Source organism: Vicugna pacos, chromosome 18 (assembly GCF_048564905.1).
Source record: "Vicugna pacos chromosome 18, VicPac4, whole genome shotgun sequence".
Lineage (NCBI taxonomy): Eukaryota > Metazoa > Chordata > Mammalia > Artiodactyla > Camelidae > Vicugna > Vicugna pacos.
Window position 1 is genome coordinate 28,879,813 of NC_133004.1, and position 144,179 is coordinate 29,023,991.

General features: G+C 44.1%; 2 protein-coding genes, 1 non-coding gene and 1 pseudogene across 3 annotated transcripts; 3 read left to right on the forward strand and 1 right to left on the reverse strand.

Annotated features, from left to right (window-relative positions):
- Positions 1 to 22,608: 22,608 nt before the first annotated feature.
- USP31 (ubiquitin specific peptidase 31) lies at positions 22,609 to 92,450 on the reverse strand. The gene is made up of 16 exons (XM_072942782.1): positions 91,639 to 92,450; positions 62,632 to 62,769; positions 61,229 to 61,317; positions 61,046 to 61,138; positions 60,320 to 60,455; positions 57,908 to 58,052; positions 53,393 to 53,573; positions 50,778 to 50,889; positions 49,911 to 50,005; positions 48,416 to 48,493; positions 47,524 to 47,653; positions 41,677 to 41,796; positions 39,149 to 39,374; positions 34,748 to 34,906; positions 32,958 to 33,110; positions 22,609 to 30,890 (listed from the first exon to the last, which is right to left on the reverse strand). The coding sequence occupies exons 1-16, from the start codon at positions 92,284 to 92,286 to the stop codon at positions 29,323 to 29,325; spliced, it is 4,071 nt and encodes a 1,356-aa protein (XP_072798883.1). The 5' UTR covers positions 92,287 to 92,450; the 3' UTR covers positions 22,609 to 29,322.
- On the forward strand, positions 45,180 to 45,306 carry LOC116284264 (small nucleolar RNA SNORA22). Its single transcript, XR_004194030.2, has one exon. It is a non-coding gene; the product is annotated as a small nucleolar RNA SNORA22 (small nucleolar RNA).
- Positions 45,529 to 46,722, forward strand: LOC116284226 (T-complex protein 1 subunit zeta pseudogene; annotated as a pseudogene).
- A 22,171-nt stretch (positions 92,451 to 114,621) lies between the features above and the next one.
- SCNN1G (sodium channel epithelial 1 subunit gamma) lies at positions 114,622 to 141,000 on the forward strand. The gene is made up of 13 exons (XM_006201199.4): positions 114,622 to 114,713; positions 118,156 to 118,492; positions 120,401 to 120,710; positions 122,153 to 122,343; positions 123,344 to 123,447; positions 125,958 to 126,121; positions 133,785 to 133,883; positions 135,458 to 135,575; positions 136,147 to 136,225; positions 136,311 to 136,368; positions 136,556 to 136,617; positions 137,935 to 138,010; positions 138,295 to 141,000. Exons 2-13 carry the CDS (start codon positions 118,176 to 118,178, stop codon positions 138,685 to 138,687), a joined length of 1,971 nt encoding a protein of 656 aa, XP_006201261.1. The 5' UTR covers positions 114,622 to 114,713; positions 118,156 to 118,175; the 3' UTR covers positions 138,688 to 141,000.
- The last annotated feature ends 3,179 nt before the right edge of the window (positions 141,001 to 144,179 follow it).

Here is a 144,179-nt window from a genome sequence, read left to right on the forward strand (position 1 = left end):
ATTTTCTTTTCCAATCTGAGAGGTGAAAATGATATCTTGTTTTGATTTGCATTTCTTTGAGAGTGAAATTGAGCATCTTTCCCTATGTTTATTAGCCATCTTAGCATCGTACTTTTTTGGTTATCTCTATGTTCAGCAATCAACATGTATGGCTTGTATAATTAAAAAAAAAAAGAAAAAGAAAAATGCTGGCCCCCTCTTTTCTGTGAAGTGCTTTGCAGTCCACGAAGCAGCCAGATGGAAGCTTTAGGGCTGAGTGTAGGGTGACCAACTGCAGCAGTTTGCAAGAATGGGCATGGGTGGGGTGGGGTTCCCAGGACATAGGACTTTCAGTGCTAAAAATGGGACAGTTCCAAGCAAATCGGAGTGAGCTGGTCACCCAGTTGAGTGACTTGCTCGGAGCATCACACAGCAAGTCAGTAGCCAGCCTGAGGGGAGGCTCCCAGACCCCTCATCCCCCTGTCCAGGGGTCCTTCTCCCCCAGGTATCTCTGTGGAGAAATAAACATGGACACAGGGGCACTAGGATTTGTCAATCTCACCCAACTAGACAGGAAGCTCCTTTTCCTCACTGACCTCTTAAACCCAGCATTTATGGCACAACCTGACAAAGAGTCCGTAGCTAGAGTTAGACTAAAGGCATCATCACAAGGTTGAGGAGGGGAGAGACCCAACACTGCAATACAGTCCCACTCTCGAATTTGGATCGAGGTTGAATGAATCCGCAGACACAAAGGGCCAACTGGATTCACTGTACTACACCTTTTTATACAAGGGACTCGAGCAGCTGCAAATTCTGGTATCCACAGGGGCTCCTGGAACCAATCCACTGTGGATACTGAAGGATGACTATATCCTGAGCACACAAAATCGGAATCCATCCAATGATTTTTTTACAAGAAAATGTAGGTGAAAGATCATGGGTGTTGGACAGATTTGAGTTCTAATCATCCATGTCCAATCACTTACAAGCTGCATAGCTTTGGAAAACCTCTCTGATCCTCAGTTTTCTCCTCTCTAAAATGGGACCAATAATACATACAACATAGCAAAATGTTTAAGACACAAGGAAGACACGGGGAAGAGAAGGCAAAGAGGGTAGATGATTCTTTCCCTCAAGGTGGGAGGAAACAGAACTGGAAGGGATCCATCCAGTTGCCACAGGAAAATGAGCGGCACATGCTTCGGGGCTGTGCACTCATAGGCCTGGCCAAGCAGGCAGGTGGGCCTGAAACCCAGTCCACACTCCCCTCACCATGCCACGCTTCCCGGCACAGGGCTGAATGTGCCATGAGAAAGAGTCTCGTTTCTTCCTAGGAGCCCTTCCCTTCTCACTGTGTGGCCTTGGGGCCGTGTCTATCCAGAGGAGGCACATTTTGCAAATGCACACGAAGATGCTGCCCAGACTGACAGCAGCCTTGATCTGCGTGAGCCTTGCACACTATGCCCTGCCCCACCACCCTCTCCCCAACCCTCAGAACATGGAGAATAGGCTCCTCTTCCTCGGACCCCAGCGCTGGGTCAGCCTAACTTCGACAGGTCACCTGAAGAGCAGTCTTCCACTCATTATGAATCATAAACCATTTGGGAAAGAGGACACTGTCTAAATGCTGGCGTGAGGTCTCTGCGAATTACTATATGAGGCAGATGGCTGCCAATTAAGGAGGGACTGGCCATCATGGATCCAGTAGGGCCTCAAACAGGGCTATGTTCCAGCTCTAAATCGTGAAGCACCTTTGCCCCGGCCTGGCCTCTCGTGTTTACAGACCCGACAGGAGCCCAGCTGCAGATGCTGACGGACGTCTCTGGGCCGGACACCAGTCCTCCTGGCAGCCAGCCCCCGTTCAGTTACGAGAAGAAGGAAAGATGACTGCTGAATGTTCAGTTTACTTCCATCCAAAGATCCAACCCCAGGGAGAGGGTAATCTAATATATTCTGAGATGATTTAAACTCATTTAAATAAAAAAAAAATTCTGCAGCCATGAGCTGTAGCAAAAAACAGGGGTGGCGACTCCACAGAACAAGCCAAAAATGTGACTCAGAAGAGAGAGGAAACCCACAGAGGAGATGTAAAGTATGACCACTCACCCAGCTAGCTAACCAACTAAACAGACAGGCAAATCAAGACCGGGCGATAAGCCTGCAACACCCTGCAGGGCCAGGATAGATGGTTCTTAGCTCTGTTTCCAATGATAAACTGGAATGAATTATCCTGGAGGAGGGAGAGCTGCTATCAATTAAACTGAAACAATATGCTGATAAAAGAGCTATGTGATGATCAAAATTAAGCATATTCATTCAGATGCTGCACACACACGTCTCCTAGGCGCCTCATCCGTCACATCCACGCAGACATGGTGCCTGCCCTCCCTCTGATGCCGTGAGATGCGAAACCCCTCTCCCTCAGCCCAAGAGCACCCAGGGACAGTGCCTCCACACACAGATCCCCACACACAGCCATCCCCCACCCACCCCAGCACCACATAGGGAAGGACCGGTGGCCAACCATCCGTGCCTTACAAGATGATGGAGATTCTGCAGCTCTAGTGGTGTCTCTCCACCCGCTATGGCCTTGTGTACCCCCTGGCTCAGGTCACAGGTTGCAAGCACAGCTCGCTCTCCCTAAGGGTGTAAGGACTCCGTCCACCTGGGGCCCCACGTAGGGAGTCAGGGAAATGTAGTCTTTGGCTGGGAGCCAGGCACTTTCAGACTAACAGCAGGGGAGGTTGAAATCTCCTGGTGATTGCCAGCCTCACATTACTCTCAGGGTGTTACAGATGTTTGTGAATGATGAGTCCTTCCACATCTTGCCAGGTGTGGTGGTTGTCACCCTCCGCCCCAAACAGCCTTCTCCTATATCTGCAATGTGGAAGTTCCAAAGAAGAGGTGGGAAAAGTAGGGACATCTCAAAGGGCAGGCAGCCTTCTTGAGTTCCAAAAAGCCTTACAGAGTGGCTTTTGAGTTGGTGCATTTCAAAGGTTCACAGTCAAGTTCTCAGTTTATTAAGCTGAAATGCTATCTGGATTCTGACCGTTCCCCTGAGGTGGCCTCACACAAAACTGGGTGGAACGTGAGCTATAATTCCAAAGTATTCATTTCCAATGAGAAGTACAACTATTCCGTCAAGCCTAGGGGCCTGTACATTCTTTGCTCCAGAGAAAGCTGTGTGGGAAGCCAAATTATAGTCAAAAGTTTTCCAATTAAAAATAAAACTGAACAAAATGAGTTGGATTAATCTCAGATGTGGTGGCCTTGGCGAGTTCAGCCAGGACCCGGGGACTCTGACTTCTCATTCAGCTGCTGAACGCCACCACGGGTTCTCAAGAGAAGGCATGCTCCAGGGGAAAAGCACACTTTGCACAGAAAGGCTTTTGCCCCAAATCTAAACCTTCTGGCCCATTCCAGAGACAGGCCAAAGTCCTCCTCCGGCGCAAGTGGGTCTTCCTCTGGGGTCTTTCCCCCTGTGTTTACTGCTTGATCTTGGCGCTTGTGGAAGACCCGGAGTTGCACCACTCAAGTGCCCCCTTCAAAAGATGCACGCTGCCCAGCGGCAAGCAGTGTGGGGGACTGACAGCCTCCATCTGGCAGCTCCTTCAGGGTCCTCAGCTTTCGAACCAAGGTCATACAAGGTGTTGTTACTACAGCCTGGCCTTTCCTGCTCAAAGCAGGACCCCTCTAATGGGCAACCTGTGCTCCAGAGCGCCCCCTCCTGGCAGAGACCTTGCAAGGTTTACAGTGTGGTCTCAAAGCGCCTCTTGCCCTTCCTGCCTCCTCCTGTTACTCCTGGCAAAAACGTTTGCTTCTAATTTCATTGCAGCGTCCTGAGGAGCCCAGCCTGCAGCCATGCTCTAGATCAGAAGTCAACAAATTATGGTCCATTGGCCAACACTGGCCTCTGACCTGTTTTTGTAAATAAAGTTTTATTGCCACACAGCTGAGCCTACTCATTTATTGTCTCTGACTGCTTTTGCACTACGACGGCAGGGTTGAATGGTTGCAGCCGAGACCTACAAAGCCTAAAATAGTTCACATCTGGCTCAGAAAAGATTTTGCCAACCTTTGCTCTGGATATTACAAAGGCGACCAAAGACTAACGCAATGAGAAATGAGGGTCTCTTCCCAAGGCCTAGCTAGACACACGAGCCTGAGACACAAACTCTGTGTCTCATTTCATGTGTATTTCTCCCTGACTCATAACGGGTCTTGAACAAGACCCTGCTGTAGATAAGGAGCCCAGAGTTCAGAGCCTGAAAGTTATCAGAAGGTCAAGGATAGATCTGCATCATTGTGTTCAGACTGGCTCCTCCCACTGGCCCCCACCTTCCTGATGAAGGAATCCTGCAGTGCCCACTGTGTGTCTGAGCTTAAAGGGACCTACAAGCTTTTGACCATGACCGTGAAAATCAGGAGCCAAGGTTGTGGGGTAATCTGTTAGTTACTCAGCAAACATCTACCACTTTGGGGAAGAGTACTCTGATTCTCCTTTGGGAAACCACCCCTCCCCCATGCATAATCACATGGTTTCTGCAGAGGCTAATCTTTCCTCTGGATCCAAGAATGAACATGTGACCTTAGCTTGGCTAGTCCAAATGTTCCACTTCTCTGGACACCATAGCTGGATTGGAGGTGGGCACGTAGGCCAGGCTGGTCTTTGACCAGAGCCATTAGGAGAAGCAGTTTCTCTATCACCATTGCTGAAAGGCAGATCCATAACCCTGGTGCTTCCAGGAGCCACCTTGCCACCACCTAGGGAGAGCTTGTCTGAGAGTCATGCCAACACCTAGCAAAGCAGAGCTAAGGGTGAGGGAGACAGATTCCTACAGCCGTCATTTCAGCGCCTGGATCCAGTGATGCCTGAAGCTACATTCAGCTATGGGGTTTTCAGTGACTTAAATCAACAGGTTCTGCATTTTGCTTAAACCAATCTGAGTGGTATTTTCTGTCATTTGCAACCCCAAAGACCCGGCTTGTACTAGGACTACATGCAGACCGTATCCTCACAACACTCTGGGTATTCCTGACAGAAGACTAGATGGAACTCCTTGAAAGGGGGAGAAAGATGTCAAAAGGACACAAAGAAGTGACCTGGGCTTGTGTCCCTCATCCCCAGAAGCACCGGCAGGAGTCCTGGCTGCAGATACTCTGATCTCAGCGATGGATGGTATCTTTATCCCAACGCCTCTGCTGTGATGGAGGTGCCCTTGGCAGGCATTTTTCCAGTTGCAGTGAAGCCATTCCTTCATGAAACAGTCTGAAGTTATTTCCAAATCCTCAAAGCTGGGTAACCAGGGGGGATGGTATTAGACGTATATATTCTATAATCCAGCATCTCACGAGACATCCAGGAGTTTCTTTTAAGCTGCCTCTCCTCTCTCCCAGGCAGAATTCTCATGTTGCTTCTCAGACGTTAAAAATAAGATGAAAAAAACCCTGTCATTTAGGTCCAAACCAGCTTAGCTGAAAAGCTCCGGTCTCCACCCCAGCCAGCTGGTGGACACGCCCACCTTCCACCTCCTTGCTGTCTGTGCTGAGAGCCTTTATCCACTGTAGTCCAACCGACTTTTAGATCTGCAAGGCCGAGGAAACAGCTGAAATGCAACACAAAACTACACTATTTATATTTTCATTTCTATTAGAACTTCATAATGATTTTTTATTGAACTGAAGCTTAAAAGGCTCAAGACTGATCGTAATAGAACATTTAATTGTTTGCTTGTCTATCTCTCTCAGCCCTAATTAAATATTGTTTTTCACTGAGCAGCTTACACAGTGATGCTTTTTTCCCCATCACTGAAGAGAGCAAGGGGACTGAGGCGGAATTCAGATGAGCCCAGACTCACTTTGTGCTCACATCCTTTCGTCCAGCAACGGGAAGCAGTGCCCTCTGCAGGGAGAATCGCGGAGTTCTCGAGAACAGCTCCCAGAGGTGATGCTCTCATGCTGGTCCTCGGAGATGACCTGGGTGGTTAAAAGATGAGTTATGAGAGCTCACCGTATCTCGTAGGGTTTCCTATGGAAGCTACGGAGTCTTGGTGTTCAAAGCTGGTGTTGGAGCCATCGCTGGCAACTTTCTTTCTCTTACACCCTCCTTCTCAGCAGCACTGCCTTTAGTGTCACCAGAACTAGCCACTTCTCACCCCCATGCCATCATACAGGTCCCAGCCACCTTCACCTTTCACCCAGACTATCACAGAAGCCTCTTAACTGGCCTCCTATGTTTATCCCAGCCTCACCACGGTCAGCTCCCTCCGCAGCAGCCAGAGGCCTTCCATCCCCCCGCCCCCATCTCAGAACCCTCCAGTGGCTCCCAGCTCATGCAGAAGAAAGCCAGGTTCTGACAACGGCCTCCACCCTGTTGTTCCCGCTGACCTTGCCTCCTGGTTCTCTCCCCTTTGCTCATTCAGCTCCAGCCACACTGACCTCCTTGCTGTCTCCTTGAATTCTCTTCACATGCTTCCTCTTTAGGGCTCTTCACTTGCCATCCCCTCCCCCTGGAATTCGTCTCTCCCTGAAATCTGCATGCTCACTCCTTCACTCCTTCAAGCCTTTATCCAAACATCACCTCTCCGTGGGGCCTCTAACCATCCCATTTAAAATTCCAACTACCCCACACTCCCTATCCTCTATCTTGGTTTTATTTTTCGCCATAGATTTTAACTCCTGACACACATTTTCAGTTCACCTGTTTATTTTGTTTATTGTTTATCTGCCTTTCTAGAATGTTAGCTCCAGGAGGGCAAGAATTTGTCTCTGTTGGTTTCACTGCTGAAACCCCGGTGTCTAGAAAATTCCCCAGCGCTAAGCAGGTGTGCAAATATTTTTTGAGTGAATGAAGTAAATGAATAAATGTCAATATGTACAAATGAGTGAATAGTCTGTCATTTGTCTCTGGCCATGAATTCCAGTGGCAAGGGTCTACTCTCGGCCAGGAGCCTGGATGCATGTGCATCTTGCATTCTAGGATTCTGGGCATGAAAGAAATCTTCCCATGGAGATGCAGATGCTGAGGGCACCGTCCAGTGGGCATCTCCAGAGACAGGACCCGAGCTCAGAACAAGCCCTAATCTTCCAGCCATAAGTGCTGATTTAATCCCAAGGCAAAATGGTGAAAGAGGAGGGAACTTGAACCTGAATTCAAAAGGGCCCTGGTTCATAGCATGAGAAGGGACAAGTTGACTTAGGGAGTTTCCCTGGAGGCATCAGAGACAAGGACAGCTCAGTGAATGCATAGGACATCACTGTGAACACCCATAAATTTTGTGGGTGCCCTGGGAAAACAGATTTTGTCTGTTAGGGCACCAAGACAACCCAGGAAATCTTCTGGAATGGGGAGAGGGAAGTCCTGGTACCGCCAGGACCATCCCCTCTGAAAAGGATTCATAGGATCATAGGGCCAAGGTCATGTGACCCATCTCAGAACCAAACTGACTGAGACACATCCTTCTCCAAAGGCTGTTGGAGAGGCTGTTCCCCTTTATCGCCTACTCACCAGGCCTGGAATCCCAAACATCTTACAAAAAAGTATTTTTCCAAGAGACTTCACATGTAAGAACCTCATTCAGTTCAATCTAACATTTATTTATTCATCAAATTTTCAGGGTACGAGCATTTTACTTCTTGACATTTGTGTCAAACCTCCCACCAGAAATGTTGCACCGATTTATACTGTCCCTTTCTCATAGCTTACTCTGAGTATCTATCATGTTTTCACCTGATTTGAGGGGAGTCAGACTTCCCAGAGATTTGTCTGTTTGATTTATCTTTTCAAAGTCCTGGTTCTTGATTTGATTAATCAATTCCACTCACTTTTTGCTTTGTGATTAATGTAGGCTCTTATCTTTATTAATTTCTTCCTCTCACTGTTATTTTGCTATTCATTTTCCAGCTCCTTATTTTGAATTCTTAACCCAATTATTCTCAGTCTTTCAACATTTAAGCATATTTTCTTCATATTCACAGAGATTTTACTAAAGATAACTTCGGTTGCATCCCCATATGTATTTGTATAAGTGGTCTCATCATCTGAAAGAACTAAATAGTCTGTCTTTTCAGTATTGATTCCCACTTTGACAGAAGAGTAATTTTTTATTTTCTTTAATTTCCAAGTGGTTATCATTGATCTCAATCTAGGCATACTCTTGCTGTGTACATGACCAGGAAATGTAGTTTGTCATAGTTTAATTTGGGGATTTGTTGTGGATTTCTTAACCTGGTACGTACCTCCCATCAGTCAGGATAGGTTAGGTTCAGCTGCAGTAACAAACAGCCAAAAAAAAAAAAATCTCAGTGGGGTAAGTAACAAGGGTAAGCTTCTCATCCCAGCCATTCAGGGACCCAGGCTGATGGAAGCTCTATTCTGACACATGCTCCCATGATCAGAGGCAGCGAAAAGAGAGCCTTGCTCTTTAAACCATTTCTTTGACCATTTCATCGGCCAAAGAAAATTCAGATGCCTGAGTTCAACAGAGTGTGGATGTCTTATCCTCCAAAGGGAGGAATACTGAGTATTTGTGAATAAACATTCTACCTTACGCATTCAACAGATATGTACAAAGGACTACAGGCATATCTCCTACTATACGCCAAAGGCTGTTATAGAGATTGGGATGCTGGCATGTAATTGTTAGCTGGTATCCTGCCTCCTTTTCCCATCCACTGTCCAGCCAGAGGTGGCCATGTGACCCAGATATAAATGGAAGAGGGCGGGGTTCCTGGGAAAGACTCTGCTTTTCTAATATTAGTGCTGCACTGTTTTCTTCCTCCTTCTTTCTGTCTTGACTGCTAATGCGAGAAAGGTCAAAAGAATCCCAGAAGTATTTGCCTTGACGTCACTGAGCATCTGAACCAACACCAGTGGCAACCTACCTCCAGATTTTCCATATGAAGAAAAAAAAATAATAACCCGTGTTTGAACAAGCCAGTGTGGTTGTGTTACTTGTAACTTGCATCTGAAAGCATTCATGTGTCACAAAAGAATTCAGCATATAAACAAGATAGACAGTTTACATCTTCAGCAAATGATAATCCTTTGGAAGTATTCTGTTGTGAGATAATAGAAAATTTATATGTGTGTGTGTGTGTGTTTCTGACCCTGGTTCCTGCACAAAGTTCCTAAAACCCTTGTAATCTCCTACGTGACAAGAACACGAGGAACATCTTTTGTTCTGATATTTGGTATCTGACCTCAGTGCCTGACATAAGAGCTCCTAAATCCCTTGGAATTTCTTAGGTGACAGCAGTGTCTTTTGCTCTAATGAGGGGACTCTTGGCAGACTCCTGGGTGGAGGCTGGTCACCAGAAAAACCAAGACATAATTAGTAGCTTGCAATTTTCAACCCCACCCCCCTAGTCTCCAGAGAGTGGAGAGGGGCTGGAAGTAGAGTTAATAATTGATCATACCTATGTGAGGAAGCCTCCATAAAAATCCAATTGTATGGGGCTGGGGAACATCCAGGTTGGTGAACACATCCATGCGCTAGGAGGAACAGAGTTTCTGTGCTCAGGACCCTCCCAGACCTCACCCTATGTATCTCTTCATCTGGTTGTTCATCCGTATCCTTTATCATCTCCTTTATTACCCTGGTAAATGTAAGTGAGGGTTTCCCTGAGTTCTGTGAGCTATTGTAGCAAATAATTAAATCCATAGCAAGTCGGGGTGGGGGTGGTTGTCGTGGGAGCCTCCGATTTACAGCCGAGTCCGACCGAAGTTGTGGGTAACCTGGAAATCTGCTATGTGCAATCGGCATCTGAAGCCGGGGGCAGTCTCCTGGGACTGAGCCCTTACACTGTGGGGTCCGTGCTAACTCCAGTTAGTGTCAGAATTGAATTGAATTGTAGGACACCCAGTTGTCATCACAGACAACTGCTTGGTGTGGGAAAAACTCCACACATCTGGTGTCAGAAGTGTCGCGAGCGTGGTAGGAAGTGAGAGTGAAGGAGAAAGACACAAGAGGACTTTTTTTCCTACCCATCTGTAGACAGCTGAAAACAAGGCTAAATGTGCATTCTAAATATGCAAAGGAGTTTATATGGCTCCAAATTATCATAAATCTCTATCTTTAAAAATATCCTGTGAAATTAGATTTGCAAAATGTTGATGACTGTTGAACAAAGAAACGATTCTTTCCCAATAAAACATATTTTTATCAATTACAATAGGCTTAACAAGCATACAAACAATTACTTAGCTCTCACTGTTCTGATTTTCAATACCAGCTTTATTGAGATGTAATTCACATAATCATATAATTCATCAATTTAAAAGTGTACAATTCAATGGATTTTTTAGCATATTCACAGAGTTGTACAACCACCACCACAATCTATTTTAGAATACTTTCAGCATCCCGGCAGGAAGCTCTGTACCCATTAGAATATCTTCCTATTTCACCCTAACATGCTCCCAACTCCGCTCCTATCCACAGCCCTTGGCAACTACTAATTTATTTTCTGTCTCTGTGGATTTGCCTGTTCTGGAAATTTCATACAAATGGAGCGATACATCATGTGATCTTTTATGACTAGCTTCTGCCACTTAACCGTGTTTTCGTGTTTCATTCATGTTGTAACATGTATCAGAACCTCATTCCTTTTTATTCCTGAATATTACTCCTTTGTATGAACATACCACATTTTTATCCATTCATTGGTAGATGGACATTTGAGGTGCTTCCTTCCTTTTTTTTTTTTTGCTATCATGAATAATGCTGCAATGAATATTCATGTACAAGTGTTTTTGTAGACCTGTTTTTGAGTCTTTTGGGTGTATACCCAGGAACAGAATTGTATAGTACCCTGCTCTTACTCACATCATTCCTATATCCTCCCAAGTCTCTCCACAGGAACGTGGCTTCACAACGTGTCACTTGCTCTGAGTCCTCAGGAAATCGCTCTGATGAATTTCTCCATGTGTCTTGAGAGTTATCTCAGAAATAAGGTGAAGGCAGTTCAGTGCCAGTAGCTGAAGAAGTTTCATTAACAGTTCCTCATGCTGATGAATCATGAGACCAAAGGAAAAGGAAATTCTACGTTTGAGTATTTGGTTATCTCACTGACCTCAGTTGCAGAAAGTTGAGATAAACACACGCCTCTGTTTACGGCATATTATTGTCTTCAGTCTGTGAAAATCTTTCTTTGCTTCTTTTATTTATGCATTTATGCAGTTATTCCCCTCCCCCCTTAATTCATAACGCCCTTTCCAGTTGGCCACCTAGCACATGCCGATCATGGCAGGATCCCCACCCTCCATACCTACAAGTGGTGAATGCAGGCTCCAGGCAGCACTGCGGGCACCCCGCTCCCTAGAACCTCCATCTGTGGTTGGAAGCTCAGGGCTTGTCTCTCTGATTGTTCTGCACTCATCAGTCCTTGTCTTGATCTCCTCACTGACTCCTCAGATGCTGTGGGGTTTAGGGCAGTTGGAGGTGGAGGAGTCCTTTTACGAGTTCTTTGGCAAGGTATCTTCTCAAGGTCACAGGTTGAGCTACCCCTTTCCCTCCACGCAGACTTCTCCACTGACGCCTTGTGAGGCTTCAGGCGTGGAGGGACTCCATTTTCATTTCGGCGTGGTGGGAGAGAGAGTCAGACACCCAGCTTTAAATTGTCATCTGGTCCGTAAAAATCCTATTCTCCAGTTTATTTCTTTGCTGCCTCATCAGAGGGAAAAGCCTACATCACAGGAATCAAAATGACACTAGAATTCTTCCCCATTTCCAAGAGAAAAGATACTGATGGCTACTGTGGCTCTTATTGTTCTGATAGAGCTGACCAGAGGAGACACATACGAATGTTTCTCTGTGAATAATGTGGGTCAATGAGGTTATTCTGTTCAAATCTTTCTCCCCACTGGGAGCTACATAAAGTCAGAGCGTGTCCGTTCTGACCAACACTCTATCCATGGTGTCTAGAACAATGTAGCTGAGGCACAGCAGGCATTCAATAAATGTTTGTTGAAAGAATGAGCAAATTTTCAGCATAACACATGCCACAAGTGAAGTCTACAATGAAAATGTAGGTGGGTGGGGGGCTTCAGCTGGACCTGCAGCTCCATGTTGGGACCCCAGAAACAGGGCATGTGGTCTGGCTGTAGATCATTGCTTCCTGATGACAGTGGGACAAGGGGGTCAAGGAGTAATGTCCTCCTGCCCTGGCAGGTTCTGGACAACAAACCTAGAACCAGAGCCAGTTGGGAGCAAACCCAGAGGTGAAACAGGAACCAGAGGGGTGTGTACTGCAGTTGTGAGAGATGCTGTAAATCAGGGTTACATGGAACTCAATAGGCACTTGACAGTGATGTTGGAGGGGGATGGACTTGGTCACCGGAGCCAGGGAAGGCTCTGCTGGTACATGAGAAGAGATTAGCACAGATGAGCTAGGTGACAAAGGGAGAGAGAAATCCTTACTCTCTCACCTCACTCTTTCCTTCTTTTTCTTCTCCCTCCTCTTTCTATTCATCCCCGTCCTCATCCTAGCATTTCGACTGTGCCCACGTTAGTGCCAAAGGAAGCATGTCTTAGCTAGGGTGCAAGCTATGCTGCGGAAACAAAGCCCTGACCGTGGGATGCCTTAAATAAAATAATAGGCTTTGCTTTTCTCTCACGCGCTAGTCCAGAGCTGCAGGGTTGTGACATGTGGCTGCCATTTCTGCTCCAGGTGCTACCATTTCCCACCAACAAACAGGGGGAAACAGAGGACGTGCAGGGCACCCTGCTTCCTTCTAAAAAAAAATTGTGACCTGGACTTTGTGCACACCGCTCCCTCTTACGCGATCCCGGCCGGAGTGTAGTCACATGGCCATACCCGCCTGCGGGGAGGTTGGGAAATGCAGCCCCTGGCAGCACAGAGAAGAGATCATGGAGGATAACTACCAGTTTCTACTGCAAGAGGACAAGATCATTAACCCAGAGAAGCAAAGTCACTTCTCAATGCCTCTTTGCCTTAATTTTTTTTTAATTGAAGTGTAGTCAGTTTACAATGATGCGTCAGTTTCTATACTCTCAGTGCCTCTTAACACTTGCCTGAGTGTTGACAGCTGTCCCTGTTTCATGGGCTAGAGCAGGGAACCTGATGTAACCCCCACCCAGCCCCAAACCACAGTGAGTGGTCCACCCCAGAGCTTGTCCCAACTCTGACCATTTTAGAACCACCTTCGTAATCTTTGCCATATTTATCATACGTGTCCCATGCGAAATCGTGTCGCAGCCCTTGTATCAGAGGCGCAGGCGGCTTCCAGACCTTGTCCTACACGCCTCCTGCAGATGCTTCTGGCTCCTTCATGTCCTCCCTCGTTTAACAGGAAAAAGCTAAGCAGGGAACCACAAAAATACACTCTCATCCAAGCCTTACCTTAGATCCATCAGATCAGAACCTTAGGTGAGGGTTCCAGAATTTAGAAAAAAAAGTAAACTCCTCAGAAGATTCTACTGCGCAATGAGGGAAGAGAGCTACCGCCTTAACACTTAGAGATACTCCTAAATTCCCACAGAGGGCAGGAAAGCTTTGTTCTTTTTTATTTCATGAAAAAAGGGTGCCTTGCTCAATCCTGGCTTGGAGGAAGGTCGTTCATCTCGTAAACCTAACATCACATTTCAGCTCATCCTCGGTGGAAAAGGGAGGCAGAGAAGGTTTCATTTGTCCAGTGGGTCAAGCAGACAGAAGAGGAGGAATATTTCCCCACGGCCATTCAACAAGTCAGCAAGGTCCTAACTCCTGCGCAAGACCTTTCCAGCATGGCTCCAGGCTGGCTCACTGAGATCCAGGACCCTTCCTCACCCACTCCCCTTGCACGAAGATCAGGGAAATCCAATCACTCATCCCATTAACACCAAGCACCAGACATTTTTCTAAGTACTTCACGTATATGACACTGAGGCATAAAAATGTTAAACAATTTGCCTGAGGCTGTAAAGTGAGGAAGCGGTAAAGCGGAGATTTGAACCCTGGTGGTCTGGCTCCAGAATCCATGATTTTACTTGTATTGTTTGTTTTCTGAGGGGAAGGTAATTAGGTTTTCTTCATTGACTTCCGCTTGGAAGAAGTACTGGGGATTGAACCCAGGACCTCTTGGGTGCTAAGCATGTGCTCTACCACTTGAGCTCTACCCTTCCCCTGAGAATCTCTAATTTTAACCTGCTACATTGGACCATCCCTGCTACAGGAAGGAAGGGGCTACTCCCAACCTCTGCCCACAGGTCAGAAGGAAGCCAACATGAGACTCAGATTGAACAAACATTTGTTGAGTATCTGAATGTGCAGAGAAACTTCCACTCTACCTCTAGTGGAGGTTCCGAAGCAACAGACACTCGAGCCCTCCCCTCCTCCCTTCCCTGCCCCCTCGCCCACCTGTTCCCCAGAGAATCCCACTCAGAAACCTCCAGAACAGCTCTGCCCCAGCCTGCTGTCTGAGAACCCTCTGGGGGGCTGCCTTCCTCCTCCTTCTCCAAGTTCAGGGTGGCTCGGCCAAGGCTGGGCAACTGGTCACCCAGCTCTGCTCCCACTGGGATGGGGAGGAGGGAGAGCCTTCTAGACACATGGTCTGGGCTGCTGCGCGGAGGCAGGCTCTCTGCCCTCAGCCCCCCGGGAGGGTCTGGCTGCTGAAGCCCCATTAGCCCAGACACGCCGGCTCGGGGAGAAGGCGTCCAGAGAACACGAGAGTGATGGTTAAGAAGAAAGCACCACGCGTGTGCCCCCTGTCACTCCCTTTCTGCACTGTCACTCTGACAAGCTCTGACACAAGGGCATTAATTTTTCATGCCACCCTGCCACAGACACACAGATTTGTTTGGAGCGACGATAAATGAAATGCAAATGTGGCTGGAAGCCCGGGGCTGAGCCGCTGAGACAACAGGTCACATCCTGCTCCCGCCTCATCTGCCTGTCCCGTGACACCTGCAGCCACCACTTTACATCTGCCACGTCCCGTGGCTCCGGGGAGCCAGAGGTGACTGCCGGGGACAGGGAACGCAATGTTCTCGGCGGGCAGCAGGAAAGTTGATTAAGAAAAACTCACTCCCTCCATGCGTTTTCTGATCTCGTATTTATCTTCATTTGAACCATCCTGGGTAGATGTGTTTTAATTGCAAGCCACTTCCATTCTTTTTCCAGAAGCAGGCAGGGCATAAATTATAAAATAAATAAATGATTAAGAAACATCTAATTATTGTTATTCGTTTCTTACTTGAAGGTACTTCTAATCCGCTTCTTATTAAAGTCATTCATCAAGGAGCCACCGTGCCCTTTCTGCAGGCGCTGCTCCCAGGGCCTACGTGAGGCTCGCTGTCTCCCGAAACACGCACTGCTTAATCAACACGAGAATGTCGATGGTTGTGAATTCCTCCCTCAGCCTAAACTCCAGCTTGATGGATTGATGCTTCCTAAACATGGCGAATATTTCTCCAGCCATTCATCAGCCCCACCACAAATACAGGTGGCAGCCCGAACAGACGTCAGCCTCTAACTGCTGCCCTCAGAGCAGACGTGGAGAGAAAGCCCGCATTTCCCACACGGGGACCTCATCAATTTTTCATGGGCTGCAGTCCCTCGACTTATTAAATATTTATAACAATGTCATTATTTACCAAACAAGCTACCAGGCTGTGTCCGAGGTCCCCATAGCCAGACTCCTGCGTGTACAGTGCAGGGACCTCTCTTCTGCCCCCTCTTCCTCCGGAGAACCTTCTTATTAGAGGCCATTGGGTCATGCAGACAGGTTTCTCGGCCATCCTGCACAAGCGCCTCTGTAGGTTTTCTCCAGGCTTTGGTAGAGGGAACTGCAGGGCGGAGGTGGATGGTCCAGCTGGGAACCAAGGCATGAGGAGACTAAGGTGTCGTGAGTGAAGGCCGCCTGCTGGATCCACCCTACCACCACCAGCCGCCGTTCTGCCATCCCTGCCACGCTGACCTCACCATTCCCCTGATCTGCCCCTCACATCCCTCTCTTCTGTCTGATTCCAGTCCAGAGCGCTAATGCTTCCAGGTAATGGCAGACCATGTCTGCAGCAACAAAGAACTCATTGGCCTCACAAAGATAAACTGAGCACCTGCAGGTGTGGGGCACTGCCTGGGTTGCTGGGGACAATGCGCGATGGCAGGCACAAGGGCTGCCTCCCCAGCACTCATCCCCCTCAAAAGCTGCTTCTCCACGGGAACTCCCTGCTCCCATCCCCCGACACTGGCTGGAAATGCCAGACACTCCCTTTCTTCACTTTCCTTGCAACTTGGTCACAGGCAGGTAACCAAGATCCTGGTCAAATGGGAGGTTTTCAGAGACCAGGGGGTGGCTCTGAGAAACAGTCCCCTCACTGGCCAAGGCCCCTGGGCAGAGAGAGGTCCCATCTTTTTCAAATGGATGCTGCCCCTGAGGACAAGTCTGAGGACAAGTCTGAGGACAAAGGCCAACAGGCCGAGAACTCAGATTGAAGAGCCTTGGTCCTGGCTGCCACTGTCAAGGCACTGAGCCCACACTGCACCTGCTCTGCTTCCAGACTTTTTGTTAAGCAAGTTTTTTAAGATGTCCTTCTTGCACCATTAGAATACTCCCACAATTAAAAATTGTTGCAGGCAGGATCCGCTGCTGGATGCTAAAATTAGTGGGTGCAAGTGTGAGGAGAGACAAGATATTTGCACAATCTGACATTAACTCCAAGACATTTATTAAGTTCATGGGGGAAAACAGTAACCCGACAGAGGAGAAACCCAGAAGACACCACCTTAACTGAATGGCCAAGGTTTTAACACCACCAGTCACAAGACATATCAAGGTCACGTTCTCCCGGGGACGCATGGCTTTTGTGCTAATCTTGTCAAAAAATGCAAAATTTCAGTCTAACCATGACAAAGTATGAAACAAATCCAAACAGAGATGCAGTCTGTATAACAAATGTCTCATAATCCTCAAAACTGTCAAGGTGGTGACAGAGTGGGGGCTGTCAGAGTTTGGAGGAACAAAGGAGACACGACACTCACATAACATGGGACCTGGGATTGGTTTCTGAAACAGAAGAAAGACATTAGTGGAAAACTGGTAAAAATCCAAAGTTATTATTTGGTCGACAGTATTATATCAATGTTAATTTCAAGCTTTGACAAGTATGTTGGTTTTGAAATATGCTGACATTAGGGGAAGCTGGGTGAAGAGTCTATGGGAATCTTCTGGACTACTTTTGCAACTTTTCTGTAAGTCTAAAAATTTTCTTTTTAAGTGTCAGAAGATTAAGCCAAGGAAGCTCTCCTTAGCTGTTTCCAAAAAGTAACAATATTCTCTCTTCCTGGATTTGCCATAGGAAAAACTACTCAAAGATTTCACACCAAAAAAGGACTTTATAGAGTGTAGAAGGACCCCCTGTCTAGCAACTTCATTACTAAATGCAGCTGGGTATGTTGATTATCAAAATCAGCTTGTTTAATACAATGTAGGGTATTGGAGTAATAATCTAAAAAAAACCCACAAGTTTTGAAGTAGTGGGACTAGGTTCACATCCAAGACGTACCATTTGTGACTGGTGTGATTGTTAAGAAAGTTAATTACTTACTCTTTCTGCGCCTCAGTACACTTATGTATAAAACTGAAATAATGGAGCCAACTGTGGTTGGACATTTTGTTCCTTATAGCTGACAGCATCCAAAATGATACAAGTAACAGAGCAAACACAAAGACTCTGCTCTCCTGGTGACTATAATCTGGTGGGGAAGACACATGATAAGACTGGTGCTAGTGAAGAAATAAATAAGATTGCAGAGACTGAGACGTGCTATGAAAATAAAATAGACAAGATAAAGAATGCCTGCAAAGTGGGACAATGACATTGGATTTAGGGGTCCAAGGACGCCTTCCTGGGGATCCACTTGAGATGAGAAAGGACTTGCTATATGAACCTGTAGGGGAAGAGTATTTCTGGTTAGAGAACCGGCAAGTGCCAAGGTCCTGTGGTCAGGACATTAAGGTGGCTTCTGTGCTTGCAGTGAAGGAAGAATGTGACATAAGATGGGATTGGAGAAGTGGGCAGATTAAAGAGGCTGATGCAAAAGCCCAGTCAAGAGACTGTGGTAACTTGGACTCAGGCATCATCAGTGGAGAGAAAGAAGAGTGGACGGATTTAGGACATGATTGTGGAGGCAGGCTTGGACACGGCTTGCAAATGGATTAGATGTAAAGATGTGGGTTGAGGGGAAAAGTGGAGTCAAGGGTGGACCCTGGGCTTCCAGACTGAGCAGCTGAAGTGGATGTGAAGCCATTTACTGAGCCCTAGAAGAGGATGGACAAGTGGATCAGAAGTAATATTCAAAGATAGAATGGCTGAAGTTTCCCAAGTCTGATTCATGAAGTTCAGGATAGAAACAAAGAAAAAAAAACCCACACCTAAGCCCATTGTAATAAAACTGGTGGAAAACAAAGAGAGGTATCTTCAAAGCACTGATGGAAAAAAATACCTTAAAAGGAACAGCCATAAGACTAATAACCGACTTATTCACAGAAATAATAAAAGGCAGAAAACCATGGACTGACAATGAAAGAAAATAACTTCCAATCTAGAATTCTATTCCCAGTGAAAATACTCTTCAAAAAGAAAGGCAAAATAAAGACATTTCCCATCAAATAAAAACTAAGAGAATGCCTCATTAGCATGGGCTTAAAAAAGAACTGAAGGGGAATTCTTCAGGAAGAAGGAAGATGATCACAGAAGAAACACAGAAATGCAGGAAGGAATGAAGAGCAACGGGAAGTAAACATCCTGGTAAATCTAAGTGAATATTGACTTCCGACTTAATAATGTTAGTGATACGAGTTATATACACAATCATCCCTTGGTATCCATGGGAGATTGGTTCTAGGACCCCCCTTGTCCCCCGCACTGCAGATACCAAGGTCTGAGGATGCTCAAGTCCCATATATAGGATGGCATAGTACAGTCAGCCCTCCATATGCACAGGTGCTGCCTCTGTGGATTCAACCAACCGCAATACAGGATCCACAGATATGGAGGATTGACCGTTCATGTATGTTAAGTACACATAGAATTACAATATACAACAAATGGCAAATAGCAGAAAGGGTGAAATGGAACCAAAGTGTTCTAAGGCCCTGAAGGGGTTAAAATTATTAAGTTGTCTTGGACTCTTGTAAATCAAGAATGCATGCTGAAAATATACCATAATAATGTAAGATTTTAATAATAGGGGCAACCGAGTGCAGGATGTATGTGAATTCTCTTTACTATCTCTGCAGTTTTTCTGTAAATCTAAAACTGTTCTAAAATTAAAAATTTATTTGAAAATTTTAAAAAAAAGAATGCATGCTGAAATCATAAGGGTAACCACTAAAAGAAAAACAGAGGAATTAATAACAATTAAACAGAGGTGGAAAACTGGAATTCAAAAAAATGCTTGATTGATCTAAAAGAAAGGAGAGAAAAATATAAAACGGGTGGGATAAATATCAAAGAAACAGTGAGATAGTAGATAAAACTAAACATGTTAGTAATTTTATTAAATGTAAATAAATCAACAACCCCACTGAAGCCTCCCAAAGATCATATAGATACTATTAACCACACTTAGCAGGTGAAGAATTTGAGGCACAGAGAAGTTAACTGACCAAGGTCGTCCGGCTGGGAAGTCATGGTACCAGGATGCGAACCTAGCGGCCTGCCCTCGGGGCCCGAGCATGTCACCTTCCCAAGCGCTTCCCTCCTCTCTGTCCACCCATCACTGCTCTAGGTGAGCCCTTCCACAGGGCTGTACCCAGATTCCTGCAGCAAGTTCCTAACCCGGGGCTCCCTGTGCCACATTGTTGCCATGGTGACCATGATAGGTCCCAGACTGGATCTCGGCTCTCTCCTAAGTTAAAATCTCTTCCTGGATGCTCATTTACTTCAGGACAAATGTAGGGGGTCATAAAAGGTCCAACCAGATGAAGCCTCTGCCAACCTCCTTCCCGCTTCATCCTCTGCTTCTTGCCTTCCTGCCCCTACATTCCAGGAAGATTGGATGCCTGGGGTTTCCAGAAAGTACAAGCAGTTTCCCCAGCCTGGAATGTGTGAGCTAAGCTCTGGTGCCCGCTCCTCTGTAAAGCTCCCATGAGGGTCAGGGTCAGCCCTTCATCTCCGGAGCACTTACTCTGTGCCAGGCTCTGTGCTGAATGCTTTGTGGGCATCCTTCCTATTTAACTCTCACAAGTCAATGATTCAGGTACCATTATTCTTCAGCTTTTAGACAGGAGGGCTGACACAGAAAGGTTAAGTGGATTTCCCCAAGCAAATCCATTAATTCTGTTAGTAACTATGTACTTAGGAACTACCATGTGCCTGGCACCCTCCTGGGTGGTTGGGGAAGAGCAGCACACAGAACGGGCAAACACCCCTGCTCTCCTGTGAGCACATAGACCACATCTGCATACGTTCTGTATGTTGCATATGCATCGTACAGATACTGCGGTTGATGGTACTAAGCAATATGAAGACGGAGGGATAGAACATGAAGCTGGTTGCAGTGTTTTAAAAGGGAGGTCGGGGAAGGCTCTGACATCTGAGTAAAGACATAAGGAGATAAGGGAGTGAGCCACGGGGCATTGTCTCTGAGACAGAACACCAGGAAGTGCGCTGGAGGTGGGGTGTGGACGTGGAGGTGCCTGGAGGGAAGAGCAGTGAGTACAGGGCGTGGCAGTGCACATGGAAATGTTCATTTCCTACCAACCAACCTGACCCCTTGCTAGACAGCAAGCTCCTTGGAGTATGGTCCTCTCTCCAGGCAGGAGGCACTGCTAACCGAAGAAACTTGGATCTTTATTTTGAATAAGACAGTTAAAGAGGCACCCTCCCCAGCACCACATTTTACAGACTTGGAACCCTGAGCCTGCGCCATCCCCCACCCCACGCCTTTCCCCCCAAGTCTCCGAAGGAATGAAGTCTGATGTGATGTCCCTGCATCTTGGGAACTGGATCTGTATGCTGTGGGCCTCCAGGAAATCTTCCTGAACAAAGGAAAGGGAAGGAAGGAAGCCTTCCAGCAGCAGGGAGCCCTGATTCTGACTACACCACTGGCTCCACTCAAATTATCTTCCCACTTTCTTTAAGAAAAACTGAGCTCTTACAAATCCACAGAGCAGGTCAAATTCATGTCATACCCCTGAAAGCTCTAAGAAACGGGGTGCAAGGCTGGTGGGTTTGGGGCACAGTGTAGAAACCCATCCCCTGGGGAGAGGAGAGCCCTTGTCCTCTGCGTGGCAAATGTCGGCAGTGGGTGAGAAACATGGCTGAGGCCGGACCAGGTCAAGACTGAATTCCAGAGGGTTCTATGTGAGGCAGACCCAAGCCCTGCCAAGAGGTGACGTCTGCCAGATGACCCGCGTGGAAACGCCTGAGACGTGGAACAGAGCCGCAGAAAGGAAAACTGAGAGACCCACCTGGGAGAAGTCAGGAGCGGGTCTGGGAGAGAGAAAGGGGGTGGGGGTGGGGACGGGCCTCGAGCCACACCCTGTGGGGTGACGGTGGCCTGAAATCAGTTGCAGGGCGCGCAGGAACACGCGGTCCAGGGCGAGGGGCCTCATCGGGACTTTGCTTCTTCCCGGAAGACTGACAGAGGAGGGAAATGTTCAGGGAGATATTGATCATTCTAATATTTGAAAATAATCGCCAAGTTCTAAGGAGAATGCTCCTTAATATTTATATGACTGTGAAATGTGTTACTTTATGACACACAAACACCTTCAGGCATAATGATGCCTCTTGAATGATCACTGCACAGCCTCAAGCACAGTATTACCATTTAGAGACATTTATAGCGCTGCACCGCGGGTTTTAGGGCATGTGGGTCACACTTGCCCTCGGTTAGGAACAGTCTCCCTGCCCCAGCCCTCAACCATAATGCTCTGCTTTAGAAAAATAAGATCTATTCTATGATCTGCATTCAACACCTTTTAGGAAAAATGATGGCTGGTGGTAACTCATCTAAACTGAAACCCTTGCTCCCCCCTGAAAATGCTCAACTCATATTGAATAAGCATTTCCATAGAGGCTAAGAACTTGCAGGCTGGACTTCTAAATGCCTTTGATAATGGTGATCTCTAGTGCCCCCGAGTGCTCATAAGTGGTGTGACATCCTCAACAGGGAGTTCTGTCCTGAGAGGTGGTAAATTTTCACCACCCACCTCGAAGTTTTTGTTAAGAACAGGATGGTTGGAAACAACGATACCAGGGGCAAGAGAGGGCCCAGAAGAGGATGGTTCCCTTCATAACTGCTATTTCCTCCTAGGATAAAAGTTTGGTAGAAGAGGGAAATTATAGGAAATGTTGAAAGTCCATTAGAATTGAGTTAGAAATGTGAGTTTCTTCTCCAGCTCTGTGGCCCAGGACAAACTGCCTCCTGGAAAACATCGGAATATGAACCCTTGATTGTGAAGATTAAATAAGTATGGATATGGGTTTTTTGGTTTAAAATTTTACTTATAGAGTATCTGTACGTATCCTCCTGTAATGTTTTCATTTTAACACTACAATTTTAAAGCATTTTGAATACATCAGTGTAGTACAAGTACCTGCTTCATTTCCGAGGTTAGTCAACACCAAAATATATAGGTTGGCAAAGGGGAGAAAGAGGAATGGCTTGAAGAGGGCATCATGTAATAAATTTATTATATTTTGTTACATTTTCCACTTTTCTCTTAATTCCAACTGTATACTATATAATCAACTGCTGTTCCAGAAATAAAACATTTTAAACATAAAAATATAAATTCTGCTTCTTAAAAGTGCATACACCTTGAATAATAAAACATACAAATAAATAACACAAGTCAGTGACACATCGCATGCACTTATTCTAAAATAATTTAAAATGTATGTATGATACACTTTTTCTTCCAGCCTCAAGGAACGACATCCTGCCTTCCATATTACTGTGTAACTCAAGAAGGAAATTATATACAAATCACTATGAATGGTGCGTGAATACCAAAACATTTTGTGTACAGTGATACAACATGCAGCTTTTAAGACAACTATAGAAATTCCAGTGTAAAAACTGAAGAGTTTAATCAAGAAATGATTTTTGTAATGGGGCTTGAATTCAATTTTAACCAGTGGTGGGAGGCACAGTTGGTGAGCAAACCTATAGGGAACATAAACGCATATTTGAAAGGCCCCCAAAGAGAACTTAGGCTTCAGAAAGACCTTCACTGCCTCCCCATTTGGTATGACGACACCTCACCGTTTAGAATAGCACCTAGGAAAATTCATATTGCATTTCCACCATTACAACAGGTATCACTGCTCTGGGCAGCCTTTCGAAAGGAGCATTTCTAACTTGAGCGTTTACTTGTATCTTATTCCTTGAAATGCTGAAAACACCAGGTAAATTGTGTTTATTTCCTTTCTTTGTAGGCAGCATAATGCTCAACAGGATCAAACCAGAAGCAGAGCAGATTATTATTTTGAAAATGTTGTTGTGCATTCAGCTCACCACAGATGAAAACTTAATTTCACTTGCCTCCACAGGTAACAACATTTACTGCCAAATTTGGGGAAGAACATTATTTGATTTTTTTTAATTACATGAAAAAATAAATACCAAGGGTTACTGAAAAAAGACCCCCAAATCAAATGCTTCACATTAATTTTTTAACTAAAAAATTATTCCTGAAACTACATTCTGGAGAGTAGAGTGAGCTAAATAGGAAATTGGACGGCAGCCTAAGGTTTGCTATTACAATTACTACAAAGAGACAATCAGTCTAGCAAAATCAGGGACCGGTTTTCCAAGGCCACTGAAGGCTCTACTTCAGCATTTTCTAACTCAGAGTGACCTCTCTGGGCCCCCATGGGCCTGGCCCTGCCGAGGCCTCCAGGGGAAAGGCTCCAGGAAGGACGCAACCCCCACAGGGCACTCCGCCTGCTCCAGCAAACCAAAGACCACGGACCCCCACCAGATGGGCAAGTGCTGAGGCACAGACAGAGCTCCAGGCCCCTGAATCGGGCCTTGAATCAGAAAGGCTCCCCCGGCCCCTTATGTCACGCAGGAGGTTGATATTAGTTCTCAGTCTCTCCTTTTTTTTTTCCTCACCAAAGCAACAGAGGAATCTGAGTTGCTCCTGAGCACTTCCCACGGCAGTGATTCTCACCATAGGTCTCAGCAAAGGGTGTGTCACAGTGGTTCTCAGTTCTGACTGCGAAGTAGAAACACCTAGGAGCTTTAAATCTCCGCGGTAATTCCTGGGACCTGCCCTTACACTAACTAGATCACAAGCCTGGAAGTGGGATCCAGGCATTTTTAAAAGTTCCCTAGATGATTCTATGAACGCTGGGTATCAGAATCTCAGACAAGTCATTCAGAAGAGGCTTGATGGAATCCTGGGGAGAGTACATGTGTGAGATTTGAAATAGCCTCCCGAGTCTGCCACAAATCTCCCTTCTCCCCTAAACTGGGAAACACGTTTTAGACGAACGTAAGATGGCCCTAGAACCCAATCTACTGTCAGCATTACCGTAAATCCCACAGCTTAGTTTCATTGTAACCAGTGGCTGGGAAGCTCCGAAGTCTCTACAAAAGTGTTTTAAAATTATTAGCACGATTAGAAGCCACATTCTTTCCCTGTGACCGCGATAGAACCCTAGAAGATATAAAAAATTAAAATCTATAGAAAATGGCAGGTTATTTTTAGGACAAAATACTTTAGGAAAGTCTTCAGGCTAAATACAGTATATAAACCAGGGTGTGTTCAACATACCAGTTTCACTCCTGCTTGCAAAAATACTTATTTTACACACAATCTTGCCAATGATCAAAAAAAAAAAAAAGAATTCCACAAAGAGAAACACGTCCAAAGCAAAAGAAATCACATTCATGCTCTGATACTGATTAAGCCACATTAAAAAAATTACAAATTCAAAAATTGAACTCCATGATCTAAGAGTTGCCTTTTTTTTTTTTTTTTTTACTTATGCTGAGTGTAAGTAGTCTATATTTTTTCTACTTTTTTTTATTGGTTGCTTGCATAGTAGGAAGAGCATGCTTTCTGGGTTAGGCGGAAGCCATGCAGAATTGTTTTCATTACTTGGGGGAGAAAATGATTGGTCATGCTCAAAAACACACACATCTGCCAAAACACACACTTTGAGAGTTGATCGAAAGGCAGTATAAGACAGAGTGTTCGTCTAAATAAAAGCACAGCGTTCCCTCCCCAAAATATGCAGTCAGGTTGAGCAATACCACATCCTTCAGGAAACTAAAGACAGCCAGCCTGCAGTCACAGCTGCTCCTTGTGTTTCTGTTTATGATAGAGGCACTGATTTGTCAGCAAGTTTTGCTCTTCTCAGTTCCAAATAATGCAAAGTTCAACGCACCTCATGGAATATGCGTTTTATTGAAACTGTGCTTATGATTTGCATTCCATCGCAAAAATCCAACCTGGAAATACTAATTATCTTTGCATCCAATAATTATACAGCCTACATAGGAAACAGTAACTTCAGCTGTTCGGTAATTTGTCAAAATGAAATGTAACGTCAGGTGTCAATCTACTTTTAAAAACGTGTTTATTTGAAATAAATGAGCTTTGTTCACAGCTCTTCTCTGTTCCATTGTCCCTAAAGGCTGCCACTGCTGATTCCTGTACATTCTGTTCCTGCTTTTCCCATGATAGTTATTTTTAAACGGATGACCGTTTTTCTCCCCACCCCCAACCAAAACCCTCACCTCCATCTCATACAGACACAGATGACCAAATTCTAATGCACAGTGACTTCATAATGGATTTCCAACCCCTAAGTAGTAGAGACAGCTCTGAAAAAGAGGACGTGACAGTAAAACGTCTCTAAAGATGAAGAAGGGCACTTTTGGTTTCCAGAACAGAACAGACTTGCTCGAGAGGCCCACAAGCCTCAGCCGGTCACCAGGATCCATTTGACCTTTCTGTTCGGGAGGACTGTCGCTCCGTCTAGGACATCATCAGCATCCCCTGGGCTCCTCAGCTGTGCTCCCAGGGCTCCTCAGCTACAGCAAACTCCTGAAGCTCTCAGCTTGCCTTTACAAGCGAAGCCGGCCCTCAGTGAACGTTTGCAGAATGAGTGAATGATTACCGGAGAGGTGAGGGCAGCCTCACAGACAGTAGCAGTATTCTACCGTAACAAATACTCCCACATCCATTTCTACTGGTCCAGCGTAGCATTACTTACTTTCAGTTAGGCTGCTTTTAGGGTAAGGAAATACAGAAAAAGGTGGGAGAAGGTCTTGAGATGACATGAGCTTAACAGTCTCTTTGTGCTTCCACATTATCTAAGGGATTACAAAGGCAAGGTGGAGGGCTGTCTCAGGGAATGATATAGCCTCAGTGCGCTGGATGTTTACAGGAAAGGAAATCAAGAATAAACAAGGTTTTAAAAAGCAAACAAACATTACAGATGCAACACTAGTATCAGTGATTATTCTGTGCCAGCCAGGAAATGACTGCTCTCATCAGGCCCACTTGGTTGTCAACCAGAAACCCAGGGCTACCATCCTTAGTAGGTGAACTTTAACCCCAAAACCTACGTGCTCATTATGCCAGACATCATTGGGAAAAGGAAAAAACAAAACAAAACACCGGGTCCCTAACTCTACCAAAGGACTGCATTGACCCAAGTATTAACTTTCTCATAAGATACTTCACACCACAACAAACACCTCCAAACTTCTGTGCAAAATATTCTTTCCTGTGGCTTAAACGTTGCACCTAGTAGTCAGGGATGAAGTTTTCATTGTTTGCCAAGTAGAGAAACATCATGGCCCAAAGACGCCTAGGCGATGCCGTAACACGTCCTGCTTTCCTTCCCATTTAAACCTGAAATAAGAACTAAACTCCACAGACATACAGTTTATAGATACCGAAAGTTTATTTCTAGATCCCATAGAAAATTAATGGAGCTTGCAGAGATTTTGTTTTGTTTTTTTTTTTCTTAAGACACTATACATAAACAGAAAACCCATTCCTGGAGGACTCAAAAATAAAAATATTTACCACTGTGAAAATTAAACTAGATCCTATTAATGCTGAACTGTTTATAGCCCCTCCCAAAACGTATTGTTAAAACACTTTGTGTAGACAAACTGTGATTCTGAGACTGTTCAGAGCTTCTGGTAGGAGATTTCAAATGAGATTTACCTATTAAAGAAAGACGAGAGGGTCAAGGTAGACGGACGTTCAATTCCTGGTACTGACGATCCCACATTTGGCGCATCTTTTTCAGGAGATAAAGGTGATACAGGAAAACTAGCAGTGACTAAACACGGGTTGGGCTGTCAGTGCGCCGTTGGAAGCAGTAACAATATTGACGGCAGTCCCAGCACAGCAGAGGAGAGGGATGTTGCTCTGGGAAACGGGACACCTGCACGGTGAAACGAGGACACCTAGCGAACTGGTGAGTCCAGGGTTGAGTACGGTGGGCAATAGGCTCATGTTAGATGGGTTTCACGAAGCACTAGTGTAACTTTCACAAGGCTGAGTGTGTTGTCTTCAATACTGCCAGGGTCTAAAATTCCAGCTACCCTCAACATAAGTTGCCTTCAGACTTGCAAGTTATCTGCTAATGCTCAAATCAGCAGCAAGATAAAGTTAAGTAACCCACTGGAAACATTTCCCAAGAGGTATTCATGGAAACGAAAGTGGGGGAAGGCAGTGTAGAATTCATAGTTATGCACGTAATAATATGTGTTCTGGTGACTTCACACACAGCAATACTGAAAAGGGAGATTATAAATGGATCTGTGCACCAAGAGTTCAGGAAGAACTTGAAGAGTCCATGACTTAAAAAAAAAAAGTTAAATGTAAAAGTATATAAACTTAGCATGCTGTATTTCATGGCAAAGTGACACGCTATTCAGAGAGAATTTGAACCACGACTCCCTAGACGTTTAAAAAAAAAACAAAAAACCAAAAAAAACCCAAACAGAAAAAAGCCCAAAATTCCAGAACACCTCCTAAAAGCTTGAAAAATATATATATCTTGCTTATCTGTGAATTTCTGTACGGTTCCCTTTTTTTTCCCAACAAGAAATGCAATTTGCACTGATAATGCCAGACGGAACGTGCTCCATCCTGCTTGTGAGCTCTGGGTAATAGATTAAATCTTCAGCACAGAAAAGAAATGACTGCGTTCCCGAAGGGGCAGTCACAACTAAGACTGACAGGCAGGGCCAGAAGTGCGCGTGTAACACTCAGTCACACGTCGCTCTAACATACTGTCACTGACAGTTGGCATTAGGAAACTTCTTTCCTCTCCAAGTCATGAGACGAGGAGACACGGGCATGCACACACCGGCGGCACGGTGCTTTCAACTTCTAACCCAGAAAAAAACACCACCAGAGAAAGAAAATGGCACAGGCTCGCGCGTCCGGTTCAGAATCCATTTCTTTTTTCTAGGCATCTTTTGAAGGTATTACCTGCTCTACTACATTTCAAAATCCCAATGGCCGTAGCTCGCAAATTTAGAAGGAAAAAAAAAATGAACTACTAGTGACTGGCTTTCTGGCTATCCAACCTGCCACCTCTTTAGGACGTATCCCAAGGGTCAAGACACCCATGGTGCACACATCTTTGCAGATAGGAAGCTGGTGAAAGGCTTCACTTCTACCTCTAAAAACGTCTATCTGTGGCAGTAGGAGAAACGACAGCCACCCACAGGCCACCTTCTTCTTCAACCCTTTCACTGACGCACCCTCCTAGACTAGCTGAGTATATACCTGAGAAACAGTAGTGTTAAAATATTGCCCTTTACAAAAACTGGTAGATGGGGCCAAAGTGCAGAGAGCGACAGTTTTCCCTCGGTTTGTTTGACTGTTAGTGTCACAGTTTTTAGAGCTCCCGGTGCCACACGACAATCCGCAGTGAGGACAAATTCCACTCAGATGAAACCCAAGTCAAATAATTCATCCTTCTACAGAGCACACTAATGGTAGCTTAACTGGTTCACAGGTTTCAAATCCCTAGTGTCCAACAAAAGTCATTAGAGTTCTCTAGGGAGAAATATGCACAGTTGCTAAAGGGACCGCCCAGGGAATTGACTACGATTACTCCAGTTAGCTTGGTATCAATGCTTTGCCTATGGCTGTTATTTGGTTCAATGGCAGAATAAGGCGACGCTTTTAACAATTTGCAATTCAGTTCTCCTCACACACACACAGACACTCACACGTACACACACGCACACGTGCGCACACACACGCACACGCGCGCACACACACAGTCAGGCACGTGACCCCAAAAATACAAAACAAAAGCATAGAGGGCTTTGGTGGGAGGGAAGGGGTTCTAAATAAATAAACATCTTTACAGATAAAACACTTGGACTGCAGAAGTATCACTGAGGTTTTTGAGAAGGCCGTGCAGAGGTTTGCATGCTAGAAGGTAACTTTTTTGAGGGTTTCTCAGCAGACTGCCTGCCACCAGGAGACGAGGGCACTCCGGAATCTAGCTGGGAAGACTTGGATCTGCGAGCGGACAGCAGGGAATGTTTAGCAGAAGCAGGGTCCTTGGAGATAAGCTGCTCCTTTCCGACTGCACCGGCATTTGGCTGCTGCGAACCTGGCGGCTGGCAGCCTTTCTCAGCCTTGTCACCTGCGCTGCTCTTACAGACCGCCTTGACGGCGCTCCCGCCAGCCTTCTTGGACAGCAAGGTTGTCTTGCCAAGATCCGTCGACCGCCGGGTTTCCTTCTGCCTCAGGGCTGACTTGAAGAAGGACAGCCCCTTGTCTTCAGACTTGCTGTCCCTCTTCAGGCCGGCCTTCACGCTCATGCTGGGGGAGCGCAGGCTGGCCATGGAGGAGCTCCGCACGTGCCTGCCGTCCCCCCTGCCGTCCCCGGCTCTGGCCTGGCTCACGCGAGGAGAATTGGGTTTGGAGCTGGAGGTGACGCTGGCTCTGTCGGAAACCAGGCTTTGTCTGGAGCCCTCTCTACTCAAGCTCCTGTCAGAAGTCCTGCTCTTTCCTGGAGGGAAGGGGCCCCTTAGGGCTGGGCCTGAGGCTTTTTTGGCAGATGTGGAGGAAGCAGCGTGAGCGAGGGAAGATGCCGACTTCTGCTTGTGGAGCGATGGGGATGACACGAAGTCCTGGGGTTTGGGGGAGGATTCCTTTTTTGGGGCAGGGGCAGGGGAGGAATGCCGTCCACTGGCCCGGGAAGAAGAATCTGCTTTGCTTCGGGAGCGGGAGGGCTTTGTGGAAACTTTGACAGGAACAGGAGAAGAAGGAGACGTACTGGAAAGAGATGATTCCTGGCTTGCCAAGACTGGCCTCCCCTTCCGCAAGCTTCTTTCTGCCTCAGAAGCGCCTTTGGAGCTGGGCGATCTCTTGGCTGTGCTCTCGGGTTTCTTTGCGAGTGAGCCGGGCTGGCTCGGGGGTTTCGCCTCTTTGACGGGCGAGCTGTCTACAGAATCGCTCTGATCCACATAAGCAATCTGGTTATTGTTATCAAACGGATCAGAGACAGGAGGCAAGTGATCCCCTTGTGCTGAGCTCTTGCTCTGTGTGTCTACAACACTGGAGTTCAACCTGCGGGCGTCTGACTCATCTTTGAACACACCTTCCATGACAGCCAGAGGCGCCCGACCCACAGCCTTGTGGTCCCGTCGACTGTGACTATCGCTTGAGTCCTGGTAAAAGCTAGAAAGGTTCCTCAAGCTCCCAAAGCAAGAGATGGAGACCTTGTCGTCCGCTGCCTCCCCGATCTTCTCCAAGGTGGAGGCGGAGGTGTGAATCGGAGAGTCCCCTGAGAAGCGGGAAGGGGAACTGGAGCGCATCTGCAGCTTGGCTGACAGGGACCAGGAGGGTCTGATGCAGTTTTCGTTGACCGCCAAGGGGCTGGTGACGGAAGATCTGGACGACAAGCTCTGGCGCTGGACGCTTCTCACGAAGGGGCGAGTAGAGAAACCTCCTGAAGGCAGCAAAGAGAGTATCATTAGGCTAAGGCCACAAAACATCTTGGTAATATCTAAAGATGGAAGGAAGATGGAAGGAAGGCGTGGGGTGAGAGGAGCGTGACCTCAGAGCCAGTATATCTAGGGTCAAGGGGCAGCTATGTGACTTCAACTTTTCTGAACCCAGTTCCCTTATGTGTAAAATAGGGACGTTCTAACTTAGGGATCAGCAGTGCCCCTTCTTGCTCTGTAACAGGGGTCAGCAGACTTTTCCTCCAAAGGCCCCCACACTAAGCATTTCCGGCCTTGTGGGCCAGCTGCTCAACTCTGCCACCACAGGGCAAAGGCAGCTGCAGGGAACAGATGGGAGTGGCTGTTCCAATATTTTTTTTTTTTTAAATAAAGGCAGGGGCCGTATTTGGCCTGTGGGCTATACTTTGCTATCCCCTGTTGTAACTCACAGAGCTCCCGTGAGAATTAAATAAAATCTTAAAAGTCCTCGGCCCAGCACCTGGCACCGTGTGGCTCCTCAATACATGTGCGTGACTTCATTTATGGCTTCTTCATCTTGCTGAGGACATCGGGGCTCACAGCAGGGACTCCCACCCAAGATCACACAAATATTTAGACACAGCTAATACCAGAACCACAGCCCCCTTCCCCTACCTCAGTGCCACGAGTAGGCTGCGTGTCGTTGACTATGAAAGCAGATCCGTGGAAAGAACTAAAAAGACAATACATTCCTACCTCCGGTGACTTAAAACTTCCAAGGAAAATACTCATAATCAGAACAGAATACTCCTATTTTAAGTGACTTAAAACTTCCAAAGAAAATATTCTAAATTAAATTCTGCACACACTTGATACTGCAGCTGTGGTATGTATAAAACTCTGGATGAGCTCCTAAGAGATGGGCCCTACTCTGTGGGCGCCACCCTCCACCACTGCAGGATCATGATGCTCAGCGGGTATCGATTTCACCAGCTACACCGCTTAAAAATAGATTGGGGGCAAATCATATCTAGGCTTATTCTTAAAACAACAGTGAATGTTAAGTTTAAAGGCTGCGCTGAAAATAACGTGTAAATAATAAACGAGCCAAGGTTCCTGGTCAGTTTTTCATAAAATGTCAGGAGCTACAGACATCAGCTTAGCGATTTATAGCCCAAGACTCTTATTCTGTAAGTAAAGAAGCAACAGCCAAAGGAAGGGGCAGAGCTGGAACCCTGTCGTAGGTCCTCCTCTGGCATCCGTCTTCCAACCTCCTGCTCCTTCCCTCTATTTCACGTTCTCAGAATTACCCACCACCACTAGAGGTGGCTTACTGGAAGCCATCGAAGTGCCGGCCGCAGAATGAGACTTGCCGGGAGGTGAGTCCTCATTAGAGACGCGGAGCTCACTCCCTCCCCCTCGCAGCTCTCAGCGCTCCGCCCCGCCTGATCCTGCCCACACCGCCCGGGGGTCCCTGTGAGAGCTGAGGGCTGTGCTGCCATGCTCAAGCGCTAAGTGAAGGCAGAAAACCAGAGCTCAAGTTGTACCAAATTTTCAAAGATTTTATACCGTGACGATCTTCTCAATTCCTAAAAACTACCTTTATGCAGAGGCAACGGTTTTTGTTCTAAATGCTTCCATACTTACAAGAACACACGTCAGATCCCTCTAAGGGACTAAGGGACAGTGTGGTGGGAAGGTGAGAAGCTGAAGAGCTGGGAGCCTCCGGGCCAGGCTCAGCACAGCCGCTCGTCAGCCGGGGGCCTCGCTGCGTCCCCTTACAGCTATTTGAAGATTTTAAAAAGCACTTTGAAAAAAATGTATACATTACTGTAGCGTTAAAGCTCCAGCCTCCACACAAGACCTTAAAAGTGGGAAATAATGAAGTGGAAGGAACAAGTCCTAAGCCACAGGAAAAGCAAATGACCCTGTTATATACAGTGTCACTTACGATCGTAACCCACAGCCACACAACCCACCCTCTGCAGCCCCTTTTATGTTCTCCACCATAACTTAGTTCCTAAACGTGAGGGACCCTGTGCTGTGTGCCTGGGGTGCCATTTTGAAGATCGGTCACCAAAACCCAGACCCACCATCATCTTCACTCCTTTCCCCCGTCATCTCCACCGACTCGGACAGCGAGGCCAGGGAGGTGCGTCTGGAGGAGGCTGCAGAGGTCACGCTGGCTTGCTTGCTGCCCGGGAGCCGGCTCACCCAGTGTTCACACAGGGAGGAACTGGTGGAGCCTGCAGAAAAGGAAGCGGGCGTCGAGGTCAGGCCAGGATCTCGGGGCCCGCCTGCCCTGCGCACGCCATCAGGAAGGGCTGCTGCCCGAGCCGGGGGTGGCCACCATCCTCACCACCAGGTCAGCCTTAACCCCCAAGCCCCACATTGTGCCTGCTCAAATACCCTGTTAGGATGAAAAGAAGGACAGACTCCCACACGTGTCTGCAGTGATAAAACCCGAGCACAGGGATGGGTACTTCATAACGCAAAGTCCAAGTCTTAAGTGCTGGCGATACAATGGAACAGAGACAATCATTCATGTATTCATTTATTCTGCAAACATTTGCTGAGGCTGAGCTCACACCCTCCTCCTTGTCAGTCACTGTTCTAAGCACTCGTAGGAATATTTCTGACACAGAGAGAAGAAACCAAGCAGCAGTGCACTGTTATTTTCTTGGCCTTACTGTTAAGTGGTATTTTAAAATCACTTTCACAATATTAATATACAAACACACGTGCACACACAGGGCTACATGCCATTCTGTCCTGTTTCAGAGAGGCCCTTCGATATATATTAGAGCAACAGAAACTGCTCTTGAAATTGAGAACATGAGGCAGCATGACTGTCTCAAGTAGACCTCAAGAAAGGGTAATTTCTGAGCATACCTCAGCCCCTGGAAAGCCCTGTGGGACGCGGTGGAGCCCTGGAGCTCCCACCTTTCCATTAACTAAGAGCACGCCTACAGACAGAGGGGTGTGCTGGGAGCTGGGGGGGGGGGTGGTCTGACTCCAGCAGGGGTCACTCTGCTTCAGCGATGCTTCCTTTTCATGGCGCCGAGCTTCAAGGGGAGCAGGGATTAAGATTCTCTAACCTGATCACACATTACCATGTCTTAGTCCTCTAGTCTCTTAAACTCCACTTCAGCATTAAGAAGCATGCATCCCCTGGTCTGGATTGTGTGTGGCTGCGTCAACATCGCATGTGGGCGCTGCTTCCTGCATTTATTAAACACAGCAGACTAGATCCCATCAAGCTAAACCCCAGCCATCTAATATTATTGCAGCCTTCGATCCTTCCCCTAACAGAAGAGGCTGATCTTACGGGGAAAAAAGAACAATTTCTATCGGTGCTTTACAAAAGGCCTTAACGCATGTTTACCTAATGAGACACAGCAAAGACCCCAGGAGGCAGGCAGCCTGATTACACCCAGACCACAGATGACAGGTACGTGGCTTGGGCAGGACATGCTCCAAGAGAACTCGACCAAGATGTGACAAAGCCGAGTCTCCGTTCTATTTCCAGATCGCTCAGTCCCTCTACTCCGAGAACAGTGTGTCATGCTGCTTTTTCCACTCACTCAGACATGTGTTTGCTCCACAAGTAAACACCGCAGGCTTACTCTGAACCGGGCTCCACTCCCCCTCCAGCCCCTGGAAAGCCCTGAGGGACACAGCCACTCCTAGTTCACAGCCGCTCCTACATCCCACCCCCATTTCCTTGACTGCAATCCTTCTGGTTTCCAGACTATATGCACCTGTGAGAACTAATCTGATCCAACTGACAGAATCATGAGACTTTCTGGAGAAATTCTCTGGACCATTAATTACAATTTTCTGCTCGGGGGAAAAAACTGCCCAAGTGCAGTGTCGGCCTTACCTGCCACCGAGCTGTTGGCCGACCACGACGGAATGGCTGTCCGCCTCTGGTAGAAGAGGATGTAGGCCGTCTGCGTGCAGACCTCATCTTCCGACAGCTGCTGCACCTCACTGTCATCGAAGCAGTACCAGAGCCCGTCCACCGAGTTCTTACAGAACGCTGCCAAAAAGAGCCCACCAGCGATCAGCACCGGGGGTGGCGGCGCCGCTGCTCCACGCCACCCACACACATCGTTTCTTTGGCTCACAGAATTAATTCAAGAACCTTCTAAGGCTACAGGTAGTAACACAGAGAGAGGTTTAAAAAAATCCAAATTTCAAACCACACTCAGGCAAAATGTTTCAAGAAATCCCAAACTATTACAAATGGATGAAACTCTATTTAATCTCAGAAAACACAACACACTTATTTAAACCAGTGGGTCTCAGGCAGGGACGATTTTTCCCCCTAGGAGATATTTGGTAATGAATGGAGAAAATTTTGACTGTCACAGCTGAGGAGGGTAGGGGAGGATGCTACTGGCTTCTAGTCAGTAGAGACCAGGGATGCTGCTAAACATCCTACAATGCTCAGGACAGCCTCACAATGAAGCACTACCCAGCAAAAATGTTAATAGTGCAACGAGTGAGAAACTCTGGGGTTTTTTTGTTTGTTTGATTGGAGGTACTGGGGATTGAACCCAGGACCTTGTGCATGCTAAGCACTCGCTCTACCACTGAGCTATATCCCATCCTCTGTGAAACTCTGTTTAAAACATGTTGTAACATATTAGTGTTTATTAGAGATAGAAAATAGAATTAGAAATAATAGTAGCAGTGGATAACATTTGTTTAGCACTCATTACGTGCATCTCATTTAATCCTATGGGATTTGTCCTATTATTATTCCCGTTTTACAAAGGCTCAAAAAGATTAACCAGCTTGTCCAAGGCCATGCAGCTGGTGAAGGGAAGGGCCCAGCTCATTTCAGGACTGTCCAATCCCTGAGCTTACTGTTAAACCCCGACCCTACCCTGTCGCTCTCAGAGGTAGCGCAAACGATGCCTCATGAAGTCCCCCGGCAAACCGAGAACATCTGCGCTCATGAATGCATGCGGCCTGCTCTCTGGTTCAAATTCTAAGCCTGAGATAAAAACAGAGCATCCAAGTACCAGCAAGAAGGGACACAACTTAGTGTTCGTGAAGCCACATCACCCTGTAAAGACGTAGCAAGGAGCAGGTAAGCCTGATCCAGGAAGGTACGTTCTTATTACACTTGCTAAAAACACCCATTTATTGGGGTGAAAGTAAGTGCGCGCTAGAATATTTGGTTAACGCTGCGTCAGTAGGGCCCCCGGGGCACCAGGCGGGCCTCCCTCCGTCGGCCACTACCACTTTCCTAAGCACAGACTCCCAGGAGATGCAAGGGACCCGGGAGAGGAAGGGCTGTTTCAGACAGGTCTGGAAAAAAAAGAGCAGAATAAGACTGAGGCTGCAGGGAGGGAAGTCAGCCACAGCGGCAGACTCACTAGAACCAGAGGGGAGAGCGCTGGAGACACAGGCAGCAAACGGAGCAGGTAAGGCAGCACTCGTTTGCCCGATGGCGTCGGGCCAGGCTTGATGCACAGACAACCCCGCTGGTGGGGGGCTGCTATTCGAGGTGGGGGTGGGGGTGACGGTAAGAGAAGGTGCCAGAGCAACCCCGTGCTAGCTTCAGCCTGTTTCTCTTCAGGACGGTCTGTCCTCAGGCATGGCGTGGAAACCCGGGCAGCACCGTGACTCACTAATGCATCAACGATGTACTTATAAAATAATTCTGTGTGCTTTTCTTCCTAGCACCACTTTCTGAGGTGTTTTCTAGACTGGTGCTACTCAAATTGTGGCTCACAGACTAGTCACAAGATAAGCCAGAACGAGGTAAGCATTTTAAAAAGTTCATGGCAATCTGACACTGCATGATATTTTTACTGCATTTTTGCAAAAACACTGGGTTCAAGAAAGACTAGAAAATTTTTTAAAGGTTTAAAAGAATTTTTTAAAGGTTCTTCATCACAGATGGGTTGAGAAGCACCATTCTAGAATCCTTACACAAGTCAGCCATGCACGTACCGTGTAATTATAGTTAGAATCAGTGTGAAGTAAAGACCACGGCAAAATAAACACTCCGAATGAAAGCTCAAAAACAAGGTACCCTTAACTCAGCAATGCTGAGGTACTTCAAATGTTCTTCCCCGAAGAGCAGTGATACGGCCTGAGTACAGGAAAGGGGAAGTAATGCAGCGGGTTTGAACTCTGCTCAGGTAACAGCCCCGGAAGGAGGCAGGATCTCTTCCGGCTCCCTCATGCAGTCGCCAGGTTAGAATAAGGGGCTCACCTGAGGGCACAGAGCTGGGAAGGCGTGTCTGGCTCCTAACCCACACTCCTCTCACCAGTTTGCACCGCCTCCGAGGTAGGTACGGGTTTCCAGGCACTTTCCAAAGCCTGTTCTACGTAAAGAGCAACACGATAGGCTAAAATCTAGCACTATCCTATTTTTCTCAACAATTTCTTGCTAGAAACTACACAACGTGCTCATCATACTTTCCTGAGAAGCAGCGTTACACGTGGAAGACGCGTTCTTTACTGGAGGAAGCTAGCTGAACACCAACCAGGGATGCTGGCCAAGGCGTCACTTCACCAGCTGAGTACATAATTCTGTGACTCAGCATCAAAGACCACAGATGACCAGTAATGCCACGAAAGCAAGAATCCAACTGGACACACAGCATTTATTATATAAGTGGCCCCCATAAAATGTAAGTGTGAAATATGTAAGACACAAAAAAATAGTATTAAAATTTGGTTTATACCAAATACGAGGTAAAACATATTGAAACATTTAATTAATATTAACTTTGTCCTCTGTGGACTGAGAGGATCTACTGAACTTCTCTATCTCCTTTTTTCCTCCTTGAACGTGCTTCCTAGGGTAAGTAGTGGCCACCCACACCATTCCACTATGAAATACACTCCAACCTGAGATCGCTCTGCTCACAAGTAACTGCTGCCTGCAGCATCTAAATATTGAAAGAACTTGAACTAAAAGGGTCTCAAGAACGAAAGACTGTTGTATCCAGTCACCTCCCCGCCCCCTGCCTCCTGGAGGGAAGAGCAGGTTGAGAGCTAACTGCCAGGGAAGAGTCTGAAACACCAACTGGAAGGGTCTACCCTCCTCCACCTTCCCCTACCTTTGCGAGCCACTAGCACCCTGGGGCCTTGTCGCAGAAACCACTGAGTTGAGGAAGAAAAAGTGTCCCACAGAAGTGTACGTGCCAGAGAAGCTGAGCGGGAAGGATGCCGAAATCCGAGTCTCGGCCACCATGCAGTAGGGGCACCCTCACATCAAGTCCCCCACACGCAGGTGTCCCAGCAAGAAGCCCCCAAATCCACCTGCTTGCCCCAGGGGCATGCGTGCCCGTAACCCAACAATACCATTCCTGAGACTCAATCTCCAGGAAATACAGAATTAAAATACGGAAGAGGTGACTATGCACAAAGATGTTCATCAGTGTTATCTTCAAAGTTAAAAACTAGGAACAATGTTTGTGTTCAACAATGGGGGACAGTCATATAACATTAGAGACCTATCAACAGAAGATTCTGTGGTCATTAAAAATAGTGTTTGTAAGAATTCAGCGTCTCCCCCATTAGCCCATAAGGCCCTCACGTGTGGGCAGCAGGTTGCTAACCCCTGCAACGGGGAGTTATTGTTTAACAACTATGGAATTTCAACTTGGGAAGATGAAAAAAATTCTGGAGATGGACAGTGGTGATGGCTGCAAAGATGTGAATGTACTTAATGCTACAGAACCATATACTTAAAATGGTTAAAAATGGTAAATTTTGTTATGCATATGTTATCACAGTTTCTAAAAATGTTTAAGTGGTTATTTTTGAGTGATAAGCCCATGGGTTGATGGAATTGTTTTTCCTACCTCTCTCCAGTCTCTAAATTTCATATGATGAGTACTGTTGCTTTTACAAATGAAAAAGTAAATTTAACCTTAAAATGAAAAATCTTGCCAAGTCACTTTAAAGACACTATAAAAGTGATTGACAATTGCTCCAAGCAAGGGCGATAGATGCCAGGACCTCAAGAAAGGAGAGCAAAACTTTCAACGGGGCTTGTAGGTGAGCTCAACAAAGCAAGTCCTGGGTGAGCCAGACGATGTCACCGTCTGCACACACCCTTCCCGGCTCAGGTCAGACCGCGACCAGACGATCCAACACAGGACAGAGACCCAGAGGATGAAAACCGCCCGCACGGTTGCCACACTGCCTGCTGGAAGAGAAAGTGAGGCTCTAAAGCAAAGCAGCCCTGTCACAAGCAAAACGCGTCGGGAGGAATGGTCAGCACGGACGCCCGGCCTCTCGCGCTGCAGACCTGTGTAGTGCCCCCCTTGCATGGTGCCGTGATGATTGCACACAGCATACAGGTCATAGATGTAGTCCTCAGGGTCCCTCCCGAGTCCGTAGGGCCGTCTCCACGGAGACCAATGGGATGGCAAGCTCCAGCTGCTCTGGCTTCTCTTAACTACATGAGGTGTCATGTCCAGGCCAGTCAAAGGGAACTTGACCATGTTCTGAAGTTTCATACGCCTGTCTCCTTCCTGTTACAAGAAGAAAAACAAGTTCTGATGATATTTCCATGCAAACAGATGGCAGGTCAGTTCAGTGTGGAACGCAGACTCCATCAGCTGAAGGAGGTCTGAGTTACCTGTCGGACGTTTCCCAAGACACACACGAAATAAGGAAACAGACTAATCGTTTCAACTACCTGGAGGACCAGGTATTAATATTACCAGAAATGGAATCAGTGATCTACATGTACGGGGTGATGAGCCTCTCTGAGTCTTCGTTTCCTTAACTGATAAAGTGGTTTTCTGTCTTTAACTTGCAAAATGACCATTTCAGGTGGTCCATCCTGAATCCTCTGTCACAGAGACATGAAAAGTAATGGGACAGTAACACACGTGAAGGGCAGAGCCCGGTGCCGGCGGAGAACAGCTGTTCACACAGCAGGGCCTCTTTCCTCCCACCTCCCCCAGCAGGCACATGAAAAGTTAACAGTGACTCCGCCTAATATAGTCATTCAGTTGACAATCCTGGGTAATCTGTATTTCCCATTAAACCCACTGAGAAATCCTTTGAAATCTGTCAGTTGAATAGATATTTACCAATGTTTCCTGTGTCTGTGGGAGCTCTAAAAAACTAATCGGACACAGATAATGCCGATCCTAAGGAGCTACGGGTCAGCCAAGGGAAGAAAAATGTTCATAAGAAAAGGTAGGATGGGCCCTGGATGGTCAGGAAGGTCAGGCTAAAGAATCTGACTCTTGTTCTGCAGTCAAGGGGAAACACTGAGGCTCTGAAGGAGCAGGAGGTGATGTCATCAGAGTGGTCATAAACAGTGCCTGAAACACGGCAGAAAGGGAAGAGCAGTGTTGGTTAAGAAAAGAATTAGAAGACACTGCAATTGCAACCAGCTGGGAAGTATCAGAAGCCTGACCTGGCAGGGTGACACCAAGAATGGGGAGAAGGGGCCACATACAGGAGGCAGTGGAGAGGCACAGCCAAGCTGAACCGGTGACTGCCCAGGTGACAGGGGCAGGAAAGAAGAGTCGAAGATGGCAATGCAGTTTTGAGCTGGGGTGCTGAAGGGTGGTCCTATGTCTTCAAAAGAAACAGAAAGCAAAGGAAGTCAGTCTGTGTGTGTGGAAGGAGACAGAGAAGGCTAGGGTCCAAACCCTCAAGCAGCAGTCCACCTGCAGATCCCAACGGAAGGTGCAGCTGGGACCCTCAAGGCAAATGCCCGCTCTTCACTGGTACAGAAGCTGGACATCAAACCTCTGTGTGAAAACAGCCCCACCCCGGGGACCATGCGCGTGTCCTCCGACACCTTCACTTCATCAGAGGTCCTCGACATCTCTCAAACCTATCCGGATCCCTCCATCAGCACCGCCGCAACCCTACTGCAAGCCATCAGCATGCCTCCCCCGGATGCCTGCAATGGCCGCCTGCAGGTCTCCCGTCCTCTCCCTGTGGCCTCCAGCCCTCCACACAGCAGCCTAAATGCTCTTCAAAACAGAGACTGGGAAGTGCTGCTTCTCTGCTTCAGAATCCCACTCTGCCTGCAAGGTTCTGCTGGGACGACCAACCCCACTCGCCTCTTCTACCTTAATTCATGCCTTCCCCTGGCAGCCCCCAGAGCCCCACCGGCCTCTGCTTTCAGCCCCGTGCGCATGCTCTGCACCCACGGCGCCCTCGGCCACGACGCGTGTGCAGCCCTGCTCCCACCTCACCTGGTACAGGCCTCCTCCTAATATTTCAGATACAAGCCTTCTCAAAGCCAGGCTCAGAGACCTCTCCAGCTTTTACCTCCCATTCAGCTCTCTTACGATGGGGCTGCCAGGACAACTCTAACCTTAGGAATAGAGAGCCTTTTTGGGAAAATTGGCTCACAAAGCAAGACCACTCAAAGCAGAGTTTCTTTGCATATACTTATGACTCATCTCCCCAACTGTACAGCAGCTTCTTGGAAGCAGGACAACACCCGTTATCACTTTAGGTAGAAATAGAATTCTACCCGCCCCCAGAAAGGAGCTCAACTGTTTTTTTAAATCCCAGAGTACACTTACTTGAGCACAACATTCTAAAATCTAAAGCAAATCCTCAGGAACAAAGTAAAACAGCTACAGTATGAACTAAAATGTTTAGGGTTTAAAGGGTCACAGGATGCTCGAACTTTGCTTTGGGAAAGAACAAAACATGGCCTCACAGGGACAGGTGTGTGTCTGTAACACAGATCACTGGATCAAACAGGGACACCAAAGACCACTCCATGCTCCCCACCACTAGGGGGCGCAAGAAGCTTGGCCACAGCTTTGTTCCCAGGACAGACGTCTGCCTTACCTGGCGAAATCTCTTCAGGTGCACGATAAGCACATCGGGCAGGGTCCAGAGGCTGAGTGTGATGCTCCCCTGCTGCAGCTGCTTGCAGTGCGGGCAACGCCAGGCGTCATCCGGGGCAAGCTGAAACAAGGAGCACGACCTCTGTTAAGCGCCACTTACGGCACGACTTTTTTATAGGAGACGGCCGGACTCACTTCTTGGCCAGGCCATGGTACCACTCAGAATCTCTCCAGAAACTACGTACGATGGGAGTCAGTGGGAGAACACAATCCGAAGTGGTGCCTGGCTAGAGCTGGCACCCAAACATTTGCTAAACAGATTACATCTCAGAAAGGAACGGCTGTCTAGGTGAATACTGTACAGAGGATGTTGGAAGTCACAGAAGCACGTCACGCTCAGCACACTCCCAAACTCAACTCACCGCCTTTCTAGCAATATAGTTCCCCTTCCCCCCCTTCCTGCATGTCCCACCTCAGCAAATACCATTACCACCCATCAAGAGCAAAATTAAGGGGTTATCCCAAACCCTCAAACCCTTCCCTCCTCCTCCGCTCCACGTCCATCCAAAGTAACGCTGTCACTCTTCACACCTGTCTCCTCCTGTCCATCCCTCTAACCCACCTTCATTGAAAGTCCTCACTCACTCTTACCTGGTCTTCCTCAAGTTTCTTCACCGTCCTCCCGCAAGCATCAAACTGCTCCAAACAACTCTCCCTGCCTGCCATCAACAAGATCTTCCTCAACATCAGTCTGAGGCCCCAAATCCATATACGTCATCTCTGCAGGCAAGGATTTTGGGATGGAGACATAGAGGTACTAATACGGCATGTCTGATCAGATTTTTTTAAATCTACTCTGGAATTCAGAAGCTGTATCAGACCTGGACCATCAACATGACGAGGTAAGGGAAGCCATGGGAATGGATGGCGATGCCCACTGAGATGGAAGAGAAAGGAGCCAAGGACAGAGTCTTGGGGAACGCTGATTTCTAAGAGAAACACAAAAGTTGACAAACCACCAGAACCTGAGGACACACAGCCAGAAAAACAGGCAAATCAGAAGCACTGCTTTTATGCATATCAAGAAAAGAGAGTGGCAGGCACAGGGTGGATACCACATTCCATGGAGAGGTCAAATGCAGACTGAGCAAAGGCCACTAAATTGAGCAAACTAGGGGCCACTGAAAACTTCGGAGAGCAGTGTCAGGAACGCAAGTCAGACAGATGACAAGGTTTGGGAGGGAGTAAGTGGAAAGACGGAAACCACTAATGGTAAAGTTAGGCAGAAAAGAGGAGAAAGACCGGCCTGGTAGTTTGAAACAGAAGGAGAACTGAGGGGATTTTTTTCAGGACAGGGAGACTCAATCATATGCGTAGGAAAGATGAGGAGGGACAGAAGTCTGGGTGGATGAAAGTGAATCAGAAAATTAAACTGGAGGGACCTAAACTCATCTGGTAAGTCCACATCTGTGTGACATGCTGTCTACATGCATGGCCATCCAGCTCAGTGCACGTGGTAAAGGAGCCAGGTGTGGTTAATTTGTTCTTTAATTCCAATACACCATAAACAGATACTCTTCTGTGAGACACAGTAAGAATGTCGTGACAATGTCTAACAGCTTTGACAGTTTCTAAAACACTTCTTGGTTTCCGTGCTTATCTACAAAAGAGCTCCGGGACCTGCAGAGCACACGTGGGGCACCGCGGTCCAGCTAAATGCCTCGCAAATGAAGACAGCTGGCTCCGGAGGCGGCCGGTCCGTTTTCAGACAGTCTTTTACCAAGTTCTTCCTCATATGACGACAAACTCACTCTCTCTCTAATTTCCAATCTTTAACTCTACTTTTTAGATAAAATTAAGTCGAATCCCTCATCCACAAGATGGTCCTTGAAGTACCTGAAAATAACTATCAGACCCCACGTAAGGCTTCCCTCATCAAGACATAATCAGCCGTGTCAGGATTTCCAGACACACCATTCCCTACCCACGCTCTCTGTGCGCCAGCTTGTCAGTCTCTTAATGTGAACGTTTAAGGTAATGAGAAAAGCAGTGCTATCACCTGAGTTCTGGAACCTGTTTCTAAAGCATCCTTAGACAACCAGCTGCGGCCGACACCTACATGATGTTGCTGACGGTTACTGACCTTACAGGCAACTTGACCCCAAGACTATCATCACACAGCCCACTGCTAAGTCCTAACTTCTCCTCATCTGTATCTGTGTTGTTATTTTTGGACCCAATAACTGGACCTAATAGCTATTTGAATCCAATAACTGAAATTCTCAAGGAATAGCCCCCTTCATTCATTCTGGTATGTATTTTTTGAATGTTTTCTATGTGCCGGAAACTGCTACACAGACTAGTATTATTTTATGACGAGGATAGATTTTCTTACCTGCTGTCCTCCAGACACACTGGACTCATTACTGTTTCTCAACCTTCCTTCCTATCCCAGGACCTTCACTTCCTTTAAGTACCTGTTTAACCCCACTAGACTGTAAAGAGCTTGAGGGCACAAATGTTGTCTGTCTTCGTGTCTGCCGTATCCCCGGCACCTAGCACACCACCTAGCACATAGCACGTACTTAACAGACATGTACGGAGTAAACAAACCTCAACTAAAATATATAACCTAGCTTGTTTTGCTTTTGTTTTGTTTGGGGGCGGGGGGGAATTAGGTTTACTTATTTAATGTTTTTAGAGGAGGTTCTGGGGGTTGAACCCATGCTAAGGACCTCCTGCACGCGAAGCATGTGCTCTAGCGCTTGAGCAACACCCTCCCCCTAGCTAGCTAGAAAGATCACTGAGATGTTTCACAGTGTTGCCATCTAGTAGATTTGCTTGCTTTAGTTAAGCTTTGTGAAATCTCCCAAATCAATTAAAAAAAAAAAAGCTAAGTAGGATAAGGTGCTACACAGAGCGTATAATCAACCAGTTTCAAAGCCAGTTATTTTATATAAGCCCCAAATTTGAAAGATATGTCTAATGAAAAACTATTAAAGGCACTAGCTATTAACCGCCTGGGAGAGAAAAGACTCAGTGAGAAGATAAAAACCAATTTTCAAATATTTGAAGCATAGATAAGTAGAAGAAAATTAAGACTTGTCCTCAACCGTTCTTACTGAACTCGAGAGAGAGAACACCTGCTGGTTGTGGTAACTCGGGGACACAGTTAGGTTGACTTCGGTCACCATGGGAGATACTCAAAGAGGAAATGGTGTCTCTTCAGTAAGCAAATGCCTCAAAACTAAAGCTGTACAAACAGCAGCTGAGCAGTCATCTATCTGAAATCAGGCAGAAGAACTCAACCGTTAGAAAAAAGAAGTTTTAAAGTCCTCCCCAACCCTAAAATGGCATGATTCCCTTGATGCAAGAGTGAGTAACAATCAGTAGCCAGAATTATGATCCTAAACATCAACTCAAGATTAGATGAACTCCAAGTGCCCTCATCAAGGTTTCTCAAGGTGCTCAAACCTGGAGAAGCTGAAAAACCACACAGGCCTGTTGTACAGTGGACATCAAGCGTGCTTCAGCTCCTTGGCTTTGACTCTGTGGTAGAGCAATGTCTGTTCTTTTCCTCTACACTGAAAGGACTACTTATGCTTTTAAATATATTCAGAACATCATATTAACGTTCAGCACATCATTTTAATGGCATTAAAGAGTATGAATGACCCACAATGCCCCTCTTTAAATTTACTTAAGCATGAACTACAGTTGGCATCTAACTGAAGATCTCCCTGTCAGTGGTGGTTTTGTAACTGTGCGTTTATTAGAAGGTCTTCATCCCAGAATAATAACAGAAGGATTTGAAGCTGCAAAGGGAAAGGGACTTCAGTTTGGGGAACAAGTCAAAATACGCAAAGAGATGAACAGGGAAAGGCTTATAGATGTGGCCAGAACATCTCTATGTACTAAAGTTCATGCTAAACTTGCTGAAGTTTTAACAGAAGCTGAAATGGACTTCATTTTAGCCATTAAAAAAAAAAAAAGATCAATGTATTAACCTCTTCATGGCTGAGATCATGAAGATGAAATAAATTTTAAACCTATACAAGCTTAATCTTGTTTTGGACCATGGGACACGGCATCCTGATACGAAAAAAAAATAAGTATAAAATGCGTACATCCTCACATGCAATGTACCATAGAACAGGAAAAAACAGATGTTAAGAAGAAAGTGTGGTGGTGATTCAGATGAAGGGCTTGTTATTAATCAAAACGGCATTGACCCCTTCTCCTTAGATGCTCTTGCAAAAGAAGGCACAGGAGCTCCGCAGAGAGCTGAAAGGAGAAATGTGGAAAGGCTGACTCTTGCTTGCAGTGAGGTAGCCCTAAATTCTGCTGATGACCTAAATCCTGGCTGGGACACGCAGGACTTGTCTATGACTACACACTGGGAGAAGCGAAGTTTGCCTTTACTGAGAAACGAGAACAATCCTCACTCCATCACATTATCGGTCAAAGGACAAAATAAGCATGCCCTCACCAAATCAAAGATACAACAAAAGATGGCTTGAGGGCTGTTAAAAATGCTATAGATGATGGCTGTGTCATTTCACGTGCTGGTGCAGTGGAAGAGGCGATGACCGAAGCCCTGATTAAATGTAAGTACAGACAGTGTAAAGGGCAGGGCCCAATCTGGGAGTTCAAGTATTTGCTCATTATTCACAAGGTTCTTGTGCAGAACTCTGGTTTTGACCTTCAGGAAACACTAGTTTAAGTTCAACTGGAGCATTCAGAATCAGGTCAACTTGTGGGTCGGGTCACCTGAACACAGGTGAGCCAATGGTAGGCATATTGGATAACCACAGTGTAAAGAAACAGCTTCTTCATCCCTGTACTGTGACTGCCACCGACATTTTATTGGTTCATGAAATCATGAGAGCTGGAATGTCTTCTCTAAGAGGCTGACCTGAAGCTTCCCCTGCATCATCTGAATCACGAAGACTCTACACAGTGAGCCTAGAAACAGAGCTATGGAATTCTGGTCCAAGCTTCAAATGATTTTCAAAGTGATTCTTTTCCCCCTATGAAAAAAGGAGAGAACACTGGCACCTACTCAGATTCTGAAGTTCCGAAATTATAATCACAGTCTTTTTAAAACCACACTGCAATGTACACACAAGCAGCAGGCCGTATTTATCCAACGAACAGGATGTTTTGCTTTAGCTTCAGTTATATAAAAATGTATGTTAGATAAGCATATGTGATCTACCTTGTTATTAAATGTTCTTTGTTGGGCAGAGAGAAAAACCACACACAGGCACGGGCCCTGTGCATTACCTGTCCATCCAATCACTCAAGTATTTACTGAGTCCCTGCTACCTGCAGAGCACTGTGCTGAGTGGCCTAAAGCATGCTGTCCAACAGAACGTGAAGTCTGTATCTACACTGTCCAGTATGAGAGCCGCCAGCCACACGTGTCCACTGAGTCTCTGAAAGGGGGCTAATGGAACTGAGAAACAGAATTTTTAGTTTTAATTAATTTTAATTGTAATTTAAGTAACTCCTGGCACCTATGTTTTTAGGAGCAAAAAGTTGAGAGCCACTGAATCTAGTCACTAAAGAAAATAATCTAAAATCTCTAAATTGAAGCCAAAAAATAACTTTATCATTAATCATCAAAAAGTGAAAAAAGAAGGAACTAGACAAAGGTTCGTTTCTAGAGCATTTCAATTAATCAAGGGTTTGAGAAATGTAAACTGCCTTTTGCTAAGGTCCTAAAAGGAGTAACACTAAGATGCCCACCACACGTGCAGAACCTAGTAAATGCAAAAATCCTGGGGAGTTTTCTGGGGCATAATTTGTTCCTACCCTCACCCAAGAAATGCTGCCCAATCCTTACCCGTTCCTCTTTGGTGTAGAGTTGGAAACACTGGGATAAAGTGCAAGTCTGAGGCTGATGGTGACGCTCCCTTTGCAGACGGACGCTTTCTGCATCAGGGATATACTCATCTTCAGTATTTACAAACAAACTGCCATCGGGAGAAAGAAGTATTTATCAGAGAGTGTCTTACAAAACTGACACAAAATACAATTAACAGCTTCACAATACAGCTATAAATTCATAACCAAAAAGACCAACAATTAAGAAAGTAAAAGTGGCAATCCAACTTTTCAATGTTCCAAAATGTTCTTGAAAAGTTCTCTATCTATAAAGTTATTTCCAAGAAATAACTTGGAATTGGTTTTTCTGGAATTGGCCACAAACTGTGCTGACTAATTCATATATTCTTGTCCTTTGTATCAAAGGGCATGCATTTGGCATAACTGTCTAGAATTAATGGGCCTGTAACAAAAATCAAAGTAATCTGACCTACACAGTACTTAATGAATATACAGCTTCTGTCTCATTAAGCAGCAAACAAATGTTCTAAGGTTTGGGGATCCACACAACAGACTGTATAGGAGAGAAATTATTAATAAACTGCTTAAATAGGGGAGAAGGTGTAGCTCAGTGGTAGAGGACATGCTTAGCAATGCATGAGGTCCTGGGTTCAATCCCCAGCATCCTCCACTAAAAATAAATAAATGAATAAATAAACCTAACCACCTCCCCTCACCAAACAACAACAACAAAAAATAGAATCAGAACAAACTTTTAAAGGATTAGCAACATACATTTTCTTCCTTAAAGAGAGGTTTGTGTTTCAACTACTTTGAAAGATCAAAGAAAAGTATGCTATTAAAATGAATTAAACAGTGACTCTATAAACATTAAGTAAAAAAGTACTTACAAATCTTTTGTCTCCTTGTCCCATTCTACCACTAATTTCACATGAGCAGTGCCACCTGGTCCACAAGATTTCAGTGCCCTGCAGGATGAGGAGTGGTGTCTCATATTATTTTCTAAATAAATTGTTTTAAATATGATTGTCCTACCTAAAATCATAATGTGATTACTAAAAATCTCCATCATCGTCGTTTCCCATCAGAAAAAGTTTCTAGTGAGACCATTATAATCTCCTATTTAATAACTAGACTACAAAGGAAAAATCCTTAAGTTAAAACATCCAACATAGAAATAAAGATACTGGAAGAAATTTAGTACCACACTACAAAGCTATCCACAGTAACTCTTAGATGTTACCATCTTTCCAATTTCTGTCCAGCTTCTCACCAGGACTGACAGGACGACAGTTTCTCTGGGAACAAAGTCTGCTCCTGCACCTCTCCTCCTTCCCTCATAAACCATGCCTGCTCCCTGGACTGTGCCCACGCCAATTTAAACTTGAGGGGTGTCCTGCAGAGCACCCAAGTTTCACCTCACTTGTTCCCCTGAGCTCCTTGGCTCCTTGTCATCTCCAGAGACACTCAGCATTAACTGAGTCAATATTACACATAAAATGGGTTTTTTTTATGTTTTGCAATGTTTTGAATCATTATCTAATCTATTGATTCTCACCTTTAAAACCAAACAGTGAGCTGTTTTCAAACGGAACAATGTTGTATACTTTTTGGAATCCTGAAATGCAGGCACTACAATATTTATTGAAAAAACCATTATAATAAAAACGTGTTTTTATATTTATATGTATCCATAATGTGTCTATATACACATATCTATTCTTCTATTAATAATGTAGAGTGTTGTAATATAACAGAGGTGGCAGAGCGGAGTGACAAATTCTAAGGGGGGTGGGGAGGAGGAACAGTGTGAAGAGACGCTCAAAAGGAAGGTATTATCAACAGAGGAAACCACACGTGCAGAGGCACAATACAACCAACTGTATGTGCGAACAATCCTCACTACTCGGATGCCGCTGAAGGTTTAAGACAGTGGGGAGAGAAGAACGAGGCCTCACACAAGGGAAGCAATCAGGGTTCAAACTGTGAAGAACTTCCTTTACTTGGAAACTGGGTTCCAGCTTTTAGGCCACAAGTCACCATTTAAGGATTTCAAGGAGGAAAGCGGTCTGATTAGAATTCTACTTTGGAAAGCTTCAATCTTGGTGAATATGAAAGTGCAATTCATCTGCCGTTTTGAAACATAGATTCATTTACCTTCCTAACTAATTCATTTTCCTAAATACTCCAAGCTTTTCTGATGCCAAAAAAGATCATAAAACATATCCTACTCAAGTAAGAATTTAAAATAAAATAAGTGCTTACTTTCTAAATGAGCCTGAGTAACCTACCACACTTCCGTGGAAATTGTATCAGACATCACTGGAAATCACACACAAGCATATACGAAATTCTAGAAGGTGATTTTAATTTTTTTGTTTTTACCTTTCTACTGTTGGGTGGCACAGGGGCTGCTCCTCCTGGGGCAGCAAGTATGTTATTCCCACAACACTGACCACGCGCAAACTGAATGGACACACCTGCGTCAAATGGTAAAGGAGAATCAGGCCAGGTTTCTCTTCGAGGGCATCTGTTTCACAGAGGCATTTCCAAAACAGATTAGAGGGACAGCAAACTGTTCTGCAAAACGCTTCTCCACAATATTATGTTAGGTTGTTGGGCCACTCTAATACACTTTAAATACGATTTACCCAAGTGAAATTTACGTATCAAATATGTTATGCAAGACAAGTAATATGTTGCTTTAGTTGAACATTAACTTAAGTTTTCCATGGATACCTTAACATAGTAATCATAATTCTGGAATACACAGACAGATATTCTATAAAATCTCTCCAAGCTGACCATGTGCTAAGCTTTATTAGACAAAATATTATAAGGGCGGGTGTGTATAGCTTAAGTGGTAGAGCACATGCTTAGCAAGCACAAGGTCCTGGGTTCAATCCCCAGTACCTCCATCAAAAAACTAAACAAATAAATAAATCTAATTCCAGCCCCAACAAAAAAATAATTAAATAAAATAATTTTTAAAATATTACAAAGGAACACTAGCAGTTCACAGAAGACCTTGCAGTGGCCAGCTCCCTTGAGAAAATGAGGGGTAATTCCTTAGTGTTAAAAATCTGAACACAGCTGATTATATTAAACATGCTTTCTCCAGGGCTTCCTAACATTCCAGCGCAGTGTTTAGTCTTCCCTGAGGGCAAAGGTATGAATATCCAATTTCACTGCAGTGATTGTTTCTTCAATGGTTACACACATGCTATACTGGAGTATCAAAGGCTTACACACCTGAATGCAAACCGTGGGCCTCAAGAAATACTTCATCTTCTCCAAGATTTCCTTCTGTAGAAGGTCCCATGCTATTGTCTTCTCTAAGTGCAGCACAAAGGGCAGTCCAAATCTAACACACATAAACACTGTAATCACCTTCAAAAGTATGACAACTCCTTTAATATGATAATTCCTTATTTGTGATCTTTTTAAATGGAGTCACAATACAATTAGTTTTAGGACAGTTCTCAAAATAAAACAAATAGGAAATTTAACACTTTCATTAAGTGGATGAAAGAGTCAGAAGAGAAACTTAGGTTTCTAAACAAATTGAACAACTCACATACCAAAATGGCTTCCACTAGCGTATGATGCTATAGGATATTACATAGCAAGGTGACAGGGTTAGTGGGGACGGAGGAAAGCAGGTGGGAGTGAACACGAGTCGAGTAAACAGCATGGGTCAAACATATAAGGGGTCAGATGCCAGAGGAACAGTCAGAGAGGACTGCAAGGTCTAGCAGGGAGATGGCCACATCCTGGTAGCCTGACCACGAGGAAGGCACTGGCAAGCAAGCGACACTGAAAGTCAGCTGCTAGCCTAGGGTAGAAGCCACACAGCCCCTGCCAAGTTTCCTACCCAGTACTGAGCTCATAGGTGTTAGAGAACCAGACGCAGTGCCGTGGTTCTCAGCCATGGCTGAAGGCTGCTATCACCGAGGGAGCTTTACAACACCTGCCCAAGAGCAGGTCCCCGAGATTCTGCTGTAATCACTCTGGTCTGTGGCTCAAGCACTGAGATGTTTTAGGGCTTCCCAGGTAGTTCTGATATGCTGCCAAAGTGGAAGAGCTCTGCCTCGCCTTAACTCTCACCCAAACCTCAGCCACTCAGACCTATCTGCTGTGCCCTGAATGCATCCGACTCACATATCCAATGTACAGCCAATCCCCTCAGCCTGGAAAACCCTTCCCATTGCTCTTTTAGGCTGTTTCCCACTCATCCACATAAGGACCCAGTGCAGGATCTTCTCCAGAAAACACCATGTTGATCTGTTCTCTGAGTGCTCTGCACCACAGCACTACTGCCCTGCAAATACTGCCTGCCTATTTCCCCGCGCCTCCACCAGCCCGCTGTGGGTTATCTGACAGCAGAGGCTATGACTTACTCTTCTTAGTAGCACAAACAGCCAATGCCTGGAAAATAGCAGATACTGAATGAATGAACAAATGAATGAATACATAAACAGATAAATCCCGACTCAGGTCAAAGCAGAGGTCCTCAGGTCACCAAGATACCTGCTCCTAGCAAATACCAGTTTACTCAAAGCAGTATTCAACAGCCAGCCTACCTGCCTATAAGCTGTGAGGTGAAGTACGTTACAAGTACAATGTGAAAACCGTCTGGCCGTATTCATCATATGAGAATGTCTTCACTTTTAAGAGACCAGCATCGTGAAGGGGATTCCATTAAGTTATTTTATACAAATACAATGAGCTGCCTTTCCTTCTGTCCTTTTAGTCTCAGCCTCTTTGCACCTGATGTCCCCTTTTCATGAGATCCTTTCCCCAAGGCTCACACAGCCCACGCCTTCTTACTCAGCTCAGCCCAGCTGCACCTCCTCAGGGAGGCCCTCCCTGACCTCCCCGCCTGATACAGTTTTGCCAACCTCACCCCACCACTGGCACTTTCTATCATACCAGCCTGTTTAAATATCTTCAAAGTGGTAATGATGTCTGAAGTTAAACGTGTTTACTTGGTTTTAGTTGCTCTGTCCTAACAAGGATGCAAGCTCCAGGAGAACACAGATCCTGCTGCATCTCTAATGTTTAGAACAGTGTCCGACACACTGTAAACAATACAGTATTTGCTGATGAACACCGTAAATAGACAAATCAACACATTTTGCATTTACATTATTTACCATTCTTCAATAAGAAACTTACTTCAAAGCAACATTTTAAAAGTTTAATACAAATGCTACCCTGACGAATACTAGAGACACAGTATTCTTCCTCCCTGAAATATATCTTTATCTTGTTACTACTCAGGTTACATTATTATGATGATAAAGTCACTTTCAAAGACAGCCTAAAACTCCCACAAATTCTTACACTGGGAAACAGATTTGAGACAGATTTCTAACTCCCAAATTTCCAACTAACTGTGGCTGAATGAAAAGTGGTGCCATTTGCTGAGACAGGAAATACTGGAGGGCCAGGTTTACAGGGAAAGATAATGAGCTTAGTCTGGAACATAAGACTGAGGTGCACATACCATCCAAGTAGATTTGTTAAAAAACTTAAAAAAAAAGTTAAGAAAGTAGCTGGATATAGGTCTATAGGTCTAAAGCCTCAAAAGGATCTTGAGCTGAAAATATACATGTGAAATAAGCTTTTGAAAACTGCATGAGCTTGAAGAGCTTTTTTAACTCAGACTTTTATCATCCTAATTTTATATTCTCCCCCTCCCAAGCCCTCAAATCAGGTCAACTTACACACATGCTCTTTTTAAATAACAGAATCAAAAATTAACTACTAAAAGTAAGGATTTTTTTAGCTCTATTTTTTAAGACATTTGAAAATATTAGACTTTCAAAGTCTTAACACTTATTAGAAAATAAGCTGGTTTTCACCTTTTCCCTTGCTGCCCAGTGCAGGCTCGGTTACACACTAACAGAACAATCTTGTCGCTCCCTGGTTTTGCAGGGCGCAGGTCCACTTTTCCTTGCTTTGCGGCTGCTTGTGTTGGAGAAGACAGTCTATGATGATCCAAGCCAAATTTCAAGTGGTTTAGGTTGTTGTTTAAATGGATTCCTAAAATAAAATAAAAACTTACTTTATCTCTTCAAAAAATTTTATTCACCCATTACAAGAAACATTTACCCATTAGAGAAATTAAGAAGTTGTCAATATGTAATTTCAACTGCAGTTGAGAAAAGGAACAAATGATCTACTTTGAGATTATTCAACTAGCCATTAAGATGATTTTTAGCATCCGTTATCTCATTTAAACTGACCTTACCTATCTCAAAAACTGAAAATTAAAACTCTTCACTTCAACGAACATTACATACAGTTTGCAGAGCTGATCCACCAAGACAAATTTAAAGTAAGACCATACAACCAGCAACCAAATAAAATGTTTTAATAAAACATAAAGACTGGTACATGTGGAATAATCTTCAATATTCCAATAGCAGCTTCTTTTCCCTGATTGAAGAGCCAGATTTACAAGAAATTTGCAGAACTTTAATATAATCAGCTAGACTGGATTGAACTACATTAAAGTGAACAAAAATATATGTCTGACAGGCACAGTAGTGGTTGCTGAAAACCACGTCTTCAGAAATGCCCCAAAGGAGAGCTATCAATCAGAGGTACTCAGCACAGAGCACCTGTCCCTGCATCTAGTCTGAACTCAATAATTACTTGATTAAATAACTGCTCATCTCTTCAATCCTTTAGAACTAGAGACTAAGGAAACGTTACTCAAATGATACTAGGGAACAGAAAAAGCCCTCCACCACCACCACACCAAAAAAATAATACCACCATCACCAGAAGGAGAATAAAATAAAAGGTGGTTTACACAAAAGTATTCATAGCAAAACTCCATCAAGAACCTAAATATCCAGAAATAGGAGGTTTGTTGAACCTATGAGGTATGTCGGTGTTACAGCAATTTAAAATGACAAATGCATATTTAATACCAAAATAAATTCCAGATAAATTAGTTTAAAAATTAAGAACACAGATGCTAGAAATAAGGAAGAACTGAATCTTCACCAAGCTATTAGAGGAAAGAAAACTTTTTAAGCATACCATAAAAAAACCACAAAAGAGCATCAGATTTCCCTTCATAACCTTTTTAAACTTTGGTATGAGAAAATAAATAGAAGTCTGAATCTCAGACGATGAATGGGTTCTTTTCCCAGGTTCTTGGTAGAAGGAAGGCTGGGAAGATCTGTTCTGCTAAAAGTGATCAGGATTCCTAACGAGATGAGAGGACACCACTCAGATGCTCAGAAACCAAGCTCTGCATTCAAAGTCTAGACATGTTACTACCAGTGGTGTGACCCCCGCCCGTTACCAAACCTAAGTCTTAGCTCCCTGATCTGTAAACTGGAGAAAAGAGGAGTCCCATGTGTACTGGTCAAAATATTCATGAGGCCTTTATAAAGAAGAGGCTTACACATATTCACTACGTGGTATATTCTTCCAACAAAGGCACTCACTCTCTCGCTAGACTATATACCCTTGGACCTCACCAAATTCACTTATAAACAGAAACTTGGTGCTAACCCTAAGCAACTGGGCTACAAAGGGAAATTTGGGGAAACTTCCAGTTGGACAAATGTTATCTGTGCTCTTGCTATGTATCAGGAACTATACTGAACTGCTGGGTACAGAAAGATGAAGCAAAATGTAGTCTCAATCACAGAGAATTTCACAGTGTAGTAGGAAGGCTAGAGAAGAAAACAGATCATTTCCACACAAAATGCTACTGTCAGAGATCAGCAGAAGCTACACTGAACTCAGGAGAGCAGGAGTCAATCAGCCAGCCTGGGGTAGGGGGACGTGGGGAAAGGCTTTCTGGACAAGATGATTTTGATGACTGGCTATTTTTGACTATAATGCAATTAAAATTAGAAAACAACAGCACATGCATAAAAATGCAACAACTAGAAGACAAACAAAAAAAAGCTCCCAAGTCAAAGAATGAAAACTGAAACAGCAGACTGTCTAAAAAATAATAATGTAAATATGAGTAGACCAGAGAAAACTGAATCCTAGGCTGGCAGTGGAGAAAGCTGACCAATCTAACATACAGTATGACCAAAAGGTTCAGAAACTAGAGGCACTAGAGACCTCTGGAAGCAGAGGTGAAGGAAAAGAAGAACTAAAATAAGAGACCTTTCTACAGAGTCACCTTTCTACAGAGAATAGTCTCTTCAACAAATGGTGCTGGGACTACTGAATATTCACATGTAAAAGAAAGGAGTTGAATTCCTACTTCACACCACTCACAAAAATTAACTCAAAATGAATCAAAGACCTAAATGTAAGAGCTATAACTATAAAACACCTAGAAGAAAACATAGCTGTAAATCTTCATGGCCTTGGAATCCATTTGGTGATGGATTCTTTGATATGACATCAAAAGCAAAAGCAACAAAAGGGAAAAAAAAGATAAATCAGACTTTATCAAAATTAAGAACTTTTGTGCATCAAAGGACACTATAAGAAAGTAAAAAGATAACCCAAAGAATAGGAGAAAATATTTGCAAGTCATATATCTAGTATCCAGCATATGTAAACAACACTTACAACTCAAAAACAAGAAGACAAACAACTTAATTTTAAAATTGGGAAAGGACTTGAACAAGCATTTATCTAAAGAGGATATACAAATGGCCAACAATCACATGAAACGATGATCAACACCATTTACCATTAGGAAAATGCGAGTAAAAATCACAGTGATATTAACACTTCACACCCCCTAGGATAACTTTAATTAAAAAGACAGAAAATAACAAATATTAACAAGAATATGGAGAAATTGTAACTCTCACACATTGCTGGTGGGGATGAAAAATGCTGTGGAAAACAGTCTGGCAATTCCTCCGAAGGTTAAATACAGAATTACCATATGACCCAGCATTTTCACTTTTAGGTATATCCTCAGAAAGAACTGAAAATAGGTATTGAAACAAATACTTGTGCATGAATGATCATAGCAGCACTATTTCATAATAGCCAAAAGGCGGAAACAACCCAAATGTCCATCAGTGGATAAACAAAATGTGGTATATACATACAATGGAGTAACATTCAGCCATAACAAGGAATAAAAGACCGATATATCCTACAATGTGGATGAATCTTGAAATATTATGCTAAGCAAAAGAAGCAAGTCACAAAAGGCCACATAGTATATGATTCCATTAATATAAAAGTTTAGACTAGGGAAACCTACAGACAGAAAGCAGAATTGCGGTTGCTTAGAAATGGGCAAGATGGGGAGATTGGGAGGTGGTCTTAGGGTAGACAAAGTAGGAGCTAATGAGACAGGAGCTGGAGAAATGAATTTGCAACAGAGGGAACACTAGGGAGAGTATTAAAGCATGAGGCATGTTCAAGGAATAAAGAGTAACTTGGATACAATACATGAGGAATAAGATGAAATATAGCAGAGGGGCTGGAAAAAAGGCAAAGACTAAATCATGAAGGGCCATGCATCTTCCAAGGTGTTTAGATTTAATCGTAGACAAAGACCAAGAGGAACCACTGGTACATCAGTAAGCATGTAACATGATCAGAACTGTCTGTTGGATTAAGTCTTGTGGCACTGTGAGGAAATAACTGAACGGGTAAAGAAGTTACTAGAAAAGCCCAGCTGAGACTGGTCTGCACTGTGTCAGTGGCAGTAGAATCAAGAGGAAAGCTGCAGAGTGTTTGATCAGTTCTTTGTGAATTTTTGAGGGAGAAGTCAAAATTTGAGGGAGTAGTGGGACCCAGCTCAGGTGAAGAGACAAATGGAGATGCTGCATTCCATGGAAGAAATGCACGAGGAACTAAGGCAGAAATGCTCAGTGTAAGATGCCTGTGGGACTCTACGGAGGGATTCCAGTGGACAGCTGGAAGTCAGGGAACAGAACCAGAAGAAAAGTGGGGGCTAGTGGAGAGTTTAGTTCGAAAAATTCACAGCAGGAGCAAATACTGGTAAGACTGGGTAGAGAAACAGTTTTCAAACTTTCATGTGCATCAGAATCCCCTGTTGAAAACAGACTGCTGGGCCCTGTCCCCAGCATTCCTCATTAAGTGGGTCTGGGGTGGCAACCAAGAATTTGCATTTCTAGCCAGTTCCCAGGTGACACTGATGCTTTGATAACCACCGGAGTAGAGCAAAAAGAAGAGAAGCCCTAGGATCTTGAAGGACACTAAGGCCAGGAACAAAGTTCTTCCCAGGAACTCCCTTCTTACAGGGAAACAGGTTACCTAAAATCGGTATCATCATAAAAAGATGTGTTATGTGTATTTTACCCCAATTTTAAAAACTATACCATCATATAATAATCTAAAAGGGTAGACAGTTGTTAAACCTGCAAACCCAGGTGGTATTATGGAAACATATGCTCATTTACCTCTTTGACTGAGAATTCCTTCAGGCCTAAATATTTCTGGAGTCTCAAAGGCAAAAATGCAGTCGCTTTCATGGACTGTTTCCAGGTCGTCTGTGTCACAAAAGGAACGATGGAACCCATCATAGTACATTTCTGTTAACACAATCTAAAAATGGGAAAAATGTAAACAGTTGGATAACTGGAAAGTCGCTATGAACTGATCTCCCAACCCAGCTGTGAACTTCTCCAGACCAGCAGGACTGCAGTGATCTAAGGGCTCGGAAACAAGTCACTGAGCCCACAGGATCTGCCTCTAACAAGACAGTCTTGGAAGCACAATACCCTCTGCGATTGTGTAGCAACACACTCTGATTTCAGAGTGCCGTGCCACCACACCCAGAGTTCCTCTAAGTCTTGGTGAAAGAGACTCAGCAGACATAAAGGCTAACCCCCTTGTTTCACAGGGAGGAAGAAACCAAAGAGAGATGGAGTGACTTGCCTAAGGTTATACAACCATTCAGTCTCGTAGCGGGGACAGAGCACATCTGACTCCGAGACTTTCTCCCATACCATTAAATCTTCTTCTTTTCAGATTAAAAAATGTCAAATGGATATTTGCATCAGAAAAAAATGAAATCAACTCAAATGTCCAACGGTGGGAGCTAGTGAACTATTCTCCAGTTCTACTGGAATTATAAAGCAAATGCAAAGAATGAGTTGCATATATTTCCACAAACATGGAAAGATTTCCTAAGTAAATATAAAAAGTAGGGAGAGAACAGTGTGTATACATGATTCAATTTTCATAAAATATTAAATATAGCATATGCACAGGAAAAATATGAATGAATATACAACACAGTATTAAAGTTAGGTAACCCTTAGTTCTAAGATACTCAGCACAAGATACTTTCACTTACTAAGCTAAGTTCTGAAACAGTTGAGTATCTTATAACAGAAAACAGAAAAGCAAAAGATGGGGGAAAAGACAATGGAGACATTTAGAGACTTCATTATATGCTCAGCTGCACCGCCCAGTGAAAAAGCACCGGACTGGGCCTGAAGAGGTTCCAGTCCCGGCCTGCCACCAACCAGCCCTGTGATCTTGAACAAATCACATGGTTTCTCTGGGCCTTCTTCAAATGAGGCGGTTGGACTGGACCCCTAAGGTCCCCTCAACTATCACAGACATACTGCGTATGAGTCTATGAGGTGAAAGGGGCTGATAGCATATTCCACAAATAGTCCAAGAAATAGATTTCTGGCACATTTTTCTTCTAATGATTTTAATCACCACATTGTTTTCCCACAGGTGAACGTGCAAGTATAACTCACTTTCTTCAGCAAGCTAAGGTCAAAAACAAACCTGTAATTGTATCATTCATTTAAACCACATGCAAAAAGAGCCAGAAGCTTACAACCAGATTTTGCCTCGGACACATACCTAAACCTCCCTCCCTCTTTCTGTCTTTTCCGTCATCTCGAAAAAAAAAAAGAAGAAGAAGAAGAACCAATGAGCACTTCAGAGTAAGAAGAACACGAATTTTATTAATCTGCCAATACTTGGCCTATGAAAATCTAACATATTTGCTGTATCAGGGCAACACTGTTGACTGTATTTGTTTTATTGTGGTAACTTCCCAAATGAGAACACAGGAGGCCAAAGTACAAAACACCTTTATTATTCACGTGATTACATAGCAGCTTCCAGAAGTTATTTAGGGAAAAGCTATTCAGCCACTGAATCATGTTTCCTCAGTAAGTTTTAAATAGGGAATTTTCTTCCCAAATAAAACCATAATATTTAATTGTGTAAAAAAAAAAAGTGTATGCAAAAGTATGTCAAGTTACAAACAGGCCAGAAGTATTGGGGTCAATATAACTAATTATCAAAAAGTAAAGAAAGGTGGGGGGGAGGTACAACTTTCCTTCTCATCCCTAAACAGGATAAGAGACTTTAATCAGCTTTAATCAGAAAATAAACCAAACTGAGCACCCGAATGTAACTGTACTAGTAAGATGTTCACTCTTATCACCATAACGGGAAGAGATTTTTCAAGAGCGAGCAGTTGAGTTTTCTAAGCCTCTCTGACCTTCAAACACCACAGGATGCTCTTCCTATGCTCACATATGCATCCCTAAGAATGACTTAAAAGAGGGTAACTAATTATAAACAAAGCTAGAAAAGGTCTTCGTGTAGTTATAGCTTTTCCTCTTAAATATACATATACACAATTAAACAAAGCATGAGAAGTTCGTGTGTATATTTTTCTCCTTTGGATCTTGATTTTTTATTTTCCCTTCAACACCAGAAGCAAGTGGTTTTAAATCTCTATCTAATCGTATTTGGCAGAGAACTGTTAAAAGATGCCACTAAAAGAGAAAGCAACACTTTTGTGGCTCGTGCGTAATCGGTCTTAGCAAGCTTATTACCTGATCAGTGGGGATCTTTGTTTCCATAGACACTGCTTCCCGGAGTCTGGCGACAGTCCCAGACAGAGGCACGGCCACGCCAATCCGCATGCAGTGGGAACATTTCCCTTCATACACTACAGTGACATAGAGAGGCCTGTACGGATCAAAGTCAGATCTTCTCATTAGTCACTTATTTCAACTAAAATATAGAAGCAAAACAACCCCGAAAACAACAAAACTGAAGTTAACCCACACCTTTAGTTGGACTTAAGGAGAACTATCAAACAATAATCAAGAGCTCTTTGGAAAAGGTAATCCTTATAAAGCAAAAACAGCTTGGTATCAATACTTGGTTCTGTGCTTTGTATTTTCTTTAAAACAGGATAACGCCTACAAATTTTGAGAAACAGTTCAAATAAAGCAACTAATTAAAAGTGGAACGTAAGGTCTTCAGAGGCTTCAGAAAGCACTCCACAACCTCTCCTGCCCCCACACTACAGGTGAACGGCCAGCTGCACAGACCACAACCAGATCAACCGAAAAGACTTGCTAGCCCCATGCATCTGCTTGCCCTGTAAACTCAGACAGGCACTTATAAACTTCTGTAAGGATTTAATAATGCCTGTATTTAACTTATCACTAATCCTATTACTTGTCTAAATATATAAGAAGCCCTAACAGGAGCCTACAGAGGAAAAGGAACACACAGGAATATAGTCTTAATTTCATTAACCCTGTTCTTACCTTGTGTGGGGTAGAGGAATTGGCAAAGAAATGCAGAGGAAAGGATCAAAAGTGTTGCTCTGCTTCTGACAGTGAGGACACGTCAGAGAAGATCTTCAAAAACAAAAATGTAAGACGCTCACATTAAGATCACCTAGAACTACGTAAGCAGATAAGATAAGGGAAAATTGCATTTGCTCCTACCTGTACTGGGCTTGAAAAAGTTCTTGAACAAAAGTGCTACAGACAGGAAAAGATGGTCCCTCAGGCATCAAATCAGTCTCTGATGGTGGCTAAAAAAATAAATAAATAAAATACAATTTCACAGACTAGAAATGCCAGTTCTTGATTGAAGATGAGCCTAAAAATGTCACAAATATCTTTGACCTCCTTTATAAGATATGTGTCAGATCCAGATGTTTCAGGGAAAGGCTTCTGCTAAAGGAACCAGAACACAGCTGCCAGGATGTGGGTCACACAGACTCACCTCCTCACAGGCTCTCCCGGAGAACGGTGCTGACCCCTCTCTCCGCCCCAGCCAGGCAGTCAGGGAGTCCTTAACCAGGTACTCCCAGCCCCCTCCAATGCTCAAAGTGCCCCCTCCAACCTCTTCCAGGAAATAATCCCAACCATTCAGAAGTACCAATTCTTCCCCTGCCTAAATTCTCTAGCATCTATTAGCTCTGCTGCTCATTTGGGCATAAATCATCCCACTTCACATGTTACTCATTAACCTTTCCGTGTCCCTCCCCCTAACAATTAGTTACTAAGCATCTGCCACCACTGCAGAGAGCACCATAAAGGGCATTAGGATTCAAAGATAATACGACACAGTGCCTGACCTTGAGTACGTCTCAATCTGGTGGGAATGCCAGCCACAAGCATAAAGTCATATGACAGTACAGAGTGTTCAGGCACAAAGGACCTTCAATCAGAATAATTTAACAGCTTACCAAAACTAGAAATTTAAAATTTAAGATACAGAAAAGAATTACCGAAAATTTTTAAAAGCTGAGAGAGGAAAACAACACTTTAGTCTTAATTACCTCTATTGTATAAATCATTTTACCCATCACATTAAGACTACATAAACAAAAATTGAGAATGAATCACGGTTGCTCAGTAAGAATATTCTAAGGGTTCAGCTCCTACACTCAAATCTAATCCTAACAGCAGAGACATCCATATATTTCCTTTTTGATTGTGTATTCTATTCCAGTGATCGACAGACTATGTCTCATTGGAATAGAAAGCAAATTTCTGCTTTAAAAAAGGTTAGTGAGATGGAATCAACTTAATGTTGGTCTAAAGCTAGTCATACATGCAAATGTATCCCCTCTCATTAGAGTGTAAGCTCCTTGGAGACAGTCTCTTGTATCTGGCACAGCCAGCACAGTGGCAAGCATGGGGAAACGTCCCCTAAGTACCCATGAATTTCAAACTCACCCAGAGCTTAGTCAATTTCACTGTATTAACTAATTGCAAACGGCAGCAACTCCTCAGAGGAGGTTTGGTAGAAGAATTGACACTCTCTCCTATTCTGTTCACCAAATGGCCACTGAGCCCCAGCTCACAGCTCCCTGATGGCCCTGCGGGAACGCCTTTACCTTCAGAGGAGGCTGGCCGCTCTGCTTCACAGCATGATTGAGGTCTTCATGAACTCGGTCCAAAAGCCACAGCAGAAACTCCTGGGCATCGTGCTGGGAATTTCCCCGATATTGCAGTGCATTCTTTGACACAATACTCTATACAGGTAAATAAATCAGCATGAATAGTTGTGAGTTCCTGGCTCTAAAGATAAACTATTCATAATTCCAATGAGGAATGCAAGATCTCAAGGCTGTTAGAGAGTACTTCCTGGAAAGACAGCAAATATAAAAACAGATGCTCAATGTAAAAACCCCACCTGTGAACCAAAGACTTTTAAATGCACCCACCCAACGATCCTACTTTCTGGAATGTATCTAAAGGAAGCCATCAAAACAGCATGCCAAGACTTCTAAGAAGATATTCATTCACTAATAGCAAAACTCTGATAATAACTTCTACATCTTAAAAATGAGAATTGTTACAAATATCAAATCATTATGTTGTTAACCTGAAACTAATATAATGTTATATGTGAATAATACCTCAATTTTTAAAAGAGAAAAAATGAGAATTGGCTAAATATCACAGTATTAGATTATAAACTGAAGTATAAAATAAACAAATCTACATAAGGTAAATGAGTGAATAAATAAGTAAGAAGAGACAAATCTCCCTTATAGACGAATTCTAAATAATTTATGTCAGTAACCCCCGTCTCCAGGAGTTAGATCTTAACCCCCACTATGGGCTGTGACAGTGACTTGCTTCCAAAGATTAGAGTTAGCAAAGAGGGGTAGCCAGTATAAGGTCACAGGTGAACTGGCTAATTAAGATTAAGACCATGGGGCTCTGGAAAATATAGCTTGGGTTTAAATCTGTCCAACCACTCACTATTTGGGAGGTCAGACCTACTTTCCTCAGAAGTAAAATGGATAGGGGGCAGGGGTAGAGCGCTCAATGGTAGAGTGCGCTCTTAGCATGCATGAAGTCCGGGGTTCAATCCCCAGTACCTCCATTTGAGAAAAAACAAAAAAACAAAACAAAGTAAAAAGGAAAATAATGATTTAGTGTAATGGTTAAGTGAGAATGCATGCAAAGCATCTCACATTAAATGACATATAATAAGCACTCTAATTTTAGCTATGAGTATTGAATTGAAGTGGGGAGAAAGGAGGGGAGACAACTGCACAAACACAGAGCAGACAGGAGACAAATGAAATGATGAGGCAAGAAATAATAAGGGCTGAGCGAAGTCTGTGAGGACAAATTTGAGAGAGATTTAGGAACTGAAGCAGTAGAATCATTAGGATTTCCACCTAATGAACATGGAAAATAAGGAAGAAGGCATTAATGTCATCCTGGTGTCTTATCTGGATGATGGGCCACTGGTGGTTCCCTTCATCAAGACAAAATAAAAAAGGAAGAAGTCTAGAAAAGAGGGTGATGAGTTCCCATTAGAATCCACTGTAGTTGAAGTTCTGTGCAATCTCCAAATGGAAGTATTTGGTAAACAACCAAAAAATACAGATCTGCTCAGTGGAAGAGTTTGTGCTAAGTGGGACAAAGATTTGGGGGTCAACAGATGGGTGGTTACTTGAAATCATGAGTATGACTAAGACTGCCCAGGCAAGATCACGAGAGATCAAGCCAGAGGACAGAATCCAGAGGAAGGCTATCTTTTAGGGGGCCCTCAAAGGAGACCAAGAAAAGGTCATTAAAGACGTGGCTAGAATATCAGGAGAAAAAAGCCCCAAGAGTCAAGAGAGAGTGATCAATAATGTTAAAAGTTGAAGAATAATCAAGTAAGTCAAAGAACTAATAACTGTCCATCATATTTTCCAATTACTTTCAGTGGCGGGGTGGGGGGCAGGGTTGTTCTCAGCATATGCAGCCTAAGAAACAAATTAACTGAAATCAAATGCTTCTTCATGTGTCAAAGCAGCTATATTTTATGCACAGTGTCCATGAAATTCAGGATGGAGACAACATTCAATTCTTTATGAGAGATAAATTGGGAGCTTGAGATTTACAAGTATTAACTACTATATATAAAATAAATAAAAAACAAATTTCTCCTGTATAGCACAGGGAACTATATTCAATATCTTGTAGTAACCTATAATGAAAAATATGAAAATGAACATATATGTATATGTATGATTGAAACATTATGCTGTACACCAGAAACTGACACACTGTAACTGACTATACTTCAATGAAAAAAAAATTCCTTATCAGGATTGCACTAAACTTGATTTATGCTTCCCGCCACTCTCACTGAAACTCACCCAGCATTTATCGTCCAATCGCTATGTACAAGGTGCTGCGCTGAAGCTGCTCAACAAGATTCTTGTTGGGCAGGACTAAACAAGCAGCAGGACCTCCGCTTCCCTCTGAAACTAGGGCGAAAGCGGCTCTGGGTCAGCCCCGCCCTAAATCACTAACTACATCTCCAACTAAAAGAAATTTTACAGGAAACCCCACTGAACATATACAACACAAAGGCTCCTTTTCCCTTCACAATGGTGACTTCTTCCCACTGCAGGGACCCAAGGGACTCTTTATTTTACTTCTTCCCCTGACAAAACAAAGCACTGAATGATCTAATAACCACATTTTAGTGCACACTGCAGAAGGAAGAAACACAGTAGGAGTTAAGGAACCTGGGCTGGAGCACAGCTCTGCCACACACTGGTTATCTCATGCAACTCACCTAACCTGGGATTTCCTGGCTGTACATCAGAACAGCGGAGCTGGGCCATCACAGAGACCTGGCACACCAAATCTTCACCCAAGCTCTGCCCCTAGAGTCCCAGCAAGTGATTTGGTTTTTGTCTGGGGCCACATCTGACACTTCTTTGGTTGTCTTTTATGATTTTTTTTCCATAATTAAATCTTAGTTTATTTGATGTCCTAAAATTAATCCTTCTGTATTTTTGTAGTTTTTTAAAAAGTTGATTATCACTAGAATATGTCATCTGAAAATATAAGCATTGTTACAATCTAAGGAATCATTTATATTTGTCACTTCTATGAAAAATAGAGTATGAACCTTCTCAAAATTAACCTATATAATTTGTGTCTATTTTATAGAACTTGGGTATGGTGTTGGTTTGTAAAAACATTAAACTGAATCTGTTGCTTTAAATTCTTTACTTCCTATTATAAATACATTTAACCATCATTCCAATTTTCCACTCAGGATGATGCCTAACATCTAGCTACTAAACAATGAAGTAAAAGTCAAAACACACTGTAGGGCTTTCAAGTCTCATAAAATTTCTCTCTACCCTTCAAATAAAACCTTAAGGCCTAAAATTACAGAGAACTTTTTCCCCTTAAAGAAAATAAGGGAGAGGGGGCGAACATTGGAAACATGGCCCAGAACAGAAAAAGAATTAAGTCTATCCAACTGGAGCTATAAAATTAAACACAGGGTTCTTTCTTTTCATAGAGCCCTAGTCCAGAAGCAGCAAAATCCTGGGCTCTGGGGAAAAGACATCGTTCACCTGACTCCAGGAAGAAGATGACAAAGCAATGGCAACTGGCAATTTCCCTCCCTGGGGAACAGACCTGGCAGTATTGGTCGGACATGAGTTGGCGCACTCTTTGGGGGAGCTTGCCAAAACTCATCAAATGAAATCATCACTCCGTTTCCTTGATTCTATGCCAGAAAAAACATGGAATATATTTTCAGTGATTCTGGGAAAGAACAGAAGAACTTGGGAGGACATTAAAATTTACATTTTAAGAGAAAGATGAAGTGTAAAAAAGCTGGGTTCAGAGATGGTATCTCACAGTGAAACTTGGTTTCTGGATGTGCTGGAAAGAACAAAACAATAAACACTTGTCTTGAGAAAAGTTTCATGTCTTGTATCTGACATTCTGGATACCTAAGTTGGTAAAGAATTAATTAACTAAAAACAGAGGATGAAATTGGTACAAATTGGTACAAATGTACACTGTAAAGACAGATATGACCCATAAAAATCAGTAACAGAGAAAGTGTCTTACAACAGAATTCCACACCAGGGTACAGAACACAGCCACACTCAAACAGGGCTCTCTGTGACCTTCCTCTAGCCCTGCCTCCTTATCTTCACCTCTGGTGGGGAGGTCTTTTCACATAACAGCACAAATGAGGCAGAGAGGCCCTCAGTATTAGCCGCCAGACTTCCACACATACTTTCCCTATGCCTGGAGTGCCCTCCACGCTCATCTCCTAATGCACCCCGCTCCCAACTCTCCTTCCTGGTGGGGGAGGGGCAGACTGAAAAGGAAGGAGACAACAGGAAAGGAGCTTCCATCCAGGACAGAAAGACAACTCAGGGAGAACAGTAGAGAATGCCACACACAACCCGTTCTTGTGTTCATGTTTGTTACAGGGAAACGTGAGTTATTTCTGATACAGAGCTCCTTGATCCTTCCAGTCAGAGGCCCTAACATAAGGTAACTCAAGTACAGGTGTCCCTCAGATCCAAGTTCTCAAAAGCCAAACTCAGGAACTAAAACAATTTGCATAGCAAGAGATACTTGCAATTATAAGACTAGCTTTCTGTATTAAACAAACTCGTAAGTAACCACAAAGACGTGGTGGCAGGGGACTCACTGCTGAAATGAAGAATAGGAAAGGGTATATTCTTTTCTTAAAGAAAAGGCTATAATAAAAGGATTGAGAAATGGTTACTGCATTTCAAGAAATTACAGTTAAGGATGGAGGTATGGTCAAGATCATTAGAGCCAGAATAAAAGAGAGAAATATAAAAAGAAATACACCGCAAGTGGTTCAGCCAGATGAACAGTGAGAAAAGATTTCTCAACAGATCATAGAGCTATATTGGTAGAAAACACAGCAGCAAGAGAAAACCTCCAAGTACTGAAACAGTGGTTGGAAGTTTCTGCCAGAAATGCAATAGAAACAGAAAGACTGGATCCTGAATACCTGGGTCTAAGTCCTCTTTCCATCACCTTTTATGCAATGTGTAGTTTTTCCGAGTCTCGGCTATCTTTTCTGCAAAATGATCATGCTTTTCTGAATTGATTATTGTGAGGCTTTAATGAGATCATAAAAGCATTTTAAATTCTAAACATCTGCTATTATCTAAGTTTCAAAAAAAATCAAGAAAAAAGCAAGGAATAATCCTGTGGTATAGTATAATCCTGGAAAATGTCAAAGACAAAGAGAGGAAAATACCTAAAGCATTGGCTCCTGACCCTTGGAATCACTTGGGGAAGTTTTTTTTAAAAAATAAAAACCACCCACGGCAGCAGTCTAGAGATGCTGACTTAATTAGATCTATAGTGGGACCTGATCATTGCTAATTTTTCTTTCAAATGTGATTTTTTTTAAACAATTCTATTTCTAATGTGAAGCCAAGAATATAAGAAAGGACATGGCCACACAAAAAAAACTCTGAAGTTTCACTTCCAAAAGCATTAAAACTTCTGGGAGGCTCTTTTGTCATAACTGTATTAGATCAGTTATTACATTTTATTCAAACCACCAGGACATATAATCTCATATCTGTCTCTACCACTAGACAGTGATCAGAAATGTCTTATCCAATATTACTTCCCCAAAACCTAGCCAATGCAATACTTGACACAAACAGTAACAATAATAATTAGTTAATATTTAAGTGCTTATCATGTATCAGGCTTTATACTAATTGTTTATAGGTATTATTTCCTATAAAATTAACCCCCCAAAATTCCCAATGCTGGTAAGCATTAACATTACAGATAAAAACACATTACAAAGTAAAGTGAAGTAACTTGTCCAAAGTTACCACTATTCTTGAACCTCATCTGATTAAAATGGCCTGAAAACATTTTTAGTCACAATCATTTCGTTCAATAAATGTTTTTTTTCCTTATACAACTCAGGATCATGTAGGGCTAGAGGTTCATCATCTGAACACCATTCTCAACGCAGACACAAAACATGTGCCGGAGACGGAACTACAGCTGCACCAAGCCCGAGGCTTCTGGGAGTTTGTTTGCTTTTAAATAAATCCTTGTTAATCAGTGTTTGTGTGGTCGTAATCTGCATTTTTTCCTATGACTGAAATATGGCCCAGAAACAAAAATGCAGTTTATCTAATTGAGATTTTATAATCTGAGGAATAAGGAGGAATTCGGACTATGTCAGAAGATCAAGTTGCAGCTTGTGAAGAAGTGTGCCCGGCTCGAGTGTCCAGGATGCCAGAGAGAGCAAGCCAGAGACAGCTTTGGAGAACCGCGTCTGCCTCTCATCAGCACACCCAAAGGGGAGTGCTCTTTACCTTCTAATGCTCAAGCTGTTCGGCTGGTAGAGATGATTCTGTCCATCCTTCCGGAACACTCTAAAGCCCAGCCAACTCATGTTTATGTATCCGATCAAGTAACTCAAGTAACTCAAGAGTATCTTCTTTTTGGTCTCCTTGACATTTTCCAACACAATCTAAGATTATTCCCAATTATAGTAAAATAAAGCTTCTTAAAAGCTTTTTTTTTTTAAAGGAGGAAGAGGGGGAATTTTGGCTAACTACCAACAGAATCAAAAAAGCAAACATCCAGCCCTGATGTGGCTAAAAGGTCATCATATGGGAAATGTAATCATCTCCAACAGTTAAAAGTCAAAATAGAAAAACTAGAAAAGCCACCTAAATATCTAAGAAGTTATTATATACTCCTTCCATGGAATAATACAAATGTTTGAGAGTTTTAGAAAACATGAAGTAATAAATACATAATAAAATTAAGTGAAAAGAAGATATAAAACTGCATATGAACTTGATTTCAAACTTTCAAAAACCTTTTTAACATTTTTTATTGATTTATAATCATTTTACAGTGTTGTGTCAAATTCGTGTTCAGCACAATTTTTCAGTCATATGTGGACATATACACACTCATGGTCACATTTTTTTTCTCTGTGAGCTACCATAACATTTTGTGTATATTTCCCTGTGCTATACAGTATAATCTTGTTTATCTATTCTACAATTTTGAAATTCCAGTCTATCCCTTCCCCTCCTCCACCCCCCTGGCAACCACAAGTCTATATTCTCTGTCTATGAGTCTATTTCTGTCCTGTATTTACGCTTTGTTTTTGTTTGTTTGTTTTTGTTTTTGTTTTTTAGATTCCACATATGAGCGATCTCATATGGCATTTTTCTTTCTCTTTCTGGCTTACATCACTTAGAATGACGTTCTCCAGGAGCATCCATGTTGCTGCAAATGGCATTATGTTGTCGGTTTTTATGGCTGAGTAGTATTCCATTGTATAAATATACCACATCTTCTTTATCCAGTCATCTGTTGATGGACATTTAGGCTGTTTCCATGTCTTCGATATTGTAAATAGTGCTGCTATGAACACTGGGGTGCAGGTGTCATCCTGAAGTAGGGTTCCTTCTGGATACAAGCCCAGGAGTGGGATTCCTGGGTCATACAGTAAGTCTATTCCTAGTCTTTTGAGGAATCGCCACACTGTTAAAAAAACATTTTCAAAGATCTTCTTGTTTTTTATCCTTGTAAATGTACACCAAAATATTAACAGTCATTTTCTTAAAGTGGTAAGTTTGGGGTGATTTTTCTTTTTCTTCTTTACTCATTTCAGTATTTTCTATGTTTTCTAAAATGAATTTGTTAATAACAATAACCAAGCAGTACTTAAGGATGATCTTATGATAGCACACCCTGGTATTCTGGCCAAGGAACCCAAATCTTATGCACAGGAGACAGGGATGGCCAAAAAAAAAAAAAAAGACCTTATTTCTAGCTGAGGCTTTGGCCCCAAATCCTGGAGAGTCCAGCTGCACTACGCTAAGAATTTATTTTTTTTCTCTGCTAGATAGACCTAGGGAGTCTTAAATCTAAGTTTCCTCCCTGTATGAACCCTAAACCCAAAGCCCAAATCAACCTTTGGATCTTACCACTAGGGAGAAAAAGTGACAGCAGATAGCATCAAAGGAAAATGAGGAAAACAGAGGGGAAAAGAAGAGTTTTGCCTACAGCCACCACCAGGGGCCTTTTCAGGCCTCCCCGGCTCGCCAGGTGGGAGGTGCAAGCTTAGCCCTAGGAAGAGAAAGAAGAACCCAGCAGCAGCTTCCTGATCAAGTGGAGAGAAGCAGATGGGGAACGTGAGCCTGGTTTATGAACTCAGCACATGGCCCTGCTCACCAGCACGAGGCCAACGAATGTTCCTGGCTGAGTGTCACTCCTCTCGGGGTGGGAGGAAAGAGACTCACAATCATCGGAGGTGGGATATGACGGGAAAGACAAGGAGTGGGGGAGGCATGAGGCCCTGAACTACTCCAAGGCCAAGCATGCATTTATTTCTTCTATAATCAGTAGTGTGTGTGTGTTCACTGGCAAAGTATACATCCTCTTGGTTTTGAATACATTGGTATTCAATGATAAACAGATCTAAAATGTTTTTAACCAAATAGACAATTTTATAAGCAGATTCAAAATATTCTGGGAATAATCTTGCTTTGAATCAATGTTCTGTTTCTGCACTTTGGTAACTAAAACATCAAACAGTAGAAATCAAGAGCTATTATTCACCAGTAGACAGAGATCCAGCAAGTTTCACTATAAGTTATGCATTTGTACTGCCATAAACCCAGAGCACTACCAAAAAATTTTAACTGGCTAAAGCTTTCAGGTCATGGGCCTGCCATATCACTCTTCTCCGCACCAGCACTGCGCATGCTTGATGGTTAAGCCAGGCCAACTAACAAGCCACACAGAGGTATCGTCTCCAAATCAGTCCTGGCCTCCGCCAGTTATTTTAACCCTCACCACAAGCATCAGAGCATAAGACCAACCATAGTGCAAGCCTCCGGCTTATTCTGGCTCCAGGCTTTTCCCAGAAAAGGGCAACTTAGAACCTTCCCAGCCTAGGCTGGTCTGACCTGCCCCAATCTTGGCCAATGCTAGTTGGTGCACATTGGCCCGAATGTGAATGTGAAAGCTAAATGGAACAGTGTGTGAACACACAGAGAGCAAACAAAGAGAAGTCTGTGAAATCAAAACAGGTAATTCCCTAAATTATCGAAATGTTACTAGCATATAAGTATCCTCCCATTTTAAAGACCAGATGAAGCTGTCCGACCTCACTATCAACAAAGAAATTCAAATTAAAACAATAAAAATGCTATTTTCCACTTATCAACTTAAAGATATCTTTTTGCAACAGTAGGGTGTGACAATTCTCACACTGCTAACAGAACAACCCTTCTGTAAAATAAAGTAACAATATGATTTTTCAAAATAGATAACCACTGACAAAGGAATTTCACTTCTAAATATCCTAAAGAAATAATCAAAATGAAAGATTCATGTAAAAAATATGTTCACTGCAACCAGAAACCATCCAAAACTAGGTTACAGTACCTTCGTACAATGATCTAAAGAGTTTTTGTGAAGAAAATTACTCGTAATACAATATGAAATTAAAATCACATAATGCAAAACTGTATGCACAGTTAGACCCCAATTATGCTAAAATATACACAAAACGAAGAAAAAGAGTAACATGCCAAGCAGTTTTCATACATTTTCAATTCTTCAACTTTTATACATTTTCCAAGTTTTCTACAATATTTTGGATATTACTCTTATCAAAATAGATGTTATCCATAACGAATTCTTACAAAAGAAACCAGACACCAAAGAATACTTACTGCAAATCAAAATCACAATGAGATACCACTTCACACCCACTAGGATGGCTGTTAACAGAAGACAGACAATAACAAGTGCTGACAAGGATGCAGAGCAACTACAACCCTCACACACTGCTGGTGGGAATGTAAGATGGTGCAGCCACTGTGGGAAACAGCTGGACAGCTGCTCAGAAAGTTAAAGGTGGAGTTGCCATATGATCTAGCAATTTTACTCTTAGGCATACACCCGAAAGAGATGAACACATACTTCCACACAAAAATTTGCAGATGAATGTTTATAGCAGCTTTATTTGTAACAGCCAAAAAAGCAGAGATAATCCAAACGTCAGTCAAGAAGTGAATAGATAAACAAAACATGGTACGTTGACATAATGGAATATTTCTCAGCCATAGAAGGGTATGAGGTATGATACATGGTACAACACGATAAACCTTAAAAACATCATGCTAAGTGGCAGAAGCCAAATTCAAAAGGCCACGTGTGATTCCATTTATATGAAATATCCAGAATAGGAAAAATCTATGGAAACAAAGTAGATTAATGGATAGCTAGGCTGGGACATTGGGAGCAATGAACAGTGACTGCTAATTGATATGGGGTTTCCTTGGGGATGATAAAAATGTTCTAAAATTGATTGTGATGATGGATGCACAACTCTGTGAGTACACTAAAAACCACTGAATTGTACTTTTTAAGTGGGTGACATATACGGTATGTAAATTATATCCCAATATAGCTGTCTTTTAAAAGAAAGTATACTTTATTTCAGTCATAATAAAATTCAAGAACAGGCAAGACTACTCAATGGTGCTAGAAGCCAGGAAAGTGGTTTACCTTCGGGGAAAAGGGAGAGGGTGGGGTTTGGGAGGGAGGAAAAGAGGGAGCTTGTGGAATGCTGGTGACGAGTCATTTCTTGATCTGGCTGATACAATATTAGAGTTTAGGATTCATTGAGCTCTACGCCCATGCTGTTACACATTTTTCTGTATGTATGCCATAGTTCATTAAGAAGTTTTTCTTTTTAAACTGACTTTAAAAAGGAAAACCCTAAAGTTTCTTAACTTAGCCAGACTCTCAAGCCCTAACTTAGTATATTTAGCCTCATTTGAGCCAATTCTATTTATATGGTTAATTAACTAGAAGCAGATTAGAAAATGCAGAATATAAGAATAAGGAAGTAGGAGGCACAGGCTCCCAGGATAAAGCAAGAGAAAAAACTAAGGGAGGACCACAAAGAAAAATGGTGGGGAAGAAGAGTGAGTGTTATAAACAGCAGAAATAAGAATTCAAACAATACAGCAATCCAGAACCATTTAGAAAGTCCTACACAGTCCTGCTAGCCCCGAAACCTCCATATTACAGCGAAAAGTGCAATAAATGATGCTCATAATAGAGACTGTGAATCACCAAAGAAAGAATAAAGTATGTTCAGGATATCCCTGAAAAAATGAGTTTGTAAAATATGCTATCAAGCCATCTATTGAAAAAAAAAAAGTTAAAATTTTAAAGACTTGATATTTAAAAAAATAATTATCCAGGAAATAGCTTATATAAAATTTATTCCCTCAAAAAGCCAGATGAATGGGTTATATTGTGCTATTCAAAAAAGATCATACAATGACAAGACAATGGCACAGAATATATCATACTGAGAGGTACCCTCCTGGGGAACAGGTGCCCCAGTGAGTCACTAGAGATTTAAATACCACCCCCTCAAAAACAGTCTACAATTCAAGAGGTCAGCACACATGCATCCAAGGTGCACTCAAAACAATTAGAGTCACGAGACCTAGAGACCTAGAGAAAATTTAAGGTGGAACACATTTACTTTTCTCCAGCACTTAACTGTAGTGACTTTTCGTGGGATCTTCCATATCTTCCTTCTCCCAGGGTCCCTTTCCTACGTCCCAGGCTTGCTCTCACAAGCTGCGTTGGTGGGTGCATGGATTGGGGGGTCGGCTGGTTGGTTTTTCCTGCTGAAGGGTTTCCATCACTCAGGTGTAAAGAAATCAGTGGTTGTTACACAGCATAATCTGTGAGGCTGGTATTACCAAATGGCAACGAAAAGGGAAATAAGGCAACAGAGGCTCGGTGACCATCCCAAGATCACAGCCATACCAGGATTCTGACTAAATGCAAAATTCACAGGTTTGCAGATTTTCAAAAGGAAAGGAGCAGACCTGCGCCCTGGCTGCCCTCACCCTCCTCGCAGCACTGTCCTCCAATGCTGACAGCCTGAAGCAGCAGAGAGAACTGGGTATCGCCAGGAAGTAGGTGGGCCAGTTAGTACAACCCAACCAGCTGCCTGATGTCACAACAGAACCTCAAAGGGTAACGACCAACAGGTCTCCAACCTCCCAACCTTTCCTCCTGCTGGATATGAGATAAAAAGCTGCCAATGCTCCTCTTTCTCTCCTGCCTGCAGGGAAATGAGGCTATTCTCCTTCCTTCCTGTCACTATTAAAATCCTGAAATCATTAGCTGGTAGCTATTTGCCATGAGCTGCTGCTTTTAAAGCAGTTTGTCTTTTCTTCAGCTATTCTACTTTCTTATAACTTCTATGGAGTAAAGACTCTAAAATGAGGGAGATTTACTAAGTTGTCACTGCACTGTCAAAAAGGGTAAAACTGAAGAATGTTCCAAGTTAATGTAACTTTATAACTGCTAGGAGCACTTCTGGTCAGAAAAGAGGTTCTTTCTATTATGTGTTCTTTTCCAGCTTCGGAGAGCCTTGGACCTTAGAGGAGAGGTTGCATTTCCTTTTCCACAGTTTAAAAACAGCCTTTTTATGCCCTGATCATTGCTCAAAGTAAAACAGATACAGAAATGAATTTCCTGTTCACTCATTCACCCATGAACACACACACAAAGGACAGGACCAGACACTATGGGGAATAAATGGAGTTACAGAATTAAAGATCTGTAGGCATGTCTCTGTTCCTTTATCTGTAAAACAGAAATAGTAGTATGTATCTCTACCTTACAATGTTATAAGGAACACATAACATAATCCCCTGTGCAGGGCATATAGTAAGCACTCCTATGTTAACTACAGGAAAAAAGCAAGATGAGGAAAATTATGTACGTACAGTGTGCCACTACTCATCTAAATAAGAAGGAGGTTATAAATACACATATATACATACACATATTTGCCTATATTAAAACAATGAAAGAATAAAATTTAGGAAGAAAGAGAATCCAGGACATAGGAATCAGAAACAGAATCTAGACTTCTTTGAGCAGATGTTTTGTAGATTTGACTTCAGGCCATAAATTTTATTTTTTACATAATTATGCAACAAAGCTAAATTTTAAAAGCAACTCTTCAAATCAAAAGCAAAAAGAAACAAATGAATTTAACTACATATCAAGTTGGTAACAAAGCCACACTAAGAACTATTCCAAGTGACTTTAAAAGATAATAATTTGACTATACAGACCTAGTAGGACACATCCTAGGGCAAAAGTAAATTAAATAAATGAATAAATAAATCTTAACCCTTCTTCAAATACTCCTATTGTTTGTGGTAATATTGGGACTATTATACTGAGACTTACAAATGCATCTGTGAGATCATGTAACTGAGAATTTAACCTAGTGCTACGAATAGGATTTTCAGCATGGGAGAAAGAAAATACAGATGTAAGATCAACGAGGTTAAATAAAAACCCTGAAATCCTGAATGGAATGACCAATATGAATGCATGACTTATTATATCTTTAAAACAAATTACACATTTCCTAGCTCTGTCTACTTAGAACACAGAGATACCACAGACACCTCTAGTGCCCAAACTGTGGTCTCTCAGGACCATTTGTCACCAAAAGAAACCAGGGCTCCTTAAAGAAATGACTGATTCCAGATATGGGCAAGAAACATGTAAAATGAGCCTGACAAATCTTAACTTCCTGCATTCTGGTTTGATGTCACAGACTAATTACTGGTGGTATTGTGTCAAAAGGATTTGATGGCCAGTCAATCCATCCCAAAGGCCAAAAGTGGGACAAACTGGCTATAAAGTTAATAACTGTAATTGATTGAAATATTGAGAGAAACATTTAGAGAAAATTACTAGTAATTGTACATCTACTGAATCTAACCATTTTTTTAAGTGGGGCTGGTTTTATGTATGCCTTTTTTATTTCATTTTTCTGAAAAAGTTTAACTGCCAATGTAAGAAATTTATATTACATTGGCATAAAATTGGTACATAAAAAATAAAGGCAATTTTTGAGAAGACAAAAAATGTAATGACAGAGAAGCTTTAAGATTAATCTGGCAGCAATAAAAACTGTCAAGAGGACAGAGTTTAGTAATGGGGATGGGTACTCAGGTAGCCACAGGCTTGGAACGAACACCTTCCTTCTCACCACCTTCCATTTCTGAAATACAATGTGTGAGTTTCTGTACTAAACCCCCACTTATGGCTTCTTCTTTAACCTCATTAGAACCATGCAAGGTTGGAGTCTGGATCTGCTGCTTCCTGGCACTAAATCCCTCTATCTTAATTTTAAAACTGGAATAGCAGTGCTGCTTTCACAGGGCTGCTGTGAAGCTTTAATGAAAAAACTGTATATGAATGTACTTTGTAAATGATCTGGCTCCACACAAATAAATGGCATTAACATCATTATGATTATTATTGTTTCTTAGATCTTCAAATAATCAGATAGCTCTGCCTTGCTCTTAAAGATGTGAAGACCGAGTTAAAAGTCAAAGAATTTACTGAGCTGGTGATGAGCTTTACAAAGGTTCCTTACAAGTGAAGCAACAAAGGCATTTCCTGACCAGTCCTGTGCAGTCTTCTAAAGCGTGAACTGTTTGTTTGTGGACACACTATTTGCTACCATCCAAGCTCAACAACTGGAGGGGCGAAGCAACAGATGCTGGGTGCCTGGCCAATTCCTCCAGGAACTGCCAGAGTCTGTGGCATAAAACAATAGGAAAGATCACAATCAAGTTAAAGACAAGATATCTCAATGTGCTCCACTGCAAAAATGTTGTTTGTTAAACATAAAAAGGTCATTTGAGGAACAGCCAATGAACAACTAATTAGCAGAGCAAACAAGAATATTTTTGAAGGAAAAAGCCACAGAGGACAGAACTTTAAATTACTCAGTTTTGAATGATTTATTTTGCACAACTATATATAAAGGGTTTTTTTGTGGAAACCATGAGGTCATTGTTTTCCAGAGTCTTCACTATAGGAAACAGCTGTGGGGAACTACACAAACAGAGAACACTGCCCTATTTAGTAGCCCCTCATTGTGACAAGTGTATAGATGGGGACAGGAAAAATCCATCAAACCACACACTAGTAACAAAACAAAAGTGGCAGAGTCAAACTAAAACTTCAAGCTTCACAAAGGAAGATGTAAAACAACTAACTCAGGATAAGCATCTGTATTATTACATCTATACCAATTTCAGAGAGACTGTCATGTTTAGCTGAGATCAGCTCCTTTCTATATGGGTCACCAAAAACTTAAAGGATTCACTTTGCACAGTGCCTGATTTATGAGAGACATTTAACAAATACAATAACAACAACAAAAAAGTTTCCCTGGGGCTCTTATGTTCAAATGCTATGCAACCTGTCTAAACCTGAACTTGTCCACCCACCTCCAGAACTCTTTTTCATTCTATGCTTCCAATCTTGAAGAGCGCCACCCCAAGACTCCCTGTTTCAAAACCTCAAAGTTATTTTCATCTCTTCATCTTATCCACTCTTCGCATAAAGCTGCCAAATGCTGTCAACTCTGCTTCAAATATACACTTTGTATATGTTCAAAAGTCAGCGGAAAGGAGCAGGAGGCAAGGAAAGGGAAGGAAATAAATGGGACCCAGCATAATCTGAGGTGAGTGACTCTCCTTTACAGTACCACCCAGGACTCTGCTTAAACTTGTCCAGTGATTTAAAAAACTACTATTAGGTGAGGCAGCTCATTCCATTTTCAGAAAACTTGCTCAAAAAGTTCTGTATACTGAAGCATGCCACCCCTTTCTCCAATTTCTGCCCTCCTCTCTCAAGACTTAAAGCCTAAGTGTGATCACGGCCCTCAAGTGAGGTCTGACCCATGTGCACAACAGAAGTGGCCCATCGCTGGCACATCTACGTCTACAACCCAGGCTGGTCTGCAAGCTGTCCTCACTCATGGCATCTTCAGTTCAGATTAAGCAATACATTGTGCAGCTCTGAAAAAGTAATGCCGAATAAGACACACTCATTGCCATCGAGGGCCTCACAGTGGAGGAGACAGACATGAACGGGTTTAGGAAAAAGAATCCTCTTGCCTCTAAGAGGAAATATTTCTACACTTTTCACAGTCATTCAACATGGGGATTATCTGATCCTTGGAAGAATGTATAAATAAATCCATCCAGTTCTGTTATCTTCTGGGGGAACAGGCAGTTCTTTCAATAACTCTTACAATTTCTTCCTCAGTTACTGGTCAAGCCAGGTTTTCTTACTGTAACATTATTAGTTTACATTTTGTTGAAAGTTATGGATTTTATCAGTGACAGGCAGACCTTCAGCAAAGATGGTTATCTATCCCAAGTTAATGTAGATATTTAACACTAAAATTCACACAGGACTGGTTTTTGAAACCTGACAAAATGATTGCAAAATTTGTACAGAGAACTTTTAAAGAACAACAAGATAGCTTACCTCTTACCCAAGGTATGCAGTACTTTTCTGCACCGGTTTTAGTCATGCTTAATACTGCAGAACAAAAATTTCACAGTGGTGGGGGCGGAGAATAGCATGAAAAGAACAAGCAGCAACAATGCCATGTGGTACCAATAAAAGCACTGATGAAACAGAACACAAAATTCAGAAATAGACTGTAACTCTAAATATGGAGAAGTCTTTTACAAATAAACAAGGTAATGATAAGGTTGGGGTAACACTACCAGTTAACACTCACTTAGCACTGATGGTATGCCAGGCCCTCAGGCAAATTTTCCTCTTACTTGTTTTCAGAACAACCAATGAGGTAGATATACTATTGTCCCCATTTTACAGATGAAGAAACTAAGCCCCAAGAGTTAAGTGCCCAAGGTTGTTTCATGGCTAGTCAGTGGTGCAGCCAGGACTGGAAACAGGCAGTCTGGCTCCCCAGTCCAGGCTCTCAGCCACTCACTATACTATACAAGATGGGAAATCTCACCTTAAAATAAATCCCCACTTTACACATGCACCAAAGCAAGCTCCAAATGTTGAAGAGATAAATATTTTAGAACATGATAGAAAAACCAACAAAAAATAAAATAGAGAAGTTACATACAAGCATAACTTTTCAGCTATACTATACAGTAATAAAAGCAATAAGGGAGAAGGACAGGTTCAACACACTAAAACCTTTTGTAACATACAAAGTAACAAAACTAAAAGAGTAAGAGACTGAGAGAAGTATCTATATCAAATGTATCAGGGCTTAATGAAGTTGTTACCGCAACACATCTACTCTCTATAAAGAGCTCTAATAAAGTTTTTAAAAAAAGAAAAGAGAAGAGAAGAAAAGAAGTTTCAAAATCCCAAGAGACACCATGAGCAAGTGGGATTTACTTCTGGAATAAAAAAGAGGTTCAACATCTGAAAATCAATCAATGTAATATGCCATATTAATAGAATGAAAGAAAAATACATGATCATCTCAATTGATGCAGAAAAAGCATTTGACAAAAATTCAACATTCCTTCATGATAAAGACACTCAACAAAACTCACAAAAAACCTGTTGGAGCTAATAGATAAATTCAGCGAAGTGCAGGACACAATATCAACACACAAAGACCTGGTGCATTTCTACACACTAGCAATGAACAACCTAAAAATGGAATTAAGAAAACAGTTCCATGTATAACAGCATGAAAAAGAATAAAACACTTGGGGATAAATTTAACCAAGGAGATGGTGAAAAATCTGCACAGTGAAAACTACAAAACTTCAGCGAAGGAAACTAAAGGCAACAGAAATGTTAAAAAAAAAAAAAAGACACTCCATGTTAATGAACTGGAAGACTTAATATTGTTACAATTATATTTCTACCAAAGGATCTACAGATTTCAGTGCAATTCCTATTAAGATCCTAAAGGCATTTTTGTTTTTTATTTTATTTTATTTTATGTTTGCAGAAAGAAAAGCCTATTCTAAAATTCATATGGAATCCCCAAGGACTCCAAAGCCAAAACAATCTTTAAAAAGAAGAACAAATTTGAAAGAATTAAGCTTCCTGATTTCAAACTTACCACACAGCTACAGTAATCAAAACAGCGTGGTACTGAAACAAAGACAGACACATAGATCAATGGAATAGAATAAAGAGCCTAGCAGTAAACCCTCTCATATACAGTCAATTGATTTTTGAAAAGGGCACCAAGACCATTCAACAAAGAAAGTAGTCTTTTCAACAATGGTGCTGGGAAAACTAAATATCCACAAGCAAAAGTATGAAGTTATAACCTTACCTTACACCATATACAAAAGTTAATTCAAAATGGATCAAAGACCTAAATATAAGAATTAAAACTGTAAAAGTTTTAGTAGAAAACATAAAGGGAAAGCTTCATGACGTTGGATTTGGCCATATTTCTTGGATCTGACACCAAAAGCACAGGGAACAGAAGAAAAAAACAAATAGATAAATTGGACTTCATCAAAAATAAAAACTTTGTACATCAAAGGATAATTATCAAAAGAGTAAAACAACCTTCAAAATGGGAGGAAATAGTTGCTAATCATATATCTGATAAGGATTAATAGCCAGAATATATAAAGGACTCCTACAACTTAACATCATCTACAACAAAAAAATCCAACTCAAAAATGAGAAAGCGCTTAGACAGACATTTCTCCAAAGATGATATACTAAAGGCTACTAAGTACTTGAAAAGAAGGCCTAAGTCATTAGTTAAATCATTAATAACGAATGATAATTAGTCATTAGAGAAATGCAAATCAAAACTACAATGAGATAATACTTCACATATGCTAGGATGGCTAATATCAAAAAAAAAAAAACCCAGAAAATAACAAGTGTTGGCAAGGATATGGAGAAACTGGAACCCTCATACACTGCTGGTGGGAATGTACAATGATGCAGTCACTGTTGAAAAGTTTGACCATTTCTCAAAAAGTTAAGCACAGAATTACCATATGATACAAAAGAATTGAAAACAGGGACACACATAGATACTTGCATGCCTATGTTCATAACATCATTATTCACGATAGCCAAAAAGCAAAACCAACCCAGGTGTCCATCAGCAGATGAATGGATAAACAAAATGTAGTATATACATTAAAAGAAATGAAATTCAGCCATAAAAAGGAATGAAATTCTGCTACATGCTACAAGGATGAATATTGAAAACATCACCCTAAGTAAGCTAGACACAAAAGGATTTTGTGCATTGTGTTGTGTAATTCTATTTACGTGGGGTACCTAGAAAAGGCAAATTCACAGAGACAGGAAGTAGAGCAGAGGTTACCAGGGACTAGAGGGGAGTCATCGCTTAATGCATACAGAGTTCCTGTTTAGGACGATGAAAAAATTCTGGAAATGGAAAGTGGCTGATGGTTGCACAACACTGTGAATGTACTTAATGCCACCGAGAGTTGTACTTAGAAGCAATTAAAATGGTAAATTTTGTTATGTGTATTTTACCAAAAAAAATTTTTTAATTGGGAAAAAATGCCCATAGACAAATGAGCAAAGAATGAATATAAACTGACAATAACAAATTTCAATTATCAACTCCAACGCATTCTACAAATGGTTTGAATACCGAACATGCACCATTCACCGGACTGGGTGAAGTTCATGGTCAAAACAGCAGCACTGTAATTTTTATAATAATAAGTCAAAAAGATGTCCAGAAGCTTTTGATGCTCTGAGAACATGTCTGGAAATTTATCCTAAATAAATAACACAACAAAGCAAAAGGCTATAAACATGATTCAGGTTCATCGTAATAAAAAAGGGTAGGGGGGAACTACCCAATAAAAGAGGACTGGATGATTATTGCTTAGCAATATGATACAGACGTATTATTAAATATTAAACAGTATTATGAGTACTATCTAGAAATATGGGGAAATGTTTTATAAGTTGCATGAAAAAAAGTCATAATCCAAAATGGCCTGGCCAGGATGATAGCAATTACGTAAAATATGTATATATGTGGACAAGTACAAAAATGTAAACTGATGGCACTTTAAGGCAATGTGTTCAGCACAAGTGAGACCACAAATGTCATCATCACACTGCATACTACCCTGAGTTCAAGTTGAAGCTCTGCGCCTGCAAATGTGTCAAGAACCAAACTAGATCAAGTCAAAATAACAGATTTAGTGCTAGTTTATGTTGCTGATTGGAAAGATACATTTAAAACCTCAGAATGGGGGTTTTATAACAAATAAAAATCTCTAGCCAAAACTCCACCCTACGCTACTATTTTCTTTCATGAGTTACCACGAGACCTCAAACATAACATGTCTAAAATAGAGCCAGCACCTCTGAAAACCGAGGGCAGCCTCGGTTTCCCAAATGTGACCAGGCTCAAAGAGGCTAAGATATATTCTGTTCCCCCTTGAAGCCCCCAGTTCTGTCCCTGCCCTCTCTCATCATCACCCCACCCATCCTCAATGTCCCTGGCCTCGGAGTGAGCATTATTTTTAAAATAAATTAAAGAAAAAGACAATCATACCACAAGTCTGTCTGAAATTCCTTAGTGGCTGCCCTCACAAGATGCTGTTCTCTGACATAGCATCCAAGGACGGAGGTCAGAGATCTAACTCTGGCCAAAGCATCACACAGTGACCTTCTCCCCATTCCATCCACCCAAACCATGTCCCCTACCCTTCTGCTCCAATCACACTAACCTTGAAATGATTAGGATAAGCCAAGTATTTTGAGGTTCTCAGCCTTTGCACTTGATGGATTTTCTGACCTGGAAAGGCCTTTCCCACCTCTCCACCTCTCCCTTTACCCACCCAGAGGATTCCTACCAAAGCCTTCAAGACAGTCCAGGTATCAGGGGGAGGGTATAGCTCAGTGGTAGAGTGTGTGCCTAGCATGCATGAGGTCCTGGGTTCGATTCCCAGTACTTCCATTAAAGATAAATAAATAAAAACCTAATTACCTCTCCCCCAAAATTAAATAAATAAGTTTTACAAAAAACAAAGAAACAGCCCAGGTATCATTTCTTCAGGCCCCCACAACCCTCACATTCCTTCTTCAAGTGATCTCTCCCCTGGGTTCGCACAGCCTCTGTCACAGTGTTCATCCTACCCTACTGCAACTGTTTCTTTACTCCGCCTTCCCTCCTAGACTCTGATTAAGGTCATGGACATTCTCACTCATATTCATAGCCCCAGTGCCTCCCAGAACAGGACCAGCACAAGAAATGTGCTCAATAAATCTGTGAGCTTAATGAATCATGTCAACAAAATACGAACCAGAATTTGACTCTTAATGGGTATAAACTGATGTTTCCACAGCTCTGAACTGTATTCAGGGTTAAGAACAGGAAATCAACCTAAATAAACCAGGTTTCACAACGCTGCTTTCCTGGTTTTCTGCCTCTCTCTCTGGCTGCACCTTCAACAAGTCCAATAAGTCCCCCCCCCCATCCTCTTGTTTTCAGTTTCCCCCAAGGGTCTGACCTTGGGCTTCTGATCCTAACACACTCAGTGCTCCCGGCTTCAGTTACCACCTCTATGCAGTTAACTCCAAGTCTCCACAGCTGGTCCTAAATTGCACCATATTTCCAACTGTCTATTAAGACTCCTTAGATATCCCATGACCCCCAGCCCCCATATTTCAAATTAAATTCATGGTCTCCCCTGCTCCTGTGTTCTCCGACTGCTCTTTCTCTATCAGATTTCCCCTATCTTCTCCATCACCAGATTGGAAACTTTGGTGTTACCCTTTACCTCTCCATCTCCTGGAGTACCCTTAATGATGTCACGGCGTCCTCCCGAATGTCTCCGGGGTTCACCCTTTCCCCCTCCTTTTCCTCAGGTCATACCTCTGATTGCCCTCTCCCTGATTTACCTTCTCCTCCATCTGATTCATTTTTTGCTCACCATCAGACCCATTTTCCTAAAACATCTTTTTTCATCAAATCAGAGTCTGCACAGCTCAAGAAGCTTCAATTTTGAATCACTACTGATTGCAGCCTCAAGGCTAAACTGTTGGGACAGACTTTCAAGGCCACCCATAATCTGTCCCCTCGCATCTCCTCAGCCATCTACATTTATGTCCCCTCCTCTCCAAATCAGTGGTTCTCAATCAGGGACAATTTTGCCCCCCAAGGGACATTTGGCAATGTTTGGAGACAGTTTTGATTACCATGACTGGGGTGAGGGAAGGGAGTACTATCAGCATCCAGTGGGTAGAGCACAGGGACACTGCTCAACATTCTCCAAGGCCAGGACAGCCCCCCCACAACAAAGAATCATCCAGCCATTAATGCCGGTAGGTCAACAGTGCCAAGGCTGAAAAAAGTGCTCCAAATCAAATCCCCACCACAGACAGCCCAGTGGCCTTTCTGACCCTAGACAATGTTCCAATGCTGCACCTTTGCTCAGAAGATTTCCTCGACAATCTGGAATGGCATCTCTTCCCCTCTTAACTATCCAAGCCTTTTTTATCTTCAAGTCCCATTCAAAGCCATATTTCATAGCTTTATACACCATCTATAGACTGATGACTCCCACATCTTTATCTCCAGCCAGTCCCAACCTTCTGAACTCCGGACTCCCTTATCAAGCTGTCTACTAGACATCTGACAAGTGTCCTGTTTAACACATCTGAACTCCTGATCCCTCAAAACTGCTGCTCAAGGAAATGTACATCCCCAGTAATCACTCTGCTGCTCAAAACAAACACCAAGGAGTTATTCTGGCAGCTCCCCTCTGCCTCAGTGCCTCCCCTGGAATCAATCCTTTAGCAAGTCCTGTCGAATCCACTTCCAGATATATCTCAAATCCATTCACTTGTCCACCACGTCCACCACCACCTTTACCTGGTCTATCACAAGAGCCTCCTCACTGGCCTCCCTGCTTCCAGTCTACATTCACTATTTAGCATTGAGAATGATCATTTCACATTTCAATGAGCTCGTGTCAGAACTCTACTTAAAACCTGCAACAGCTCCCCACTGCTCTTAGAATCAAATCTAAATCCCTTAGCTACGAGAGGATCTTAAAGGATCCAGCCTCAGCCTACACAGCCCCCTGTTTCAGCCTCATCTATCCTGCGCTCTCCTAGCTCTCTAAGCCATGAAAAAGGCCTGTCAGATTTTCACATGTAACCTCAACCCCTGGCCCTCTGCAGAGCCTTCTGAATAAATTTTATTCCCCCTGCCTGGCCACACCCATTATTCTCTCTCATACACCTAATCTCTTCCTTCTTGGCTCTTAAAATTTTAAATTCCACTTTTATCAGTGTGTGTGACCATCTGCCTCCCTGTTACTGTAGAAGTTCCAGGAAGGAATGGACCGTGCGACCTCATACCATTTTTTTCACCATCACTATACCATGTGGTTTACCCCTACATACCCAGTGACTAGCACAGCATGTGGCATGGAGTTAGGCGCTCCATACATTCATAAATTTGTCGAAGCTTAACTGCCAATAATGAATGAACGAATCCTGTCCTTACACTTCAGCTCATATCGATTTCACCCTTCTCTGAACTCCCACTGAACTTTCCCAGTCAATACAGTTTTTAAAAAACTTCCCTATAAACAGGTAAGATCTCTGAGGGCAAGAATTTTGTCCTATAATCGTCCTACTTAATCCTCTATTCCCAGCCCCTCCCCTAAACTAGCCCCTCTACCCACGGTTAATTGCTCAGTAAAAGTGGTGCGAGTCAGCAAACACAAGAGTCCATAACTGCCCTGTGCTTCTTCACTCCCCAGCTAGTTCTCTTTCCACTCTTCTCACGCGTGCCCATGATCCCCCTTTCCCACCTGGTAAGAAGCCGCAAACACCAGGTGGACACTCACTGGAGAGAGAGCCAGGTGTTTAAGACAAGTGGAGAACAGGCATACCTAGAGGAAACAAAACTGACCTACGTGAAAGAAAACAAGCTTGAAAACTGAAGAGCGGGGCAGTCACTTGTAAGAGGAAGCAACCGTCAGGGGCGAGGCCCTAGCATGCAGCATGGAGGGGTCAGGCTTTCGCTGGGCAGTCTGGTGAGCATGCCAACAGTTTAAATGCACTTTCCCTCTCACTCGGCAGCGCCTCGTCTAAGACTCACTCCTTAGAAAAGGAGGCTTGACATATGTTGAAGGACTGGCTATAATGCTTAAAAATTTTATACAGCCAAAACATCCATCAGTGGCTTCTATACAGCTGTTAAAAAGAATGAGGTGGACTTGGACGTACTAACCAAAAACAACAAAACTATGCTGCCCGTGATACATTTGAAAGTCCACGGCTGGGTCATAGGGGAAAGCAAGTCACAGAGCTCTACGGGGAGTAGGAGCCCATCAATGTAAAAGACGTGTTTAGATACACATTTAAATGACCTGAAAGGATAATTTTTTAAGGAAGACTTCCAAAAGCACCTACGTCTCAGGAGCAATAGCACACATACAAAGCTAACAGCAACTGACCTTATTTTCTCTGTAACTCAGCCTTGCAATCTTACAGGAAATAAAAAAAAATGCTACATGTTTCAACAAGTCCACCCTGCCTGCTTATGTTTTTCTGTTGAGACCTGTCGTTTCAGCGGTTGTACTGATAAGGCAACCACAGAACCAGGGCTCAATGTGTACATATGTCAGCATGGCAGGGGTGACAAAGTGCGGAAGTGAGAGCTCTGGTTCTGCTCCCTCAGCCTGCAGCCAGCAGACGGACACTCACATCTCACCCAGGTCTCCTTCCAAGTCTAAAACTTGATGATTCTCTCACCGCCTTTCTCCTCCAGAGATGTGGAGCTTCACTAAAAGAAAAGTGGCAGGGTTTGACAGACAAGGGAACTGACCAGGAAGAGACATACTTTCTACTTATTACTATCATAAGTCTGAATATGATCTACACAATTTCATCTTTTTTTCTACTTTTCAAATGAATTTGAGGGATACCCTGAAGTTAGATTACTACTTGGGAACAACTATGATATACCAAAACCAGGAAAACTTTTTATTATAAATCTACAGCATAAAATCAGAGCCCCCCAGCACAAGTCCACAACAAAGTACGGTGTGAAACCGAGCCAGTGTAAGCCCCTGACTGCTAGCTGGTCCGCACTATCCATTTACACACATACACTCCCTTTGTAACCCAAGAACTCTCACTAATAAATAAGCACCACCAGGCACCAAAGTTCAAGGAAAAAAAATATGGGAGGGAAAATTCATCAATTCCTTTTTGTTTTTACTGCAAATTTGGAAGGAGTTCCCACAGTTCTTTTATCACTTGTTCTAGCTGTTCTTTAGAAGCACAGCTTGAAAACTGCTGCTATAAAACCTATCTTTGTTGCTTGAAAGATGATCATCCATCTTTTACTTACTGCAAAAGGGCACTGAGTACTAGAAGTTAGACAGCATCTGTATGAACCCAGAGCATCCATGCTAACTTCCTATTAAAGTTAGGACAATAGGATTATTTCCTCCTAAAACAGCATATTGAACATTCAGGTTTCAAAATGACTTACTCTCAGAGTTACTAAGAAAGTGATTCAAGGATTCTGCCAGTGAAGTCTATTACTCTAGTGCTGCAGCATACACAGAGAGAAGTTACAAGGTAGCCACCTAAAAGGCTGGGAAAGTAAGGAAAATCTGCATTAAGGGAGCTCAAACCATTCTTTCAACAGTTTCTCCCAACCTCAGCGCTACTGCTGGGTAATTCTTTTTGAGGGATAATGCCTTCACGTTGTATGATAGCCTCATCCGTGCAATCTCCCCACTAGTTGCCAGCAGCACCCCACCCCAGTTGTAACACCCAAGTAAGTGTCTCCAGACATCACCAAGTGTTCCCAGGAGTGAGGGGGTAGGGGAAGCAAAAGTGCCCTGGAGAACTACTCTAAAAACAGGAGAAAAACTTCTCTGTAAAAAGAGAAAAAAGATCCAAGTAGCAGCTAGAGAAGTTTCTTAAAGCTTACCAAGGTTGGGTCAGTCAACTCATTTCATTCTGGAAAATGAATACAACCTTAACAACCATCTAGCTCAGCCAAAACCAAAAATCCGTTTACCTGGCAAGCTCCTTTAGACGATAAAAATACAGTCAAAGCCATATGAAGTGCTTCTGGAGACCTCGAGGCAAATTACCTCAAGATGGCAAATTGGTTTCATCTCCTGTGCCAACTGGTAGTGGCTGCCTGGAGCCCAGAACTCAACAGGATTCTGAGGCTGAATGTGAGCTCATGAGAAGGGTATCTGCATCAACGTCTGCCACCAGCAGGCGATGCGGGCGTGGTGACCAGTATGCCAGGCACCCACTTTCTTGGCGTTCCATTTCCTTTATGCTTCATGGGCAGGTACAGTGTTTTCCCAAATGAGTGCCTGGCACATGGTAGGTGAGGCACTTTGGTGGGCTGCCTACAAGGTAATCCCTTCCTTTCCTCATCTCTTCTATTAAGGCAGGAAAACCTAAATACTACCTTCCTGCCTCCATGGCAGCCAAGCAAGAGTGGTCAAGAGCCATGATTACAGTCAATGAGATGTAGACAGAAGCCTGTGAAGGGGACTTCTGGAAGAACTTTTATTTCTCTAATGACTTCCTGCCTCAATTGGGTAGAATGCCCTGAGGTGACAAACATTAAGGACAAAGAGCCAGTAACAGCTAAAGACAAGACAATGGAAACACAGAAATGGCCTGAGTCCTTGGGATCATAAAGCCACTGTACCACCTTAGAACCGCCTACTCCAGACGTCTTACAGGTGGACTAATTCAACACCTTGACTGCTTAAGGAATCATGGTTCGGGCTTCCTCTTTCTGATGCAGAAGGTATGCCTGACTGACCAGGTAAACTGTCAATAAATGGGAAGTGAATGAATGAATGCAAAGTGAAATCTACTAAAGGGTCAGAAGATTACATTTTTTTAAAATAGTGCCTCTAAGACACTGTTCGACTTTGCCAAAGCATGCCTATAAATCAGTCTCTGCTTTTCTAGAATTATTGACCCATTTCTGTTACAGTTTTTTAACAGATAAATAAGTGAATACGGCCTCTTAAAAAGCAATGGAAATGTTCACATACAAAAATGCTGGAGAAACTGATTTTCACATTTTGGAAAAGAATAGAAAACCAAACTGAAGACACTGAGCTCTGACCTTGAAAAGTTTGCAATTGCTGTGGCTACCTTCAGGCAAGTATTAGCAAAAAGAAAAAAGAAAAAGACTGATATAGCTGGTTAGTTGCCATTCTCTCCTACTTTCTTATTCTGAAATCTCTGACATGGATTTCTTTTTCTCCAGTCCCTATCCCAGTTAAGTATTTCCATTCAAATATCCAAGATCAAACAGAAAGCATTTTTTCTTTGAGAAAAACAGGGTAGAACAACATAAATAAATATAAATAAACTGTAAGTAAAATGTATTAAAAGGGGAGGAGTGGCCCTTGGCAGTACTGTTCCTCAGCAAGAAAGCGGGTCCTCAACCAAGTGCGAGCTTACCTTAGCTAGCCTACTGTTTTAGATTTTAATCAAATCACTTACTCTTTAATAAATGTTGTAGAAGGAAACCACAGCACCAGTGGAAAGCAAGTACCACTTGCCATAATAGAAGTCAAATGTAAAAGCAAATCCAATGAAAGCATAACCTTATTAAATTCTACCTAGTGTTGCTAATTGAAGTCTCTAAACTTGAAGTTTGGTCTCTTTGTTTAAAAAAAAAAGGTGGGGGAGTGAGCAAGAGGCTACCACCAAGTTGAGACTTTCTCTTGGGCACAATCAGGACAGAAACAAAGGAAAAGGAATTAACTTTCTTACTGTGTGACTTCATTCTATTTAATTCTATTTATATCCATTTCCCACCTAAAAGTAGCCCTCATACAATCTCAAATCATCTTCCCCTTTTGCTTAGAATAAGAGCCCATTTCCTTAGTGCAGCCTAAAGGATGCTACACCATCTGGCCCCAACCCACCACTCACTCACAGTTCTCACGTACTCACGACAATGACCCAAGAGCCACATCTAGCCCACCGCTTGTTTCAGTTTGGCCCATGAGCTAAGAATGATTTGTAGAGATGAATATGTGTTGTAGAGATGAATATGTGTCATGAATCTGACGACAGGGAACATTAATTTTGAACTCCAATTAAGCTAAATAAACATCTTCGCCAAAAAAAGAATCTCATTCTTTTCACTAGCAGAACTGTATTACAAAACATGGTACTCAATTAGTACAATACTTTAATTTTAGGCAATAAAAACGTATAGAAAAGTGTTTTCTCTTGTTATATAAGTACCTACATAATATCCTGGATTTTGTATCTCGATCAGCAAAGCATAAAATATTTGCTGTGCGGCCCTTTACAGAAAGGTTTGCCCATCTGTTGGCCAAGCGCACCAGACTCTTTACCATCTCAGGGCGTCCACACTTCTTACACCTGGGAAGTGCTTCCCCGGGGCTCCCCAAGGCTGGCTCTCCTTGGGGTTACTCAAATCTCAGAACCTCACCTCCTCCTGCAGAGGTCAACCTAACCCTTCCCCCTCCCCATTTATCATACCCTGCCAGCACATCAGTCACATCACCAGGTTTTACTTCTTTCAAACCACTATCTGATATTACCTCCTTAACTTATTAAAGTTTTTAGTAACAAAAATAGTAGCAGCAAATGCCCATAGTACTAAGCTCAATGGAAGCATTTTAGAAACCAGGTTGAACCCTATAAAAGTGCCAATCTGTACCTCAGAACGATCAAAAATGGGTAATTTCATAGCGTTCAACCTAATATACCAACTTCTTAGCAGCTCACAATCACCTATGAGGTAGGGACCAGAGGAGGAGGCTGTAGCACAGAGAGGTTGAGTAACTTGCCCGCGGTCACACAGCTAGTAAGTGGCAGAACAAGGATTTGAACCCAAGCTCAACACTCCCAACCCCAACACTCCCAACCCCAAGAATGTAAGTTCCAGGAAGGTAGACAATCTTGTTCACTGTCCCATCCCTCCCCTACGCCCAACACAGAGCTTGGCACGGAGCATGCCCTTAATAAATACGCGATGAATGAACGAGAGTGCCTCCTCCTTACAATCAGCTCTACCTGCCGGGGCTCGGGGCCCAAACCTCTCTCTTTAGGCAACCAGTGCACTTGGCCCACTGGGCGCGACCGAACCGGGAAGGGAGCCTTGGGCAGGCGGTGCCCCAAGCGCTCACCTTGAAGTCGCGGCTGTGCTGCGGGGTGTACTCCAGGGTCCACAGGGCCCGTACCAGGTGCGCCAGCTGCTCGGTGACCTCGCCCTGGCCCTGCGCGCCGCGGCCCGCGGGCTGCTCGGGGTCAGGCGAGGGCTCGGGCCGCCCCGCCCGGTACTGGCCGAGCGCCAGGTACTCGGCGAAGAGCTCCGTGTTGCTGAGGCACTGCAGCGTGGCGTTCATGAAGCACGTGTTGCCGTGGTTCCGGAGCCCCGTCACCCCGGGCACTGGCTCCGCGGCGGCGGCGGCGGCGGCGGTAGCGGCGGCGGGCGGCGCGGGCGAGGCGGGCGGCGGCGGGCACGGCGGCGGCGGCGTGGGCGCGGCGGCCGGCCCGGGCGGGAAGCAGCTGCGGAGGCCGCCGCGGTCCGGGGCGGCGCCCTCGGAGCTAAGGTGCGAGAGCGTGGACAGCGTCTTAAGGACGCGGCTCATGAAGCTGCCCACCGAGCGCGCCGACGAGGGCGAGGAGGGCGCGGCCGGCCCGGGGCCGCCAGCGCCGCCGCCGCCGCCCGCGCGGCCGCTCCGGAACAGCCGCTTGCTGAAGGAGCGCTTCTCCTTCCCGCCCGCCGCCGCCGGCGGCGGCGGCCCGGGCCCGGGCGCCGTTACCTTGGACATGGCGGCGGCCGCCGACGCTCATCACCGCGTCCGCCCGCCCGGCCCGGGGCCCCGCCACGGCCGCCGCCGCATCCCGCCGCGCCGCGCCTCACGGAGCTGGGGGGCTGGACGCCCCACACACCTCAGAGCGCCGCCGAGCGAGGGAGCGAGCGAGCCGCGGCCAGCGGGGCGGGCGGGCGCGCGCGAGATCCGCCCAGCTGGCCCGCTCACGTGATCCGCCTCCGGCACCACCCGCCCCGCGCTGAAGCCGCCGCGGCCACCATGTTGACTGAGGGCAGGAGCCGCCTCCCCGGCCGAACGCGATGACTCGCGGCTCCGGGCTCAGTCCTGGTGCGTGAAGCCCGAGGGAGGCCATGTCTAGTGTGGGCAAGATCCAGGCGCCTTGGGGAGCTTTGGGCTCGCACCGGGTGGTGGACCTCTGGGGTGAGTCTCCATCATCGCTGATCTGATGGTGAAGGCTTTGGGAAAGTGCAGGGATCAGGATGCCGCTCCTTGCCAGACCCCGGAAGAAGTGATGGACATAGCCCTGACCAGACCTGTGCAAGCTAGGCTCGCCCGATTCCCGAGGGACCCCGACCGCCTGCGTGCCGGTTTGAACGTCATCACATTGCCTGGCACGACCCGGCAGGCTTGTCTTCCAGGCGGCACTTTGAAGTCACAGTGAAACGATATTATAAGAATTACCATCCTTTTCAGACCAGCCTTTAAAAAAATCCCTGAGCTCTACCATCATTTATTCATTCGTTCAACAGATACTGTTATTTGCCAGCACTGTCCCAGACCCTGGGAATACGACAAAGTGTGAAACTAACAGGGTTTCTGCTTACCCTCCTGTTTATGGATGCTGACAATAGTTGCTGTGTTACCAGCATTTGTTGAGCATGCAATATCTTCTTCAATCTTCCATTCAGTTCTTTTGAGAATGATAAGACTGTTATCCATTTCAAACCCAAGTGTGTTGCAAAGCCCCTAGACTTGACTTCTAAACAAAAGGTCACAGACCCATAAATATCAGAAGGACCCACCTAGGTCATATCAGTAAGCGAAGAATTCTCGTGTTTGAATCATCATACTGACCATTACTAAGTGACTTGAATATCAGTGTTGGGGAGATTATAAGAAACGGTGGGGACTCCGGCAAACTGCAAATCAACGTCCTTCTAAAGGGGGTGGCTGCCACTCAGCTCCAGCCAATTATTCCCACGTGAAAATCCGGGCTCAGATAATCTGATTTTTTAAGAGAAGGTAGAAATTCTATTTTTAAATGTCGGTTCAATTTAAAGAGAAAAAATAGTACAAAAAAAAAAGTGCCCCTTTGTCCTGCCTTCAGCTCCAAATCCACTCGCTTGTGATCTCTGTAGATTCATCTCTTTGCTAACCCTTAGCCTGAGTACTGGTTACTGCAGAAGGGAGAAATCAGGGAAATCAAAGTCTTTCCTTTTTTTAAAACAAATCCCACCTTACACCATATTTCAAAGTAAATGGCTTTTGCCTCTGGCCTCCCATCCAGCAGTAAGTAGGACCCTTATGGTGACACCCCATGGATTCTTTGCCCTAGCCCCCGAATCACTCGACTCCCACTTTCTAGTCAAAACATTCATTCCTCACTGTATCTTGAGCTTGTGTGGACATCAGGATGCAATCTGATCATTTATACTAAAGTGTGAATGCAGTGGCCCGCAACCCTTGCAGACATGTTTGAGAATTTTCAAATATGAAAATTGTGGAGGAGGGAGGGATTAAAAAAAAGGAATAGCTTTTGGTGAAATTTCAAGCAGTTTGACAACATTTTATCACAATATTCAGCCATTAAGTTAAAAATTGGTTTGTTTGCTTGCTTTCTTGTTTGTTTCTAGTAGATTGGAAGGGTCTTGGGATGGTCTCTGTAGATTTCAGCCTGACTTGGAAGTTAGCCCCCAAGGTTTACTTCCCTATGCTGCGATTTTTTTTGGGGGGGTGGGTTTTTTTAGCACTTCTCCATTTTGAACTCCTGTCCATAGCACCCATCAAAATCTGGGAAAGACTATCAGCTCTTAAGGTAGAGACTAGATCTGTTTTGCTGACCAAAGATTCTGAGAACTGACCATGTTCTCATAAATGTTTGGTTAAATGAATACACTGCTTTAGAAGGAAATTGAGCCTACCAACAGCTTTTCATCCCCCACATCTTATGCCCTAAGCCCATGTCTAATTTAAGCCACAGCTATAAACTGTGTAAGCCACTGCAGTGTGATAGCCCCTCTCCCCCCACTTCAGAAGTCTATTCTTTATTTCTTTTCTTTTCTTCCTGCAGGTTCTCCCTAAAGCCAGAGAACTCTGGCTAGAGTTGAATTAACAAGCCTCTCTCCCCTAACAGAGGCAGCCCTCAACTGGTGGAGTCTTAGCTGAAATACAACCCGATTGCCTGGGCCCTCCCCTCCAGTCCAAGCAAGCCACTTGGGATCCCATGGCTGTCATGTGCTTCAAAGAAATTAGGACCCCTTAGCACCCACCTTGGCACCACCACACAGGGGCATCCTAGGGCTCACCACATCCCTTTGAACATGGCCGCCTCCCCAAACCTGATACTACCTAGTTGCCACTCCCATCTTTTCCCACCAGCACGGGGGTGGAATCAAAAATGTAATTGCTATAGCTCAGCAGTAATTGGAGGCTGGTTTCCTTGGCCACTAGAGTCCAATAGAATACAATTCCGTCTGACTTTCCTCCTGTGGGGGGAGTGTCCCCCAGTCTCTGCTTGCAGTCCAGTGTTACGGAATGTCTTGCTCTGCCCCCCTAGACCCTCAAGCAATTTGATCCAGACATATGGGCCTTGGTTAGGTGGGGTATAGCTCAGTGGTAGAGCACATGCTTAGCATGCACAAGGTCCTGGGTTCAATCTCCAGTACCTTCAGTTAAAAAAAAAAAAGAAGGAAAAAAAAGAACAGACATATGGGCCTTTGCTCAAGTGGTATTCTCTATCCCAAACACCTTTCTCTGAGCCTCTTCCGTTATCCAACGCTCCTTATCCTTGAAGTCTCGTTAGATATCACCTGCTCCAGGAGGCGTCCCTTCCACAGGCATCTCTCAGTCATGACACTAAGTTTACCAGAAGTCTGCTTACAATCTGTCACCTGCTCTAAAGTGTGGGCTTCAAGCCAACAGAGGCTCCTCTTACCCATTATTGGATAATTAGTAAGGTAGCCATCGGATAGCGTGTTGATTATTTGGCAGCTGTAATACCCAAACATCTGAACTCCTTTGTGAAACATAGGAACCCCCTTCCCAATCTGGCCCTTCTCACCATTCCAGGCTTATTGGTCCCCATGGGGCCCCAAAGCTGACCTATTTCAGTTTAACCATAACAGGCTTGGAAAAGAATTCCTAGTTGGAGTGCTCTGATGGTCATTCTTTAAGATCCACCCCAAACAACATTCTGTAGTAAATCCTCTACCGTCCCTCTCTGCACCCACCCCTTACTGCCAAGCTAGGGAAACACAAGTTAGAAACAACAGTGCAGTGAGTATTGTCATAATCTAAACTTGGTCCATCCCTGCAACTATCTCCTTAAGCTGACACGTTGGACCGAAGGGAATGCAAATTTCATATTTTGACACCTATTGTCAAGCTCACCTCGAGAAAGGTTTTATCCTGCCAACAATTATGGGGGGGGGGGAGGCCGCACATTTCCCAAACCCAAGGCAGTATTGATATTTTCAGTCTTTTTCACATTGGCAAATTCGATGAACAAAAAAATGGCATGTTAATATGCTTTTATCTGTAGGAGTGAAGTTGAACATCATATTCTGGTCTTGCAGGCATCCAGCATCTACACAGACTTTCTATTGGAAGAGGATACCAAATTATGCAGGACAACTCAAGCTCCATTATGAAAACTGAGCAGGGGCTGGGGAGAAGGTACTCCCTTCCCATTCCTGGAATCTAGAGCCCAGGAAGATGACTTAAGAAAGACCAGTCAGATGCTCCCACCTGGATCTTGGCTCTGGATGTATTGATCCAAGGTTGGAGATAATGTAGCAAATTAGGGAATCTGGTAGCTCTATGTTCAGCAGAAGTTACAGTGATGACAGTACCAGGAATGGGGGCAGTGAGTGACCAGCTGGCTGCTCTAGTGGTGAGTTCTTACTGGTGTCTGCCTCCCTGCATTTCTGCCCAAGCCCGTTTCTCCAGCTCTGTTTATTCTATGAGCTAACTTACAGTCTTCCTATAAATTCTTTTGTTGCTAAAACTAACCAGTGTCAGTTTCCATTGTTTGCAATCAAGAAAGTGACTGGTAATGCCTTTTTATTAGCACTTTGTAGTTTTGCTGATGTAATTTACCTGTGCACATCGTTTGCCTATTTTTCCTTTGGTGTGTTCCTTTTATCAATACTGGTTAATAAAAGTACTATGAGTTATATTATCCCTTGGTCTATGCCATTCCATTTGGTTATTTTCCTTTCACCATATTTGTAGCATTTTTACATCAAATAGAGAATTTTAATCATTTTATATACTCAAATTGAACCTTTTGTTCTTTAAAGGTTTCTGTTTTTTTTTTTTTAACACGCTTAGACATTTCAAGAGCATAAGAATACTCATCTGTGTTTTCATTTAGTGCTGTTATGGTTTTTTTTTTTAATTCCTTTTTCTTACTTTCAGTAGAAAGTATCCATCAGGAATTAATTTTTGTGTAAGAAATGAGGTAAGAATCTTACCTTTTTCCTCACCTACAAGGCTAGCCAGTTGTCCTAGCACCATTTTTTTAAAATAATCTAAACTTTTCCACTGCTTTAAAATATCACTTTTTATCATATATTAGACTCCACATACATTTAGAGTTTTTTAAATCTCTTTTTACCTTATTTGATATGTCTTTATATTCCACGATAATATGATTTAGAATAAATTGAAATGTCTGGTAGAGCAATACTTCCTAGTATTTTATTGGCCATTCTCTCAGATGAATTTAATTATTGGGGGGATTAATTTAAACAGATTAAGGAAATTTGACATCATCATAATATGTATCTTCTTATCTGAGAATAAAGTATTTTTTTAAAAATTATGCTAAAGTTCTCCATGTCCCTCAGAGTACTATAATTTCCTTCCGTAGGCCTGTGTAATGTTAATAAGCATATTCCTGGGGGAGGGTATAGGTCAGTTGTAGAGCGCATGCTTAGCATGCACGAGGTCCTGGGTTCAATCCCCAGTACCTCCATTAATATAAATAAGTAAATAATAAATCTAATTACCTCCCCCCAAAACAAAACAAAACAAAATTAATGAGTGTATTCCTGTTTGTTGCTATTATGAATGGGGTATTTTATGCCACTATTTATGCCAATATATTTTCTGTTGCTTGTCTCTAGCACAGAATTATTTTTGCAACTAGCCACCTTGATGTACTTGAGTTCTTTCTCACAATTTTAAATTGGTTCTCTTAGGTTTTTCAGGAATTCATATCAATGTATAAGATAATAACCTGGCCTCATCTTTTAAAACATTTGTAGCTCATCTTTTCCTTTCTCTTTTCTAGTTGCCGTTCTAGAATTCTGTTAAGGAATAGAAATGAGAGTGGGAAAGCCTGCCTTGTTCCTAACACTATGCTTCACCATTAACCTTGATGGTTGCTTTTGGTCTGAGGTATGTATTATTTATTGCATTAAAGTGATATCCATTCACTTCTACTTCAGAAAAGGTTTATTATCAGAAATGGGTCTTGAATCTTATCAAATGCCTCTGGGCATCAACAGAAATGAGAAGATATTTTTCCCCACTTTGACCTGTAGACCCATCACAAGTTCTTGGTAGCAAACAACATAAACTACTTTCAGCTAACTTAAACAGAAAGAATTCTAAGTGAAGTAAGCCAGAAGAGAAAGAAAAATACCATATGAGATTGCTCATATGTGGAATCTAAAACAAACAAACAAACAAACAAACAAAGCGTAAATACAAAACAGAAATAGACTCATAGACATAGAATACAAAGTTGTGGTTGCCAAGGGGGCGGGGATGGGAAGGGATAGACTGGGATTTCAAAATGCAAAATAGATAAACAAGATTATACTGTATGGTACAGGGAAATATATACAAGATCTTATGGTAGCTCACAGAGAAAAAAATGTGACAATGAATATATATATGTTCATGTATAACTGAAAAATTGTGCTGTATGCTGGAATTTGACACAACATTGTAAAATGATTATAAATCAATTAAAAATGTTTAAAAAAAAAACAAACAGAAAGAGAGTTTTTTGAGAGGATGGATCTCCAGAAGCTCATAGAACTGTCAGAAAAGCTTCAGAATCAGAGTTGGGAAACCAAGGAAGACTGTACATAGTCAGGACCCTGCACCAGAAAATGCTGCCTTAAGCATCTTAAGTGTAAAGATGAAGCTGGACACTCTGCTGGCACCACCATGGGATGATGGCAGTCACATTTCAGGACCCTTGGTTCTGTTCTAGCAGATATGAATAATCTTGAATAATTTCTGGTTGTCCTTGAACTTTTGCTATCATACCTTCAAAATTCTAAGCCCAAGGTGGAAGCATTCATTTGATTGAGCCAAACCCTAGGTCTGATCACTAGCTGCTGGGAAGTTGGATGGGAACCATATCTTCTTACAGCTTCCTTAGTGGGAGACAGACCTGCCCCTGTCCCATTCATTCCCTCTAAAAGGAAGACTATTCAAAGCTGGTCAGTTTTTAAAAAACCGCTGTGAAGCCTCCCTATTTTCTTTAGACTCTGAAACAATTTAAAGGATGTATTTTCAAAAGTTGTAAGAATTCACCCAGTTAACTCTCTGGATCTAGTAGGGCAAGCAGTTTTTGAAATAGTCTGTAATTTCCATCCATTAATATTGGTCTGCCTCAATTTTCTTTCTCCTACCGAATTAATTTTAGTCATTTTGTTTTTCTAGAAAATCACCCCTGTTTTCCAATTTGCGGGCAAAATCTAACAAAGAATTATCTTAAAATTCTACTTTTTGTTTGTTTGCTTTTTGGCTCAGGACCATGAAAGTGAGTTAAAAATATCCCTCTATTTGTGACTCTGTTATCATTGGTGTGTGGCAATGACCTCCCCTGTCCCTAAGTTCTTTCTTCTTTTCAAGAAGCTCCAGGATTGCGCCCCACCTAGACCCATGGGATCCTTCAGCCCACTCTGTGTGCCCATCCTCCAGCTGTGTGCGTTGCTTGGACTCTCTTTGCACCTGTGACTCTCTTCTGGCACTTGCCTTTGGGCTACTGCACTGCTCCGTCTACACCGCAGAGAGCTGGAAGTGCCTGGGGCTTAGGTCTCCTGGGATGACCCTTAGCCAATGACTGTTGGGTGCAGGAGTATGGAAGCCAGCTTCTCTGCCTCCGTCGTGACAAATTCTGAGGCATACCTTATATTCGAGAGCTTCCTGCAGGATTAGGATGAAGGTACTCCTCCTTCCAGGACCTTGCACCAAATCCCATCTTTGCTTGATTTCTTCCTTTTCCATGACCTGCTCCCCTCACCCCTGATGACTTTCTTCCATGAGCTCTTTCTAAAACCCGCTTACCTAAAACTCATCTCGTTGTCTGGTTCTGGGGAACTGGTCGAAATCAAAGATGATTTAATTCAGTCCCTGCCCTTAAAGATTGGTATACGATCTAATGAATTATACTGTAACACCTAGATGCTGTCATCTGCATATGAATGAAATCCGGTGAGAGTACAGAGGATGAAGTTAATAACTCAATTGAGAGGAGACAGTGAACATTGCATTTAGAAAGTGTTAGTTAATCAGGGTTTTTAAGGATGAAGAGGAGTTGGCCAGATAGGAAATATAGTGTGGAGATGGGGTGTTACAAGCAGAAACAAAATGGCCAAAAACTTACAATTACAAATAACATGTGGTTTCTATGCTTTAGGAATTCAAAATGTAGCGAGTGAACTTGGGAAACCAAACAGATCTCAGAGAAATTATGAATAAAAATATTAAAAAGGGATTTTTAAAAGGGCTAGAATAAAGATGTTGTTCTAGCCTCAGAGAATGGAGTTGGGTTTGGAAGAAAGAAAATGAGTTTTCTAGTCAAGGAAGGGAGTAAAGGAAATTTAAGAAGAGAAAAATTGCATGTGTAATGACATAGGGACAGGAAAAGGCTTCATATGTCAATAAGGCTCAAGTTCAAGGTAGTTGGACAGACTCAGAAGTCCATGATGAGCAAAGTGTTACCAAGTCCAAATGCGTTCTGCTCACCCCATGACAGACCAATAAATCAGGCGACAAGGGGCTGGGGCAAGGAATGACGACTTTATTTAGAAAGCTGGCAGACCGAGAAGATGGCAGACTAATGTCCTGAAGAACCATCTTCTAAGTCAGAATTCAAGCTCCTTTTATACTAAAAAGGGAAAGGGGGTGTGGTTGTTGCAAACTTCTTGGTGTGGAATCTTTTGTTCTTGCAGCTGTCCACATGGGTCAGGTCATGGTGTCCTTGTAAACCTCCAACAGAACAAATACTGTTTTCTGTTCTACAACTTTTTATCTTTATGTGAATGGAAAAGTGTTAATACCCTTGAAAGTCAGAGCCTTGAGAATAGACTATCCTGTATATTTCAGGCTATAGGCAACATTCTTTTACAAAAGGTGCCCAGCCAGCAAGACTAAGCCTAGGAAACAGAGCACAGGGTTAAAGCCAAAGGAACAGATCTAATGTGGAGTCAGATTTGCTCTTTTCTATTACAAAAGTATGTTCTTGACACTCATTTCCTTTTGAAAGGAAGAGTCTCAGTGTGGTGCTCAAATGTTTTGTAAACCTCCCCACCACTTGCTAATCTCTTTCTCTCCTCTGTTTACACACAAATTCAGAGCCTTCTGCAGGCAACAGTAATGGGGTAGTTTGTGGTTCACATCCCACATGCTCTTTGAGAACCTGGCTACTCCTTAGCAAGAGTAGAATGTGTACCCCTTCCCTTTTGAAACTTGGTAAGCTTCTGAAACTGCCTTGACTAATAGAATTCAGCAGAAGTGACACTATGTGACTTCTGAGGCCAGGTCGTAAAAGGTGTACACCTTCCATTTCTCTGTCTCTCTCTCTCTTTCTCTCTCTCTCTCAGTATTCACCCTTGGAACCCAGCCACCATGCTGTGAGGAAGTCCAAGCCACACTGGCAGGGCCACATGGAAAAGAATTAAGCCTGAGGACCCAAACTCTAGGCCCTAGCTGAGCTCCTGATGACAATCAGCACCAACTCATTAGCCATACAGGTGAGCAGTCTTGGAAGTGGGTCCCCTAGCCTTCTGTCAGTCCACCCCAGTGATGCCCACAGAGCACGGACAAGCCTTCGTTGCCAAGCCCTGCCCAGGCTGCAGATTCAGACAAAACAAACTGTTGCATGATTTTAACCCATTAAGTTATGGGGTAATTTGTTACAACTGGATAACAGAACAAGTATCTAGATTGATTTTAATCACATTATTTTGATTTCCTCTATTCATTTTTACATTCTCCCTCTATTTAGAGCAAGACAGATTTTCTACTTGCTGCTATGATACGAAGTTTCATTTTTAAATGCCTCTTGAGTGTGATCTCCACTTGTTCCAAAGAACAAAAAGTGTGGGAGGGGAAAAATAGTTTGTGATGGAGAGACCTGGCAGACACTGCCTTAACCAAGTGATAGAAGTTAACACACTCAGAGATAAGTCATGTTGAGGTCAAGTAATGCCTTGTGTTAGTGAGGGTTCTACAGAGAAACAGAACCAATAGGTGGAGGGGTGTGTGTGTATGATGAGCATAAAAGAAAAAAAAAAGATATAAATCTGAAAAACAGATATCAAGAAAGGGGACTACAGTCAATGAAAGACTATATAAACCATCAGAAAAACGGAAGCCACTGTGTATTTGGAGTTACAAGGGGGGAATTTGGGACTTACCCCACCAATGTAAGGTTGGGGCATGCAGGACAGACAAGCCACTATCACCAGTCTCAGCCTGTAGCACCAAAGTGAATGAATTTCCAGAAGCAGCCTAGGAGCTCTGTGCATCCCAAGGGCAGGGCCGGGTCTAGGTTAGCGAGGCAGTCGCCTTGGACACGAACTTTAAGAGGGTACCAAAACACTGAGGTATTACGGGGTCTCCAGAGAAAGAGAACCAACAGAATTGATATATACATAAAAGGAGATTTATTATAGGACTTGCCTCACATGGTTGTGGAGACTGAGAAGTCCTGCAATTTGCTGTCTGTGAGCCAGAGATCTAGGAAAGCTGCTGGTATAATTCCGAAGGCCTGAGAATCACAGGGCCAGTGGTGTCTGAATCAGAACCCGGGTGCTGATGTCCAAGGGCAGTAGACAAATGGCCCAGCTTAAGTAAAAGAAAAAAAAAAAGAAAGAAAAAAAAATCAAATTCACCCTTCCTCTGCCTTTTAGTTCCATCCAGGCCCTCAGTGGAATGAGTGATGCCTATCTGCATTGGCAAAGGACATCTTCATTACTCAGTCTGATTCGAATGCTAATCTCTTCCAGAAACATCTTCACAGACACACCCAGAAATCCTGTTTTACCAGTTTTCTGGGCATTCCTTAGCCCAGTCAAGTTGACACATAAAATTTACCATCACAACTCACTTATCAAAATGAAGACAATTTTAATACAATACTTTAAAAAAAAAAACTGAATACAAGAAAAAAATCCACAATGAATAAAATGTCAACATTTTAAAACAAGATTTTTTAAACTTAAAATTTTTTTAATTTAAAAAATTTAAGACAGAAAGCAGTCTGATCCTGCGTTTGAATGACCTTGCCTGCCTCACTTCACCCCAATCCCAGCACTGCTCAATAGCTCTGGGGGAACCCCGTGATCTTCTCAGCTACCCATAGAACTAAAAGGTGTGACTTATAGCCTTTGCCTGGAAGCTGCTGAGAACTTCAAGTTTGCTGTCTGCTCACCAGTGTGCCCACAATTACCCCCAGAGAGTAACAATTTCTCTTTTATCTTTCAAATTATTTGCCAGTGTCTCTCATTAGCAAACACAAAGAAAAATTCTTGGCTTCTTCCCTGTGATGCAGAGGGAACTACAAGATGGAGGTAATGCTGTCAAGTTAATAGCAGAAAATCCTGCAGAGAGATGTCAAGATGTTCCAAAAGCTGGAAATCAGGTAAAAATGTGAGCAGCACTGAGAAATACAAATATCAAATAGTTGCAGAGAAGAAGAAAATCACAGGCAAACCAAGCGTAGCATCTCTAAAAGGCCCACGTTTTGAGTTGAAGTGTATCCTCCTCCTCCCCCCAAATTCCTGGGATGAAGTCCTAAACCCAGTACTTTGAATGTGATTGTATTTGGAGACAGAGTCTTTTAAAAGGTAATCAAGTTAAAATGAGGTCATTAGGGTGGCCCTAGTCCAATACAGTAGTAGCTGATGTCCTTGTAAGAAGAGATTAGGACACAGACGCACACAAAGGGAAGACTATGTGAAGACACAGGGAGAAGATAGCCATCTATAAGCCAAGGAAAGAGGTCACAGAAGAAACCAACTCTGCCAATAGCTTGATCTTGGACTTCTAATCTCCAGAGCTGTGATAAAATAAGTTTCTGTTTTTCAAGCCCACCAGTAATTTGTTATGACAGCCCCAGCAACTAATAAAGTCAGGAATTAGAGACATCAGAAGAAAAGATGGGGTAAAACTTGGGGCTTACAATAGGGATCCTAGTTGAAAGTCTACACATTTACACCTTCGAGTACCCTCACTTAGCACACACGTTCAAGGAAATGACACTTCTAGCTCCAACTTCCATCAGGACGTACAGTCGACAAAGACATTAAACTAGAGAGATTCCAAGCTCTGAGAAACAAGGCCGAGGAAAGGGCAGGCAAGAGTAACTAATCTGAAAACTGGGGAACCAAGTCAGAGACCTAGAGTGAGACACCTTTCCTGACCCAACCCACTTTTGCCATTTTGTCCCACACTGGTACGAATGACTGTCAGCAGGAAATTGGCGTTATTTTCTAGAGAAGTAGGGCTCTGAAAAAATCCACAGACAGTGATATTTGGGAGTCTGACAAATGGCTGGATTCCTCCTGAACGTCCTACATTGAAGTCCTCTGAGTTAAAAAATCACATGTCACATCTACAGCTTTTTGTTACCTCACTGTTAAAGCTGGTTAGCTCAGGATCATCAGACATTTGAGAAAAACCACAAACTTTGAAAGACAAGCAAAGCAAGCAATCAGAAAAGAAGAAAAAGAAGAAGGAGGAGGAGGAGGAGAAGTTTGGAGGAAATTGAGACAAAGCAGAGAGATGAAGAAAACTTTTTAAAAATTGTACCTAACTTGCCCAAAGAGATAAGAAAAGATATTGCATCTATGAAACAATAACATGATTTAAAAACAAGAGTATAAATAACTTTTGGGAATTAAAGTTTTGATAGAAGAAATTTAAAGTTGAACTCAAGAGTAGGACAATCAGTGTTAGCCACTACATACAAAAATAGATTTAAAAAATAGTTTCTTTTGTATAGCACAGGGAACAATGCTCAATATCTTGTAATAACCTTTAATGGAAAAAATATGAAAACAAATATATGTATGTATATTCAAGACTGGGACATTGTGCTGCACATCAGAAATTAACACATTGTAATTGACTGTACTTCAATAAATAAAAAAAGTTGGACAATCAAGTTGAAGAAATCTCAACTTAGAGCAAAATTTAAAAGATAGCAGATGAGAAAAAGGAAAGAAAAGATAATGAAATTAGAGAATTAATTCATTGAAGTTCAATATTCAACTGACAGAAATTCTACAAAGAGAACAGTAATTTCCAGCGAGAAGTAATAGAAGACAATGTCTAGTATTGAAGAACATGAATGTCTAGATTAAAAGTACACAGCACTATTTGAAAAAGATCCCCACAAGGCATGTAATTGGAAAATTTTAGAACATCAAGTACAAAAATATCATGAAAACTTCATAGTGAAAAAAAAGTCACGAAAAGAAAACAAAAAGAAACAAGTGGAAATCAGACTTCCACAAACAGTACAAGAAACTAAACACAATGAAGTAATGCCTTCAAATTAATGAGAGAGTCTTATTTCCAACCTCGAATTCTATTCCCAGGCTAACTATGTTAATCACGTGTGAGGATGGGATTAAAGGCAATGCCTCAAAAAATGTACTTCCCATGACTTCTTTGTCAAGAGGCTATCAGAAAATATAGTCAGCCTAAATAAGAGATTAAACCGTAAAGACTGAAAGCCAGGACACAGAAAACCCAGCACAAAGAGAGGCTGGAGAAAGCTCCAGAATGCTAGTGAACAACAAGTGCAGAATGAGTAAGATTAGAGAAGACGCCAAAGATGGAAAAAAGGAAAACATGATGTGTCTAACTACATAAAAAAGATTTTTTTTAGTGACACTTTGCAGTTCTGTTGAAGGTTTAGGAAGACTTGGAGACATATATAGCTAAGCAAACAAAGACAAGAAGCCATAACTACAAGGAAAACAAACAAGGTGACCAATGGAGGATACTTAATTATAATATATGACCCAGATCAGTATGGAATGTTATGTACCTCAGTCAAATAACACAAAACACTAAATAAAAACTGTGCTTTAGTTGAGAGGTTGGTAGGAGTATGTGGTACTAAGAAAGTGCTAAATCTTTTTCTGCACTGTGGCCGTCAGTGCTGGTTACCCAGCTAGTATCTATTCTCCCTTTATGATTTACCAATAGAACTCTGATTTTCTCTGGGGGCAGCAATGAACCCAGTTTAAAACTTCCATTTTCACTTCCCCTGCATCTAGGAGTAGCCAGACAGAGTTCTAATGTCTGATATGTCTGTAGAGATTTCTCGGAAAGTTTTTCTTTCCCAGTCTAGGTGCTATCCATTTCACCTTGTCACTTGCTTCTTCCTCCCAGGAAAGCATCTTCCAGACCAAGTAATGAAGCAGTCATCTTGCGATCCTCAAATGCTAAGGATGGTGCAGCCAAAGAAAACAGGAGACTGGACCTTGACGTCCTTGAACAGCTGCATTAACTTCTAGGGACTGGTAACACAGCAGAATGTGAAATGTAAGACAAAATCATTTATGATCAACACCAAAACTCATCAGATATCTGGGAATAAATCTGATAAGAAACATGAGACCTCCACACTAAAAACTACATAATATTGCTGAAAGAAATTAAGAAAATCTCAATAAATGAAAGGATATACCGTATTCATAGTTAGAAGACTCAATATTGTAAAGACAATTTTGTAATGTCAGTTCTAGTAAAATTGGCCCATAGATTCAACATATCCCCTATCAAAACCACAGCAAGCTTTTTTTGTGGAATTTGACAAGCTAATTCTAAACTTTTTAAAGACATGCAAAAGACTGGAATTTGACACAACACTGTAAAATGATTATGAATCAATAAAAAATGTAAAAACATGCAAAAGACCTAGAATAGTCTTGAATAATGAGGACTTGCACTACCAGAGATCAAGACCTTACAAAATTAACTTATCTGTATGACTTTGCTGTTACCGCCTCTTTATCATTGCCTTTCTTCCACTTTCTTTATGTTTTATTTTGATGTTCTTTTTCCAGATTCTTGATATGGCAGCTTAGAGTACTGATTTTCAGATATTCTTTAAAAAATTCTTTTGACTTTTTATTTTGAAATAATAAGACACACAAGGAGTTGCAAAACTACTACTTAGAGTTTCCTTGAACCCTTCACCCAGCTTCTGCCTATGATGACGTCTTATACAACTGATGTGCAATGTCAAAACCAGGAAACCAACATTAGCACAATATTGTTAAGTAGGCTACAAACTTTATTCGGTTATCACCAGTTTCAAATGCATTCATCTATCTGTGTATGTGGGAGGAGGAGATTCTGTGCAGTTTGGTCCCATGGATAGATTTATGTAACCACACTACAATCAAAATACGGAATTGATCTATCACCACAAAGCAACTCCCTCCTGGTACCTATCTCTGTTCCCACTCACCCTCTCTTACCTCCATCCCTGTCCCATAGCAACCATCAATCTGTTCTCCATCTCCATAGTTTAGTCTATTTGATAATGTTATATAAATGGCCTCATACAGTGTGTGACCTTTTGAAATTAGCTTTTTGCACTAAACATAATGCCCTTGAGATCCATCCATGTTGTTACATTTATCAATATTCATTCTTTTTTTTTTTGATTGCTGAACGGTATTCCTTTGTACAGACATATCAATTCCTTTAACCATTCGCCTACTGAAGAACTTTTGGGTTACTCCCAGTTTTTTACTATTACAAATAAAACTGTTAAGAACATTCACACAGAAGTATTTGTCTAGACATGAATTTTCATTTCTCTGGGAAAAATGCCCAAGGATGTGATTGCTAAGTTTTATGATAAATGCATGTTTGGTTTTACAAGGAACTGCCAAACTGTTTTCCATAGTACCAGTTTGTACTCTGAATGTACCAGTACATTCCAACCAGAAGCAGTATGAGACATCAAGTTTCTCTGCATCTTTGCCAAGAATTATTCTTTTTTTGGGTGGGGGAGTGTGGTAATTAGGTTGGTTGGTTTGTTTGTTTATTTATCTATCTATCTATCTATCCATCTATTTATTTATTTAGTGGACATACTGGGAATTGAACTCAGGACCTTGTGCATACTAAGCACACACTCTACCGCTGATCTAGACCCTTCCCCCAAGAAATATTCTTTTTAAATGCATGCATTAGAGTTATAAATTTCCATCTGACGTGCTGTCCTGTGTTCCTAAGCACAAGAAGGCTGCCACGTGCTTTTCAGACAAAGTATGTGTATTAGATAAGCTTCATTTATGCATGAATCATAATGCCATTGGCCATGAGTTCAATGCTGATGAGCCAAAAATATGCATTAAATAAGGTATTTTTAAGCAGAAACTCATTTTTAAAAGTTATTTGTTGATCAGTTAGCGAATATGTTTTAACCAGAGGCTTGCAGGAACCTAACTCTATAGTTCTTCTAAGAGCAATGGTTCAGTATTTGCTAACTCAGTGTTTGTGGTGACTTCATAGAACATAACTACCACAAGTGCAAATATCAAGAATCAACTGGTACATTTCGAGTTTTAAAGGTAAATCAACTGTGACATCTCTCATTTGTGCCAACTGAATAACCTGGCTGGAGGGGTTTACTTTCACGACTTCATCCTTCTTAATGTATCCAAAGCTGCAAGCGGCGTTTTGTGGGAGAGGAACATACCATTGGAGACCTCCTGCGTATAGGAAGAACCCACAGCTGTTTCCGTGGCTGCTGTCCGTGGTGCTGATCATCTAAAGCAAGCTTCCTGCAAAAGAAGCACCACAAAGAAAGAAAGAAATCCACCCGAGTGAATCTAAGGATCCTGTCTCCTACTCCCCAGTGATCAAAGAGAGTAGGTTTCCAAAACTGTTTTAATGAGCATGCGTGAAGAGAGAGACTTGACCCCATCCTTGTGGGGCAAGTTAATATCCACAAGAACTGAAGGATATCATTCTAGATCCACAGGAATCCTCCTGGAAAGAAGCCAAACTTGGGAGCAAGCTTACTCTTTACCCCTGGGTTCCCATAAATAGCCAATCCTGTGCCATTGAAGCCAAAGCCCTAGTATCGGTTTAATCAAGCTTTCTAAACTACTTTAGATCTCCTCTGACTTTCCAGAAGATTTAAGATTTCCTGATATTTTTCATGACTGGCTTCCTAAGTCTCTGAGCTCTGGTCCTCTAAAGCCCAGTCTCTACAGACTCTACATTACAAAAACTTTCAAAAAGCAAAAATAAATTTTAGATAAAGTGATACACCAGAGAAATCAAGGGAAGACAGTGTTTCACTGAGACAACTATCAATTGCAAGTGCCAAAGAAGGCAAAATTGGGGAAATTATGGAAGATTAGCTGTTTTGCAACCCAAAATTTACTCTGATTTTACTTTGGGGGAACGACTCCCTTCTCACACTCAGACCATGTGTTTTGGGTGATTAATTCCAAACCTAAGCATGTAATCCAAACCTAAGCCAATCAGTTCATTCCTTATTTTAATCACAGCATTCAGTTAGTGGCTGGGACGTGCTTCAGGCAAGGTAATAAAGCCTAATCAGGATCATTCAGAACTCATCTTACAACCTATGCTGGAGTCACCATTCCTGCTAGACTCAGTTATGCACATGTAGGGCCTGGAGCTAATGCAGCCATCTTATGATTGCACTGGATAGAGAATGGCATGAACACTGAGAAAGTAGAGTCAAGACTTAAAGGCAAAGTCCTGGTAACATCTTTTCAATCTGGGCTTATGCTAAGCTGAAACCAAACTCGTCAGTACACAAGATAATTTGTTACATTTTAAACCTAAACTAGTTCAGAGTTGTTTGTTTGTGACACTTGCAAAATATAGAGTTCTACTTGAATTACAAAAAAAATACTAGAAGTGGAATGTTTTAGGTGATGCATGGTAAAATGTGGAATTGACAAGGGCCAAGTAGGTTGGATATAAGGCAGTGAAAACCCTTCTGACACAGCTAGGAAGTTAGCAAGACTTTTCATCTACCTTTTGTCAGGGGCATGTATGTCCCTTGGAGAGAGAAGTGTCCTAGAAAATGAACATAAACAAATCTGTATTTCTCTAATATTACAACAATTAATGTTATTGCCCCAGCTAAATCAATAGGTAGAAATAATATCCATGTCGTTTGAAGCTAGGGTCTCATTAAGAATAAGAATGATCTGTCATGCCATCACCTCTCGTGAGTCTAGCACATCATGGAAGAAGGCCCTCACTGGTGTCATCTGGCATAGAAAAGTGTTTCCCAGAAAGTTTGTAGGTCCTGCATCTGGGACTGGATATAGAAAACACTTACTTTAAGGAGAAGAAGATGGTAGCACCCTATCCAAGTAGATTGTTATCCTCTATATTATTTTGGACTTTTTAGCCTTCTAGTGAGAGAAACTGAACTCAAAATATCTTAAGCACAATAGTAAATTTATTGGCTCACATGACTGAAAAATCCAGGAAGTAGACCCAGCTTTGGGTATTGTTGGGTACAGAGATTCACTGGGCTGGAACCCTCACTGTCTCTCGGTCCTGCTTTTCTTTGTTTTGGCTTCACTCCCAGGTCCTGTGTGATATTATCCACAGCTCTCAGATTACACAGTGCTTTCTACTAGTAGCCCCAACAGTAAGAGAGGTTCTCCTTTGAATCTTTCAGAAAATGTCTTGGGTGGGCCTGACTCTCATTGGATTGAATTGGAGACTATGCCCAGCCCTAAACAAAACACCTGAATGATAAGATAAGTCAAGACCTAGAGCTTGGCTAGACCTAGAGCCAGAGGTGAGGTCAACCCAGCCTGAACCACAGTTCAAGTACTAGGAAAGGAGGATGAATGGTTCTCCAAAGGAAATTCAGGATGTTTCCAGAATAAGAGGAAAAGGATGTTGATAGGAAGGAAGAAAGAAAGAAAACAGATGACCACTACACCATTGCTTTTGGCAAGCTAATCTGTAAAATCTGTGCATTTAGGGGACAGTGTCTCATCTAATATTTTTTTCCTAAGTAGCCTAGAAGTAGTCCTGTTAACACAAAAGGATGTGTTGGTTCGCTTCATTTTAAGGTTTATTCTTCACTCGTAACCACATTTCCTGAGAATTGCCCATGCACCCACAGTGGTGGGCCTCTACCACCATATTTGATCCTACCGTTGTAGTGCTAGCTGATTGGACCAGTGACAAAAACACCTGACCCCAAAAATCTAGCTCATTGGCACACTAGTGCCTAATCAAATTCTTCATAGGGATCCACTGAGACGGAGGCAGGGTTTGGGAACTCAAGAAAGTCCACAAAATCCTCCTCCTGAGAGTTTCAGAACGTTCCTGTTTCTCATTCTTCTGAGGCCTTTTTTATGTTTCTTTGGATCCTGTAAAAGACTTCTGCCTGCATCCGTTTAATAATTTCTTGGTTTTGCTTATGCTAATTTGAGTCTATTTCTGTTAATTGAAACCAAATAACTTTACCAAGACTAATTTCATTCCCAAGGTTCCAGTAGTATTGAAGAAGGAGTAGCTGATTTTGAGTGTAAGTGATTTTAATTATCACTGAACTTGACCCCTGTGGTTGCATGTCCTAAGTTCTGAGCTCTTGCTTCTCAGTCTGTCACTAGTCCCAATTGTCCTGAAATGCTTCAGTCTTTTAAGGTTTCTGTTTGAGTGAAGTTGTGTCTGTTATCAATTGCCACAGCAGTGCTGCATTACTAGTACACCTGAAATCAGCTCAGGGGGTAGACTGGGCAGTCCTGCTGATCTTGACTGGGCCTGCCGTATAGCAAAATAACATAGGAAGGAGGGAAGGAAGCATTTGAGATGATAGGAAGCACTGTGATTTTAAATACAACAAGGGTAGTTTCAGCTTAAGAATAGCAATGACTTGAAGGAGGCAAGGGGATGTGATCCATGGGATTATCTGAGTGTGTGTGTGTGTGTCTGTGTGTGCATGTAGAGAACCATCCAGATAGAGTGAACACCTGTAGCAAGCCCTGAAGACGGAATGTGTTGGTCCTATTCAAGGACAATGAGGAAGAAGCAGAATGAGCCAGAGTAGGAGCAGAAGGAGATAAGGGAAGAGTGATAACAGGGATCAGGTCATAAAAGGCCTTATAGGTGACATAAAGGCTTTGGCTTTTACTCTAAATGAGGTAAAAAGCCACTGAACGAGTTTAAATGGAAGGGTGACATGATCCAACTAATTTAACAGGATCCCTTTGGCTAGTGTATCAACAACAAGTTGCAGAGGACAGACTCAGTGAGACTAGCGGGAAGCTATGGCAATGATCCAGGTGAGAGAGAGGGTGAATTGGAGTCCGGTAGTGGCCCCAGAGGTAATGAGAAATAGATTGTAGGTGTATTTCATAAATATGGACATGATGCTTCCAGAAGGAAAAGAAGTTGTCTATGGTCGAATGATGACAGAGATGGTTCTGAGACAACACCACTCTGTACCAAAGACAGTTTTTACAACTTTGATCAATCATGCCTTATGCAAGCACCTTGATAGAAGGCTTGCTGCCCCATGGCCTAGGAAATGAAGGGCTTCTCTCCATCCGAGCCATTCTAAGGATTTTTTGTCCTGCTTCATGTGGGACATGGGAGGGTAAGGGTTGGTCCCACTCTCAGCAAGATTCTTACACAGCTTTGTGGATAAGTGTGCAGGCTCTTCTACAGAGCAGACTTGGATGCAAATCTTGGCTTTATCACCTATTTACAAGTGGTAAACTAAAGCTTTCTGAGTCTCAGTCCCTTCATCTGTAAAACTTGGGCAATAATAACTCAACAACCAGAGGCAGTGATGGCATAGTGAAAAAACAAAAGTCAGAACTGAATTCATGAAAGAAAATAGATACAAAAGAGTACATACATTTACATGAGGTTTAAGAACCAAGAAAATGAATCTGTTGTTGCCAAAGGCAATGGTGGTTGCCTATGTGGGAAGTGAAAAGGGGCTGGGGGAACTTTCTGGCGCAATGATCTATATGTTGATTAGGTGATGGTTATACAGTGTATACATTTACCAAACCTCATTAAACCCATAAAAATCTGCGCATTTCACTGTATATAAATTTTAATTGAATTTTAAACAAGAAGCCAATCCAACACAGATTCACTATATACTATAGTGACATAGATCTGATTTTGAATCTTATCCCTGACATTTTGTAAACACGTTCTTATTTTTATTGCACAGGTGATAATATGCATTTATATTTATAGAAATCAAGAAAACACAAATAAGTAAAAACTACTTGTAAGCCTACCCCAAGAGATAATCTCTCTCTCTCTCTCTCTCTCTTTTTTTTTTTTTTTTTTTTTTTGGTGGTGGGGGCAGGTAATTAGGTGTCTCGGAAGAGGTACTGGGGATTAAACCCAGGAACTTGTGCATGCTAAGCATGTGCTCAACCACTTGAGCTATACCTCCCCAAGATAACCTCTTTTTAAACATGTTTGTATATATTCAATTATTCTGTATATTGTTTCATAGCCTGCTCTTTTCTCTTAATTGTTCTTTTGTTGTGCCAATTAACATGGATAATTACATTGATAGGAAAAAAAATCACTAGTAGGAATTTATCCCAATGAAATAATCAGAGATGGACATAAAGATATTTTACAGAATAATTTACATTTGAAAAACTAGAGACAATCTTAAAATATATCAATAATTGATTAAATCAGCTATGTGAATGAAATACTTAGGTAAATGTAGTTATTGTCAAGGAAAGTTACACATAATATATCACGAAGTGAAAAAGCTGGCTCTATTTTACAATGAGAATCTAACTGCGTATTGTATTGTCATTAAAATAAACCTTAAGAACAGTGTGTATGTGATTACGTATATGTACAGTTAACTATGCTTATTTAATGGTGGTCACAGATTATGGAAAGACTTCCATTTTCTCTCTAGCTTTTGAATTCTTTACTATGAGCATGTATTGTTAGAAAAAACAGTTGAGATTTTTAAAGAGGATTTTTCTTTAATTGCCCTCCCCAAATACTGAACTTGTTTCCACTTACCAGGGCAAGTAAGCCTTGTTACTCAAAGTGTGGTCCTTGGGCCAGCAGCAAAGGCATCATCTGAGAAGTTAGAAATGCCAATTCCCATGCTCCATCCCACCCTTACTGAATTAGAAACTGCATTTGAAATTGATTCGCAGGTGAAAATCTGAGAAACTGAGCGAGAGCAGAGGGATTCCCCTCTCTGCGCCTTTTCCTTCCCTAATCAACGAGGCTGCAACAAAGGTGTCCCTACGGCCCCTCCCAGTTGCAATTTTCTAAGCTCATTTCTTGTAGTATTCAACGTGAGTTCCTATAAAAAGGCAGCAGAAGAGACTAAAGGATGAGCGGCCTGCCTGAATAGCCCTATTGCCCACAGCCTGATGAACGTTGGCACCGAAGCTGCCTCAGGCTCCATCCAGGTCAGGAAGAGGCGGAGGGCAGGAGGCTGCTTGGGATTTCTCTTGGTGCTGGAGGCCGAGGGGTACCCAACTGGACGAGAATGTAAGGCGCCTGGCAGTAACAAGGCGGCAGGAGGCACTGCAAGGTGCTTGGAAGAGATGTCACACAGACCCAACAGGAATGCAGAGTGCAGGGTGGCCTCAGGGCGGCAGCAAGCACTGCGCGGTGCCACCTGAAGGCACAATGCAGGACGGGCTAGGAGGCAGAGCGGCCTTAGCGTGGCAGGGGGCGCTGCTGAGTCGTGGCCCGCTTTGGGCTGCCGCACATCCAGGGAAATACACCTGGGCAGGTGAGGGCGGGGCCCGAGGGGGCGGGGCTCCAGGGGGCGGGGCCCGGCCCACAAGAGCCTTGGCGGCTGGGGCTGCGGGATGCTCGCGCTGTGTACGAGGAGCCGAGCAGAGCGTACCGGGATCGCGCAGAAGCGAGCTGCAAACCGATCCGAACTGAGTGAGGTGAGCCCAGACAGGTCGGTTCGCACCAGCTCGGGGGTTTCAGGCACCGGAGCGGCTGCTGGGTCCCGGGCTTCCCGGACGCCGGACGCACGGTCGGTGGCCGTGCCAGTATCAGCCCGGGGCTGCCTCCCGGTACCTGAGATGCTGGGACACCTTCCCAAGTCCCCCGGTCCAGCTCTCTGGCATCTGTCCACTCTGTGGCCCGGGACGCAGAGCTGGCGTGACAGGCGTTGCCGCGTTACTTAGAAACCGGGTCCGGGGGTCGGGGGCGGCGCCCCGCCTAGTCTCTGCACCCAGCACCTGCTCAGTTCTCTTCCTGGCTTTGGTGAGACGCGTGGACCTGACCGCGATTGTTCGTTTTCTTCTCTGGAATGTTTTCTCTGGGGTGACTGTGGTTGCAGAAAGTAGCAAACACTTGAAGAGGGTTGGCTGGATTCTCTCCTGCGGCTTCAGCCTGGGCTTCCCTGGGGCAGACGTGGCTTGGGCCGCAGGACAGCACCCGGTCGCTCTGCACGGGGAGAGCAGGGGCTGCGCAGTCGCCTGAGAGGAATTCGGGTTGGGCTCCCTCACTGAGGTTTGAGGGATAGGCGAGGTCAAGAATGGGCGATCCTGAAGGACCCCAGAATTCCAGAGAACTATTTTAATCCTTCCTACCTGTGCGGCCTTGGGCAAATTGCCTAATCTCTGCACCTCAGTTTTCTCCTCTGTGAAATGGGGTTAGTACTAGTACCTCATATGATTATACTGAGAATTAAACAAGGTGATGTGTGAAAAGAGCTGAGTAGGAAGCCTGGGAGTAAAGTGTTAATAAATGATAGCTGCTATTATTACTGTTGGTATTATTATTATTATCATTATTATTAGAGGAGCAGCTTTAGTTTGTAGTTAAAGGCATGGACTCCCAGTTTAAAATCCCAATTCAACCACTTTCTAGTGTGACCTTGGGCAAGCTACTTAATCTCTCAGTGTCTCAATTTCGTTTGTATAATGGGGACATTATGTACTATCTCAGAAGATTGTTGTAGAAATTAAATGAGTTAATACCTGCGAAGTGAGTGCTGTGTGTCAGCTACTAATTCTTCCATAGAAGCACCATGTTTGATTAAACAGTCTAACCCCGAGGTAGACTTGCTTTGCTTGTAAGTTGAAATATTATTTGTGCAAACTTGTATGTTTTGTGATGAGCAAGGTGGATTTCTTTCTTTCACCTGTGGCTTCACTGACATTGGTGGCTGATCCACTGGGCTCCAGGTCAGTCCTGGGGAAGAGGCTGATGGGGTGGAGGGACCCCAGGAGTTATGTCCAATGAGAAAAAGGAAGGTTGATGACAAGGAGGTTCCAGAATCAGTTTCTACTGAACATTCACAGAAGAGAAAATCTTCCCTGGGTTTTAGTTTTATTTGACAGGAAATTGAACTTGGACCTAGGTTTTTTAATTTTATTTTATTTTATTTTATTTTATTTTATTTTATTTTATTTTTTTATCATTCTTTTTAAAAATTATTTATTTTTTAGAGGAAGTACTGGAAATTGAACCCAGGACCTTGTGTATGCTAAGCGTGCACTCTACCCCTTGAGCTATACCCTCTCCCCTGGACCTACGTTTTTAAAACAAATTCTTGCTAATTTTTGCTATTGGATTGTAGTGAGTGAGGAAGTGGGGATGGGCAATATTTTAAATGATAAACACAATAAACTACATTCCTCTTGCCAAGAGACTAATAGCATAATTTTGAGGATCAGAGATCCCAGCAAGATCATACACATCTGTGGAGGGTTAGAGTGGTCTGGCTGCCTCTGGGTGTCTTACCCCACCCCCAACACTCTGTATCCTTGCCATTATAAACCTAAAACCCACCAGCATCGTGAACTTGAAAGCCTCCCAGCTTTGCCCCAGCTCCCGATTTTGGACAGTACCCCACAGGTTCAGGGTGGAGAAAAAGTAATTCCTCAAGTCCAAAATTCTGCCTGAGGAACTTGATGGGACGAACTGAAGTCTTTGTCCCTCTTGGGGGAGCTTGGGGACTGCCCTGTAAATCCTCCTCCAAATTAGAGAATATGCTCATTTGCCTCCGTCACCTATGGTAGGCACAGGAGGCAGAGTTTCTATGTCCCCTCCTCCCTCAATAGCAGTGCTCACCTAACCAGTGTTGGGAAGTTGTCATGTTACCTACTTAGAGTTTGGAAATTAAATAGCTCAAGATCCCATCTCTTTCCACCACCCCCACCACTTTAGTCCAGATACTGTTAATTAGTTAACTGTCTTGGGGAGGGAGCATGATACCATGCCCCTCAAGGCATATCCCATGGTGGTGAAGGCTGCAAGGTTCCAATCCAGCACCTCCACTTACTAGCTGTGTGATTTTTGCACAAGTTATTCCACCTCTCTGAGCTCACTTTCCTCCTTTGTAACATGGAGACAATAATCATATGCCTATCTTATAGGGTTGTTGAAACATGAACTGAAATATATAGAGATTATACATATTTGGAGAGAGATAAATTATATATGGAGAGAGAGACTGTATATATTTGAGACTAATAAGACTTTATATTATTTTAGCTCATTTCTTAAAAGATTTATTATTTCACATTGTAAAGTTTCAGTAATTCAGATGTATCACGTACATGGATGAATGTGGTCATTTGCTTTCCGACGCTCTTCCCTGGACAAAGCTGTTATTAAGTCAAAGTGTATTCTCCAAATTAGCGGTATCTTAGAATCAAGGAAATATGGCACAGTGCCTGGCAAATATTAAGTGGCCAGTATCTGTAGGCTATTATTGTGCTAGCTGCTGTAGAAACACTAAAGGCTTGATTGTAAAGAGAAGTGAAACAGAAACAATTCACTTTCAGTCAGACAGCTGAGAAAAGGCCGGGAAAGGACCGAGCATTATCTAGGGTGGCCGCCCGGAAATTCTCTTGGCAGATTTTATCTGTTGGAATTGATTTGCAAGGTGCTTGCTCTGTACCAGACACGCAGCGAGGCAGCAGGGAGCAGGACCAGATAGGAATGCTGCCCTCCAGGAGGACAGGCTAATGGAGATGATGAGATCAGGCCGAGGTGGCAATGTCCTAATCACCGCGGAGCTTGCTAAGAGGGGTGTGGAGGCTGATGGGGTCGGGGTTGCTCAGAGGTCTCCTGCTCCAAGCACCAAGGGGAGCTGTCCTTCAAACCCGTCTGGGGAGTCACAGGTGATAACCTCACCCAACCCCGCCACGGCCTGGCCTGGGGGCCGCAAGGGAAAGAGGCAGCTCTTTGGCAGCTGTGGTGGCCAAAAAGCAAATATCCTGGAGGAAGGGCCAAGGCGTCAGAAAGCAGACGGGCCAGCCCACAGCGGGAAAGAGGGAGGCAGCGTCTGAGGGCACATGGGCTGGTGCTTCTCAGGGCTCGGCCTCTGGGATGTGCCTGCTCACCTGCTTTTCTTCTCTGCCCCTGCAGTGGGCAGCCCTCGCCTCGCCATGGCTCCTGGAGAGAAGATCAAAGCCAAAATCAAGAAGAATCTGCCTGTGAAGGGGCCTCAGGCACCTACCATTAAAGAGCTGATGCGGTGGTACTGTCTCAACACCAACACGCATGGCTGCCGGCGCATCGTGGTGTCCCGGGGCCGCCTCCGGCGCCTGCTCTGGATTCTGTTTACACTGACGGCCGTGGCCCTTATTTTCTGGCAGTGTGCCCTCCTCATCTTATCCTTCTACACCGTCTCTGTCTCCATCAAAGTCCACTTTCAGAAGCTGGATTTTCCTGCCGTCACCATCTGCAACATCAATCCTTACAAGTAAGAGGCAGGACCAGGGACGTGGAGGAGGGGTCACGTCCCCCTTCCGGTGCCAACGCCCCTCCTGAAGGTGACACACTCCAGCCTGCAGACACGCTTTTTAGAAATTTAAATTCATTGCCAATATTAGTAAACTGCCCTCTCCCAGGTTTTAAATCTGTACCAAGGATTCAGCCCATCAGCTACTTCTGAGGATGGGCTAGCTCAGGCAAGGCAGGAGAGAGTGGCTGTAAGGATTAATTTTGCTTGGAAGTTGGGCCTGGAATGACCTAGCATAACCCCTACCCTGGACACACACACATACACACACGCGTGCGCGCGTGCGCACGCACACACACACACAGAGCCCAGTTTAGCCATTTACTCTGAGCTCTCCAAGCTCACACCCTCACTCTCCCCTGAATGCGAGCTGGAGGCTGACTCAGACATGACACAGGGATGACTTCTGGAAGCATCTCAGCTGCCCCAAGCCCTCACCTGAGTGAGCCCAGCCCCACTAATTGAGCACAGCCCTTGGTACTGCCCAGTTGTCTGCTGCAGGACCTGTTCTAGATGGGTCATTGGAGTCCTGCTCAGGATTATTGAAAACTGATCTGTGAGGCAAATCAGAATCTGGCAGAATTTGTCAGAGCAGGGGTGCGGGTAGGGAGAAGGGAAGAGCCGGGGAGGAGGACCATCAAAGGGAACTGACTGGTCCAGAGTCATAAGTGAGTTGATGGCAAAGCTCAGAATCAAAACCAGGTCTCAACTCCTCCTCCACCTCCAAGTCTTTCTTTCTTCTTTCCTCTCTCCCTGTTTTCCTCCCTCCACCTCTCCCTCCCTCCTTCTACCCTTCTCCTTTCTTCTTTCCATCCATTGTTTGTTCCATTATCTTTTATTCAGCATCTACAAATTGTCATTCACTGTGCTAGGCTCTGAGACATGGAAGTGAAAGACCCAACACAGTCTTTGTTCTAGCGCAGCTGATATTGTAGTGGAGGAGTGAAATATTAACAAATACAGTTACACTAATAAAACTAGTAACAGTGACCATTTAACTACACACACACATATAATACATACACACAGAAAGATAGATAGATAGATAGATAGATAGATAGATAGATAGATAGATAGATAGATAGGAAGAATAAACTCATCGACTCTTGCCAGTAACCCCATTTTACAAATGGGGAAACTGAGACCCAGAAAGGCTAAATGGCTTGTGTAGGGTCACACATCCAGATCCAGAATGGGGAACCAGAACCCTGACAGCTTGGCCCTGGAGTTTCTATGCTCAGTCATGATGCCGTGTGGCCTATGCACAGAGCATGGGGGGCAGAGAGTGGGGAGTGTTCACAGGGAGGCCAGGACCTTTCAGTACTGTGAAAATTAAAAGATGATGTTGTTATGTTTCCTGTAGCCAACTCCTGGGTCATTCTTCTGTATTCTTGGGGGTTGTCAAGGTAACAGTTCTGCCTCTTCCCTCCCAGCCCTGATTGGAGGAGAATCTGTGCACTGGGACAAATATGCTAGGTGGAGACAGAGCCTGTCCCCTGGGAAGACTCCCAGTTAGCAGTTATTTACTTGTCTTCACTGTGGCTGGTTTATGGGAAGCACCTGACAGTCACCACTCCAGAAATGCTGGTTGGGGCAAAGTCATCAACACACCCCGAGAGCAAGCAGACAGTTGTGGCAAAGGTGAAGGCACAGCAAGTCACACAACGGTGATACGGGAGCCTCTCTCCATTTACCTGAGCCAGTGGTCACACTGGAGAGGGCAAAGTGTAAAAGGCCTGATCTTCTTGGCCAAGGGGGCTGGGGTGATGGGCACAAGGCTGACACCTATGTGGATGGAAGCAGTGCAGGGAAGTGTCAGCTTTCTGCCAGAGGGGTTTCCCCCTTCCTGACTCCTTCCCGCCTTGGCAGGTACAGCGCCGTGCGAGACCTTCTAGCCGACTTGGAACAGGAGACCAGAGCAGCCTTGAAGACCCTGTATGGCTTTCCAGAGATTACATCTCGGAAACGTCGGGAGTCCGAGTCCTGGAGATCAGCCTCAGAGGGTAGTGGGTCGAAATTCCTCAACCTGGTCCCGCTGCTGGCCTTCAATCAGAGTGAGAGGAACAAGGCCAGGGACTTCCTCACAGGGCGGAAGCGGAAAGTCAGCGGGAGCATCATTCACAAGGCATCGGATGTCATGCACGGCCACGAGTCCAAGGAGGTGGTGGGATTCCAGCTGGTGAGATGCATGTCCTTACGGTTCTGGGGCATGGGATGGACTGGAGATAGAGGGTCCAGGAAAGTTTCTCCTTTGCCATTAGTCCTATAGTCCCACAGGAAGAAACACACTCAGGGTAAATCAGCTACAAGCAATTGAAATGGACCCAGACAAGCTTAAGCAGAAAAAAATGTCTTAGAAGGTGACTGCAGGTCATGGAAGCCTCCCAAAGGACAGAAATTAGGGACGATCCAGGGATCCTGGTGGCAAGAAATGATGGACAGTCATTTCAGATGCTGCTACTGGATTAAATAAGCATCAAGTATTTTCAGTCATTTTGTTAATCCAACCATAAAGATGGATTGAAGTCCCATGTTGGGACTATCTGACTGACCAAGTTTGGGTCACTTAATGGCTCACAGAGAGTGGGGCATCTTGATGGACAGACTCAGCAGACTGTGTCCAAGGGGGAAAAGAAATTCGACCAAAGCAAAATTAGGGTGCAGACACTGGAAGGAAGAGAATAGATAACGCAATGTTCTCAGCAGTACTTGTTTTTGTGAGATGCTATAGCCTGACTTCTCCTTCCTGGTCCCACTCGAGGAGCTCGAAAGAAGCAGCCAGTCCCAACGGAAAAATGAGTTCCATTGTCTTCCTAGCCACACTCAACCATTACCCTCGTCTCCCTGCCCGCCACCTCTGCAGGGCAAGAGCTACTGATACCTTATCATCTTGGTTGCTGATTATGAGATCTCATGGCTCCAGTCACAAACCAGCGGGAAAAATGACCCTTTCTCTAAATCACTGCATTTTTTAAAAGTCTTCCTGGGTCCTTACAGAAGATACCCACAAGGTTTTTCTTGATACCAAAGACATTCCTTTGATGTCTATCTTTTAGGAGAGTTTTCCAGCCCTGCATGATGAGAACATCTGGAATACACCACCATTTCCCTATAAAGCTCTCATTATTATGTATTTCAAATGCTGGTCCTCCCAACTACCATATGAGGTAGAGAAGGATGGTATTCTGATCGACATTTTGTAGGTGGAATAATGGATGTGTCATGCCTTGCTCATGATCCTGCAGAGAGGTAATGGCAGAGTCTGGGCTAGAACCTAGATTTCTAGACTGTTGATCCAGTTGGAAATGATGAGGACTGTATGGGAACTCAGTAGCAATAATTGGCTGAATCTGGATGTCTGGGGACCCTGAAGAAGCTGGTTTTGCTTCTCACCTAGTAGGGAGTCATGAGAGTGAGACTGTGTCCTTCCTCGCTCAGCCCCCTTTGGTCCTTGAAGCTTGAGGATGGTGTCCCATGCCCCAGAAGTGAGAAGAAGCCCATCTTTGCCCCAGAGATGCCTCCTGTCCCTGAGCATTTAGTCTAGAGTCTCATCCTTACAGTCCTTCTGAAGGCCACTGGTAGGACCAATGGCTTCACCCTGGTGTCTCTTCTTATTTACAGTGTTCCAATGACACATCCGACTGTGCCGTCTACACCTTCAGCTCGGGGGTCAATGCCATCCGGGAGTGGTACAAGCTACACTACATGAACATCATGGCACAGGTGTCTCTGGAGAAGAAAATCAACATGAGCTACTCTGCTGAGGAGCTGCTGGTTAACTGCTTCTTTGATGGCGTGTCCTGCGACGCCAGGTCAGTAGAGGAAGGCTGCTCTCTCAGCAACCAAGGACCGGCAGCTCTGAGCACCAGGCTTCTTGCATGCACCTGCAGCTCAGTTATAGGTGAACTCTGCCTTTTGGAAAATGGCTTATACAGGAGTTAGGCTCTGGCGTCAGTGAGGAAGGTGGACATGGCACAGAGTCAAAATATCTTTAAATTCACTAAATTACTCATAAAAACAGAGTAGTTGATGGTGTACACATATAACTTTGTATATTACTGTTAGACATACTAGTGAGAACCACTGATCTAGTACAAGGGAAGGAAGGAAGGAAGAAAGGAAAGGAGGGAGGGAGGAAGGAAGGAAGAAAGACAGGAAGGAGGGAAGGCAGGGAGAGGAAGGGAAGAAAAGTCTATGTTCATACATGTGAGCTTTCAGAACTGTCCACCTTTAAGATAACACTCAGATTCCTGGTGGTGATTGGGCAGTCATGGGACATTCTAAAGTGTGCCTGCTTAACTGAAGGGATTTCTTCATTCTTTTAAAATACCAAGCCTTTCTATATGCTAGTAGATCTATTAATCCTTACAAAAACTGAGTGATTGGAACCATGTCTCCCTGAAGGTTGAGTTCTAAAGTCAGTGTAAGGGCACCCATGATGTGATTCCTTCTCAGGGATAATTTCTAGGAATTGGAATGGAAAAGCTTCAAGTGTTGGATGAGAAATTCAAGAACAGAGGAATTTGGGGCAGGTTTATTGGCACAGGGAGTGCTAAGTCAGGATGGAGGCAGAGATGAGGGGATGAAGAGAACAGAAAGCAGAGAGCAGTTCTGCATCAGTGTGTGTCAGCTGAATGAGGGGCCTTTGAGGGGCATTTATCAGAGGAAAGATGGAGAAAGTTAAGTCATGTTTAACATCCACTGTCCACAAAAGAGAGCTGGCCCTGTTAGCGCTGTCCAGCCAGACCGAGCTCAGGTGCCTGAGGGGAGTTCCCAGCACAGCCCTCTGTGACCCGTGTTCTTCTCCCATAGGAACTTCACACTTTTCCATCATCCAATGTATGGGAATTGCTACACGTTCAACAACAGACAAAATGAGACCGTCCTCAGCACCTCCATGGGGGGCAGTGAATATGGTAAGGAACTTTGCACTGGGGAGATCCTGGGGTGCTCTAATCGTGAGCATGCTCACAGCAGGACAACTGGGGATGCTTTAAGCCTTCCAGAAATGTGGGTTCTCCCCACTTGGCCAGAAACTTGACACCACTTTTCCTCTTGCAGTGTTTCTATCAGCATCCATGTCAGCTCCTTCCTTCTTTATCAGAGTCTGTTTTCCTCTTTGACATCTCTTCTTTGCTTCTGAGGGAGCCAATGGGACATTCCTGGGGTTTCTTCTCCTGGGGAAACCAGTCTGGCTTAAGCTTGTAGCTGGAGTGAGTAATGCTGGACAGGCAGCTTCCAGATGGACTTAAATCCGAACGTGCTGAACAGGAGATTAGGGAGGCAAACACACCTCTATCTTGATTAAAGTGACAGTTTCTGTATCCAGAACCGAGCTCTGCTGCTCACTATGTGACCCTGTGCCAGTGACTGGCCTTCATCTATAAAGTGGAAATAGTAATAGTATCGATGATACATGCTAATTGAGAAAGATGTAAGATATGAAAAGCACTTAGAATAAAACCTGACATGCACTGTCCTGGTTTAGTTGGGCTGCCAGAGCAAAATACGACAGACAGGTGGCTTAAACAACAGACATTTATGTTTTTCACAGTTCTGGAGACAGGAAACTCATGATCAAGGTGCTGGCAAATTCAGTTTCCGGGTGAGGACTCTTGCTGGCTTGCAGTCAGCCACCTTCTCTCTGTGTCCTCACATGGCCTTCTGTGGCGTTCAGAGAGAGAGCTCTGGTGTCTCTTCCTCTTCTCATAAGGACACCAGTCCTGTGGGATTAGGGCCCACCCTTATGACCTCATTTAACCTTAATTACTTCCCTAAAGGCTGTATCTCTGCATACAATCACATTGGGTATTAGGACTTCAACATAGGAATGAGGTTGTGGGGGGGAGGGCGGAGAGACCCACAGTTAAGCCCATAAGACACACTGAGCACACAATAAATGCTAGTTGTGGTTGTCATGAATATTACGACCATTACGACCTCCAGTATTATTACTGCTACTTCTCTACTGCCATGACTTTTGCAGAGAAGGCAGGAACTCAGCAGAGTGGCCTGGCTTACCCGCAGAAGGGACCCTTGAAAGGTCCTAGGCAACTTGAACATGATTTGACATACAGATGTGCTCCCACAAGGAAAGGCCAGTTCTTGTCGTGGTGGAAAACCACAGTCGGTCTCCTCACCTTTGTTACTAAGCAAACTGTGTTCTTACCAGATCTGCAAGAAACCATAACTCAGGGTATACACATCAGTGGGAAGAAGTAATCTGGGAACTGGAAATGAAGCGTTACACAGTCAGGCCTGGCTCTGTGGCTTGTGCGCTGTGTGACCTTGAGCAAATCACTTCCCTACTCTGGGCTTTGATTCCTTTATTTACAAACAGGAGGAGTCAGAATAATTCTCAAAGTTCTCTTCTTTCAGCTCCTGCTCATTTGCTCATTCATCTACCAAATGTTTATCGAGTATCTTCTGCATGCCAGGCCCTCTTTCAAGTCTTAGGGACACAGCGGTGAACAAAACGGCTGCCATGTCTGCTTTCTGGGAACTTGCATTTTGGTGGAGAGACACAGATAACAAATGAGCGAACAAGCACATAGACATTATCCAGGTAGCAATGCTCATGTGCGCTGTGAGCAGAACAAAGCAGCACAAAGGTAGAGAGAGTGGCTGGGGCCAAGATGGGAGGTACAGAGAGGCCCCTGTGAGGAGGGTTACTTAGACATGAGAAGACACGTGTTAAGGTCCACAGAAGTGCATTATGGGCACCAGCATGTACAAAGAGCTCCAAGAAGGAAATGGAGGTGGTGTGCTCTAGAAACAGACAGAAGCCCAGAGTACTTGGAGCTTCTTGAGGGGCAGGGACAGTGAGATGAGGAAGGAGGCATCGTCATCGCCCTGACAGCCACAGTCAGGTTTCTGGACTTTGTTGTATGGCACCCCCAGGTGTGCAGTGAGATACCACTGAAGGGTTTCAGGCAAAGGAGTGATCTGACCTAAGTTCCAATTTTAAAAGGTCCCTCTGGCTGTGAGGCATAGATTAGACCGCAGGGGCAAGAATGGGAGCGGGGAGAGAAGTCAGGCCGGTGATCAGATAAAGCCCCCACCTCGGGTTGAAGCAGTCACAGCTCTGCTCGTCCCTCTGGATGCTCAGCAGAACTCCCCATCTCAAGGAACCACACGGAGATTCCTATCTTGGGCAGGGGAGCGTTGTTCTCTATACTTAGCAAAACTGCAGCAGGGACACTTATATTTTGAGCCCTTGCTTTGGGCGAAGCCCTGAGGACAGAGCAGTGAACAAGTCAGGCACAGCTCCTCCCCTCACAGAGCTTCCAGCCTGCACCATCCACTTTTCTGTTGTGGGAAATGCCCGGGTCTTGGCTCTGAGATTCCCGAAGCAGTGGGAGAGGGAGGCTACCAGCGGGGAACGTGTTCCCAGCGTTTGACTGCTGCGGGCTGCCTTATCCTCCAGGGCTGCAGGTCATCTTGCACATAAACGAAGAGGAGTATAACCCCTTCCTGGTGTCCTCTACTGGAGCTAAGGTGATTGTCCATCGGCAGGATGAATACCCCTTCATCGAGGACGTGGGAACAGAGATTGAGACGGCCATGGCCACCTCCATAGGGATGCACCTGGTAAGAGAATATTCTGATTTCTGTAGGCTTGGCAAGGACGACAGATTTTTTTTTCCAAGGCTAACCAGTGAGGTGCAGCTTATGGAAAAGGGTGTTGGTTTCAAAAGGAAATATGGTCTTATATTTTCCAATGTTTACCCCAGTGGTCATTCTAGTGCTTACACTAATGGCTGTCTTTGTACCTTCTGTATGGTTGAACAAGGACAGGATGCCATTTTGGATAAGATTTGAAGGGACTTTCCTTGTTTCAGAGACAGACATCAGTGTTTATGGAACCTGTGCTGGTAACAAGGCATCAGATGCTAACTGTGTCTTTGTCAGCAATATAACTAGAGCAGATTAACACCTTTCTTTCTGGACCACCCAGAGGCCAGTGGGGCATGTAAACCACTATTTAAAGGCTACTGGAAATTCATTGGGCCATCAAAGATCTGTTAGTCCATCACGCTTTCATCAGTTTCACCCCATTTATTGAGAACCCCTTCTCTCTCTAGAGTCTTTGACTTTATCTGACTCACTCGGTGCTGAGAACACTCACACCTGTCAACAGAAGCACATCTGGGCTGCAGACTCCAATCCCTGAGTCAGCCATGCCCAGTGGAGGCAGAAGGGCACAGTGAAGAGTGTGCTCTGATGCCCTTGGCCATGCCACTGCTGATGTGGTTCTTTTGTTCGCAGGACAGGAGACTTTTTATGCCAGTCTTTCTCCCTCCCTCACTCTCTCTCTCTCTCCCCCTCTGTCTAGTAGAATAACTATTAAGTACTTATTTAAAGGTGTACATGCACAAAGTAAAAATTCTGAACCATACCAGGGAGCCTACCATGGAGATTTATCTTTCTTCTCTCCCTGGCCTCTGGTCCCCTTCTTCTTCTACATGGAGACCATCGCTGTTGCTTCTGTGTCTTGGCAGGGATCTTATGGTCTTTTTCAATCATATGTGTGTAGGTATAAGCATTTCTCCTTTTACGTGAATAAAAATACTGTTCTGCTCTATTTTCCATTTGACACTATAGCTTAGAAATAGTTCCATATCAATACACACAGATTCTGCCTCATTCTTTCTAAAGACTCATCATATTCCATTATGTGGATAAGTTATTGGTGTAATGCCCTGTTGACAGACTGAGGTTGTTTCCAGTTTCAACTAAAAGCATTGGTGCAATGCGATGTGTAGAACTTCCTAGAGTATGTATATGAGCCGAATTGCCCTCCAGTGAGGTTGTAGAATTTTATAACCTCACCAGCAATACGTGAGAGTGGCTGTTTCCTCACGCTCTCATTAACACGGCAAGTAACCAATCTTTACTCTTTGCTGATCTGTCAAGAGAAAAACTGTCTCTTATCATTTTAGTTGATAGTCGTTCTTAGTGGCATTTTTTTCACCTGTTTTGTGGAGGGGAAAAAAAAACTCCTTGTGGACTCCTTGTTCATGCCTTTGTTTGTATCCATCCTTCATGTTTCAAATTAAACTTAGCCTTCATCCCTCACAAATCTGTCCTCCAGAACAGTGAGTTCCAAACTTCATTGATCAGTAGACTCAGATCTACTGAATCAGTATCTCTGAGAGATGAGCCTAAGGGTCTGTATTTTTACCAAACTCCAGCAGTCATTCCAAGAGGTAGCTCAATGGAGGAATCTTAGCTTTAGAAACTTGAGTCATTCAGAATGAGAGGAGAAGAAACACGTATCTTCCCAAGAGAAAGTAAAGCTAGAATTACCCAAAAGCTAGAGCACAGCCATGAATGATGGCTTCATAACGGGTTATAAAGTGATACGATCAGCCTTGGGGCCTGTGTATCCATCCGTTACCTATTCATTCAACAAGCATTTGCAGAGCGACTCCTATGTGCTAGATACTGGGGCTCTATCAACGTGGAAGACACGTCCCTATCTTGTTGGAACTCAGGGTCTAGCAGAGAGCATCAATGCAAACAAAAAATTACGCAGATGATTAATTATAATTGTCATAAGTGCTAAGAAGGAGAAATACAGGATGCATGAGAACATATCACAAGGACGCCTAACTGAGGGCTTTTATTGGGGAAAGCGGAGGGTTCAAGGATTGCTTTCCTGAGGAAGTGATTATAAGTTGAGACAGCAGAGGTGATGAAATGGAGAGGTGGTACTCCAGAGGAAATCTACAGCTTTGATGTCTCCCTGTGTCCCATCGAAGGGCAACCCTGGACAAGAGAAACCATCAGAATTGTCGTCTGGGAACCCAGGGACTCTAGGGGTGTGTCATTTAGGGGCCTTGTTCAATGTGGGGAGTATGTTCCAACATGCGAACTATTGTGTACCAGCTTAGGCTGTGTGAGTGCTGATTGCCCAAGGGGGAAAAAAAGAAACAAACCTTGAGCTCCAACCTGCTCAAACTTCAGGGTATCACCTAAGGAGCTGGGTCTCTGATTCCTCTGTTCACTGGGAACTCCCAGATCAGAAGATTGATCAATTTGATCCAACATTTCCCATGCAGTTTTGTACCAGGAAGAAGGACCTGGAATTTATAGCACATCCTTTCATCCTCTCCTTCCCTCCTGCCTCTCCCAGTGTCTGTAGACTTAGAGCTTGGGAAGGTACAGGAACTAAGGAATTACCCTCTGGTTTGCTTCTCTGAGCTTAGAAATACTCATCGCATTGTTAAGCAAACGCTCTCTTTAGCAATGTGGGTAAACAAAGACATGGGTGGGTTTTCGGCTACACCTAATTTGAGACATACAAAATCAAAGCCACAGATCAGGGTCAGTCAGCTCTAGTTATGATTTATGAGCATTCAAAACAACAGAAAACCAGGAATTACTGACAGGTCACCAGAGGGTCACTAAAAATAAGTCCAAACAAACTAGACTTCCTTCCTTTCTTATTTATTCTTTATTTAGTTATTTATTTACTTTTGATAGACATGTTAAACTGGTAGACTCAGTCAGTTGGTTAACAAATCTTCCTCCATTCATTGAGGGACCATGTCTCCAAAGCACTGGCTATTCAGAGATAGATACAACAGAACACCCTCTTTCAAAAATGTACCTTTAAAAGGAGAAGGTAACACACCTTTGTAATACAGATCCAACCTCTCTGGGAATGGGGACCTTCCCTGTCTTGTTCCCAGTCTCAGTTCTTAGAACATAGTAGATCCTTGGTAAATATTGTTGCATGGGTGGATGGATGGATGGATGGGTAGATGGATGGATTGATGGATGGTTGGAAGCCTATGCAGAGGCTGTTGGTGAAGGCTTCGTCAAGAAGGCTGGTCCAGACAAAGGCATAGCAATCATAAAGGAGTCACAGAAAGGGTTTGACCCATGTAGTGAATCATTTTGAAAAGCCACTTTGGTGGAAGTGCAGTCAAGATACTGAAGGCAGCATGTTTACAGTAATGCTAGGAAGAAATGGTGAGGCTCCAGCTGAAGCAGTGGCTGTGGGGATGAGCAGACGTGAATGGATCTGAGAGATATTACAATGTGGAAGCAACGGGGCTTGACAACTGAGGTCAGCCAGGAAAGGCCAGGGGAAGTTCAATTATCTTTAGATTCTGACTTGGGTAGTGGGGTGGATGGACATGCCAGGCTCAGAGTTAGGAATATAAGAGGAGGGGGAGGTTTAGGGGAGAAGATGACCACTTCAGGATGGAACTTATGTCTTTGGGAAATCAAGGTGAAAACATCCAGTCGAAAGATGCTATGTACCTGGAGCTCAGGAGAAAAACTGGGGGGTAGGGGAAGGATTTGCAATTAGTGTAGTTCTACACTTAGAAATAAATGCCATTCAAGACCTGAGACAGAATGCAAATGTTTAAAGGCTGAGGAGAAAGAAAACGGAGAAATAGAGGCAGAGAAGCAACAGTAGAAGCCAGACAGGGTTGGTGTCAGATAAATGAAGGAAGAAAGTTTCAAGGAAGATATTAACTAGAGTGCCAAATGCAGGTGAAAGGTCAAGCAAGATAAAGGGCAAAAGCTGTTCTCTGGGTTTAGCAGCCAACAGGTCACCAGTTCTCTGCCAGAGCAGTTTTCAGTAGAAGGAGCAGAACAGAAACCAAAGTGCAATGGGTTGGATCATGAATGGGAGATGAGGAAGCAGGCATGGGCTGACAATTCACCCAGGAGAGTATGGACCCAGGCCCTGAGAGGGGCGAGACTTCACTGTCATTGCAAACACTACTGTACATTTTTATCTTAGAGCACGCACACAATTCTTTTCACAAGCTTATGTATAATAGGGATTAAGGGCTCAGATTTGGGAGCCAGACAACTGAGGTCCAAACCCCAGCTTTGCACTTTGGTTTTGTGATCGCTGTGTCTCAGGTTACCTCATCTGTAAAATGGGTGTGATAATAATGTTACTTCTTAGGCTGGTGAGAGTTCAGTGGGTTGATTCATGTGAAGCACTGAAAACAGAGCTTGACGTATAATAAGTGCTCCAAAAATATCGGCTATTTTACATTTTTTTAAAGAAAAGAGATGTGAAGGGAAGGAAAAATAAGTTGGAAGCAAAACGAGGGGTGAAGGTAGGATTTTCTTGTCCTTTGTGACACCCCCCCTTTATAAGTGAGACATCAATTTCTTCCATATAATATAAAGAAAGAGTATGTATTATTTGCCTTACATATTTGCAAATATCTTTCCCAGTTTGTGCTTTCGTTTTAGTTTTCATCGTGCTACTTTTTCGCACGCAAAGCCATCAAATATTTACATAGTCAAAATCTTTGTTTTCCTCTTTAGTCATTCTGTTTATTGAGGATTTTTTCCCTCCTTTAGATCAGACATGAGCTGAGTTTCCTTCCAGTTATTTTATTATCTCATTTCATACTTTACTCCACTAGACTTTTTTTCCTGCAGGATGTGAAGTAGAGATAGAATGTATTACTTCCTCTAAATAGTTAACAGGTACTTCTAACTTCATATATTGAGCAATTCTTTTGTTCCTCCATTGAGTAGAAATGTAAGCGTTATCATACACAAATACTTTTATAATTTATTACAATATGAAAGCAGAACAAAAGGAAAAAGAGTTAAACTGCCTGTAATTCCATCTAGGGCCTCATTCTGACACCTGGGCTTTTCCCTGACACAGTTCATACCTTTAAAGAGGTGAGCTAAGAAGAGGGGAGGGTCGAGCTCAGAGTGTGTGCTTAGCATGCACGAGGTCCTGGGTTCAATCCCCAGTACCTCCATTAAAATAAATAGATAAATAAACAAACCTAGTTACTCCCACCCCATCCCCCCCAAAAAAGAGGCACGCTGAAGACCCCAGAACAACTGCCATTCTTCCTTAGGATTCTCAAGGAAGCAAGTAGGACCTGGTTTGATAAAGATGAGTCCTGTTTCCCACACAGACACATGTGCATTCATACACTTAATCACAACTACATATAACTATGCGTGCACGCACACCACACACGTATCCCTCTAACTTGCACACACACATATATACATACATATACCCATTCTTATTTTTGTGTCCCTAGGGGTCAGGACAGAAGCCAAAATATTTCCCCACCCTGCACAGATCAGCAGTTCTGGAATGCTGACAGTGAAGATGGAGAGCGAAAGGGGGGCCAGAGTGAGGAAGAGAGAAAGCAAGCACTCTGTTCATCCAGCTGAGGCTTTGAGAAGTTAAAGACCTCTATCCCACTCTAAAAAGGCCATTTGTCCCTACTGTCCCAGCCCCAGCTGCCTCAGGAGGCAACCTGAAATAACCCAGCTCTGAGTTTGATAAGCATCGTTGCGGAATAAAGGGCCATCAAGGAATCAAAAAGCATAAAAAGTGAAATATGATTTCTCACAATCAGTTTCCTGAAAGCGGCCCATGGGCTGGTCTTCAAAGGAGAAGGACCCCCAGCCACCTTTGCCGGCTGCACGGGGCTAACCTGTGTGGCCAGACCCTCTCACCTAGACGCCAGGGTGTTGTACTGTCTCCCCAGGCAGGTAGCGCCTGTAGCTGACACTCTAGTCTCTGTGGCCAGCTTAGCAGATCCTAGGGGCTCAAAAGGATGCCTGATCAGGGAGCCTGCTGCCTGGAGAAGCTTATAAGGCAGCACTGAGTTGAGGTGCCCTCCAGGGGAGCCACTGCTTGGCATCTTTGTGCCCAGTTGCCAGCCCGGCCCTGGAATGTACTGGAAGCTCTAAATCTGTCTGCTATGCAGCTATTAGAGGAATGAAGTAAGTCTGTTTATTCTGTCCTGACACGGAAAGACACTATTGTTAGTGAGAAGGGGAGGTTGCAGGGCAAAGGGAATGTGTGAGTCTGTGTGTGACTGTCTGAGATGCAGATCTGACCTGTTGGAGTGGGACCCCTGGGGAAGAGAGGAAACCAGACAGCCGCTTTTTCCTCTTTGCTTCTTCTGTTTAAATGTTTCACGGTGAGCACTGTCTATTACCCTGGAGGCACTTACAGTTAATTGAGGGAGACTAATGGGGCAGCAGTTGAATTACAAGACAAACAGAAAGAGATTATACCACTTGTGTCGCCTGCAGTTTCTACCTGTGCCAACTTCTTGATTCCTCCCCCACCCACCCCCCTGCCTCCAATTATCTTTCTCTCTATCCAGCCACTCTTCAGAGAAAAAAAATTCTCTTCCCTCCCATAAATCTGCCATCCACTTTCCTTTTACCCTCTCTGCTCTCAGAAAAAAACAAAACAAAACTCTGTACACACACACACATACAAACACACACACGTACCCGGGAACCTAGCTATACACTGATCACAGTTTATATTCTATTGTTACTCCTCCTTGGGAGACATTATCCTTTTTTTCCTTAATTGGCTGGTCTGGATTATTTATTGTAGTGACAGATGTTAAGCTAGAACCGAATTTAGTAAGCCACAAGAAAACATAATTTAATAAGGCTTTCAAACTGCAGGTTATGATGCTCTCACCTCCTCTGATCAGAGTATCATTCTGCTCTGCTGGGCATTCCTTAGTCCTCTCCGAGAAAGTCCATTTTTCCAAGTCAGCTTCTGGGACCTGGAAGACAAGAGGGTAGAAAATGAGTACTTCACTGGGACAACCATCCCAAGTCACTGCTCATCCTTCTGATCCCTCCTGCCCCCCAACCCCGCGAGGTCTCCAATGGCTCACCACCATCCTGAAAACCAAATCCACACCCAAATCTCTCAGCGCAACATAGGAGGACAGCAGGATTTAGCCTTGTCATCCCTCTCTGACTTCATCTTCAGCGACCGCTCTCCCTTTTCCCACATCCCAGTCACCCTGGGCCCTCCTCTGCCTCCAGTCTTGCTGTTCCCTCCACCTAATCCTTCTCCTCCATTTCTTGGCAAGTGACCATTCCATGTCAACCAACGTGTCCTTTTCTCAAAGACATCTTCCCTATTCACTTTCGGAAAGACTGCCCCAAACCCACCAGTCTCTCTCCCCAGTTCATTGATCACTATCAAAAGTTACCCAAAATTCCTTATTCATTTGCTTTTTGACCTTCTGTCTACCCCACTAGAATGTGCGTTCCGCAAGAGGAGGGAACTTGTCTGTTTCAATCACTGTGGATTCCGCACTGCCTAGAATAGCACCAGGCACCTAGGAGGTGCTCAATAAATTTTTGTTTAAGGAAGGACTGGATGGCTGCGCAGCCCCAGAGGCTGCTGGCAATGCCCCCTGTCTGGGTCTGGGGCAAGGGCAGGGCTGAATATGTGCTGCTGTGATTACAGACGGAGTCCTTCAAGCTGAGTGAGCCTTACAGCCAGTGCACAGAGGATGGGAGTGAAGTGCCAATCCAGAACATCTACAATGCTTCATATTCCCTCCAGGTACAGGCTGGAGCCGGCGCTCAGCCCTGAGTTGTGTCCGGACCCAGGAGACAAAGTTATATATGGGCTGGGGTGTGTCTGGAACCAGGAACCGTGGTGAGAATCCCTGGAGTTCATCCAAGGACCTCAGGAACAAATGATGCCGGCTGGTTCCAGTCCTTTTCCAGCCGTCTGTAACCAGAGCTTAACTGATGCACTGAGGTTTGCATGGAACACAGTGTACAGCTGAGACAGGCCCGCTTCCTAAATGGGCCTTGGCAAGTGAGGGACAGAAGGAAGCAGTCTGGGAGAGGCACTGGCTGAGGGGTCAAGGGCTGGGCTCCTGGGCCCATTGGTGACCTTCACTCTCTCACGGCTTTGGGCAAGTTGTGTCATCCACAAGAGATACCGGGGGGAGTTTGGATTGAATCAGGGGCTGCTAATCGGCAGCTCCCAGGCCCCTTCCAGCCTGCTCACCTGGTTTTTCTGGACGGTGTTTAAAAGTCAGGAAATTTCACAAGAAAACCTAGATTTCTAGCTTCTCTTGAAAAACAAGATCTGGCAACACTGGGCCCATATTCTACAGGATAAACAGTGGGTGGACTTGTCTCATCAAACGAGACACGTTCTCTGGTTCCGCACAGTCCCCACCACCCCCTAGTGTATTATTACCTACATCAGCGTTTGAGTGTGACCACTTGTTATGCCTTGCCTCACCTGATGGGAGTCTGCAGTTCACCTCTCACCAGGACACACGGACGGTCACTGAGATTCATCCCAGCAGGCGCCCAAGAGGACCAGGCACTCTCCGCGCTGAGTCCTCTAGCTTAGATCAGAGCTGGGTGGAGAGATGTTGGAGACACTCAATGAAGAGAGACTAGCAGTCAGAAAATGTCTGCCTGTAAGAAATAGAAATACAATCCAACTGACTTCAAGACCAAAAAAAAAAAAATTCAGTTCATTGATAAGACACTCTGGATAATATTTAGTGAGAGGCTGTCATTTACAAATCCTTTACATATTTTAATTCATTTCATACTCACAACCACCTCATAAAGTGGATCTTATTATTTTATTTCCAAACTGAAGAAAGCAAAGCATCAGAGAGATCAAGTAACTTGCCTGAGGTCAAACAGCTGGGATGTGGCAGAGCTGGGATTTAGACTGGAGTAAGCAGCCTGCCATCGGAGCCCCTGCTGTTAGACTTTATGCTACAAGTTTTGTGGGTGTCATAGTAGTTCATGATCCCCCGGCATCCTACACGGAGGGCTTGGACCTGAGAATCGGAAAGTTGGGGACTGTGTTTCCCACGTATCTCTGGGTCAACACACACATGATGGAAAATGACCACCCCAGCCCAACTCCAGTTCAGCCTGGCCTCTACATCTCAGTTTAAATTCTAAATGAATTTTCTAGCTTTGTCCCTTTAGAGTCAGGGGACCACCCCAGCCCAGTCGGCTGTGACATGAGGGGCACATTTATGTAGTCTGCCAAGGCGGTGGGAGACCGACCCTCTGACTGAGGGATGTAGGGAGGGAGCGCTCCCGCATCCACGTGCAGGGAGATGAAGGGCATGTCTGGGTCTTGTCTTTTAGATCTGCCTTCACTCGTGCTTCCAGGCGAAGATGGTGGAGAAATGTGGGTGTGCCCAGTACAGCAAGCCTCTACCTCCAAAAGTCAACTATTGCAACTACCAGCAGCACCCCAACTGGAGTGAGTGAGACTCACCCCAGCCTTGCACGCCCCAGGAGCGGGGTCAGCCCCGCTCTGGCAACAGCTAGGCCGCTCCAGGGACCCAGCCCCTATGGCCTTTGGCCTGAGGGAGGTATTGATAGATGTTGACCAGAGTTTCACTCCTGTTTTCAAGTCTGGCTTAATCATACCTTTTGATTAAGGACCAAATGCTACACCTCAGCTTGTGCTAAGACCTTGACCACCTCCGTCAACTCCAGGAGATAGGAAGTATTATACTACCCTTTCACAGAACAGGTAACTGCCGCTCAGAAAGGTTAAGCAACTTGCGCGAGGTCACACAGCCAGGGAGCAGCAAAGCTAGACCCAAAGCAAGGACTGCCAACCGCACCCCCCTCCCCCATCTCATGACCTTAACCATGGCAGTATTCTGTCTCTCAAAATCACAGGCAGAAATTACTTCCGGAAAACCAGGGTTTGTAGAAATTGGGAGGTGAAATTATTAAAAGGAGACTGTTGGGGACACCACTGGAAAGCCCTGGGAAGGGCCCTGTGGCCCCAAAGCTCATGCTGCCCTCACCTTGCCCCTCAGTGTACTGCTTCTACCAACTGCACCAGGCCTTCGTACGGGAAGAGCTGGGCTGCCAGTCGGTGTGCCGGGAAGCCTGCAGGTAAGTGGACCTGGAGGGATGGGATGAGTAGGGCTGGACTGGGCCAGGCCAGCCTCACTCACTCCGTGTGCCCTTCTTTGCTTAGCTTTAAAGAGTGGTCACTGACCACCAGCCTGGCGCAGTGGCCATCTGAGGTTTCCGAGGTAAGTCCTCTGCCCACTCTTCCCACGCAAGCCCTTGTCTTGGAGCATGGTGTCCTGGCTGTGTCCTCTGGCCTCGGGGTGATCCACAGGAGAGGCTGGGGTCAGGGGCTAAGGCTGAGAGGGGAGGGCAGATAGGCTGGCTCTGGCCTCTCCAGGCATCCCCAGGCCACTTGTTTCTCCATTTCAGAAATGGTTACTGTCCGTTCTCACTTGGGACCAAAGCCAGCAAATAAAGAAAAAACTCAACAAGTAAGTTGACCTCCATCCTGCTTTCTCTGCCAGCCCTGGTCCCAGCCTCCTCACTTGATTCCTCAGTGACAAACCCTCTCCTTTTTGTTCATTCATTCACTCATTTACTCCTTTATTCAACAAGTATGTATTGAATTCTTACCATGAGCCAGGCCCTGCTCTAGGCCTGGGGCTCTCAAACTTTCTGACCACCACCCACGACATGAGAATACTTTTTCCACTGTGGCCCATTGAATACATAACCAAAAGTCTCACGAAACAGCACTTCCTTATGATGTGCAATGCATTCGGGCTGATTTTCAGATGTTGCACATTCGTGTAACCAAGCCAATTGTTTACATCCATCCCACTTAAGTAACCTATTATTTTTTCCAACTTTTCCTGAAAGAGCAAAAACTCTGGCAAGAGCAAACCTCCATTTTTGCAAAACACCAAAGATCTGAGTAATGGCTGCCCCTTCGGCATAAGCATGAACTTTCCAGCTTGCCACGGTCCTAACAGGAGGCAATTTAGTACAGCAGTTACAAGCACAAACTTTGAAGCCAGATCTAGCTAGGTTTGAATACCAGCTCTGCCAATCATAAGCTGTGTAGTCTTGGGCAAGTTACTTAACCAATCTGTGTCTCAATTTCCATATCTGTAAAATGGGGATGATTAAAACATAACCGACCTCATGGGGTTGTTGTGAGAATTAAATTAGTTAATTCACAGAGGGAGGGTATAGCTCAGTGGTAGAGTGCAGGCCTAGCATGCATGAGGTCCTGAGTTCAATTTCCAACACCTCCATTAAAATAAATAGAACTTAATTACCACCCCCCCTAAAAAAACCACCATAAATTAGTTAATTCCTGTAAAGTTCTTAGAACACTGCTTGGCAACACAGGAAGTGGTCAGTAAGTGCTAGCTGTTGTTGTTATGGTTATCATCAACATTACCTTATACCCAGCCTACCTCAGTCATTTACATTATCTGCCTGTTTCCTGTATGTATTGGAGATTGCAATCAAACAATCACAATGTCAAGGTTTGAGTGCAATGGAAGTGCAACTGGGTCGGGGGTGGGTAGTGACTTAGTCTAGAGGTGGGGAAATGGTTTTTGAGTGAACGAATGGCCTAAACAACCAAGTCCACGCTGGGGACGTGTTCTGCAGTGCAGAAGGAACTCTGTGGACCAGGTTCTAAGACCCCCATGGAGCTCAGAGCCTAGGCCATGCTGGGGGCAGGGCGGGAGAGTGACAGCCATACTGAAGGGCTGGCCACCTGGTAGAGTACAGAGGCATTCAATTCACCTTGGCCTTGTCCATTGGAACTTTTACAGGACAGACTTGGCCAAACTCTTGATATTCTACAAAGACCTGAACCAGAGATCCATCATGGAGAGCCCCGCCAACAGCGTGAGTGACTTCCGTCTGGGACCTGTCCTGGGTCTGGGAATGTGCCCTTCTGCCTGGCCTTGGGGAGCAGAGTCAGATTGTGGGGATCCAGCCTGAGCTATGAGGGCCACCAAAGGTCAACCAAGCTTCGGATCAGAGAGGGCAGAGTAAGAGGGAAAAGGAAACCTGCTCCCATCTGCCTCCAGACCTGTTCAGGACCTGTTCAGGGCTAACCAGTGGTTCCCTTGGGAATCAGTGTGTTTGCAGAGGTCACCCTTGATGATTTGACCTGGCCTCCCTTGCAGATCGAGATGCTTCTGTCCAACATCGGTGGCCAGCTGGGCCTGTGGATGAGCTGCTCCGTGGTCTGTGTCATTGAGATCATCGAGGTCTTCTTCATCGACTCCCTCTCCATCATTGCCCGCCACCAGTGGCACAAAGCCAAGGAGTGGTGGGCCCGGAGACAGGCGCCTGCCTGCCCCGAGGCTCCTCCCCGCAGCCCTCAGGGCCAGGTCAACCCCGTCCTTGAGCTAGATGATGACCTGCCTACTTTCACCTCAGCCTTGTGTCTACCTCCAGCCCCAGGGGCCCAGGTGCCCGGCACGCCGCCCCCCAAATACAATACCTTGCGCTTGGAAAGGACCTTCTCCAGCCAACTCACAGATACCCAGGTGCCACCTGAGTCACCTGAGTCCTGAGACAAGGTGGGGGAGAAAGATCGAGCCAGGATCACCAGCCCTGGTCTGAGAACGCAGACCCTGTCTCTTGCACCCAGAGGGGACCCTCTGCACACCCTCTGGGCTCTTCAGAGACATTGACTACAAGTCTGCTTTGAACAAGATGGGGCCTGGGTGTGTGCAGGGGACCTGTTGGACCCTGCCCAGCCATACTCACAGCTACCTAGGATGAGACAGATCCTGCAGCCTAAACCCTTGGCACATCTGCTGTGGAGAGAGATGGGGCCAGGGAAATGCAGTTGGCCTGGGCAGAGGCCAGGAATGAAGCCGGACAGAGTTCTTCGCCAGATCTGGAGTGGGAAAAACTCCTTCAAAGCCCCAAGCGGGGGGTTTCAGCCACTCCCCCAGCCTAGGCCGAGGCCCAAGGATGTGACCTTAGGTATCAAGGCCAGATAAGCACTGCCTGGTGCCAAAGATAGGAGGAAGCTGTAGGCCTGGAGCTGGAGCTGTTTGTGACTGACACTGGGCGGAGGTCTGCCCTGTGCCTTTAGGCAAGGAGCTGGCCCAAGGTTCCTGGGGTGTGTAGAGGGGAGGGGTGTGCTGGACGGAGGTCTAGGGGTGGGACCGGAGGTCCTTACTCTGGGATGGGGGTGGGGCATCTTCTGGGCGGCTAAGCCAGCGCTCTGGGCCCCTTCCCCAGGTAGAGAAGGACCAGTTAAAGGACATTGTGGACAATCCTGTCCAGTGGTAGCCCAAGGCATAACAGATCATCTCCTTACCTCAGTGGCTCTTCCTCCAAGACAGTCTCCCTACCCCCACCAATGGCCTGCCCCTCCCCCACCAGCCAGCCACCTCCGATAACCATCTCCTCCCAGACTCACACCTTCCAAGGTGATAAGAGCTAACACGCATTAAGCACAGAGCAGGTGCTCAGTGTCAGCTCAGGGACAATACGCTGAGTGCTGTTCTAAGCACTTACAGAGAGCAGCCCAGGGAACTGCCAACTACAACCCACATGCCAACTCCTGTTTTAGCCTGTGACTGAAGAATGGGTTGGGTTGGGTTTTTTTTTTTCCACTTTTAAATGGTTAAAAATATCAGAAGAAGAACATTTTGTGACTCATGAAAATGATACGCAATTCAAATTTCAGTGTCCATAAATAAAGTTTTATTGGAACACAGTCACGCGCACTGATCCACCAGTCGTCTCTGGCTGCGTCTGCGCTCTCACAGCTGGCAGAGTTGAGTAGCCCCAGGAGAGGCTCTCTGACCCCACAAAGCCTAAAGCATTTATTCTCTGGCTGCTGTCAGGAAAAACCTGCCAGCCCCTGGATTAGCACATTAAGTAGATGTAAGTAGATCTCCATCCGTCGTACAGATAAAGGAACTGAGGCATAGAAAGGTGGAGTGACTCGCCCAGGGTGACACAGCTAGGAAATCGCAGGGCTGGGATTCAGACCCAGGCAGTGTGACTTCAGATCCCATGCACTTTATGACTCCACCATTTTGCATCCAGTCAGTGTCTGTGACTTTTAAGGGTGAGGCTCAGGTCAGTTCGGATGGAACCCAAGGACGACTGCTAGTGGAGGCAGGAGTCTTGGTGAAAGAGCAGAGATTGGGGGACCCTACCTGGGACCAGGGACACCTAGTCCAACCCAACCTCCGACCTGCGGTCACCCCATCTCTGCCCTGTGCAGTGTTCCTCTGGCCCTCACAGGTGGGGTGCGGCTTGGAGGCGGGGCAGCCAGCAGGGAGAAGGTCACTGTGACCCCAGGCTGGCTGTAGCTCCCCTGAGGAGTGGGCTCAGAAGCCAGGGCTGATGCAGGCAAGCATCAGATTACAGAAGGCGAGAGCCTGGCTCCTGTCCATGCTGGGCCGGGGTGGCTGCAGCCAGCGCCGACAGGGAGGGAACTTGCAATGGATGCCTGCCTGGGCATCGCCCAGAGAGAGCTTCCTCCTCCTCCCCCAAGCCAGGAGGGGTGGGGGCTGTACCCTCAGGTTCGTGGAATTGACCCGCCTCAGCCTGACGTCACGGGCAGGAACATTTTCAGCGAGGCTGGGGTTTTGCTGGCTTTGTCAAAGGCGAGGCCAAAAGCATCTGGAGGCAACAGCCACCCATTTCTCTGCCAGCACACGTGTGCACACCCGACGGCTCCAGCCATCTCCTTCCTGCTGCCAGTATCCTACCTCTGGGCTTGTGCGCCTGCAATGCCAAATGTTGTCCTCTCTCCTGCCCCACTCCTCCTCCCAGGTACAAGCGTCACCACCTCTGTGAAGTCCTCCCATAACTTCCCTTATCCCAGGAAGCTGGAATTTCCTGTTATAGAATTTGCATTCCCGAATATAATTTTTATCCATCTGTCAGTCTCTCTCATTAAACAGTGAATGCTTTGAGGGCAGGAGTTGTGCCTTATCTCTTTGTCCCCAGACTGGGGCAGGGGTGAGTACAGAGATGGAGTTCAGGAAAAGTTTATAGAGCTAATAAAAACAATAACAATCATAATAATGGCTCATATTTGTTGAGCACTTACTGTGGGCCCGGGAGTCTGCCGAGAACTTCACATGCATGTTTGCGGATTTCTCACCGCGCAGGCGTTCTTGCAAAGAAGGAAACTGAAGCACAGAGAGTTCTCCTCGTGGCCTCACTGCTAGTAACTGGTGGACCCAGGCCTGCCCCCCAGAGCTGGTGTATTTAACCACCGTGTGGGCTGCCTTTCAGATGGAAGCTTTTCCCCAGAGGTCAAGTCCATCTGTCCCTGGGCAAGTCCCCTCTGGTCCTCTCTGGCTTCAGGTCCAGCCTGCTCAGCCGAAGGGCATTCTTGTGCTCGGACAGAGGTGGGGGCGGGGGAGAAATGCTTCATTCCAGGCCCGTTGGGAGGCAACCACGTGGCCAGGTGTTACTGACGCCAAGGGACCACGGCTCCGAGGGTGTGGAGATGTTTGTCCTTGATGCGCCCTTGTTCTCAGACTGAGCTCCTGAACTCACTGCCTTTCTGACTTCCCTTCTGGGCCCCTGAGTCCCAGACCCAAGTGTCCCACAGCCCAGAGGACATCTCCCTAATGACAGAGATGCCTCAAACTCAACATGTCTCCCCTGAGCCTGTACCCCAAGAGGTGAGATTGGATAAGGACTCCAAACTCTCCTGCGGTTGAAGACTCAGGAGAGAGATCTGGGCCAGACGGAGATATGTGGGATTCAAGGGTGTGGGTGAGGTCACCAAGGAAGAAAAGCAAGTCAAAGAGGAGGAGACATCGAGGACGGAGGCCATGGGACCTCTACGTTTAAGATGCAGCTGGAGCATAAGACAGAGCCCAGACAAAAGATGAGGCTGCAGGAGGCTTCCCTCCCAGGTCTCCCAGTCTCCCAGCTCTCCTCCCTCCCATCTTGACTCCAAGATATGCCAGGAGGATGTCCCCACAGGGCAAGCCGTCACAGACGTCACGCTTAGATGTCCCTGATGGCTTCCCATCACCTCAGCTACATTCTCAGGTCACAGGGTTTACCACACGGTGGTGACTTTAGGTGACCCACAAACTTAACTGCTATGCCAAACTCTGCTGTCTTTCTCCACTGATCCTTGGAGACAAGGCGGAGGTGTCACCACCTCAGTGAAGTGTGCCTTGATCCCTTCCCTTGCCCCCGCAAGCTGGAGCATTATGTACCATTGACTGACAGAAGAAACCATCTCATTCTTCAATGTACAAAGACATCAAGTCCCAGTTTGGGGCTTGTGGGCCTCTCTCTTGTGCTCTCTGACGCGTGCTAAGCTCTCTTTTCTAACAGAGAGCTTCCCCAGCGGCTGCAACTTTCTGGCTATCAGAGCCAAACTTGACTGCATCACTGTGTTTTTCCTGTCTGCGTTGTCCCAGTTACCTTCTGCTTCTAAGAAGCAATACTGGTGCTTCCTTTAGTTTCTACTGGTTTGACAAGTGTTTATTCACTTAACAGCTGTTTACTGAGCACTGCATTCGTTTCCTATGGACGCTGTACCGAATTACCACAAACTAAATGGCTTAAAACCACAGAAATTTGTTCTCTTACAGTTCTGGAGGTCAGAACTATGAAAAAAGTCATGGGGCTAAATGCAAGGTGTTGGCTGGGCTATGCTTGCTCTGGAGGCTTTAGGGGAGAATCCGTTTCTTTGCCTTTCCTGGCTTCTAAAACTGCATTCCTTGGCACCTGGCTTCTTGCTCCATCTTCAAAGCCAGCAGAGTAGCATCTTGCTTCAGTTGTTATATTATCTTCTTCTGCTGCAGCTGCAGCCAAATCTCCTTCTGCCTCTTTTTTATAAGGACACTTGTGATTACAATTAGAGCCACCCAGATAACCCAGGGTAGTCTTTCCATCTCTAGATTCCCAACTTAATCATATTTGCAAAGACTCTTCATGCGCCATAGAAGCTAACATTCACAAATTCCAGGGATTATGGTGTGGATATCTTGGGGGTCCATCATCCAGCCTCCCACAAGTGCCCAGCAGCATGTGCCAGGCAAGCAGACAAATCTCACTGCCCAGGTGGAACTCATACCCTGCAAGGGGGAGAGGCAGACACAGAAACTATCAGTGTGAGAAATGAGTAAGCTGGACAGCATGTCGGAAGACGAGAAGTACTGTGGAAAGAAGAAAGTTCAGAATAAGATAGAGAAGGTCCGGGAGTTCCAGGGCAGACGGAGGGACCAGTCTAAGGGTTATATGGTCAGAGGACACCTTCACGCAAGGACGTTATCTGATCAGCTTGAGGGAGTCAGTCATGCAGACATATCTGGGAGAAGAATGTTCCACACAGACGGAAAAGTCAGAGGTAACGAAACAGTCTCCTTTTAAAATAAATTTATTTACAATGGAATAGTATTCAGCCATAAAAAGGAGTGAAGCACTTATACAATTACAACACGAATGAAACCCAAAACCACCCTGCTAAGTGAAAGCAGCCAGCCACCAGGGCCATGTATTGTGCACTTCCATTTATGTGAAACACTCAGAATAAGTAAATCTGTGGACATAAAATAGATCAGTCATTGCTGGGGCGGGGAGGGGAAAGTGGCGAGCGATGATGGGGGTCTCCTTTGGAGGTGATGAAATGCTTTGGAACTAGACAGAGGTGAATACACTGAGTACCACTGAAGTGTCCCCTTTAAAATGGTGAATTTTATGTTATGTGAACCTTACCTCAATACAAGATTTTTTTAAAAAATATATTTGAATTAATATTAAGTGAGTTGACAAAGAAAAATGATAAGAGAAGCCATAAGGAAAAACAAAATGCTCTGACCATAGAAGTCAGGCTAGCAGAAACTTCTCTGGGGTAGAGGTGGACGGAAGTGGAGGGGCTCAGAGGTCCACAGCCCATGGAGAACTGGCTGGCAGTGACCTATTTCTCAGCTTCATGGTGGGTACAAACATGGTTTGCATTCCTGTTTTTTAAACCACACACGTGTTCTATGTACACCTCTCTAGTATTTGATTTTGCACAATATAAAAAGTCTCAAAAATAAGGAAAATGATGAAGTGG

Bases quoted from the DNA above. Each gene is read 5' to 3' on its own strand.
- USP31 (XM_072942782.1), bottom strand. From the start codon at position 92,286: ATGTCCAAGGTAACGGCGCCCGGGCCCGGGCCGCCGCCGCCGGCGGCG. The intron at 50,890-53,392 runs GTGAAAACCAGC...TATGTGTGTTAG, and splicing joins ACTGGGCAGCAAGGGAAAAG to ATTTGGACTGCCCTTTGTGC. The intron at 39,375-41,676 runs GTAAGGCAGACG...TTCTTGTAACAG, and splicing joins ACCTGAAGAGATTTCGCCAG to GAAGGAGACAGGCGTATGAA.
- SCNN1G (XM_006201199.4), top strand. From the start codon at position 118,176: ATGGCTCCTGGAGAGAAGATCAAAGCCAAAATCAAGAAGAATCTGCCT. The intron at 122,344-123,343 runs GTCAGTAGAGGA...CTTCTCCCATAG, and splicing joins GGCGTGTCCTGCGACGCCAG to GAACTTCACACTTTTCCATC. The intron at 136,369-136,555 runs GTAAGTCCTCTG...TCTCCATTTCAG, and splicing joins GGCCATCTGAGGTTTCCGAG to AAATGGTTACTGTCCGTTCT.